This window comes from Pleurodeles waltl, chromosome 1_2 (genome assembly GCF_031143425.1).
Source record: "Pleurodeles waltl isolate 20211129_DDA chromosome 1_2, aPleWal1.hap1.20221129, whole genome shotgun sequence".
In the NCBI taxonomy this organism is placed as follows: Eukaryota; Metazoa; Chordata; class Amphibia; order Caudata; family Salamandridae; genus Pleurodeles; species Pleurodeles waltl.
This window is the reverse complement of record NC_090437.1, coordinates 867,025,904-867,170,082: the sequence shown is the minus strand read 5'-3', so window position 1 is coordinate 867,170,082 and position 144,179 is coordinate 867,025,904.

Below are 144,179 nucleotides of genomic sequence, written 5' to 3'. Positions count from 1 at the left end.
CTTTGTGTCACAGTCTATAGGAGAGGTACAAACAGCCCAAATGTCAAACTGACCCAGACAGGGAATTCACAAATAGGCAGAGTCACAGAATGGCGTAAGCAAGAAAATGCCTACTTTCTAAAGTGGCATTTTCAAACACAGAATCTAAAAACAACCTTTACCTAAAGATGTATTTTTAAATTGTGAGTTCAGATACGCTAAACTCCATATTTCAATCGGCCCACAAAGGGAATTTGCACTTTAATAATATTTAAAGGCATCCCCCATGTTACCCTATGAGAAATATAGGCCATGCACAGTGAAAACCACATTTGTCAGTATTTCTCTGTTAGGACATATAAAACACATTGGTATATGTCCTACCTTAAACATACCCTACACCCTGCCCATGGGGCTACCTAGGGCCTACCTTAGGGGTGCCTTACATGTAGGAAAAGGGAAGGTATAGGCCTGGCAAGTGGGTACACTTGCCAAGATTAATTGGCAGTTTAAAACTAGCCACACAGACACTGCAGTGGCAGGTCGGAGCCATATTTACAGGGCTACTAATGTGGGTGGCACAACCAGTGTTGCAGGCCCACTAGTAGCATTTCATTTACAGGCCCTGGGCACCTCGGGTGCAGTGTACTGGGGACTTACTAGTAAGCCAAATATGCCAATCATGGAAAGCCAGTTACACATACATTTTACATAGGAGCACTTGCACATTAGCACTGGATAGCAGTGGTAAAGTGCCCAGAGTATAAAAAAACAGAAAAACTGAGTTCAGCACACATCAACAACCTGGGAAACAGAGGAACAAAGTTAGGGGCGACCAAGCCAAGGATGCCAAGTCAAACAAGTGTACCCCCAGTTGAAGTGGAGAGCAACTACCCAACCTCATGGGAGTTCTCATCACTTAGGCAGAAGAATCTGGACAGACCATCAGCATTTGTGTGTTCTGTGCCAGCACAGTGTTCCATGATAAAGTCCATCCACTGTAGGGAAGCCGACCACCTCAACAGTTTTGGATTCTCACCCCTCATCTGCATTAACCATCTGAGGGGCCTGTGGTCTGTCTGAATCTTGAGGTGAGTCCCAAACAATTAGGGTCTATGCTTCTTCAGTGCCCAGACCACAGCAAAAGCTTCACAGTCAATTGCACTCCACATACATTCCCTGAAAGGTAACATCCTGCTAATGAAGGCTACTTGTTGATCTAGGCCCTATTCATTAAGCTGTCAGAGTACTGCTCCTATATCACGCTCTGAGGCATCTGTATGCACAACAAACTCCTTGGAGTAGTCAGGTCCCTTCAGCACAGGTGCTGTGCACATGGCAGCCTTCAGGGCATCAAAAGCGGGCTGGCAAGCCTCTGTCCAGATCAACTTCCTTGGTTGCTTCTTGGAAGTCAACTCATTCAAGGGGGCAACAATGTTGCCATATCCCTTGACAAATCTCCAGTAATAGCCAGTGAGGCTTAAAAAGGCCCTCACCTCAGTCTGGGTCTTGGGAGGCTCACAAGCCAGAATGTTGTCAATTGTTTGGCTGTCGGGGTGCAACCTGGCCACTCCCTACCTGGTGTCCCAAATACACCACTGAACCCTGCCCTAGTTGGCACTTACTGGCCTTAATAGTGAGGACTGTCTTTTGCAGGGCTTCCAACACTCTTCAGAGGTGCTGCAAGTGTTCCTCCCAAGTGGAATTGAACACTGCAATGTAATCCAGTTAGGCGGCTGCGCTGAAGTAATTGAGCCCAGTCAACAGCTGGTTGACCAACCTCTGAAATGTGGCAGAGGCATTTTTCATCCCAAATGGCATCACTTTAAACTGGCGGTGCCCATCTGGGGTAGAAAATGCTGACCTCTCCTTGGCCCCCTCAGTTAGGGCAATCTGCCAATACCAAGACGTCAAATCAAATGTGCTGAGGTATTTGGCAGCTCTCAATCAATGAGTTTATCAGCTCGGGGTATAGGGTGCATGTCAGTTTTAGTGACTAAATTGAGACCCCAATAGTCCACAAAGAACCAGAGTTCTGGGGAGGCACCAGGAGCACAGTACTGGCTCAAGGACTGATAGAAAACTAAATTATCCCTACGGTTAACATCTTAAACACCTCATCTTTAATGTTAGCCCTGACTTTATCAGTCACCCTGTAATCCTTCTGTTTAATAGGTGGACTGTTCCCAGTGTCCACACCATGTGTACACAAGTGTGTGACCCCTGGGATCAAGGAGAACAGGGAGTCAAACGGACCCAATACCTGGTGACAATTCCTCTGTTGTTCTGAGTTCAGGGAGGGGGAGAGGTTTACTCTCTCCACAGACCCATCTTTCTCTTCAGCAGACAGTAGGTCAGGAAGAGGCTCCCTCTCTTCCTCCACCCCATTATCTGTCACTAGGAGCATGGACAATTCAGTCCGTTCAAAGTGTGGCTTGAAACAGTTCACATGTAGAACCATTAAGGGGTTCCTAGGAGTCCACAAGTCCACCAGGTAGGTGACTTCGCTCTTGCACTCCACCCCCTCAAATGGCCCAGTCAACTTGTTGTGAAGTGCCCTAGGCTCTACTAGCACCACCACCAACACTTTCTGTCCAGGTTGAAACTCGAGAAGAGTGGTATTCTGGTCACACCACCGTTTTATGTCTTCCTGGCTTGCTTATAGGTTCTCTTGTGCGAGAGGTCTGAAGCGGGCAGTCTGTTTTCCAAAGGCCAGCATGTAACTGAATACATCCTGGGGAGGTTTACTGGGGGCTTTCTCTAATCCTTCATTCACCAGTCTCAAAGGTCCCCTAACTGGGTGGCCATACAGCAACTCAAAAGGACTAAATCCAAGCAATTTTTGAGGCACCTCCCTGTAGGCAAACAGAAAGCATGACAAGAGGAAGTCCCATTTCCACTTCAAGGACTTTGACAGGCCCATGCCTAGCTGCAGTTGAATCTTTCAACCAGACTACTGCTTTGGAGGGGGTAATGAGTGGTGAACTTATACGTTACCCCACTCTCCTGCCATAGAGACTTCATATAAGTAGATATGAAGTTGGTACCCCTATCAGATGCCACTTCCTTGGGGAACCCCATGCGGGTAAAAAAAAACATCAATGCAAGACCCACCACAGGGGAAGTGATTGACCTCAGAGGAATGGCTTTTTGGTACCAGGTGGCATGGTCCACCAAGACCAGAATGAACTGTTGCCCATGACTGTCTTGGGATCCAGAGGCCCCACAATTTCAATACCCACCCTTTCAAAGGGGGTACCATCTACTGGAAAAGGTTGGAGGGGAGCCTTGCACATCCCCCTACTCTTGCCATTTCCCTGACAAGTCTGGCAAGACCTGCAATGAGCATCTGTGTGTCTGCGCATCAGGGGCCAGTAAAAATGGGTAACAAGACTGTCAAAGGTTTTGTCTTGCCCCAGATGTCCAGCTAAAGACACATCATGAGCCAAGCCCAGTAGGAAGGCTCTGCAGCACTGTGGTACCACCAGCACACAGGCTGACCCAGGCTCAGCAACCTTAGGCTCACTATTCAGGAGGCTGTCCTCCCAATAAATCAGGTGAGATCCTAGCTCCTTGCCTGCCGCCTGCTGCCACAAACCCTCAAGAGTAGGGCGTACCTTCTGTGTCTCACAGAATGCCTCCTTAGTGGGTCCCCCTTCTTGCTGCCACTGTGACAGTTCAGGGACCTTCCCCAGCTCAGCCACCTATTCCCCTGTAGGCTCCGGGGCGTCACCCTCAGGCTCCACCTCCTCACGGTCCATGGGAACCTCCGGGGCCGGTTTACCCTTCCTCTTCTTGGTGGTCCCCTGGACCACTATTTCAGGCTCCAGAGGCTTCTGAGCAATTGGACGGGCTGCCATTGACCAGGTAGATACACATATCCACCCAGGCAGACCCAAATCTCCAAGTTTGACCTGTGTTCCACCTCCTTTCAAGAGGAATCCTCCAGGTCATTGCCAAGCAAACAATCCACAGGCATGGTTGGACTTGCAGCTACCTTCAAGGAACCTGACAACCCCCCACCCCCAGTCAAAGGGAACCTGCACCACTACGCACTGGTGCTCCGAGTTGTCCAATGCAACTACTTGGTGAAGTACACAGGGATCTATCTGCTCTTCAGACACCTGGTGACTCCTCACTGTAGTCACACTGGCTCCTGTGTCTCTCAGACCCTTCACCCTCTGCCCATTAATGGTCAGCCACTGCCTGTACTTTTTAGTGTTCTCAGGCACTAGAGTTCTCTGGACCAACTCGCTGTCCCCTAGTGAGACAGTGGTCATCTCAGCTGGCTCCCACCCATCTGGAACCAACTCCTCCCAAAGTGCTACACTGGTCAAACCCTGTGACTGAGCATCAATGGGTGCTGGTGTACCCTTGGTACATTTGGGATTCCCTCTCACACGAACCACTTGGTACATGCAGAACATGTGCAGGGGGAACCCCCTTCACAGGTTTGTCTTTCGAAAACCATGGTTTCTTTTCACTGGGGGGGCTAGGAATCCTTAACCTGGGAACTAGTTTGAGGCCGTTTAGAGAACTCACCCTGTTTACCCCTATCCCTCCTTTCTTCTGAGTGGGATCCTACCCACCCTTGGTGTGGTCTCCCCCATACTTCCTTTGGACCCTGGTGCTCTCCCAATGGTCTGCTTCCCGTCCAGGCTTCCTGGGATCAGTCAGCTTGTTGTCAATTAGGTGCTGGCGCAGCTCTGGAAAACATAAACTGTACAAGTGCTCCCAAGCAATTAAATTGTAAAGCCCCTCATACGTTGTCACCTTACTGCCCTTCACCCAACCATCCAGTGACCTGCAGAAAGAATCAATACATTCCAACCATGTTTGGGATTCCTTCTTGTTATAGGACCTAAACTTGTTCTTATACTGCTCAGGGGTGAGACCATACCTTGTAATTAGGGCGTCCTTCATGATAGATTAAATGAGCCCCTGAGGATCCCCTAAGGATGTCAGAGTATCCCTCCCCTCTTCCTCAAATTGCTTCCACAGACTCACTCCTCCAATGAGCTTCTGGGACCAGATTCATATGGAGAGCAGACTCATGCCCCTTCAACCACACAAATTTGTCATCCACCCTTTTGTAATCCTTCTCAAGGTCTTTAGGAATGGGCACCCTCCTCTCAGGCCGCACTGTGATATTGCTGCCACCATTCCTACTGGACTGGCTCCTATGATCCAGCTCCCTCCGGCTGTGCTTATGAGCCAGCAGTAACTTCTTCTCCTATATAGCCATCCTCCTTTCTTCCAATCTAAACATTTCCAACTCCACTGGTGAGCCCTCTCTGCCTGTCTTTCCTGTAACTCTTCAGGAGTCAGACTCTTGGATGAATCACTGCTACCTGCCCTGGAGACCCTCTCTCTTGACATAATACCATTATGCATGGATTGCACCTCCTCATTCTCATCATCCTCGTCCTCCTCCTATGGGTGCCCCTCAGTTTCCTTGGCTGTTACTAAGGCCCCCAGTGCCTTCTGCAGCTCCTCCTTCTTGGTGGAGCCCTGAATGGGACTGGCAAGATTTTTGCAGAACTGCCTCAACTGATCAACTGTGTAGCACTCCCGTTTCCCTAAGTCAAAAACAGCTCCATGGTACCCATGTTGGAGTTATGGGCCTCCGTCTGTGTCCCTCTACAGCCGCTTAATTTCCCAGAGTTTGGCAACTGCCTGGGCCATCACACTTTGGGACTCCTGATAGACCCCAAAGACTTGGTTGATGGTGTCCTGGTCGTGAGTGGCCTCACTCTGCTGGCCCACAGCATCTCTCCCACAGACTCTACCCCAACATGCCTCTGCCCTTGGCCCAGGGTGCCCTCTCCAACTGGGTCTTGGTCCCGCTGTGTCAGAGCAGGTGATATGCACTTCAGGGTCCAGGACTGGGGATTGGGGGCTACACATGATTTTACTAACTGTGCTAGGTACATATTTTGGGGGGAATGTTGTTTGATGAGTTGTTGTTGCAGCTGGGGTGGAGGTGTTAGTGTGGGCTCACTGTTGCTGTCTGAACAGATGTGCCAGGTTCATCATCCACATCCACATGTCCGGGATTGCTGTCATCCATGAGGGCTTCATCCAGGGTTGGTTTGGGAGTCTGTATGGTGGACAGTCTCTGCCCAGGTGCTGTGCCAGATTGACCTGTTGTGAAATGGAGAACATTCTAATTGATAGACGTGAGGCATCTACACCCAAATGTTTGAAGGTAAGTTTTCTTATTTTGTTATATTTCCATTGTATTGAAGTTGTTGACAAGACATTTATAGAGGTTGCAAAAACTGTACTAGAATTGAGCAGCTCATTAGATGTGCTGCTAACTTGCATTTTAGATGAAAGAATGAACATGACATCTAACAAACAGTTAAATCAACACAGTGGAGAAGTAACATGTATTTGACCATTCCAAGGCCTAGTAGTGTACGATACAGGTGAACACACAACTTGGTTGTATATGTAGCAGTAGTCATCATGTGAGCAGTGCAAAGTCAGTGGCTGAAGCAGCTTTATGCCTTGCAAATAATTGATGTACACACTTGATAAGGTGTCATTCATGCCATCAATAGTTTCATTTGTGGATACCAGGACAACATCAAGGTAGGTAAGCAGACACATCTCTGAGTTAAGCATGATATGTAGATTGCTCATTCCATGATGAGTGAACATCAGTTGTGACATGGGAAACAAGTGAATATGGACAAGAACAGAATGGGCTCTTGTTTTGAGTTACATAAAGAGGGCCTCGTGGTAGTTGTTGTCATCTCACTTTCTAACTCTCAAACAAGACATATGGTAGCTCCACGATGAGTGAACATCAGTTAGGATATGGGGAAACAAGTGGATATGGGCAAGAGCACAATAGCCTCTTATTTTGAGTTACAAAAACAGGGCCTCAAGGTAATTGTAGTCATGTCACTTTCTGACTCCCAACACTAGACAAATGGTTTACTCTATGATAAGTGAACATCAGTTGTGACATGGAAAACAAGTGAATGTGGGCAAGAGCACAATGGACTCTTGTTTTGAGTTAACAAAACAGGGCCTCAGGTAGTTGCAGTCATGTCCAACACTGGACCAATGGCAGACTCTATGATAAATGAACATTATCTGACATGGGAAACAAGTGAAAAAGGGCAAGAACACAATGGATTATTGTTATGAGTTAACAAAAAAGGGCCTCATGGTAGTTGTAGTCTCAACACTTGACAAATGGTAGACTCCATGATGAATGAACATCAGTTGTGACATGGGTAACAAGTGAATGTGGGCAAGAGCACAATGACCTCTTGTTTTGAGTTACAGGTATAGGGCCTCATGGTAGTTGTCATGTCACTCTCTGTACTTCCAAACACTTGGCAGATGGTTAGTCTTGCATACCTGTTGCCTCACTGCAGTTAGGTTGGACCACACTTTTATATATTTACACACATCATGGGGTGATACTTTACTAGTATCACACTTACAGACCCTATTCTAACATATCGCATATAATGGAGATTTATTCATGTGATGTTATGAACGACAATACACATTAACAATCTCACGTCTTCGAAACTTTGGGTTTCATATGTTAGGAAAGTAGATGGACAACACAATGGCAAAAGCTGAGATGGGAGCATACAGCACATTTAGGTTTTGTGACAGTTATTGTTGTGTAACTTACCAACTGTACTCCATCACTTATTCCTGTCAAGCCCTCAGAATGAAGGATGGCCAAGACCTATTCCTCCCAGGGAAAGAGTTGTAATGGGGTGCTGGGAGTACCACCACCAGTCTTATGGGGCTCCATGTGTTTTTCTGGAGGGCAGGGAACACACCTTCCCCCTCAGGTTATTCTACCTCTTCCTAAAATCCTTCTTTGTGTACAAGTTGGTACCTAAAGCATTCACTCCGTAAACTATCCTTTGCCACATTTCCATTTAACTACTGTGAGGGGTATGTTGGACTTGGGCTCCAAACAGTTGTGGCTCTACTCCTATGATTTCATCCACCATGATTCTCAACTCATCCTCAGAAAAACGAGTTATAGAATGTGACATGACTGTAAATTAAAGTGGGTGACAAGGACTAAAAATACAAGACAAGTGATATTGGGACGACAAATAAGAAGTGTGTAAAAAGTGTTAAATGGAATGGGGAAAAAGGACTGCCTTATCCCACCAACATTGAAAGACTGATGTGTGGTCTCTGTCTTGCTGTGCTGCAGTGGAGAGGCAAGAGATCATGGTCTGGGATGGGGTGTGTTTTATAGTGTGATTTGCAGGTGTGTCCACTTGGCCAATGAGTGTCAGATGTGTTGTTTCTGAATCCATCCAAAGGGCACTGTTTGGGTGCTTTGCTGACAGCATACCATGATGGCCCACCGCCATCAGGTAACCGGTGCAAGGGGACCACGAGTACAAGTGTGATTTTGTAATCAGCTCGGTAGTTAGTTGTGCCCATGATGGTGATAGAGTACTCACTGTCAACATTGCAGCCCACCACACCACTATCAGGTGGTATTCAGTCGATGCGGTCGGCGTTTTAGCTTGGATACATCGTAATATAGTGGGCGAGGGACTGCCGGTGCATTGGTCTTCTTGGGACTGCCACCATCGTGGACTGGCCGTTCGACAACCAAACTCAGAATCAGGTCCTTACTATGGTGAAAGTATTTACAATGGGGAACCTGCACAGCTCACCTTAGTACAGTTCAAATCACAGAATGCTGAGAATATTATACACTACTTAAGAGCTGCTGATTTCTGTACAGACCTACGACCTATTCGCTTTTGAAACCATAAAGGTGTAAAAGGAGCCACTAAAAGTAGGATGACCACCTCCCTCCAGGTTATTACATAAACACTTCTCAGTCCTGCACCCCTGAATGCTAGCCAAATGCATTTTGGGTTTGGAGTCTTGCATTGCTTTTACCTCACTAATTAGACTAACCCACCTAAAGGATTTGTAGGAAAAAAGTTTGGGACCAGAGACTGTGCCTGTGATGACACTGAGTGATGTGATCAGCTTACGTTAGTGTCTCTTCCAAAAGCCCTTGTTAAATGATTGCATTGCTGCCACACTTCAGTGTAATTGAAAGCAAGTGATTCTATGCCCATCTATTCATGTCAACTGAATAGTTATCAGTAGTTTGTGTCACATTCAGAAATGAAGCACCTTTGTCCAATGTTGGTTGAATCCTGTGTCCTCAAAGATTTGCTGAGGGAATGGAAATATAATGTAGCTTAGTCCAAAGTCCCTGCTCTTGCACTCAAACACAGCTTCTTCCATTTCTACATCTACATTTGAATTTAGCTACAAAATGCCTCATTTTAAGCCCCTTGCCAATCCCAATTCTAGGGCAAAGAGGAGTTTATGACTGAAGATGAATAATAATGCAGGTGGTAATTCCAAATCTTTTCCCCAGATAATGTTCAACAGGTAAAGCCTGTCACAATCTGTATGACAAAAGCCTGTAAAGGAGGAAAATGCAGTGATACTACCCTGTGTGTAACAATACGAGACAATGCATGTTAAAAACGAGGTCTCTAGTTAACAGCGGTTCACACCCTATCCAATAAGGGACCCTCACTCTAGTCAGGGTAAGGGAGCCACACAGCTACGAAAACCCCTGCTCACTCCCTTTGTAGCTTGGCACGAGCAGTCAGGCTTATCTTAGAGGCAATGTGTAAAGTATTTGTACACATACACACAGACAGTAACACAGTGAAAAACACCACAAAAGTACTCCACACCAGTTTAGAAAAATAGCCAATGTTTATTTGAGTAAAACAGACCAAAACAACAAAACTCCAACATACACCAGCAAAGATATCACTTTTAAAAGATTAAGGTGGTCATTACGACCCTGGCGGTCAGAGACCACCAGGGGTAATGTGGCGTCCGTACCGCCAACAGGCTGGCGGTACGGAGGCCCTTATTACGACCGCGGCGGTAGAGCCGCGGTCGCACCGCCGGGACCGGCGGTTTCCCGCTGTTTTAGCCCCGGTGGTGATAATCCGCCAGGGCAGCGCTGCAAGCAGCGCTGCCCTGGGGATTATGACCCCCCTACCGCCAGCCTGTTTCTGGTGGTTTGCACTGCCAGGAAGAGGCTGGCGGTAAGGGGTGTCCTGGGGCCCCTGGGGGCCCCTGCACTGCCCATGCCACTGGCATGGGCAGTGCAGGGGCCCACTAACAGGGCCCCGGCCAGCTTTTTACTGTCTACATAGCAGACAGTGAAAAGCGCGACGGGTGCAACTGCACCCGTCGCACGGCCGCAACACCGCCGGCTCCTATGTTGCGGCCTCATTCCCGCTGGGCCGGCGGGCGCAAACTTGGTTTGCGCCCGCCGGCCCAGCGGGAATATCATAATGGGGGCCGCGTGAGTGCGGCCGCCTGGCGGGCGGCCGTAGCTGCCCGCCAAGGTTGTAATGACCCCCTAAATGCCATTGTAGTTTCTTGAAGTCAATAAAATGCTTGTCTGAGACAAAGTACCTGAGATGCATCAAAAACAAAGATGATGCGGGCAGCAGGGAAGGTGATGCATCAAAAAACAGAGATGTGTTGGCTCCTTACTGTACAGGGGATGTGATCCATTCGTTCCTTACTGATAGGCAGGGGCGGTGATGTGTCAGTTTCTTACTGCCACAGGGGAGGTGATGAGCTGTTTGCAGCACAAAGCATTGATTCCTGCCTGCGGTGCAGTGTCGATGGAGAAAATGTTGCCCAGGGAAGATGCATCAGTGATGTGTCGGAAGTCAAGTTGTGATCCGTTGATCTCACAGCAAGGAAGCAGGTGCTGCATTGGACTCAGTGATGCAGTGCTTGCAACTCATGCAGCGGTGGTTCTTCTCACACGCTGCAACAGAGAGCTGGGGCCTGTGTGGAAAACCATGGTCATTTCATCAAAAGGGGTCCATGCTCTGGTGCAGGCAGTGGTGATGCATTGAATTCTTGCAGCAATGCGTCGGTTCAGAATGACAAAATGATTCAATACATGGATTTTCTTCTTGCATCACCAAAAACCACCTTCAAAGTTCCAGACTGAATGTGGCACCACTTGACAGGACAGGGCATTCAGCAGAGGAGCCCAGGTGCTGGTAGATGAAGGCTTTGATGTCCTTGAGACTTCTTAAAAGGTGGCAAGCTCAACACAAGCCCTTGAAGAACCTTGGAAAGCAGGATGTAGAAAGCAAAGACCAGTCCTTTCACTCCTAGAACAGAAGCAGCAAGCAGCAGGACAGCAGAAAAAAGCAACAGGTAGAGTGAAAGTCCCTCCTACAGGCATCCAGCTCTTCTTCCTGGCAGAATGTCCTCAGTCCAGAAGTGTCTTAACTTTGTGGGGTCAGAGGCCTAGTACTTATACCCACTTCTGCATTTGAAGAAAGGGAACTTCAAAGAAAAGTCTTTGTAGTACACAAGACCCTGCCTTTCCTGCCCTTGTCCAAGACACACTCCAGGTGGTCGGAGACTACTTTGTGTAAGGACAGGCACAGGCCTATTCAGGAGCAAGTGTCAGTTCCTCCCGCCACTCTAACTCAAAGTCCCATCAGGATATGCAGGGCACACCTCCCAGGCAGAGGCACAGAACGGTTAAGCAAGAAAATGCCCACTTTGTAAAGTGGCATTTTCAACCTTACAATAAAAAAAATAACTTTACCAAAAGATGTATTTTTAAATTGGGAGTTCACAGACCCCAAACACCAATCTCTATCTGCTCCCAATGGGAAATTATACTTAAAAGATATTTCAAGGCAATTCCCAGTATTCCACTATCAGGACAAGTTAAACACCCGTACATACCTTACCTTTTAGTTACACTGAACCCTGCCCATGGGTCTGCCTTAGGCCTATATGTAGTAAAAGGGAAGGTTTGGGTCTGGCAAGTGGGTGCAATTGCCAGGTAGAAATGGCATTTTAAAACTGCACACACAGACACTGCAGTGGCAGGTCTGAGACATGTTTACAGGGCTACTCGTGTGGGTGGCACACTCAGTGCTGCAGGCCCACTCGTAGCATTTAATTTACAGGCCCTGGGTACACATAGTGCACTTTATGAGGGACTTTCTAGTAAATCAAATAAGCAAATCATGGAGAAAACAATCACCAAAACAATTTAGACAGAGAGCATATCCACGTTATCACTGCAGATGCACTTTAGCACTGGTTAGCAGTGGTAAAGTGCCCAAAACTAAAGCCAACACACACAGGTTGGAAAAAATAGGAGGAAGAAGGCAAAATGTTTGGGGGCAATCCTTCAAAAAGGGTCAGGTCCAACAACACATAACCTACACTGAAAGATAGATGACCTTTCACTCTGTTAAACTCTGCCAATACGGACTACTTTTATGTCCCTCCCCCTCATCATCCTCACTTCCTGTTTATTTTTGACTATCTACTTATTTCACTTTGTATTTCTCGGTGTCCTGAATCATCTATCTCCTCCCGCTTGATTTTTCTCTGAATTTTCACTGCTTTGGCACTAAACGCTTTGAAAATAACTAATATGTTTTGTCCAGTTTAAATATCTTTATTACATTATTAAACTACATCAATCAGGTATAGTATCCAGAATACACATATAACACGTCACAGTTTAGCTTTCAACAGAGCGAAGACAAATAAAACGAAGAGAATGAAAGTGTTGTACCAGACAACCTTGGTGGTGTTTTCCCCCCCAACTTTTCAAATTGAAACATCCTGTTTTTGCTGACTTTGTTTTTTGCTGGTGTCAGGGCTCTGTGCACTTTACCACTGCTAACCAGTGCTAAAGTGGGTGTACTCTCTCGTTTAAACATGGTGAAATAGGCTTACGCCCGCTTGGCACCTTTAACTTACTTGTTTGTCACTAGTAAAGTGGTACTACATTCACCCCGGGCATTAGATGTTGGGTTTCGGGTTGGGAGAGATATGCACCCGGTCCATGCAGAAACCACAATCATAGTCAAGGTAAGACACAAACACACCCTAAGGTATCCTGTGCTCACAACCCAGTAGCTTGGCACAGAGCAGTCAGGTTTACCTTAAGAAGCAATGTGTTAAGTATTTGTGCTACAAAACAGATCTTAATGTAATAAAACAACACTAAAACAACAAAAATCATTCGGTAGAACTCAAGATATGACTGTTCAAAGAAAAAACTTAGGTATAGTGCTTAGAAGCATGAAGCGCCAACTAGGGCTATCTGGTCATGCTAGATTGGGTCAAATCTGAAAGGTAGGCTGAACACGAGTTGGATACATGGACCAGCCTTGGACCGCAGAAACAGTATCTTTGCTCTGCAATGGATCTAAGTAGAGAGCAAGATGCGAGGAGCAAAGGAGCTGGTGCGCAGGAGTAAATCCCACAAATGTAGGCAGTAGTCAGCTCCAAGCCACGTAATGTTATAAATGCATCAGGAAGCGATATATTGCACAGACGGCAATGTGGTGTTCCCAATCTTCACAGCAGCAGCAATGAGCCAGTATCGACAGCGATGCAGTATCTGTGATCTTCACAGCAGCCGTGATGTGTCAGGGTCGATGGAGATGTGCCAGTTTTGAGCAATGCATCTGGGTTGATGTGTGGATTTTGGACTAGAGCAGCACTTTATACCCACTTCCAAGGCACAAGACTGGATTGGCACCACCTGGCAGGGCAATACTTGCAACATTCAATTTCCAGGTTGTAGAGGTGATGAGTTGGAAGTTTTCTGTGTCCCTGAGAATTCAGAAAAACGGGAAGAAAGCCAAGAAGTCCTTGGAGTCACTCTGGTTCTGAGTTTAAGTGTTGTGGGTCCAGGCCTTCTCACCCAGGTAAGGAAGGCAGCAGGTCAGTACAGCAAAAAACACTTCTTTCAGATCAGCAGTATAGCAGTCCTTGTAGCAACACAGTAGTACTGGCAGAATATACATGGGTCCAGAAGTATACTGAGTTGGGAGGGTCAGAAGTCCAGTTCTTATATCCAGTGGCCTCTCTGAATTGGGGGGAGGCTTCAAGGGAGGGCTTTGAAGTGCACAGAGGTCCTCCTTTCCTGCCCTGGCTCCAGGTTCACTAGGGAGCGAAGCGGTCCTTTGCATGAGAGATCCTCCATCCCATTCTGCTCAGGATGACCAAACAACAAGTCGGTGGTTACTCAGTCACACCTACCCTTCCGTTGTGTGAGGCTGTCTAGAGACAAAGCCCTAAACCAGCTGTCACCACAGTCTAGACGTGTGTTGGAGACAGGCTACAGGCTTACAGTGTTAAGATCTGGAAAATGCCCAGACTTGTGTTGGAGACAGGCTACAGACATCCAGTGCTAAGATCTGGGAAATGCCAAAAGAGGCATTTCAAAATTGTAATAGTAAATTCGACTTTACCTTTAAAGAGGATTTATCACTACAGTGCTTTGGGTACTAAATATGACAGGTCCACACCTTCTCAATCTGGTATTACACTTTATTAAATGTGATAAGGAATCCCCAATGTTATCCTCTGAGAGGGGAAGGCATCGCAGTAGTGAAAATGAATTTGCAAGTTTTCCACTACCATGGAATGTAAAACATCGAAGTATATATCTTGCATTTTAATTACATACCATTCTGCCTTTTGGGCTACTTAGGGCTTACCTTAGGGGTGGCTTGTATGTAATAAAAGCAGAGTTTAGGGCTTTGCAAGAGGTTTTAGATGCCAGCTCGACACACCTGTGGAACACTGCACATACAGACCCTGCAACAGCAAGCACCAGACATGTTTGAAAGTGCTACTGAAGTGAGTGGCACAATCGGTGATACAGGCCCAGTAGTAGCATTTTATTTACAGACCCAGGCCACATATTGTGCACTTTTTCTAGGGTCTTATAGGTAAATTAAATATACCAATTAGGTATTTACCATTCAAACCATGTTTTAGAGAGTGAGCACATACACTTTAGTACTGGTGAACAGTGATAAAGTGCTCAGAGCCCTAAGGCCAACAAAGAAATGATCAAAAATGTGAGACAAGTAGGCAAACTGTTTAAGGGTAAGATACCCCTAAGGCTGTCAGGTCTCGGCTAGAGTCTTTGTGATGTGCAAGTCTGGTAGGTGACAGCTCCCCCCCATCAACTCATAGATGACCAATCCTGCTAACACCTGTTCCCAATTTGTCTCACTGTCTGGGAGCAATACACAAAGACCAAGTGCCAGATATACTTATAGTATGACACAAGTTCTTTGTGAACCCAGACTAGCTGGGTCCAGGCACCTATGAGGTAGAATCCATCAGAACCTTCTCTTACTTCAAAGTTGCCACCAGGTATAACTATTGAACCCTCAGACACAATTCTACAGTACACCTCTGGACCTGTGGAATACTCATAAGGACTGCTCTGCTGCAAGATGGACTGCTACTATGCTGCTCTGCTGCTCTGTTCCCTGCTACCTGAGGGAAATGGACTGGCCCTGCATCTTTATCCCAGGATCACCAGAGTGTCTCAAAGGGCTAGTTGGCTGGCCTTCTGATCACAGCCTCAGGAACACAAAGGCTCCAACAACCTTGAAGCCAGCACCTTGACTCTGTCTGCTGTGAGTCTTGCCCCTGAGTGGTGCCACCCCGTCCTGAACCCTGGGAAGTGGGCCTGAAGGTGCTCTGCCAGCCCAGTTGTGGGACAACAAGAACCGACACAGCACAACACATTGCCTCGCAGCTCTGTATTGGGACAACCACTCTGTGACCATTCCTGGATGCAGGATCCCACAGCTGTTCAAAACCACCACTATGCAATGCCTCCTCATCCCAGGACCTCAAATCAAAGCCTTTCAACTCTTCACAGCTACTGAGGCATGATGCATCATATACATCAGTTCTTGCAGCTTGCCCCACAGATCCCCGGAATCATGACAGCCTCCTAGACATAGTACTTCGCATCACAGCCTATCAGAACTGCAGCTGCAAGGTGCAGACTCTACATGGGATCCTACAGCACTCCACAATCAGAATTTAAGGTACCTTGTTCAGTCTGCCTAACTTGGTTTCAGTATCGAGGCTGGGCTCCACACCTGAACTTGTGCGTTTGTCCCAGTCTGGCACAACCATATAACCGCAGTTAGTGCTTTCTGCTTTTAGGCATTATTTTCACTTACATTTTACAAATTTCATATCTAAGGTTCTACTGATTGGATTTTTGTTATTTTGGTCTAAAAAAAATGTTTCAAATTGTAATCTAGTTTTCTAAAATGGTGTGGGACTTTGGTTGTATTACATTTTCCCTTCATTACTGTTTGAAATGCTGCATAATACTTTACACATTGCCTCTCAGTTAAACCTGACTGCTTTGTGGCAAACTACCAGAGGGTTAAGCGCAGGCAAATCTGAGGTTTGCTTTTGACTGAACCCTGACAGCAATTGTGATTGCTGCTTGACTAGGGTTTCACTCCAATACACATTGAGCTGGGTAGAGAGGCCCTGTCTACCACTGGCAAGAGTCCAACAGACATGGTTTCAACATTGCCCTTTAGGTAGTGGAAAACGCAAAGGTGGTCATTTAAACATTGGCTACCCAAATACTGCCACCGCGGCTACCATCCGTCCACCAGATTGTGAGCATTTCCGGACTTCCGCCACAATAAGAGAGGAAATCTGGCAGTGCTCAGACTGGCTGACGGTGGTAAACTGGCGCTGCTACCACCAGCACCACCACACCAGTAGAATGCTGCCAGCCGCATCATGAACTATGATACGGCCTGGCGGTGTTCAGCTGGCGGGCGCTGCTGACGGTAGCAGTGCACCTTCCTGTTCCCTGCCGGACGACCTCCCCGGAGCAGGTAAGGTGATCGTCCGACCGGGGAGGGGGTTTGGGACGGTGGGGGGTGTGTTGTGTGTGTGTGTGTGTGTGTGTGTGCATGTCTGGAAGAATGCATGTATGGGGGTGGGGGAGAGTGTCTGAATGTCGAGGGGTGAGGGGATAGTGTGTGTATAGGGGTGGGTGGGGGGCTGAGTTTGGAAGGAGTGGGGGTAGGGGTGTGTCAGGTGAGTGTTTGGGGGTGGGAGAGCCACCTACCGGCGACAGGGAATGAATTCCCTGTCACCGGTAGGGCCTACCACCATGATTTTTGTGGTGTTGCTAACACCACAGAAAACATGGCTGTAGGCTGACTCAAAATGCCAGGGGCGGTACTCTGTTGGCCGCCGGGCTGGGGATTCACATCCCCAGCCCTGCGGCTCATACAGCCATGGCGGTATGAATGGTAAATTGGCAGGTTGGCTGCAGCCAACCTGCCAATCTCATGATGTGGCAGTATGTACCGCCAGCATGTTAGCTGTACTACCGCCACATTAACCCGGGCGGTCGAAAACCGCCAGAGACATAACTAGGGTCAAAGTATGTAAATGGTGTTCTATCTTCTGTCATATGTATCATAGCAGGCAAGGTACATACCCCTGATCTCATGACACTTTGCCATTTGATCATTCAACCAACAGACCACACATTTGTGTGAGGCCACAGATACTATGGTATCATGCCATTCTTCTTCCATTAGTGGCTTGGGGGATTTCCATTAATGCATTCCCAAAGCTCTGTTGAGCCATCTTTTTTTGTGGGTAGTGGTGCCCACTAGAGTCTGAGGGTCTGATTACAACCTTGGCGGAAGTGATTACTCCAAACCAACTGTGACGGATATCCCGCCCACCGTACTACAAGTTCCATTATAAGACGGCGGATGGGATGTCAGTCACATTTGGGATGGAGTAATGCCCTTCGAGGTCGTAATCAGTCCCTGAGTATATTGCAGAAGCGCAGGTTCTATGGTGGGTAGGATGACAAGATAATTGGCCCTTTGCAGTGGTTGTCATATATGTGTCCAGTACATCTGCAGTCGGGCATGATCAGAGAATGTGCATTATATAGGCCTGTTGATGTGGACATTTCCAACAGTGGTCATGCAGTGCCAGTTTGGCCCTATAAAGTTTAAGTGGGGATTGGTGCCAATCATTTACTATTTTGTAAAAAGTGGTCTTCCACACACTTTTGCTATGGTCATGAATCACCTCACCCCAGTCGTCTTCCATATAAACTTTGTCTAGGCAAGGCTCCCAGATCTTGTGAAGGTACGTCAAGTAGACTTTGAAGACACAGCATCAGTTAGTTTTTCATACAGGCCTGACATTAGCTTTTTGTGGGTGCCCAGATAATCATGGTGAGTGGAGTTACTGAGGTTGAATGATTGGTTATTCAGCTTGCTAGAAAGGCCCACTTTCTCTTTTAAGGAGAATTAATCATTTTCCACCCACTGGATAGTTTTGTTCTGTAATCCAAGCTGTACTGTTTGCTAAATTTAATGTGGGAAATGTACTCTTCCCTGGTCTGCCAACATTGTTAGCCCAGTAATAATGTTTTGCACGCTGCACCACAATTGGTGATAAGGTGAATGAAAATGGGATTCTGTTTCATATTAACAAGTTATCTTTGCACTGTTCAGTTTAGTTTAAACATTTGTTTTGGTCATTTGAGCCACTTCCCTGTCTGAGGTGTTCAATATGGCAGAAGAACTGCTAATTCCAAAGTCCTCTACGGCAAGGATCTTTGTAGGCACAACATACCAACGTTTATTGACATCTCTGAAATTGCTTTTTGACAGACATATGCCTGTAAAAAAAAAAAAACTTTACACTTGTATGTCGCACTGCTCACCTGTTGCGGTCTCAAGGCGCTATCCGCATACCACTGTGGAACCCCTCCTGGATTTTCCCTGTGAGGCGCCCACTTCTGGACAGCCCCAGGGTGAAGCCAGGCATCCAAGCGCTGTGAGGGCTGTTGTAGAGATTAAGCAAGCTATTGCCCAGAGGTACAGAGTGGGACCCATTAATTAGATTAGGCACTGAGGCGAGAATTATCTGGTCCAAGGGAATTGAGCCTGACGTCCATCCTGTGGAAATCTGCATGGCCATAGTATCCCAGTTGTTTAAACTAACATTACCAGTAGGCATATCATAACTTTATTTTGATGTAGAATTTTCTGTTGCTCCAGGATTAGTCACTGACGGTGTGGGCTGAGTGTACATGTTTTTCACCCTAATTATGTCACTGCATAAATATTCCTGTTTTAATTTGAATTGGTCTATCTCAAGTTCTTTATTTTTACATGACTAATGAATAATGTGTTTTATATTATATATGTTTTTGTTGACCATCACCCACTTCCCTTATGGACTTAAAGTGCTTAGGGTGTAGTACATAGTCCTAAACCATTGGGAGAGAAGGGTGATAATAACAAAAAAAGAGGTGACCGCGAATTATCATAAATCTTTTTAGATTTCTGCATCAAATAAATGACATTTGTTTCAGTGATTTTTTCTTAGGGAGACTGTTATTCACCCATAGTGGTTTGCTGAAGTTACAAACAGGTTGATACACACAACCTATTGAGTTTAAACCTTTAGCTTTTTCTGTCACTCCATGTGTTTTTTTATTATTCACCTTGTTTTATTTAAACATAAAGACAGGATTTGACATACAGAGTCCAACCTCTCTGGCTTTGAAACATGACTAAAAGTAACAAAAGCTCAACAAAGAAAATTGTGAGGCTCACCTTAATCATGATAAAGCTTAGCTTGCCTTCTTGCTCGGTTAAACAAACAGAACTAGGGACGTTGAAGGAGGGTTATAAAAGAGGTTATGGGGAGGGGGCAAGTGGGGACGGAGCAAGTTATAGATGCCCCTTTAGATTCTTTTCTTAATAAAGTAGTCGTTGATTAGCCTGCTTCTCGTAATAAATCATTAGCTTCATTAGCATTGACAAAATCTGGCACATCTATTAGCAGTAACTTCAAATAACAGGATTCTGGTTGTATATTGCTTCAATGCTCATAATCTACAGACATATAAGGCTTTTGATGACCTTGTAAATATGGGCCCCTTTCGCGCATAAAACTGTGTGAAAGAGGGGTTCCGCGGGTATTGCTATGGGTATTCCCACACAACACCCATGGATCGCTAAGGAATCTGATGCATTCCCAGATCTACAAGTCTGGGAATGCGTCGGATTTCTACGCCACCTCAAAGGTGGCATAGAAGTGACGCAACAGGAAGAAATATCTTTACTTCTCCTCGTTTTTTACTCTTTCCATGTGTGTTACATTCTGCATTCTTGATTGTTTTTGTGCAAAAAGGTGTCCCACAGTGCAGACATCCTTAATTTTTGCACCAGTGCAGGAGGAGAGATACAGTGCATTTCTGCCCTTTCCCAGTGGTGCAGGGTGGCACAACAAGACAGTTATAGCACCATCCTGCGCCATGAGGCTTGTACATATGCCTCCTAATGTTTGTAACATTAGGTAATACAATCAGGTATATTCAAGTATATTTCCAGTAGGCTAAATTGTCCAAAATATGTTTTTGTTTATTTCTTGCAGAAATGAACACATTTTTTGAAACTTTCATAAAGAAGCATGAAACAAGAAGGTGATTTGTAAAAATGTTATGAAACATGCATACCTATTAATGTACCAAGCTTAAAGATAGCTCCATGATATCTTCTGGCTATTCAGTAATTTGAGCAAACAAGGTAACAATCCAAATATTCCATGAAAGATCCGTCCCTGTCACTTGAACTAACTTCTTCCTAGGTTATCACCATCACGTTTCAAAAGGTGACAGAATCCCTCTACTACATGTAGCTGCTATAGAACACAGAATCACACACAGACAGCACTTCTGAACGACCACAATATCTTATCAGCAACAATAAATACAATTTTCAGAAAGGGCATTTCAAATCTATGCCATTATTCTGAAATTAGAAATTAGTGTTAGTTTTTTTCTGTTTCCATGGTCATAGTTTCAATCAACCACTATGCTGCATCCTCCTTTTAATTAGGCAAATAGCAGAGCCATTGAATGTCACCCATAAGTAGACTGAAATTATGAAAATGTCACACGTAAGCAATCTGAGAACTTGGCAGCTATGTTAGTTAGGGTCTCGGTTAAAGATAGAAATACAGTTAAAGTATTGCAGTTTTAGAAACAGACATGCAAAATTACTGAATTTTTTTTAAAAAAATGACATTATTATTAAATTGTCCTAAAGGCACACATCGAAGACTGGTGTAAAAGCTTTAGCCCTGTATTGTCATGACCACGCAATATAAGAGCCAGCTTTCAGGTTGAACATGGATGCTCAAACTATGCCCTTTTGATTTAAGCTGAAGCCCTCAGATAAAATGCCCTGGTGGCGTGTACTTCAACTGAAGATACCAACTGTGTATATATTTTTCCTCAGCTGCTAGGAACTCCACAGAGAGTTAGGTTAGACGTATGCAGTACACCCTCTGGGAAAGGTTCTTTCATACATTCTAATGAAGATTAAAGTGTGAGGAAGTGCAGACATCAGTTAAAAGATAATTAATCGTGATTGATGTCTTGTTTTTAATTTAAGCAGCAAGGTCTCATTCAGGTAAGAAATAAACACGCACACACTTTTAACTGTCTTGGCTGGTGGCCCTTGAAGTGGCGAAAAACAGTTTCAAAGAAGCAGTAAAAATGCTCTTATGTGTCGGCGTCACTAAGTGACTGTGCGAGAGAGATGTCCGCTTTTCTGATAGCTGCATTGTGAGTGCAAGAAAGAGTAGTCTTACATTTTAAACGTTGAACTAATATTCTCCTTTGGAGATGTTACTTTAAGGTTATGTTTGTAATGAGAAAACATCAGAACTTCACAGATTAGGTAAAAGCTGATTCTCTAAGCTTCTTCAAGTGTAATTCACCTGTTACTATGTAATATACGCGTTTGATTAATGTATTCTGAAACCTTTGGTGAATGTCAAAGACGTAATGGGAGAAATACACTATAAATGTGGTGAACATCCACTCAGCTATAAGTTGCATATGGTGCCAAATATTTTCCAGTGCACTCAACCATATTTGCACAGCTGACTTAAAGTTGTATAGCGAAAGCATCAGAGGTTAATAAATGTTTGGCAAAGTACACCGAATTTACTTTACCCTTACTTCCTCAAATGCCTCTCACATATGCCACTTGCACCACCAAATTGTCCCAAAGTGAAATGAATAAGGTAAATCAGACACGTCCAAGTAAATGAGAAGGGAAGAACATTTCTCAAAGAAAGTGTATGGAAGTGTTGTGAGTGGAAGGAAAGGCGTATATCTATGGCCACATACTTGCCTCTGTCCAGTACTCCATGCCAAATGCATATATTGTCCATCGCCATTTATGAGGATTCAAATTCTCCCCTATTATTTGTACACCATTTTAGACACGCAAAACGTCTAAATATTCTAAATATGGTGCAAAAACGAAGTTTAGTAAATGTAAACATGTTTCCAAAGAAAAAGTAAGTAACAAGTGGATTCTTATACATTCATTCAAGTCAAAAGTGTTATAGATTAGAGTGTAATATGTTACACGTTTTCATGTATTCACACCAAAGGTAGCAACATTGTCATTCTTGTTCATTTTTCAAAGGAAGTGTAAGGGAAGGGTTGTGAGCGGAAGGAAAGGGACATCTGTGGCCTTATATTTGTCTCTATCCATTACTCCATGCCATTTGCATATATTTTCCTTCACCATTTGAGAATCCACATCCTCCCCGACTAGCTGTACAACATTTTACACACGCAAAAAGTCAACATGTATATGGTGCAAAAAAGGAAGTTAGGTAATTGTAACCATGTTTCCAAAGAAAAAGCAAGAACTGGAAAGTTATGCATTCATTCAAGTCAAAAGCGCTATAGATTAGAGTGTAATATGTTACAACTGAAGGAAGCAACATTGTCATTCTTGTTCAAAGGGTGTGCTGCGTGGGGACACGTTTGCTTCAGGTTTCGGTGAACTCTTGCTGTTCTCTTGCGTAAAAAAGGGAGAATACTTCGTGTGAAGTTTGAGAAAAGTATTCTTACATTCTGCCCACATACAGAGAAAAAGTAAACCTGCTCCTTTCGGACCTGAAGGGGATCTAAATGAAGATTAACATCCGTAGCTCAGGTCCAAGACACATTTGAAGCATGAGGGAATGATAAAATCCATTCGGGCTCCGAATCACTGGTTTGACTCCTTTCTGTAGATCTTTCAAAGTAAGCAGTGCACCTCAGGGTAATGCCACTGTCCTTCACTACGCTTGCCAAGACTTGCAATGTCCCAATGCACATAAAAGGATAGTAGAGAGAAAAACGGACCCTATAACTCTTAAGAAATAAATATAAAGTTGGTTGCTAATAATTATAGGCATATACTCAAGGTAAAGATGCTAATGGATGAATTACGCAAATACACAATTTACAATAGATACATTTTACATTTTTTATGTCTCCTAATCGGCTATGAGGGATGAGGAAAAAAACAAGCTGAGACATTTGATTGCTGAAGACTCTGTTGAATATGCATGGTAAATTTCGAATCTTTTAAAGTAGATGATGGGGACATTTTTCTTGACAAAGTCCTATCTAGACGGCAGCTGAACAAGCAAGCACATAACGTATCTCAGTGAGTTAGCTTTTGATTTCTTATCGACCATCATCATTATACAATTGAAGAGCATTTTTTCAATGCAATCTATTTGAGACCTTGATGCCAACATGATATAAAGTGTAGTGAGAGATGTACAAATCTCTTTTATGGTCGCAAACACTCCAAGTTTGATACAGGAAGTTAGTAAAGCCTGGTCCACACTGGACCGCTGAACAGGATTTGCTGTTGTGGAGAAGAAAGCTGATGGGAAGTCAGAATGCACAGGTTTGCCCTGGTCTCCTCCAAGTTCTAAGAGCAGTTTTTGGGCAAAAATGTTCTATGTCCCAAGTTTTGGATTTTGGTAACTTGTGCACCTTAGCACCACTCACAAGGGTCCAGGACTACGGAGGCACCAGTTGGAAGGATGGGACTCAATGAGACTGGTCCTGGTGGGGGTTCAGGATGGTTGGAGGCATTTTTGTCCCTGAGGCTCTGATAAGGAGGCCTGCCAAATAGCCCTTGGAGTCACTCTGGTAGTCCTGGGTTCAAGAAGTGGAACAAGGCTCAAGCAGCACAGCAGGTCTCTGAAGGTTCACCATAGGCTTCAGACAGCAAATCATTCCTTCTAGGTGCAGCAAAGCAGATTTCTGAATTACATAGTAGGCCAGAGCATCTGGCAATTTTCTGAGAGTCCTTCCGCTGGTCCAGAAAGTGAACTAAAGAGTGGGTGCTATTTTTATACCTGGTGCCTTCTTTTAAGTAGGAGATGTTTCGAGAGAATTCTCTTTGAAGTGCTTGACATTTCCGGCTTCCCCTACCCTGGCTCTAGTCTGGCTGCATGAAGTATGAAGTTGTGTGAAGTCCTTTGTGTAAAGCCAGGACACAGCAAATTGATTTGCAAGTGGCGCTGTGCCCAGCTCTGCACCCCCGCCAGTGATGGCCAATCCAGACACAACTAATCCCCCTATGTTTTGCCTGTCTGAGAGGAATTAACAAAGTCCAACTACCAACTACACCCTGTGCTAAGAACAGGCTGCATGTAGCAAATAGTTTGGGCAGGAAACAACCAACTTTCTAAAAAAAGTTTAATTTTACCATTAAAGATGGTTTTATATTACAATTTCTCAATTTTAACTTATGGAAGAGGTAGGCCTCTCAATGGAGAAAAGGTTTGGCAAAGGGCTTATTTTGTCAAGTTGAATTGCTAGTTGAAAGCTGCATTCACGCTGCAATGGCAGACTTAGGGCATGTTTTAACGGGCTAAATGTGTGGATGGTACAATAGGTGCTGCAGGCCCATTTGTACTATTTGATTTACAGGCCCTGGGGATATGGTTTACCACTTTACTAGGGACCTATAAATAAATTAAATATACCAATCAGATGTAAGCCAGTTTTACCATGTTTCACGGCATGAGTACAAGTACTTTAGCACTGGTTAGCAGCGATAAAGTACACAGAGCCTTAAGGCAAAAAATAAAAAATAATTTGAAAAAATAAGAAGGTGAAGACAAAATGTTTGGGTGTGAATCTGCAGATAAAATACCAAGTCCAACAAAGACGTATCAATGTTTTCTGATCATAATCCAATCCCCTTGCATTCCTTCCACTTTGTGAATTTTAACAAAAGGCTTGTTGAGGCATATACAGTTTCTTCAAGTCTCAAACAAAGTTTTGAAAAAAATGTTTTTTTTTTCAAACGCAGCGGATTCCTTTAAAGAAAATTGGCAGCATTAAAAAAGTTTACTTTATATAAAGGTGATCACAAACACAGTGGTCGGATGACTCTAGAAGACCTCCTTTTCTGTGATGGCCACCAATTGGAGAGAGTCACTATTTGATAACTACCTCATTACTATTATTGAGGTGGGCAGGACTACAACCCACTCCAAATCAGAATTCTATGATCCAATATATTACATATAGGATGATTCATAAAGTTATTTTCTAGTTGCAAAAAATACTGGTCACATATTGTTATCAGAGTTTTGCAACCAACATTTCGTACATCTGACTAAATCTCAATGTTTGCATATCATTTTTTGTTGTTGTTGTTTTTAAAATAGGCAGAGATTATAAAATGTATTCTACTTAGAGCATGGCAAATATAAGTCATCAGTGTAGCTACAGGGCCTGATTTAGAGATTGGCTGAGGGGTTACTCTGTCACAACTGTGACAGATATCCCGTCCGCTAAAAAATAAATCCCATTATATTCCATGGGATTTATATTTCAGGCACATGGGATATCTGTCACCGTTTTGACAGAGTAACACCTCTGCTAAACTCTAAATCAGGCCCATGGTCTATAACTATTTGGACAGAGTAGACCAAGCCTCATTATGATGCAGAATCGTAGTAATGGGTCAAGAGGCAGTCAGTAGATCTTCAGAATCTCTGCTGGGTAGTTAAGAAGTAATATAAAGCCTGACAGTTCTCTCATTATTTTTAAAGGGAACTAGCCTGCTACCACAACTAAAGGTGTGTAAGTGTATTTGTTTGCTAATAATTTCTATTAATTCAGGTAATATGGTATCCATTTACTAAATAATCATCTTACTACAAACATATTTGTGCAAATAATAGAAAAAAGGACTAACTAATACTTTAGTTTACAGAATGTGAAAAACACAGGAATTATATTATGTCATCTTATGTCATGCTATGTTATAGATCTGTAGAGTACACTATCACCAGGGAGGAGGTATAGGTGCTGATCGGGTGTGAGCCTATGGCCTACTGGACTGCTGGAAAAGCCAGATCTTCAGCTTCTTGTGGAATTCAAGAAGTGAGGAACAGTCTCTTGTGTGTAGTGGCAGATAACTTCATGCATCAGGAGCAAAGTAGGAAAAGATTTGACTACCGGATTTGGTTTTCTCTATGCATGTGCAAGATGAGTGAGGGTGACTGGAAGGTTTGTGAATTCAGATGTGATAGTTGAGGTATTCTAGACCAGTGTTATGTAGTGCCTTGAAAGTGTAGAGGAGGAGTTTGAATTGTTCTCATTTGTGTAAGGGAAGCCAGCGCATCTCCATCAGGTGTGGAGTGATGCAAGTGCGGTGTAGGAGTTTGACAGTGATTCTGGCTGTCCAGTTCTGAATGGACTGTAGCCTTCTGTTGATCCCTGCATAGAGTGTTCCCATAGTCCAGCTTGCTTGTGACCAGTGATAGCACTGAGTTGGGTGGTCATTTTGAGTTTGCAGTTAATGACGATCCAGAGGTTCTTGGCATGAGTCATAGAGGCAGTTGTTAGTCCTAGCTCTGTTGGCCACCCGGTGGAGTCCAAGGGTAAATCATTCATCTCAAAGATATGATTTTAGGGCCTCATTATAAGTTTGGCAATCCAACCACGAGACCGCCAAACTCACGTGGAGGACACTGCCGCAATGGTGGTGAGGTCCCCCTAGAGCGTATTACAATGTTTTTCCACCAGGCTGTCTGGTGGACACATTGCAATATGAGTTCACGCTGGGCTGCCCGGCAGGAGCAGTGCTAGAATATTGGCCTCAGCTCCCTTAAGGAAGCCTGGAAGCCGAAGCCAATACCCTAACACTCCAGCACCCTCGGAATGCACACTGTCTGCAAAGCTCTTTCTGACAGTGCTGGGCAGGGGGACCCTGCACTAGCCCTGCTATGGGCATCGGCAGGGCAGGGGCCCCACTGTGGCTCCCAGCACTGGCTTTCTGCCAGTCTTTTCACGGCGGGGTCCTCACTATGAGAAGGCTGGCAGAAACTGGGGTTGTAATCAGCCAGGTGGCTGATCACAAGCCTGACCGCCGTCACCCCGTCGGGATCTATGACACTGTGTGGGACATGGTGTTCAGGTAGGTCTACCCGGCAAAGGCGTAATTTGGTGGTCAGACGGCCACAGCCGCGGTGGTCCGACCCCCACCACGAGTTTGGCAGTTTCATGACCACCAAACTCATAATGAGGCCCTTAGTCTTGTCAGGGTTCAGCTTTAGACCGTTTGTCACCATCCAATGGGCCATTGATTCATGCAGGCACTGAACTTGGTCAAAATAGTGAGTGTCTTGCCTGTGAGGGAGAAAATGAGTTGCATGTCTTTGGTATAGGAGGGGATGTGGACATTATGAGAGTGAATGATGCAGGATAGAGGGATTGTATGTGATGAAGAGGGTCGGGCTCAGGGAGGGTCCTTTCAAAACTCCGCAGAGGAAACAATGGACCACCATAGTGTACGGTGGAATGCTTACTAACTGGTAGATCCATTGGAGTGTGTGTCTTTGGATTCCAATGTCAAGCAAGTGTTAGATGAGGATAAGTTGGGAGACTGTATCAAACGCTGCATCCACGTCCAAGAGGATGTGGGCCACAGAGTGTCCCCTCAGTAGAGTCTTGTATCTCCATGGCCATGATGAGGGCTGTGGTGTGGTTGGGTCTGAAACCAGACTGAATGGTGTTGAGGTATTTGTGTTCACATTGGTATTTGGTGAGGGGGCTGTTGATCTGTTGATTACTTTCTCCAAGAACTTTGCAGGGAATGGTAGTAGCGGGATTGGTCTGAAGTTGATGAGATTTTAATGATCAACGGAGGGTTTCTTCAGCAATGGGAGGCCTGTTGCTTGTTTTCAAGCCTCTGCAAAGGTCATGGAAGAGGTGGAAGCATTCAGAATGGGTGTGAGCATGTCACTGATGCAGTCCTCTGGAGTAGAAGTGGTAGGGGTAGGGGCCCAATTGAGTCACCTTGTGAATAGACTGTTTACAATTAAAATCTAAAGCTTGTTTTTTATGTATATGTGTATACATACGTATATCTTTTTATGTTAGTTTAAGAGGATATATTTTACTCACCAGAGTGCATCAGTGCATGTTATCATCTATTTAGGGTTCTAAGCAGAACTAGCAAGAAATAATGATTATTAAAGTAAACCTTGTAGGTGATAACATGTTAACAGGTCAACATAAATTGTGTGTACACAGTTGGCATAACTTTTTACCACAATTCACCACATAAACCATGTCTTCAACTGATTAACAGGCTTCTTTTGCAATAAATATTCACATTCAGGGCCTCATTACGAGGTTGGCAGGCTTCAGACATGTTAGGACCGCTGTTGCTGTGGCGGTCTGACAGCCACATTAAGACCCTGGTGGTCACACTGCCAGGGTAATGCAGTCTTCTCCGGGACTGGTGATCCTGACAGGGCTGACAGTGGTGGGGGTCGGAATCAGCCAGGGCGGCACTGCCTGTCCAGCTGTTTACGACCTGGTTCTCCACCAGCCTTTTCATGGCAGGATCACTGCCATGAAAAAGCTGGCAGAGAACATGTGCTGGGGGCCACAGGGGGGGCTGGCACAGGCATGGGCAGTGCAGGGATCCCCCCCACCAGGCACCCTCACAATGGTCACTGTCTGCTGTGCAGACTGTGAGCATTCTGAGGGTGCTGCTGCCACTTTTTTTGTGTTTTTGGGAGTTGCCTGAGAGCAAAGCAGTGAGTGGATGGGCCATCCTTCTGTATACAGAGAAATACTGATCTGGCTAAACACATTCCTTGGTAATATTAAAATATGGATCAGAAATAAGTAATCACTGTCACCAGACCTGACTTAGTCTGACCCACAGAGCTTTGTCCCACACTATGGTATCATATTAGTGTTTTATTCCTAATGTTGATTGAGGTAATCTCTGCTTCCTTAGCAACAACACAGCCTCCATTCACAGTGGAAGTGTATAGAAAGCAGTGTGGTGAATTTGTGGCATGTGAGCTGGACTAAGACTCTTTGTCTTCTGGATCCCCTAAAGTTGAAACAAATGTCAAGCATGCACAGAGTCCCTGGAACAGAAACTCTTGGCTGGACATAGAGTAGAGGGCCATGTTTGTGTGAAGGGCCAACAGCTGGAAACGGGGTTGCATTTCACTATAGGTAATCCCACCAACCAAGTTTGGTTTTCTTGACAAATGTATATCCACAGCATAATGCTCACACACTGCCATGTAAAATGTTTTTAGTCTAGGCTCTCCTCTAGCATCTCTTCTTCCTCTTTTCCTCTGTGCCTTTTGCAGATTATTTAAAAAACCAAGTGTCTCCAGGGAATCTTTGTGATAGCAGCATAGACTTTACTTTATGATACACTTTTTACCTATTGGCTATATGAAAGCCATGTCAATCTTCAAAAGGGGCCATCAATGCCTGAACATTAGTTGAGGTGAATTTGTTTTTCCTGACCGAATGCTTTGTGCAACAGTTTGAGGTGCATGGCTGCACTTGTGGCAGCACCACCACAGACTTCCACCAATCTGTATTGCTTTTATTGGTTGCTGGTTCAGTTGCTTAACTTAATACACATTCTCTTTAACACTTGAAATAGGTAGACTGGGTGGTGTTGTGCTTCTTCCATGACATACATGATATTCCTTCAAATTAGCAGGTAAGACTTTTTGTGGGAGCCCTTCTGAAGGGCCTGCAGGGACAACACATCCACACTTATAAACTGTATCTCCAATCCGACTCCATCCAAAGTTTCTCATTTCACAGGGACATAGTGACTATGGCCCTCATTATTACCCTGACGGTCCGAAGACCGCCATAACCGCAGTGGCGGTCTCACCGCCGACAGGCTGGCGGTGAAGACCGCCACAATATGAGTGTGGTGGTTTGGCATCTGCAAACCATCACATCCCCACAGGTACCACCATGGCGGTAGGACAGCTGGGCCGGAGAAGAGCACCTCAAGGCCGACTGTTCACTGAACACTGCTGGCGATATCATGAGTCAGCTTGCCACCAGGGTTTCTTCAGTGGTAGCACCTCCACGAAAACCCTGGCGGAAAGGCTGCCGGTTACAGGAAATCCTTTTTCTGTTGCCGGCAGATGACTCCCCCAACTCCCCTGCAATGTCAGCACCACCCATTCCCCTTTACATGTCAGCACCCCCTCTTCCCCGCCCTCCCCCCATACACGCACACATGGACCCTGTATACACTCATTAACCAACATGTGTACATACACTCATCCACTCACACTCATACATACGCTCATTCACTCGCACCAACAGAAATCAAATCAACAATCACACACGCATTTACACATGCATTAAAACACATATTCAAACATGCATACAAACATGCATTCACACATGTATTCACACACAAATACACTCACATATTCAAACAGGCATTCAAACATGCATACACACATTCATACACACTTACATTCAAACACACAGACATACACCCAATCACACATGGACACACAACTCACCTCCCTCCCCTGTCAAATTATCAACTTGCCTTGTCCGGCGAGGAGGTCGTCCACCAGGGAATGGTAAAAGGCGCTTCCCCTGCCGGCAGCACCCCGCCATCAGGACACCGCCACGTCGTATTACTGCTCAAAACAAGTTGGGTGGAGTTCTTTCCGCGTGGCGGTGACAACGGTGGAAGCGCTTCTGTGCTGCTGACCGCCAGCATGACTGCTGAAGGATTTCTGTCCAAATTGTGGCGGAAATCCTTCAGTACTCATAATAAGGCAGTCAGAAGACCGCTAGCACTGGCGGTCTTCTGGTGCCTGCGACAGATCCGCCAAAGTCGGTTCTACCCCACTTAAAACCTCTGTACAAGGGAAAGACCATTGTGAACAGTCTGGACCTGTGAAAATCAATGACAGAGGAATACCAAGATGAAGAAGGGAAAAAACGGCCCTACTGCAAAAATGGATTCAAGGACATCTAAATTCAGCTGGCACACAGCAATTAGGACTTGATTCCCTAAGGCCAGTGGTCCTGCCCCTACTACACCCACGGGGGGACAATATAGGGATGGACCTGCTGAGAAGGACCATGGAAAATTCCCCTTGGTGTTCTGTCAACTGGTTCTGTAGGAGTGTGACCTCCAGAAGGGGGGATATTCTAACATGTGCTGACTCAAGTGCTCTGCATGTGGCCAAAGCAGCACATAGGACCTGGATGGTGGAGGCAGAGAGGACACTTTGCCATGTCCTGGGGATGCTGTTGAGGAACTAGAAAACTGAAAAAATAAAACTGAAATGAAATGTTTTGACAGAGGCAAATATGCCGGGTCTTCTTATGTAATAAATACTGCCTCTGAAGAAATAACTACTCCGGCTACATTATCACTCCACTCGATGGTAATACTAGTGCTATTGGTAATATGACATTACTGTGCATTATAAATACTGCTGGTTATAATAACAGAGTAAAGAAAACACCAGGACAGTTTTACCCCACTGCTAAGACTGCAGTACATTTTTTATACTGATGCTTAACTTTTATTTAGACAAATAGCACCAGGCAGAAATAAAAGTGTTCATTTTAGGAACTGTGACTAAATTATGTATTATGTACCCCTTTTCAGACATTCTATGAAAACAAACTACATAATGAATTTTTCTTTTAGAAACATATGTAAGTCTCTTCATAATTTATTAGAATGTAACTTGGAGCTGTTTTGCACCTAAAGTAGATTTAGCATTGATTGTAGATCTTGAAGAAACTCAATGCTGAAATTTTCAACAATGCCATCCTAACCGATAAACCTGTTTTTGTGCATTGCAAAATGTGTATTCCAATTAACAATAAACTGTAGAGTGTCCAGACAATGAAAAATAGTATAAAACAATGACAGTGGTCCTGAAACAGCCTTCCTTAGTTTTGCAGACAATTCTGCAGGAGTGTTAACAGAATATTCCAATATTTTCATGAAGTGCTACACAAGCTGAATAGTCACCCTGCTTGTGGTAATCAAACATACAGATAAATGTGAAACTATGTATAAATACAGATTTCAGCAAATTTGCTAAAATGTTGCTTAGATTGAGTTTTACAGGCTGTGTGAACATGGGATATTAGCTGGGAAGAATGTGAGTCCTTTCCATGTAATATTTCCTATACCCTGTCATGGTTTCAATCATTTAAACTGACTCAACTCCATATATCTATTATATATAGCAGACTGGATTAACTTCTGGAAAGTGTGTAAAGCTTTTAACAGTGCCAAAATAATAAAAATCCCACAACCAATTTAAAAAACAAAGAACAATTTAGCATGAAAAAAGACACACAAAATGATTACAATCCAATATGTGGAACCTAAGACATGAACTTTTAAAGTTTTCATATTAATGTTATCCTACAAGTTAATGTTGACTGTGATGCTCCGAAGCTTAGCTAAACCTTGTATGTGGAACCAGTCAAAGGAGAGGCCTTCTGACTTAGGGCCCAATTACAATCCGCCAATGCGGCAGGGGTGAGGCTGCCGTCAAGCCGGCGGCCTCACCCTGGTCTTTTAACAATGTTTCCACCGGGCAGACCGGCAGAAACATCATCTTACGACGTGAGCATGGTGGAAAAAGTACAGCAACATTGGCCTAGGCTCCCTTTGGGAGCCTAGGCCAATGTCATCGCACATACCCGCCCTTGGAATGCCCACTATTTGCATAGCAGACAGTGCACATTCCAAGGGTGCTGGCCAGGGGTCCCTGCACTGTTCACAACATGGTCTTGAGAAGTGCAGAGGCCCCCCTGTGGCTCTCTGAGCACTGCCTTTCCTCCAACCTGGCAGAAAGGGGAGTCATGATCAGCACACCGGTGCCAAACTCAGCACTGCCATGGCTGACCAGGACTCCCACCTCCACCAACCCGTCGGAATCCCTGATCCCCACAGAGGAGGCAGTCTCATAGCGGTACAACAGCCAGGACCATAATCTGGTGGTTGGACCACCAGGAGTTTGGTGCTCTGACTGCCATGGAGAGTTTGGTGATTCTCCGAGCACCAAACTTGTAATCATGCCCTTAGTCTTTTTTAAGCAAGTCAAAATCATCCAGCGGATGAGGTTGAAAGCTGTATCTGTATTGCAGCTGCAGGTGTCTCTGCCATCCTCACGCCTGAAAATAACAGTATTGTGGAAGGTCCAAGGGCTTCAGGGCTCAGAAGAAGCCATATGAGGCCCGCAGTTGCAGGCATTGAGTTACACTCACCTGGGACTGCCTTTACTCATGCTCCTGGGCTCTTGGCTGCTGCTACTTGCACCTCCAGCTCTAAAATGACAATCATTTGTCAAAAGGTTTCCAGCTGCCTTTTAAAATTGCTCTGCAGCTACCCAACTTCTGGTTCTCATTTTCTTTTCTTTCACTTTTTCACCATCTCTGTTTCCTTCTTGGTTTTTTCTTGCTTTTCTCAACAATGTGTTTCCTGCCATTGGATGTTTTGATGTCATTTTGTTTCCCAATTTCTTTCCAATATAAAGGCCTTAGTCTGGTTTGAAGATGTGTCTCAACAAAGCATTGTTCCTTTGTTTATTTCTTCTCCCATTCCAGTTGCTTCTCCTTAATTTTTTCTCCTGTAGAAATCAAATACTGGATTCTGGATTTGTGGTTTTCTTCAATCCTATGAAGACTTCATCCAGCAAAGTGTTTTCTTATGCTTTTGGATTTTTCATCCTGAGAAGGTGGCAGCTTCTTGAGGGCACTTGCCTACCACATATTCCATTGTAGCACCATTATGGCTTCTAGAAACAGGAACCCATACATCAGTCAGTGGAAGACACAGCCCTAGATAAGGGAAAGCACCCAGCCATGAAGAATCTGATGATCTGCTCATAAAGTCAGATACCTGCTGGCTAGGTCCCACCGAAGCTGTTAATTTGAATGGACATATTTTGAAGTGGGAAATTTGAATTTCATACCTGCCAAAATCCTCTTGTCAGCCAGATACTGTTTGCACCTTTGCCTGGTTGAGATTTCTTCATTTTTTGAGACTATGGGCCTGATTTAGCTCTTGGAAGAAATGGTCCCACCGCTGGTTTTCCAACTCAAAACCTGTCAGCCACCTTGGCAGTCTGCTCGCCAGATTTATAAGTTAGTGCCCCCAGATGCCAAAGCTTTCTTTTGTCCGGCCATATCTGTCACGAAACATCAACTGCACTATTGGAAAAAGTGTCTCCCAGTGAGTCTACAGCCAACTTTCCCGCAATGTAAATTTGAATGTGCCTTACCGCCAAGCCAAACACTTGAGTTGGTGGATTGGTGGGGAGGGGAATGAGGGAAACACTAGCCTTTTCCTCAGCATCCACTTCTGTTTTTTTGACGGGACACAGCTGGACAAGACCTGCCATCACTGCCCGACAGAGAAAACAAGGACCCCGCAACGGACTTGAAGGTAGGGAACAGGCATTGGGTAGGCTCTACACATGAGGTAGGGACCACTGCAGGCATATACATATCACAGTAATGTTTTAAAATTACTGTGGCATGCATATGTGGGGAACATGAGTGTGTCAGACATATCACACCCATACACAACTGTCATTTTGATGTCAGAATTCATTGCCATATGAATGCTGGCACCACAGTGATGGTACATTCCAAGTTCTCAATTGTGTCCATGTGTACCTATTGCAAGTGGACCTGTACCTGTGATGTTGTGCTTCCCATAAAGCATGTGAGTCTGTACATGTATGCATGTGAGTGGTGCGATTGGCTGTTTGTGGTGGAGGGAGCAGGAGTGGGTGATGTGGTTATGTCAGTATGCGTGCCACATTCATTTGGGTAAGATATTGTTGTATATTGTGGGTTGTGTTGCTGTGTGTAACATTCAGGGAAGTGTTGTTGTGTGGCGACATTGTAACGTGTATAGTTTTGTCTTGTGTGAGTGTGTTTGTGTAGCTGAGTATGTAGTTGTTTTGGTTGTTGTGGTTGTATCGTGTGGCTGCAGTGTCAATGGTGTGTGTATTTTGTGTCATGAGTGTATGTCAATGTGTTTTTTTGGCATGTATGGATTGTGTTGTGTTAGAATCGTATTGGTATGTATGTGGTGTGTTATGCAGTGTTTAAGGCAGGAGGACACATATGGCTAAGGTACAGTGTGTATATGTCACTTACCTCCATTCCTTAGCCACTGCCACTGTACAATGTCCATTGGGTCCCGCAGGCGTCTCCCTCCATCAGCAATCTGTTGCCAGTACACCGGTTGCAGAGCTGTAACATCTACATACTACGGGCAGAACACTGTTAACTTGAAGTGTTCTCAGGTTTGCTACCAACATGGCTTGGTGGTAAAACTGTCAAGAACTAAATCATGCACTAGTTCTCTTTTTTAGGGCTCAGAAACCTTCAGTGGGACTAACAAGAGAGCTATAGCTTGGCATGTTGGACCAACAATCTGCTAAAGTTCCTTACAATCTGCTAAAGTCTTCTTTCAGGCAGCAAAATTTCACAGGGGATCAACCAGATGTGTCGCTTGCCAAGGTTGCACATTCATCATATAGGATTTGTTGGTTAGCTCTGGTCCTATGAAGGTTCAAACGTTTTCTTTTTTTTTTTTTAGACATTCCTCTTGGTCCCTTACAACACTCCCAAGAGTCCAGGAACCACTCCAGTAGAGGCTTGCAGCACAGCTCAGTCAGGATCAACTGCCACTGACCAGCTGGTAACTACAGCAACAAGCATCTTTCAGCTTTTGATATCCTTGTTGCACAATGGAGGCCAGCTACCTGAAACTCAGAGTCCACTAATTAGTCCTGGGTACAAGTGGGAGCAGATCCATCCCTTCAGATCTCCACAGTCAATAGGCTTCTTCCTCTTGTATTCTCTTTAGGTCCAGATGTGTTCTGAGGAGCTGAGGTTTATGTGACATTTTTGTAGAATGCACTAGGCAGTGGGTGGGGTTGACGTCTGGACAGTCCCTAACCAATGGGTAAAAAGATCTCAAGGGTACAACTTCACACTTTTCCAAAACATCCTTCTTGGCTGACTTCAACCTATCCCACAGTGCACCATTCTCAGGGAAAACCAATTTGACAGAAAATTGATCTTATTGGCAGCAGCTTATGGTCCACCCAGAGGGTGTCTAAGGTAATAAGGGAACAGCTCAATACCTTAGACAACACCCTCCTACCTTAACACCCTAAACTGGTGCTTGAACCACCTTGCCCTGGAGTGGAGCTAGGATTGATAGAGGCTGCCTTGGGATCAAACTACCCCCTTCACCAGGTCTCATGTTACACTAAACTATTAGAGGGCTGGTCTCAGCCTGGTCCATTTCAAGGTAATTACGTTTTTTGCCCTCTCAAAAGACCCTTCCAGATAAGCAGATTTGCATACCAGACTCCCTGGCCATTCTGTTATAAATGCCAAGCCATTGACACTCCTCTCTGAGAGTAGGTTTCACAACTACGTCAGGGTAAAACACTGGCAGGGTAAAGGCAGGTGCAGGCATGCTAAGGCTAACTAGGCCACTGTACATTCAGGCAGGACTAATATCATATTCTAAAAGTCACAGTTTGTGCATATTTATAACAAACTTTAAATCCACCTATGAAGTGTTTTTTTCCGATAATTGTCAATTTTGCAAACCTCACAATTTAGGGGGGACTCAAAGGATTAGTGCTCCTCACCCCCAAGGAGAATTGAGTGTTGCATCCACTTTGGGGAAAAGGAGAACCGACTGGTGTCAGTAAAGGTTATATTGCCTGAATCTTCACAGGGCCCCTGGAAATATCATTTTACAATAAAAGATGATTTATTAGATACAATCAGCACATTGGAATTATGCATCAGAAAGATGGAAATGATAATGGTAATCCTAGCAGTCAATATATACAATAGGATAAACATATGGTATGAGCATCATGGTTATTATGTTAGCTGAACAATTAGTAATCTCCTGAGCTATCTTATGTCACTACAAGTAACTATCCCCAGATAAATTAAATAAAGAAACTGTTGGATCTGCAGTCAAATAATGGCACTCCAAAATTTCCCCTCAATAATCCCTCTCTGTATCTGCCCCTCTGAATTCCCAGGTCTCTTTATACTGATTCTCTATGGGGAGGGGAAACGTTGCTGTGCAATCTTTTCTATTTTCACTGTAAAGAACAAACATTGTCTCAGTCACAGACAAGTTGAAAGGCAAGTAAATTTGTTCATGCAAGGCTGGATGGCTTTGCAATTTTAATCGTTACACATAGTATTTTTGTTAGTGTGACTAATGTCAACCCTTCTACTAAAATAATAGGGCGATCTCACAAAACTCTGCTATTTATCATCAGTACTCAAAGTGTTAGCTTTCTGGGCCCATAGCTATGCACACACTCAAAGAAGTTAATGTTGTCAGACATTTAGACTTTCTGTTATGTAACATGTATATGTTATCAGTAAAGCTCTGACACATGTCACAATATTTTGTTTGCCAGCTTAGTGGATAGCACGATATGTGCTGCAGTTCACAGATGATCTTTAACTTCCATGCTATGCATGTATGTCCTGCACCATATGGGATGGCCTTGCTGGAAAGCTAATCATACGAATGGAGGGTTATTCACATTTATTGGGGGCTGTTCAGTGACAGCACTGGTCACAAATAATAAGGAGTGACAAGGCAAAAAGAAACATTTTTCACACAGGCCATACCAAAATGGTAGTTATGTGGTTTAATATGTCATCCTATAATTTTTTACAATGCGTTTATTTATTTCTGTAGGAAACAAGATTATTATTTGGAACATAGATCACTCACTTGAAGGAATAATAATACTAACTCAGCAGGATGAACCAAAACTCCCTAAATTAACCTGAGCGCAACAACCCGATAGCTATGACCTAGCGCAGACAGGCTTAACTTAGTGCAACTTGCAAAGTACTTTTGCAGTGCTTAAACACTACCCAAGTCAAAACACCAAACAATAAAAATCTCAAATTAAATTAGAAAAATAAAGGAAATTGTCATGAAAAAATGACACCCAAAATAATAAAAGGCTAATAAGGGGAAAGTTAGACATGCATTTTTAAGGACTGAAGTGAAAAGAGGGCCTCAGAGCTCTAAGTGTGAATGATAGTCTACGGATAGAGTAGACCTGGACCTACGTACAATTTCTGCATAACTGTAATGGAGCGTGGGTCAGATACACCAAGTAGGTGTGTCTTGATCAAAGATTTTAACTGCTGACTCAGGGTCTAATTTATATATTGGTGGAAAGGGTACTCCATTGCAGTGGTGACGGAATTCCCTCCCCCCAGTATAGTCGTCTGCCCACCAAATTCAATTGTGGGTGGACATTAAGTTTGCCCATAGCAGAGGGATATCTGACAAAATATCGGAACCAAAAATATTGTGTGGACAAAATATCAAAGACCAAAATATAGAGAAGGTAAGTGTAAATAGGTAAGTACAGATTTACTATTCTTAATTCCACATTAACAGATCTGGAAGTTATATATATTGCCAAGGTACATATATGTGGAGTTGTGTATAGTAAAGTTTGCTTACCTATGGAAACTCACCTGCACAATATTTTTGTCCTCAATAATCTTGACACAATATTTAGTCCCACACTATTTTGTTACCAATATTCAGGGCCTAATTACGAGTCCGGCGGTCACTAGAACACCAGACTAGCGGTGGCAGTCTAGACCACTGCTGCTGTGGCGGGGTCGACCGCCACATTATGACCCTTCCGATCTGACCGCCAGGGTACCGCTGTTTCAGCCACAATCAGTGATCTCGCTGGGCTGACAGCAGGTGCAGGTTGCAATCAGCCAGGGCGGCACTGCATGCTAGAGGAGGGTCCCCCTGCCCAGCACCCTGGCATTACGAGGGTGCTGGTGCCCCCTGCAGTTGGCAGCATTGCCACCAGATCAATTACTAGCCGGTGAGAATGCTGCCATCACTTTACCGCTGATGGGTTTCTGCCCATCAGCACAGTGAGAAAGTCATAATGGGGCTGGCTTGAAGGTCGCCACTACAGTGGCGGCCACTCTGTCAGGAGTTTGGCGGATGGGTGTTGCTGTCCACAAACTCTTAATTAAACCCTACTATGAAGAGACCTCTCCTTGTCCTCCATGGTCAAACTTCTCTGATGCCCTGGGGAGTAGGGGCCATCACAAAAGTGCCTACATGTCCACTCACCCACTTTAGCTGGGTAAACAGTTAGTCATAATTTACTGTTTTTACCACTAGGACGCAGCCCCGCAGCACAGAGTACAATGCATTGACAGGATCTGCTGTGATGGCGGTTCCTGCCAATGCCTTTATAAATGACCACTTGGCAGTCATTTATAAATTAGGTTGCAACCTCTCCATGACTGGGAGGGAGTACGTTACTCCATCCCCATGGAAAAACCACGGGCTGTTCGCCTTTATATAAATGAGGAACCTATTCTTTTTATAGAGCTTAAAAACATCCAGTGGGGCATGCCTGCAGTTGTATCTGTGGAAGTTGCATTCAAAGTGGCCACTTTTGCTGCAAGGTCCTACTGATGGCTCCGGAGGTCATGAAGTTCCAACATTTTCTAAGTATCAACTTCCCAGTGTTTCTGGAACAGCTCCTCTGGGTCAATTCTAAACCCTTCAGGGACAACACTTGGGACCAGGACTCACTCCAGAAGAGGTCACCAGCATGATCCCGTCTTTGTACAAATGTAACTGGACATTGATCACTTCAGGAAAAATAACTCTTGCTGCTTGCAGCTGCTCCTGAAGCCACATGAGAGGTCAACCCCATAACCTTAGAGTCCACTTCTTAGTCTCTAGCCAGAAGATGGGGGTGACTCAAGATTACTCCTTTACTAATGAAGAAAAACATCTCAGGATCTGCCCATTCCACCTTTGCAGACTCTCCTGTTTGCCTTATTGCAAACGATCCCACATTTCAACATCTTACAGAAAACCCAAGAAGGCACAGGCATTCTGCCCTTGGGGGGAGTTGTGTGCCAGTCAGTGGCGTGTTTGGGGAAATGGGTAGTCACCTCCTCCTAAGCTGCAACAATCTGGCTCTGAGGCTAGCATCCCTCCCACTGGGATGGAGACAGGCTGATTACCATGTGTCCTAGGATCAAAACATTTACACCCTCCCAGATATTTCTTTACACCTAACTATGAATATGCAGGCCTCATGTATGCCCCTTTCAAGTTTAAGCTCTCCCTGAAACCTTTCAGCTGCCCTTCCTGGTTTCATATGTATCACAAGTCCCTCATTTAGCTCCTCCTATAACCGGGCCTCTACCATAGTTCTACTATAGCAGGAGTTTTCACACCTCCTTAGGTCAAGCACTGACTGGGCAGCTACTGGCAGGCTAAGCACATTAACCTCCTGGACGGAAAATGATACATTTCTAAATTATACTCTTCCTGTATATTTATTACAAATCTAACCACCAATGAATTGGACTTTTTATAATATAATAAAAAGACACAACTGTTCTCGCTGCCTACTGTCAAAAGCTATGGATTAAAGTTTATACCCTGTACTTTGATATCTTCCATGATCTTATTACAGCCCCACCAGTGAACAAAGATTTGGGGGTGGGTAGTCATTGGAGTAACATGCTAACTTTAATTTTGCACATGTCCCACTTTAATATATCACTTAATATCAGGCGCTCTTCCTTGAGGGCAACATGGTTTACTGTGGGGTGACTTCTTAAAAGGAGGCTTTTCCACCTGTCAAAACAGGTTATTTTGACAGCAGGTTTTAGGCTGCTGCAGTCAGGCTACACATGGTAACAGTGAAGCCATGTTGTATAGGGAAATCCTGAGGATGGCACAATTGGTGCTGCACTCAGCAGGTGGCATATAACTTCTATGCTCTGGGTATATTTTCTACTCAACATACTAGAACCTATAGGCAAATCAAATATCTAAATTAGGGGTAAGCCAATATAACCATGTTTATAGGGGAGCAGACACACTTTACTCACGTTTACCTGGGGTAAAGTGCACAGAGTTTTAAGTCCAACAAAATAAGAAAAACATTGGGGGAATTCAACGAAAGATGGATATTTCTCACAGTTTAACTCCCTATTGTTCTTCCATCTTTCCTTCTGACCAGATTTTCTGGCATATATTATGACTTTCAACTTAATGAGAAAAAGGACATTTCCACAAATGAAAGGCTTTGGTACTCCCACAAGATCAAGTTGCAGTCAGCATTGGCATCTCTCAGGTAAAACGGACCTTAGAGATTCAGACTCTCAAACAACTACCAGGTTACAGAGACTATCAAGGTTTGGACAACAGGCCTATTTGTTAGGTTGCATCATCTGCAGGCTTAGGCCTTTGATAGTAGTGATGAGTATAAAGTAATGACAAGCTTCACAAATACAAAGAATAACATGCTTTCACATAAGTCATAATATCAGTCACAGCTGCTAACAGTAACAGCACTATAGACATTGCAGAATTAATTGTATCCAAGTCAACGCATCATAGAATATCAGTATTAGATATGCTACAAAATGCAAAGCACTATGCAGTTGTACAAATGATAGATTTGTGCTATGCTAATTCTAATACAGTTGAGAAGCACATTACATAACATAAAATGCACGCAACCCCACATGAACTTGCCAATTTCTTAAATAAAAAGTATTTTATCTCATTGAGTAACACATTATTCTTTCTAAATTACGTTATCTTATCTCAGCACTAATGTGTACGTTTTTAAATTTTGGATCCAATAACTACATATTGCACTATGAAGTCTTACCATGGCAATCACATTTTTGATACCAAACACATGCTTGGTATAGGCGTAGGTGAAACTGTAATAGCATCAGAGTAATTTGCATGATTTTGGCAATTTCGCATAGCAGAGTTTAGAAGAAATTCCCAAGATGATGCCATTAAGACACATTGCGTGATTTTGATGTGAACTTTTAACACGAGATGTACCATTCAGGTAATTCTTTAATGCAATCATTCTTTAATGCTAACTGTATTTGAGGTAGGTTTTTTTATCCACGCAGGCCATTTGGTCATTTCTTAGCACAAAACTACAAATCAGAACATGAACGGCAGTGTTTTGAAATCGAGCTGCTGTTCCTTCAAAGTAGGAGGTCAAAAAACATTTCAAGTAGATTTTTTTTACCCAAGTGGACTGTTTGGGTACATTTTAAGCACAAAACTACAAATCTGAATGTGAGCAGCAGTGTTTTGAATGTGAGCAACTAGAAATTAACTTCAAATTACTTTTTCAAGTTGAAATTTTTACCCAAAAGGGAAGATTGAGTATGAGATGCAAATCGTGTACCTTCGCCTAATTTGGTTTAATTTTATTATAATTTTGTGTAGTTATGCTCTGTAAAATTACATAAGTTACGCCTACCCCTCCCTTTGTATTTGAATAAAGACAAGAGTGTGGTTTCCAAAATATTATAATAGTGTTGCCTTGAAAGGCTCATAGGTAGTGGTGACCTACATGGCAAGACTTTGCTTCGCTTGTCCATGTACCAAAATAACTTCATGGAACTAAGGGCCATATGTACGAACACATTTTCCCATAGACACAAAATGGGTAAAACCCTTTGTTACATCTGGCCCCAAGCACCTTAAACCAGCATTATGGACCATATTATCAGAGTGCCCACTTTGTGCCAGGGATCCTCACCAATGATGGACACAGTATTCCTGGGTTAGCAATTATTATGCCAGGAAACCCCACAATATAAACAGTATATCTACAATATTCCAGGAGCATCATTTATGCCGCAGATACCCACAACAGTGACTGAAATGCCTACTATCATGTCAAGGGATTAAGTGTCAAGACAACCTGGTACCAGAGATAGCCACTAAAATGCTTTGGCTTCCAATAATCATGTCAGGGAAACCTAGCACAATGCTAAGATGGCCTATATAGTGACACAGTCAACTTTATGACGGGGGGTCCCATCAAAATGCAAAGAATAACCACTATTTACCAAGGTGAGCCTCCGTTATCCCTGGGATGGCCGTTTTCATCTCAATGATAAACATAATTCTGACAGGAATGGCCCTCACAATGCTTCATAATTCTAGGTATCAGTCTATTATGCGAAGAATAATCACAATTAGGGCACCAAGGTTTCATGCTATATTTTGAACATTTTCGTGTGAGTTTACCCATATATGTTTTGACAGTCTTATCACATTTAATTTGGGTGGTTTTGTGAACAAATTAAGTTGTAAGTTGATAAGTTCTACATTTATACAACTGAAAAATATGCATTAATACTTTAATGAATGTCTGGTTCTAGCACATTTTATTGCCAGATATAATAACCCAGGTGAAAACACAAGCATAACACCACTTTTAGAAAATATATTGTGGATGCGCATTCCTTGCAAATCTTTCGGAGGCGAAAGTATGCCACCAATGTGTGAGAATTAGCTGCCATAAGGCTGAGCATAGCAACAATGGGTAAATCATATCAAACTTATGCCGAGGTCCCAATAATCTGCCCACCATGATGCAGGTCATGTGCCCAGATATCCCCTTTGACAGACATTCATTTAACCCCACAAAAATGAATGTATATATGCATGGGCACAGAGAACATCACTCACACAGACACCAATGCCACATGGAGACTTGGCCCCTACTAACCACTTAAAGACGGTGCTGGTGGCTTTGCAAACTCCCTCCAGTCATGGAAGAACTCATAGTTAATTATTCAATTTGTGTACGGATCCGCAGCATAGCTAAGCCTTGACATGATTTTACACCTGGTCTTCCCAGTGCTCAGAACAGAACTCAGGAAAATCATAAGCAATAGCCTTGTGTAGGCAGAGACCTGGTAATATATGTAGGAGTGCTTCTGGATAAAAGGAAGCATCAGCGAGGTCAGAGGTAGGAAAGGAATCAATAGCTGCTGAATGCCCGCTGTCCCTACATTCTCCTTTCACTGACTGATCCTTTAAGGACATGGAAGCTGAACTGAGCTCCTGCCAGATCCCATACATGCACACACATGACGTAGATGTATCTTGTGAAACTGTGGACTGGTGCCGAAACTGCATTTTGTAATAATTAAAGTAATACCACACTAATACCACTTATGCACTACAAGATACTAATCACAAAACTAAGGGTAGAGACCGCTGACTCCACCAACCTTATCTCTTCTGTGTTGCGATCCCTGCCAAGGTGACACAGATTTCCAAAGATGTAAGTATTTATTTTGTAGTACATGTGGGAGAAATAAAGTAAAGTTGCTAGAAAATGGGGATAAATACAACTAAATGGGAGGTGTACATGGACACTTAAGGAAAGTTTAGGGGAGGGACATTCTAACACACACCCATACCCACCAAAGAGTACTTCGATTGCTATTAACAAGATACACTTCTAACATTACTACATTCTTAAAGGTACAAATGTACTCTTTCCTAGCCATAAAGAAAGTCAAGCAGCAGGCATGGTGGCCTACTGGTATGGCAACACACTCCAGTAAAAGAAAATGGAGACAGGGACACATTTGAACACACCTTAAGAACTAATGTAAAAGTAGTTAAAATATTTCAACATTTAAATTTTATATATGTACATCAAGGACCTGAGTACTTTGGCTGAAAACCAAATTAGCAACAAGAGCCACTTGTGAGTGTGTTGCTCAATTTTTGCAATCCTTAAGAAGAGAAAAGCAAAGGGACATTATACGGCATAGCCCTGCCGCGGGCCAACGCACCACCATACAACAGCGGAGAAGTATACCATAACTGCTAAAAAAAAGAGCTACTCTGGAGGAATCAAAATTTGGGTTGGCAGCCGCACCGATTGCAACAGGAGAAGCCCCGACGGACACCTGGCTGCCGAAAACCTGGGGGCAGCAACAGGAGGGTTGCAGTCACCGGAGGAGTAAGCAGTACAGGTAAGGGGCAGTTGCATGGCAGCTTAACAGCAGACCATCATCACATGTGATATTGTATGCAAGCAAGACTGAGGAAAGCTTTTGGTACAAGTGGCAGCAAACAACAGTGAATGTGGTGTTCAAAGCAATTTGGCTAGTGTGAATATGCGAGAAGTGAAACGCAATGCAACTGCAGTTGCTGTATTTGAGGATATAATGTAGGACGAGGGCACAAACAAGGCTATTGACACGCAAGGAAAACAGCAATAATGGACATGAGGCACATTATACAAAATTGGGAAAGTATCAGGAAAAGAAATCAATAAATGGTCGGAAGTTTTATTGTTAAAAAAATATTTGGAAGAAAAGTGAGTACCACAAGGGCTCTGTATTTCTTTGATGCCCAATCACAGAGAGGTAAGTAGTGAATTGCTTCAAGAGTGGGGGAACATATTTGGCCTCTTTATTTGAACTGATCCCCATTTTAATAAAACATACATAGATAGCACAAGAAGAATTTAAAAGTGGAACTTGAATTGGAAAATATACAATTAACAGCAGATTTGGGGAAATTCAAAGAAGTGAGCAACAAAATAGACAAACATGAAGAATCCGTCAAACACAGAAAGCTAACACAGTTCATACATGATAAATTGGATTATGAGGAAGGCAGAATATTCACATTCACAAAAAGATACAACCCTCTCCAGCAAAAGGAATAATTTGACATAGGTACAATTGAAAGATCCAGCAGTGTATCATTACCCATGGATACAGAACTGAGTGAAGGAGAAGGAAGCTTGAATAATAAAACAGGATGTAAAAGGACACTATTAAATGAGATGCACCTCACACTCCAGGTGCGATGTTTGGGAGAAGAACAGAAAAACTGCAAACACAAGGGGCAGAGGATGAGGCGCAAGAACAGAGAGACAAGAAGAAAAAATAGAGGAAGGAAAAATGCAAAGCCTTGAGTCAGAACATGATCAACAAACAAGAATTAAGTATCATCAATATATTGATCAGAGAAATGACAGATTCTGAATTAACAGTTTTGAAGAAAGGTTTCAATTTCTTCCCGGCAAAACACACAAATATACCAGAAAAAAAATCGATTTATATAAATTCATAAAGAAAATCACATCTTCACAGACAAAGATGACAATGCAACTGGTAAAATATGTACAAGATTAACGCCATGCACAAATCTCACAGGAAAGGACAGTGAAACCTTAAAAATGGCAATAAATGGCATATAAAATTAAGAGTAAGAACTACAAGGACAATCTGTCGAAAGAGGAAAGAGAAGAACTTGCCAAACTGGAGGCAAATGATAACATTGAAATAAAACCTGCTATTAAACATGGAAATATCCTTGTGTTAAACAGAAGTGACTAAGACAAAGAAGCTTATTGTCAATTATCAGATGGCACATGCTATAAGAAACTAACCAAAATTCCATTCCAAACACACACAGAGCAGGTACTAAATCTTTTTTTAAAAGTATGCAATCAAACTTAATAGACATGGAAGAGATGAAATACACAGTGGTCGAGTATCCAGTAATCCCTATACTCTTTGCCTAATATACATAAAAACAAAAGCAATCCACTAGTGAGACCTATAATAGCCACAAAGGGATCTCTACTGGAACAATATCAAACTACATGGATCATTTCTTGGCTCCCTTGGTGAAGGGTCTAACATTCTATTTAAGGGACACAGATAATTTACTCAGACATCTTCAAAATACTCCATGGCATGAATCTTATAAATTGATCACCATGGACATGGTGTCACTATATACAAGCATAGAACATGAGGTAGGAATAAAAGGCTTGTGAACATTACTTAATGAACAGAAACATCCAATATGTATAACAACATGCTATTGACAATGATCAGACTATGCTTAGAAAACAACATATTTCTCTTCAATAGATAGATGTATCAACCAATAAAAGCCACTGCAATTGGCTTTTTATTTTCACGAAATTTTTCAAATCTGACAATGGGAGAATGGGAGCAGAAACATGCATGGGCCCCAGAAAATCATGTCTTTATTCAAAAAAGTAATAATTTGGCTCAGCTTTATAGATGCTCTCATCCTAATCTGGGATGGGTCAGAGAAGAAGTTCCAACGTTAATTCAACATATTAAACCAAAACTCTGCAGATCTAAAATTAATATATTAGATCATTGGCAACAGGATAACCTTTTCTGACACTGAAATTTGCATCCATGAGGGATTGGCCCAAACTATATTACACAGAAAAATCACAGCTTAACATTCAGTGTTGCATGGCAGCAGCTTTCCTGAACCTAGCTTAAAATAGAGCATCCATTACTGTGAATTTTTAAGAATCAACTGAAATTGCTCCTTGTCAAGAGAAGAAGAAAAACATTAGAAAGAAACCTAGCAAAGATTCAGAAACAGAGGATAATAAAAAGAGATATATAACACAGGTGGTTCATCTTGTGATCAAGGTCCTGGTGACTGAAACATGTTGGGTACTTTGGCCGTAAATTAAACAGTAACAAGAGCCACTTGTGAGTGTGTCGCTCATTTTTCGCTATCCGTAAGGTGAGGGAAGCAAAGAGGTATGTTCATATATATATATATATATATATATATATATATATATATACATATATATATTTCATCCAAATGGTCAGGCTCACTCAGCTGCCAGTGCTGGTAACAAAGGAGACCACCCACGAAGAATATTATATATCCAAAAAGTAATCTACCGCACTCCAAAATTCCTTTAGGCAGATTTATTTGTAAAAATAGCAACCACCTATTTTTTTCAAATAAATCTCCCTAAAGGAATTTTGGAGTGAGGTAAATATATATATACACACTTATATACATATACATATATATACATTCACTGAAAAACAAATGTTAATGCATAAAGCATAGTTACAGTTAAACAGTGTAACAATATCTTAGTACTCATTAAGGAAATAAACTTAGGAATTCACACAAAAAATACAAAGGTTAAATGGAAGTTATAGTTAGGTGAAAATGTCAGTTAAAACATACTATATTATAATTCGCACCCCTGAAATTATGTCATTTTAGATGTTGTCAATGAAATACATCATAGAAGACCCCATGAGTGATGTAATATGTGAGGTAATTAGCAGTGCACGACGAGGGCATGAGTCATAGTTACTTTAGATTAACTACAACTGATTAATTTTGTTGGCTTTGTTTGTTTAAAACGGTTGAAATTTTGGGCCACAGAGAAGCCCCAAAACCCCTTTGGCCTCTACCGGCTCTCCAGCCAGTACCCTTAGTAGGTGCTGGTGGGAGCCGACACACTTTCTAAACATTTTTATGTTAAATGTTCGGGGTTGCAGGAAGGAAGGGTATTCTTTCACCTAAATTTCAAAACAGCCACATGTGATGGGATTCCAGGCCACATAAAGGCTCTGGGAAGAGGCTGCACATCCCCTCCCCAAAAAAGTAAAGTGCACTAACCATCTGGGCCATGGCCCTCCTTGAAGGGATTATGTTAGAAATGGCATCCTTACCCCCACTTTTTTGTTTTTTGTTTTAAACATTTCTGTGGACCAGGAGACTGAGGTGGTCATTTTGACTTCAGCAGTCTTTACCGAAGCGGGTGCTGAAGGACCACCAGTGATGGTGATCTGAAGAACGGCGCATTATGAGTCAGCAACACAAAACCGCCCAAAAAATACCAAAAGTCTGAAACCGTCGGCCTGATCGATGGCATGTAAGAGGTGTTTCCACCACCACCACCGCCACCTCTACAACATCCCGCCCTCCAAATAACTAATCACAAATCAGCACCGCGGTCTTAGCATAGCGGCAATACATTGGCGGTCAGAACCAGTGAGGGAAAAAAACAAAACTCAACCAGAACACTAACACCACATTGGACAATACCAATACCCCCACACCTGATACACATACACGCACCGCACACGCCTGACCAGAGCACTAGAAAACACCCCCCCACACATACCCAGAATCTGTTGCACCCAGAAAGTCTGACATAGCAAGGCAAAAGCACACTGACAGAAGACACTGCACCTAGATATCACAAGCACCCTCAGACTGAACATGCATCACGCAACTTACAACAAGAGCAACACAACACGCACATCACCACAGCACACAAACACCACAAACGACATGCACATCCTATCACTCAAACTCACACCAACAAACAGCAGACCCAGCATCCCTGCACATCACACACCCCAACACCCACAACACAACCACCATGGCACCACAAAAAACCCACGATTCTCTGACGAGGAGTTGAGGTTTATGGTCAACGAAACTGTCAAAGTGGAGCCGCAACTGTTTGGGGCACAGGTCAAGCAGACATCCATTGCTTGCAAAACAGACTTATGGCAGAGGATCGTCGTCAGGGTGAACACAGTGGGAAACCATCTACATACAAGGGACAACATTAGGAAGAGGTGGAATGACCTACTGGGGAAGGTACGGGCCATGGCATCACAACAACAAATCACCGTCATGAAAAATGGTGGTGGGCCCCACCACCTACCCCAGAATTATTGTTGTGGGTGGAGAAAGTCTTGGCCATCCTACACCCAGAGGTGCTGACGGGAATACCAAGTGTACTGGACACTGGTACGTCAACTATGCTCTCCAGCCAACATTTACTCCTGTACAGCATGTACCCCCAAAACCCTGTTAACCCCTCACACCACCCTAACGTGCACAAAATCACCATGGACCCAATACCCACCCTTGATGCCACAGCTCCCTACTATCACTATTCCCTCACAGGCCCACCTTGTGCATGGATTCCCAACACTGCAGCACGTACTACAACTACCACAATGCAACACTCCCTACCCTTGTATGATTGCTAAATCCACTTCACATCTGTGCACCTCCACATAAATCCAGCAAGAAGCTGGAATGTACATCAGTACAAGGCCAATACCAACTATTGATCAAAATAGGACCATTGCAAAATTCAACTGATGCAAACACAAGCAGTAGTCTAGTAACTGTCAATGCCATTACTGCTCTGCAAATCCAGACAATTATGGCATACAACCATGTGTACCACTTGTACAATACCATAATGTAACACAATACCTCTCATTCCACAGGTCTCCCAAGTTCTGCCACACAGCAGAGGATGCCAGTGACAGAAAGCCCAGCCCTGGAAGCATGTCCAATAGAGGAGGAATCTCCTGGATGTCTGGATAGGGATGACATACCTGGCCCATCAGGCATGAGTGGTCAGTCCACCAGTCTCACCCGGCCCACAACTGAATCCCCCTCCCTTGTGGTATCCATTGCAGAGCACAGTCCACATTACCAAAACCTGTGTCCCAAGGTCACCTCAAGCATCACTGTGCCCCACAGTACAGGGGCATGAGTCCACATTGCAACCCCAAGACAATGACTGTCCTGGAGTAAGTGGGAGGGGGCACACTGCACCAGGGGCACAGGCACAGAGGGCAAGGGCCAGTGGGAGGGCAGTCATAGCAAAAGGACGAGGAAGCAACAGGACACAACTGGCCAAGAGGCAGTCTCCAGAGTCCTGGGAGCCTATCAGCAATCTCAGGACAAAATGGGCCAGATACTCACCACCTTGCAGGAGACCCAAAGGCTGCATGGGGAATACCAGCAGGAGGCCATGCAGCAGTGGCAGGTACTCAATGCCACCATAGCCTCCATGTTAAGGGAGTTCAAAGAACTCAACAGCATACTGCGTACGGCCTCCACCCACACTCAGGCCCCATCCAGTAGTCACACAACACCTCTGCCCTCTATATCAGCACCTGCTACTGGAATGGAGGCCGAGCAGGAGGGCCCATAGGCCTCCAGCACCCCTGCCCCTTCAGCTGAGGGGCACCCCCGCAAAAGAGGTCGACCATCCAGATATCCTGCAGGACGTGAGGCAAAGACCAATCCCCCTACCAGGAAGTGATCCCTCTCCTGAACTGTCACCCCTGTGTGCCACTGTTACACCCTGTTGGCTGTCCAATGCCAAGTTCCCATCATCCCAAGGCTAATATATACAGGACCTGTGAAACATACAGCTGGCCACCTAATCTGATCATCACTTAAACAATGTCCCCACTCCTCTGGCCGTGATGTGAAACACGCAATAAACACTGATTAGCACAAGATATGGTGCATGTGTCTTCATTGTTTAACCCCTTCGCTGCCAGGCCTTTTCAGGTGACAGACCTTTTTTTGGCTATTTGGGGCAGGGCGCGCTTAGGCCCTCATAACGTTTTGTGCACATAAGCTACCCATGCCAAATTTGCGTCCTTCTTTTCCTACATCCTAGGAATTCTAGAGGTACCCAGACTTTGTGGGTTCCCCTGAAGGAGACCAAGAAATTAGCTAAAATACAGTGAAAATGTGTCTGCTTCCAAAAAATGGGAAAAAAGGGCTGCAAAAGAAGGCTTGTAGTTTTTCCCCTGAAAATGGCATCAACAAAGGGTTTGTAAGGCAAAAATCACCAGCTTCCCAGCTTTCAGGAACAGGCAAACTTGAATCAGAAAACCCAATTTTTCAACACAATTTTGGCATTTTACTGGGGCATACCCCATTTTTAGGATTGTGTGTGCTTTCAGCCTCCTTCCAGTCAGTGACAGAAATGGGTGTGAAACCAATGCTGGATCCCAGGAACCTAAACATTTCCGAAAAGTAGACAAAATTCAGAATTCAGCAATGGGCAATTTGTGTAGATCCTACTAGGGTTTCCTACAAAAAAACTGAAATAAAAAAATACTGAAATTGAGGTGAAAAAAACAGACATTTTTCACTACATTTTACTCTGTAACTTTTTCCTGCAATGTCATATTTTTGAAAGCAATATACCGTTACGTCTGCCGGACTCTTCTGGTTGCGGGGATATATAGGGATTGTAGGTTCATCAAGAACCCTAGGTAGCCAGAGCCAATAAATGAGCTGCACCTTGCAGTGGGTTTTCATTCCATACCGGGTATACAGCAATTCATTTGCTGAAATATAAAGAGTGAAAAATAGGTATCAAGAAAACCTTTGTATTTCCAAAATGGGCACAAGATAAGGTGTTGAGAAGCAGTGGTTATTTGCACATTACTGAATTCTGTGGTGTACATATTAGCATGTGAATTACAGGGCATTTCTCAAACAGACGTCTTTTTTACACTTATATTTGGAAGAGAAAAATATAGAGAAAGACTAGGGGCAATAACACTTGCTTTGCTATTCTATGTTCCCCCAAGTATCCCGATAAAAATGGTACCTCACTTGTGTGGGTAGGTCTAACACCCGCGACAGGAAATGCCCCAAAACACAATGTGGACACATCATATTTTCCCAAAGAAAAGAGGTGTTTTATGGAAAGTGCCTACCTGTGGATTTTGGCCTCTGGCTCAGCCTGCACCTAGGGAAACCTACCAAACCTGTGTATATTTGAAAACTAGAGACCTAGGGGAATCAAATATGGGATGACTTGTGGGGCTCTCACCAGGTTCTGTTACCCAGAATCCTTTGAAACCTCAAAATTTGCCCAAAAAAACACTTTTTCCTCACATTTCGGTGACAGAAAGTTCTAGAGTCTGAGAGGAGCCACAAATTACCTTCCACCTAGTGTTCCCCTTAGTCTCCCGATAAAAATGATACCTCATTTGTGTGGGTAGGCCTAGTGCCCGCTACAGGAAATGCCCCAAAACACAACGTGGAAACATCACATTTTTCCAAAGAAAATAGAGGTGTTTTTTGCAAAGTGCCTATCTGTGGATTTTGGCCTCTAGCTCAGCCAGCACCTAGGGAAACCTACCAAACCTGTGCATTTTTTAAAACTAGAGACCTAGGGGAATCCAAGATAGGGTGACTTGTGGGGCTCTCACCAAGTTCTGTTACCCAGAATCCTTTGCAAACCTCAAAATTTGGCTAACAAAACACTTTTCCTCACATTTCGGTGACAGAAAGTTCTGGAATCTGAGAGGAGCCACAAATTTCCTGCCACCCAGCGTTCCCCCAAGTCTCCTGATAAAAATGGTACCTCACTTGTGTGGGTAGGCTTTGTGCTCGCAACAGGAAATGCCCCAAAACACTATCTGGGCACACCAACATTCTCAACTACAAAACTACCTGTTTTTGCGGGGCGGGCATCTGCGTTTTTGATCCTAGGCTCAGAAGTCATCTAGGGAAACCTACCAAACCCAGAAATTTCTGAAAACTAGACACCAGAGGGTATCCAGGGAGGTGTGACTTACGTGGATCCCACAATGTTTTCTTACCCAGAATCCTCAGCAAACCTCAAATTTAGCTAAACAATCACATTTTCCCACATTTCAGTGTGGCATCACTGCACCGGGACAGATTTCTTACCACCCAACGTGCCCCTCAGTCTCCCAGTAAAAATGATACCTCACTTGTGTAGGTGGGCCAAGTGTTTGTTACAGGGAAGAGCCAAAAACTTGTCAAAATTGAGGGGTAACCAAAGTGGGTGCTAAAGGGCAGTTTGAAAACAAATATTTTTAGGCTGACAAGTGCAGCAGATTTTTATCGGTATAGATGAGACAATGCTGGGTGGTAGGAATTTTGTGTATTCCTGCAGATTCCGGAAAGTTCTATCACAAAAATGTGGGAAAAATGTGTGCTTTCCAGGAAAGTTGCAGGTTTGCAAGGCATTGTGGGTAAGGAAATGGTGCGGGGTGCATGTGAAGCACACCACCCTGGAATCAACTAGATGTTTAGTTTTCAGATGTGTCTAGGTCTTGTGGATTTTTCTACATGGCAGCGTCCCAAAGTGAAAAAAAGTGTGGCCATCACCATTCCACGTGGGACGATTTTGAGAGTTACCTAGCTCTCATGGCCCAAATGTAAAACAAAAACAAAAAATAATCAAATGTCCTCTTGCTTGCCATGGGATAAGATGTTTTAGTGTGCGGGGGAGAGCTGAAAGACTGTTAGCCCCTTCAGTTCGGGTGGGGGCATAACCAGGCCCATACTGGTTGGTAGCCACCACCTCAGTATTTTCTTTTACTTTTTTTATTCCCTGGCATCTAGTAGACTTTCTGTCCCCTGGGTGTGGATCGGGTGTAATTGCCCAATCTGCCCAAAGCTGGGCAAATCAACTTTGGCCCCATTTATTTGGGGTGGGGGTATGGCCCTGGTCTCTGGTGGGCTTTCTGCCCCCCTTGGGGGCAGATAGGGCTTTCAAAAATAGGCCAATCTACCCCCATGGGGGGCAGTTTTGGCCAACAGTAAGGTGCCCCCATGGGGAGCCGCCCTTGCCCAAGGGGCTGCCCCTCCGAACAAAACACACACATACACACACACCAATCCATGGTGTCTAGAGGTTTCTGCTCCCCTTCGGGGCAGATTGGCCTAACAAAAATAGGCTGATCTGCCCCCAAGCGGGGCAGAAAGGGCCTAAAAATATTCCCCCCCCAGGGAGTGACCCTTGCCAAAGGGGCCACTCCCCTTATGTGTTAGTATAAAATAAAAAAAATCCCTGGTGTCTTGTGGTTTCTGCCCCCGGGGGGGCAGTTCGGCCTAATTATATTAGGGCGATCTGCCCCCGGGGGGGGCAGAAGTGTCCTAAAAATAATTTGGCCCCCGGGTGCGGCCCTTGCCTAAGGGGTCGTTCCCCACACATATAAAAATAAAATGAAATAAAAAAAGATTAATCCCTGGTGTCTAGTGGTTTTATGCCCCCCCCCGGGGCAGATCGGTCTAATTTCATTGGGCCGATCTGCCCCGAGGGGGTGCAGAAATGGCCTAAAAATAAATTGGCCCCGGGAGTAACCCTTACCTAAGAGGTCGCTCCCCAAACATAAAAAAATAACAATAAACCAATTTTTTTTTATCCCTGGTGTCTAGTGGCTTTCTGCCCCCCCTGGGGGCAGATCGGCGTAATAATATTATGCCGATCTGCCACCGGGGGGGCACAAATGGCCTAAAAATCATTTGCTCTCCTGGGGAGCGGCCCTTGCCCAAGGGGCTGCTCCCCTTATGCGCAAGTATGAATACAATAAATAATCCCTGGTGTCTAGTGGGTCGATCAGGGCAGAAATGGCCTAATAAAAATTTGGCTCCCCGGGAGCGACCCTTGACTAAGGGGTTACCTCCACACATAGAAAAAAATACATAATAACTATCCCTGGGATCTAGTGGTTTTCTGACCTGAGGGGGGGCAGAAATGGCCTAGAAATAATTTGCCCCCCTGGGAGCGCCCCTTGCACAAAGGGCCGCTCCCCTTATTGAAATATACAAAAAATTAATCCCTGGTGTCTAGTGGGCATTTCTGCTGCCCAATCGCATCGCGATCGGGCAGCAGAAATGCTGTGAGAGACAAGAAAGGAAAGGAAAGGTCTTTCCTTTCTTCTCTCTCCCGCCCCACCTCCCGGTCAGAAGGGAAATGCAAAATCATTTCTCTTCCGGGATCCAGCGCGATCCGAGGTGACCTTGCGCGCTGACGTCATCAGACGTCACTGGGGGGGGTGGGGATGTCTAGGTGAAAAGGGAAGCGATTCCCCTTTCATCCCTGATGGAGGGGTGTGAATGGGCGGCTCATGGGGGGAGCGCTAGCACTCCCCCGTGGGATGGGTCCAGGGCGAGCTGGTCTCGTGCCTGGACGAGACCAGCTCGCCCCCAGCACCCATGGGGCTAAAGTGGCATTTCTGTTTACAAGCAACAAACAAATTCACATATCTGGACTACAAGAATGTCAAAGTGACTGATGTAGTAGAAATCTCCAGCAGGTGTGTAAGTACATCCATATTGTAGGAACATCCAGTGGCAAGGGTGCCAGCAGGCATATCAGTAATCAGCTTGCAAACAGACATGTGACCTGAAGAGGGAAAATAACATGGAATAAGGTTCAATGTTGTAAGGCATGTAGTCCATATCCATACATCAACAGCAGTAGAACAAAAACACAGGATGGTTGCCCTAGCAGCTATGATACCACATATGTAAAGGCCTGCATTGTCACTCAAACACATATGTAGTAATGGAAAGATTTCTCATAGGTGACATCCTCTACTGATTACCTCCTTGCGTAGTCAGGAACAGGTAGTTGCCACACATCAGCTGACAATGCAACATGATAGGCCTACACAACAGATCAAGACTGATAAGTGTCCCTTACATTACCCAAACAGTCAGACTAAGGATCAAAAACTTTTGGTATAACCATAAGGATGTTTCATCATGGCACCAGTATTTCACACATTTCATTAGTAGCAATGCATTTCCACTACCCCTCATGGTAAGTCAGCTAACTTTCAGGGTGAGAAACCAAGATGAAATCTGAGCACAGACTAGCTTTTCCAATACGTAGTCCAAGTGCACATAACATCCAAATCACACATACCTAAATCATCAAGAGTAGTGATGTATCAAGTCAGTCCTGTTGTCATGTGCCTCATCCACGTCTGCCTCCTTCTCAGTATCAGCGTAACCGGCCTCAAGCACTGCTCTAGCATCAATGCCCCTCTCCAGCAACAGTAGGATGTGCCTTCTGAAGGTCAGATTATGGAGCATGCAGCATGCAACAAAGATCTTGCAGACTTTCTTTGGTCGGTATTGTAGGGCACCAACAGACACATGGAGGCAACAAAATCTAGCTTTCAAGAGACCGAAAGTCTTCTCAATCACCCGCCTCGTCCGGCCATGTATCTCAGTGTACCTGTCCTCCCCTCCTGTAGTTGGATGTCTAACAGGTGTCAGGAGCCAGGGCAGGTTGGGGTATCCAGAGTCACCTGTGTGTAAAAGGAGATATGACAATAGGTAACAGTGCTAGACAAAGTGCAGACTGTGTAGGAAGGGATATCAAACGTCTGACATGGACAGCAGTACACATACCTATTAGCCAGGCCCTTTTTCCCTTTAAGCTGTAACATCAATGCAGGGACACTGCTGTTCCTCAGAACATAGAAATCATGTACCAAACCAGGGAATTTTGCTGTCATATGTGTTATGTACTCGTTTGCAAGACACACCACTTGTACATTTAGTGAATATGTACTCCTCGGGCTTCTGTAGACCTGTTCATTGGCCCTTGGAGATACCAAGGCAATGTGAGTCCCATCAATGGCTCCCATTACATGTGGGACATTTGAAATATTGTAGAAGGCTGCCTTAACAGTGTTCAATTCAGCACGTTGTGGGAACTTCATGTGCCTGTTCACATGCTTGAGTAAGGCATCCAGAACATCCTGTAACACCCTACTGAACTAGGGCTGTGACATCCCTGCAGCCAGTCTCACAGTCACCTTAAACAGGTCACTGGCCAGAAAATGCAGGACTGCCATCACCCGGACTGTTGGAGCCGGCAGGAGGTCTGCTCCAAATAGGCGACCAGTTCCCTGATGAACACACGGTTCAGTCGATAGGTCATGATGATGTGGAGCTCTTCCATGGTTTCAAGCTCTACTAGGGGCCGGTGAATTGGTGCATTCCTCGTCAATCCATTTTGGCAGTATCTAGGCAGGGAGACAAACAACAATCTGGGCACATCTCACAATGTTGTGACCCATGTATCACATACATAACCTACATTTAGCATTTTGTGACGATATGCAGGTAATGGTGCAGTGTGAACACAGGACAGCCATGTAACAATCTAAAATGGCAGCCACCTGTCCTGCATGCAGAGGATAGATAGAAATGACCTCATTCCGACAATAGCAGTCATCATTACGGAAGGCGGTTGGAACTGCCGTGCAACTCCTCATTGGTTAACATTGAGGTCTTTGGGAAACTGGTACCAATGACGACCCACGCCGGCACTGACGGTCATGACCGCCATTGTGTATGGCGAAGCTCACTTAACTCCTGGCATTCAGGCAAGGAAGACCTCCACTTTGTGTGCTGCTATGTCTTGAATCTTGGAGCCACTACGGCACCCACTGCAGGAGATAGGGCCCCAGCCTTCACAGCTCAGGAGCTCGAAAAACTGGTAGAAGGGGTCCTATCACTGTATGGGCGGTTGTAAGGGGCTCCAGGGAACAGGTCAGTACAATGTCCTTTGTCTACTATTTCGGGTGGTGTTTGATGGCGAATGTGTGTGCAGATAAAATGTGATGACTGATTTGGGGTACTGCATGCACATGATGTGTGTGGTGTTTCGTGTACTGGCATTGTGCATGGGCTGTGTATGTTGTGTGTCACCAAACGTTACAGCTGTATAGGTATCATTTACATCATGTCCTCCATTTTCTCAATGTTTCCCATGCAGGTCAGCGCACACAAGAAAAAAGGGTTGTGGAGAGTCATCACCAAGGAAGTACAGACTCTGGGGGTCCATAGCTGGCGGAGCACCCACTGCAGGATGTGGTGGGAGGACCGGAGATGCTAGGCCTGGAAGACCGCAGAGGCACAGATGGGGATGGCCTCCTGACATGGAAGGAGTGCCCATCGGACCCTAACCCCCTTAATGGCCTGCATACTGGCTGTGGCCTACCTAGAGTTGAGGGCAGCACAGAAGCCCCAAGGGGTAAGCGTAGAATGTTAGGTGACTTTTGCATGGTTGTCTACTGTGTCTCTCGCTGGACTTGGGAATTACGAGGTCAGATGGAATTTGGAGAGTCTACAGTCCTGGTTGTCACATCAATCATGTTGCAGTGTAATACATTAGCTATGTAAAGCCATGCAGGAACTGAAGTGGTGGAACTGTACCAGACATTTTACTGTACATGTGAATTACTCAAATGTTCAGGCATTTTACTGGATTAATACTCCATCTCTGCGTATACTGTAGTAGTCCAAAATAATCTTGTTGGAACTGTATTTGGGTATTGACAAGTATGTGTAGTTTGCATTGCAGTTGATATCATTGCAATATCAATGGACATATGTACAGAATATAATCCACACATACCTGACATTTAGTTTGTGTTCACAGTACCTCTGAGGTCAGATTTGTTTCATCCTGTCATGACTGACATGAAGCTGAGTATGTTCATGGATTAAATTGTGAGATTAGTCATTTAGTCAGTTGACAGGCATGTAGGATTTTCAATCAGGTGTCTAGGCCGCAGGGATGAGGTAATAGGTGATAAGTTTGGATATGGCTTGCAGGACTCCATTGCTCAGGACTGCAATATGGGCTATTGTTTTCCCGACAGGGGGCATTGTGTGTATTGTTTGAATGTGAGGTGGATGTGCACATATTTCCTCCTTTTATTTCGATCCCACCCTCCTTCTCTGTCCACCTCTGTCTATGTGTGCATTAGCATCATCTGGCAAAGGAGGAAGGGCACAGGAAAGTAGGGATTCTGCAGCCCACAGGACACAGGAGGCTGGCACCAGCGAAGCAGAGGGGACCAGTGGGACGAAGGGCGAGGGGAGCACCACAGGGGAGACTGGAGCTACCATGACATCCGATTCAGAATCCTCCTCCAATGGCAGCTCCCTGGTGGTGGCAGACCCATCTGGGACCACCCCAGCACCATCCTTGTGTGCCACCCCCTCACCAGCACCACCCTCCCTGTAGCTCCCCACCCAGTTGCCCGTGCCCACTCACCCAGGAGAGCAGGCATTTCCTTTACCGCAGGCACCTCTGCCCATGCCCCAGTCAGCCCTGTTGCCCTCAATGAGGAGGCTATTGACCGCCTGAGGTCCATTTCTGTGGAGCAGACAACCATTGTGTATACCTTCCAGGGACTGGCATCCCAGATGCAGCAGTCAAATGCCTAACTGGAAGGCATTCATAGTGCCTTGTCTGGCCTACAGAGATCGTTTCAGGCTCTGGCCTCCTCATTGAAAACAGTCAGTGTGCCTTCATTTTCCGTCTCCCCCCTCCAGCTACCTGTTCCCAATCCACAAACCCTTTCCCTTCAAACATCCAGGGCACAACTACAGACCAGCAAACACCCACTACAACAAACAAGGTGCACAAAGACAAACACACGCACCACAAATGAACCCACAAGCATGCACACACACAACACACAAATGCATACATAAGAACAGACACTTCCTACACTACCTGCCTTATAGTCATATCACCAATCACACCTGCCAGCACTGCATCATCAGACACTGATCCTGCCAGCTTTCCTGTCATGCCCTCAATCACACACAACAGTAGACTCATAGACACCCACCCAACACAACACACCAACACTCACCAAAACCACCTGCAGAACATCCACCTCACTTGCACACACCACCCCAATATTCACTCACACATCTTTCATTCCCTCTCCCTGCATCTCTACTCCCCTCCTTCCAAGATAGACACACACACCTATTCACCCTCCCAACATGCACCCACCAAACTCATGCACACACTGCACACACCAGCATCCACTTACAGCACACCAATACATCACACGAGCATTCCCTCTACCTCCACAACCATCCCTCATTCTTGTGACCGCCTGTGTACCTAAAAAGGTAATCCTTGCCGCCCTTGACCTCTTCCCTACTCCTGTCCCAGCCTGTGTTGCCCTTATACATCATGTCCCCCTGCCGCTCCCAGGATCTTCCATTTTCTATTCCTCAAGGTGCACCGTCTGGTGTTTTCCCTGCTCCTTCACCCAGCAAAAAGTCCACCCCTCCCAGAGCCGAAGTCCCCCCTACCACGCCCAAACAGAGACACCCCCTTCCAAAAACAATCCAACCCACCACAACCCCCCCAAAAGTCTGAGGTGCCTGCCTGTCCCATTGATGTCCCTATGATGTGGAGGCCTATTTGCTGTCAGAAGGGAAGTTGGGGCCATGATATGTGGACTATGTGTTTTGAGCAGTTCTGCACGTTGGACTTGCTATTTGGCACTCTTTGTATCTACTTGATTTTTAATGTACTATTTTCTTTTACAACTGCCCACATTGCTGTGGTTGGCAATATGAGATGCTTGTCCTGGTTTCCTTCTACATGGTGGTGTGACATATGTGTGCAACAGTGTGTGAGGTTTGTGTATGGGTTTGGGTATGTATTGTTGTAATGTGTCTGACTCTTTGCTTGGGGGATTGTATAGTGTGTTGTATGCGTCCGTGTGTATGGTGCTGCATCTGTGGATTCCTTTGTATGTTGCTTGTATGTGACGTGTCACCTGTGTCATTGTTTGGATGTGTGTTCACTGATATTGATTGTATGTCATTGCTAAATATGGCTTTTTGTGTGTGTGGATGTGTGGTGGTTTACAACATGCCTGTCTATGGCTGCATTGATGTGTTTGTGGTCTAGTTGCTGTTGTGTGCTTATGGGTGTTGTGTATGAATGTGTATGACTGTGTTGGTGGTGTTTGTGTGCTTGTGCTGTGTGTTTGGCACATATCTGCTTGGCTTTGTGTGTGTATTGGGTATTTGGCAATTTTCATATTGTGTGTGTGCGTGTGTAGATGAGATGTGTGTGCTGGTATGGTATGTTTATATGCGTGTGTGTGGCCTTCTCTGTCTGTGCCGGGGGTATGTGGTATGTGTGGCTATGTATCACTGCCCTTTCCTCCACTATGTGCTAGGCGTACTTACGGTTGTCGTCTTCGTCGTTGTCACTGGCATTGAAGGTGAATGGCGAGATACCATGCTGGGAGGACTTGCAGTTCATTTGCCATAGCGGACGCGTCTGTTTACCGGGAGGTCTGCACCACCAGCATTGCAGTGGTCTCACTGCCACAGCTGGTGTGGCAGTCTCTTTACCCCCGAAGTCAAAATGACCACCGGAGTCCCAAAGTCATACAATGGCAGCCACCACATCTTTGTTGATGTGGTGGCAGTCAATCAGATCTTATCTTCAGGTCTGTAGGCTCCGCTGAATCTTAGCCAGAGATACATACATTAATTTTGAACTTTAATTCCTTACTGAATGGATTTACACCACATCACAAAAGCTACACTTTCAGAAGCAAGATCGTGTTTTTGTCAACATTGGTGTAATTGTGTAGAGCCGTTTTTGTGGTATAGCTGTTCAATTTTCATATAGAAAATTTATTTGGGAATAAAGTGTTTTGGGACCCCTCATTTGTATTAGCCCCAGCTTCATGGATCACTGTAAAATATTACAGGAAGAAGTTGAGGTAGATCAAATGTTTTTTGAAAGTTTTGTGAAGAATCCTCAAATGGCACCAAAGTTATTAGCAAACCAGAAAATCCACTTCCTATAGAAAATTTTGAACAATACTACAGCCAAACAAATAAATACATTTTCAAAATGTATAGATATTTGAATTGTTGGGTTGAAATTCAAAAATTAAAATGTTCTGAATGGCGGAGGGGCCTCATTTATTATTCACTGCTCTCAGCTAGGACAGCCCCATGATGCACTTTGTGGGGAAAACTGCATATTTGTTCCTGCTTTGTGGTTCCCCCCACTAGGCAGGTGCACTACAAACATGTTACAAATGTGCTGTGGGGGGCGGCAAGGAGAGCAGCGCCCCCCATATGTTCCCTTTCATGCATACAACATGACCCCAAGAAAAGCTAATGGTGATTTGAAGCATTCTTGGAGTTAGCGCTTTTCCTTTTCAGATGAGGATTGTTTGGATCCATAGCGAATGGTGTTATGGTGCATTAAGTGAACTGAAGAGTGTAAAATAAATACTTTAACACCTACTTAATACTGTTGACAAAACCAAAAGGCTTATCTTGTATAATGATGTAGTCACCCCTTGGCAAAGCCAATAGGCTTATCTTCATATAATGATGTGGTGACCACTTGACAAAACCAATAGGCTTTCCTTTGTATATTGATGGGGACTCCTTGACAAATGCAATAGGTTTGCATTTATATAATGATTTGTTGATCACTTAAAGCCAATATGCCAATAGGCTTGCTTTGTATATTGATGTGGTCACCATTTGGCAAAGACAACAGCACGTTATGGATAATGATTTGATGACCGCTTGCCAAAGCCAACTGGCTTGTCTTGTATACTAATGTATTTACTCAATGGCAATAGGTTTGCCTTTATAGAATGACGTGGAGAACCCTTGAGAAAGCCAATAGGCCTTGTTTTATATATTGAGGCCATGACCATTCTGAAGCCCGTAGACCTGCATCATTTAAAATGACACCCTATTTACATTGCAATGAGCAGTCTCATTGGCTGGCCGTGAATGGGGGGGTTTGGCTGCCCCCAGTGGTGTTGAGTGCTGGGCATTTCCGGCACAGTCCAATGATGTTATGGTTAGGTATGGTAGTAGGATCATACTTTACGTTAAAAAAAAACCTTAGACATTCTCCGAGAAAACCATTATAGTTAGGTAGGGTAATACTTTCTTGCATAAAAAAAAAAAACAGAACAAATCACTAAGAAACAAAGGTTAATGTGACATAGTTAAGTCTGGTAATAATATCTTACCTTCCAATAAAAAAAACTTAGCAAATTACTGAAAAAAACCAACGGTTAAAGTAATGTTATAGTTAGATGAAAATGTCAGTTAAAAATACCATTGTAAACACTTAGGGCCTCATTATGAATGTTGGCGGTTGGACCACCGCACTCCGGGCGGTCTGACTGCCCAATTACAACCTGGCAAGCAGACCCACCAGGGGTCCGCCATCCCCACTGAGAACATGGTTTTAAATGTGGTGACGGCGGTCTGAGTTGTATGCAGCCTGGTGGGTGCTAAACTCAGTGCCACCTGGCAGAATACAACTCCCCTCATTACCAGCCTTTCAATGGCAGTTTCCCCAACATAGAAAGGCTGGTGGTGAGGGTGTGCTGGAAGCCACAGGGTGGCCCCTGCACTGCCCATAGCATGGGCAGTGCAGGGGTACCCCTGCCAGGCTGCATCAAAATGTGCACTGTCTGTTTTGCAGACAGTGTGCATTCCAAGGGTTCTGGTCACCCCCCTCTGTGCTACGAGACAGCACTCAGCTCCTTTAAGCGAGCAGAGCACTATCTCGTAGCACCGTTACCGTCGGTCTGAAAGATAGGAATGCTCTATTACAATGTTACCACCAGTCAGACTGGTGGAAACATTGTAATAAACAGGGAGGAAGCAACCACCATGGCGGTGGCGTCCCACCCATGAGTTTGCCGGTCCTGCGTTGGAACCGCCAAATTCGTAATGAGGCCATCAAAAGCATCAGTCATAGTATATTGAACTAACTATAACTTACACCTCCCCATGCACTGCTTATGACTTCATATAATCAGGCGACATGTTAAATGACATCATTGATGTGATCATTGATGACATTTCAAATGATATATAAGCTTAAGTTATATCTATATCTAACTTACACAGTGGAGTGGCAGTAGCCACTGTGTAGTAATGTGTGAGATATTTCCATTGAGCTTTTTCTTTTATTTAGTTATAATCTGTGACTCAAGGGATGGAATTGGATAAACATGGCATTCTACTTAGTCAGCTAAAGTTTGGCATGCCAAATTTCATGAAGATCTATTCTCAGGAAATAAAAGTTATGTAGGGAGAAAAAGTACAATAGGGGGTGCCAGAGAGCCGGCAGGCAAGAAGGACACACTGGCATGAGGGTCCTGCAGTTTAGGGCACATAATCATAAAAATACTTCTCCATCAGGCTTAACTGAAGGTCCATTCTTATCAAGCTAACCATAACAGAGCAGCACCGTACAGTTGGCATGTTGGATCGCTGCAATTGAAACTTACAAGAGCAGATGGACGAGGACTTTGTACTTGGCTGTGGTGGGAAAAAAGGCGGCCAACAGAAACCTGCAGGATACCACTGCTGCCTGCAGCATACTACCTTGCGGTCAATGCTGAGCAGCGGTCACCCTGGGAGGGCTCCTTGTCTGCCTGAGCACTTGGTGTGAATCTGAGGGTTCTTCCCTCCCCTGGAACTGAGGAAATGTCCTGAGCTGCAAGGCCTCACTGTGTGTGATTGGAGGCAGGCCTACCTTGGAGGCAGCAGCTGGGCCATATCCAATGCCAGGTGGCATTCTTTGATGTCCCGTTGGCACTTACGGTGAAAGGGCGGTGCTTCTGATATACTGAGTGGTGCCTGTGCCCATCGAGTTATAGAGTGGACAAGAGACGCGCATGGTGATTTTGTGACCCATTCTGGAAGCAAAGGAGGTGAAAGCCCAGCTGGGCCTTAAGTAAATACGGCTTTCTCTTACCAGGATCAATATATGCCGTGCTGTGTTCAGACTTTCACATAGACAGTACCTCTAAACATTGCTTTATTCACAAGAGCAGCTGGGTGGCATAGGCGATGAACAGAAGGCCCTCTGCTGCTATTTCCCCACAACACATTGCATTGTGGGCCTCGTGATTTCAGAGCTACTTTAGCTGCCTCATGATGGCCCACTACTGCCACATGCATGCCTTTGCTGACTGAGTTAGGACACTTTTTCATCCTACAATGTATGATACCACTACTGGGCTGATCCAGGTACTCACAGACTCCCAGGCAGCAACAATTCTTTATGGCATAGCCTCCACTTTTGCTAATGCAAGCTAGAAAATGTGAAGCCTAATCCTAATGACTGCACTGTGCCCTTGTTTTGGGAGCTGCTTCCTGGAGTATTCTAAAACAAGACATTCTGGAGAATTGGATCACTGTGAAGTCTCCAAACAGTTTAAGACCAGTGCATCGCTTGCCGTGACCCAAGTCTGCTCATGCCCCCCTGACAGGAAAGCTCAGGGTGTGGCGGGACTCGGTTGTCAGGCTTAGACTATTCAAACAACAAACTTGTGGCAGTGGCTCTGTTTCCATCCTTATTAATCATAACCACCCATTTAAGGGCTAGAAGTTATCCTCGCTTCCTAGCTGTGATGACAGCATCCAGTAGCATTGCACATAATCTGCAGTACTACAACACAGGTAACTGTCCACTGCGACACTGCCAGCTCTCTTCAGACTAGTGAACACCTACCCCTCCACTTCCCGATGATCTATAGACAACATGGGCAAATCGGACGGCAGGCAAACTAAACTGCATTTGATGCCAAGCTCTCTGCCGACTGGCCGTCTGGTGTGGTGTCCCAAACCCAGCCTGATTAATCTCCTCCAGATAGTCACACAGATTAGACAGATATGACAATGCTATTCATTGCCATGCAACACAGCTTATCATCCATCAAAATAAAAAATAGAGAGTATATGTACATGTATAGGCACCCTCACACAAATACTGGAAACACAAAATAGTTTCATCAAAGAAGCAGAATAACAACTATCTGCAGTGTGTTAGACTTTTTATCCTTGGCGTGGTCTCCCTTAACTTTTTGCCTCTGTTCCCCAGGTTGTTGATGTGTGCTGGACTATACTGTTTTTGTTACTCTGGGCAATTTACCACTGCTAACCGGTGCTGAAGTGCAAGTGCTCCTTTACAAAATGTGTATGAAATTGGCTTATCCATGATTGCCATATTTGATTCACTAGTAAGTCCCTAGTAAAGTGTACTAGAGGTGCCAGGGCCTGTAAATCAAATGCTACTAGTGGGCCTGCAGCATTGGTTGTGCCACTCACATAAGTAGCTCTGTAATCATGTCTCAGACTTGCCATTGCAGTGTCTGTGTGTGCAGTATTAACTGTAAATTCGACTTGGCAAGTGTACCCACTTGCCAGGCCTAAACCGTTCCTTTTCGTGGATGTCAGACACCCCTAAGGTAGGTCCTAGGTAGCCCCAACGGCAGGGTGCAGTGTCTGGTTAAGGTAGGACATATAGTAATGTGTTTTATATGTCCTGACAGTGAAATATTGCAAAATTTGTTATTCACTGTTGCAAGGCCTGTCCCTCTCATTGGTTAACATGGGGGCTACCTTTAAATATGATTGAAGTGTAGATTCCCTTTAGGAGCGGATGGACATGTGGAGACTGAGCTCACAATTTAAAAATACATCTTTTAGTAAAGTTGATTTTAAGATTGTGTGTTTGAAAATGCCACTTTTAGAAAGTGGGAATTTTCTTGCTTATACCATTTCTGTGACTCTGCCTGTTTGTGGATTCCCTGTCTGGGTCAGTTTGACAGTTGGTCTGGTTACACCTCACACTAGACAGTGACACAAAGGGAGCTGGGTGGGGTGTAGTCTGCATTTCCTGATGAGACATCTGTGCTAGGAGGGAGGGGAGGAGTTGTCACTCACACCTGAAAGGGCTGTGCCTGCCCTCACACAATGCAGTCTCCAACCCCCTGGTGAGTGTCTGGGGCCTGGCCTGGGCAACGCAGGATTTCTCATTCAAAAGGGACTTGATTTTGAAGTAGGCCTACTTCCAAGGAGAAATTGGGTATAAGAAGGGCACCCAAAACCACAGACTTTAGAACACTTCTGGAATCAAGGGGAACCTCTGCCTGGAGAAGAGCTGAGGACTGCCTGTGACTGTGCTTTGTGGAGCTATCCTGCAGTTGCTGCTTCTGGCAGAGTAAGAGGGCAAAACTGGACTTTGTGTGCCTTCCATCTTGAGAAGAAATCTCCAAGGGCTTGATTTAGAGCTTGCTTCCAGTTGTTTGAAGTCTCAGGGACAGCAAAGACTTCTCTCTGCCAGCACCTGGAGTCTCTGGACAGACTCCTACTCTTCCCTGTGGTGCCCATCCAGTTCCTGGGACCCTGAAAGGAGAAGCTGGTAGCTTAAGAGGAAGAAATCCACGCACAGAAGGCCGCATGGGGAAAAGATTGACGCAACTCTGATCTGCGGCTGAAAAATTGACACGCCACCGGCTTCGCGGCTGAAAATCGACGCTCGCCTGCAACGCAACTGAAAAATCAACGCATAGAGCTGGAGAAAATGCGCAGCATCGCTGACGGAGGCCGGGAGATCGCAACCTGCGCTGCGTGGTTTTTGGATCATCATGCAGCTGGATTTCCAACGCAAGCACTGCTGAGCGTGTAAAAACAATACAAGGCCTGCCCGGACCAGAGAGTGCTGACCGGATCGACGCATCACTCTCCTGCGGAGAGAAGAAAAACGCGCCTCGAATCGACGAAAGGAGAAACAACGCAAGGTCTCCTGAGGGAGTGAAATCGACGCATCGCAAGCCCTTTTTGATGCACATTCGCCCATACGGGGTTATTTTTGATTCACCCAAGGTACATTTTCACACTAACAGTGTTAGTTTGTGTTTCAAACTACTCAAAGGCTCTTTTTGATTTGTAATTGATACCTTGACTGGTGTATTGTGAATTTATGTCGTTTTGGTCTTGTTTTGTTTAGATAAATATTTTCTATTTTTCTAAACTAGTGTTCTGTCATTTTGTAATGTTTTCATTAAGTTACTCTGTGTGTTGGTACAAATACTTTACAACTAGCACTCTGAAGTTAAGCCTACTGCTCTGCCATGCTACCAAAGGGGTAAGCAGGGGTTAGCTGAGGGTGATTCTCTTTTACCCTGACTAGAGTGAGGGTCCTTGCTTGAACAAGGGGCAACCTGACTGTCAACCAAAGACCCCATTTCTATCATTGGTGATCAGCAGTTGGGATTTGGACTTGTATTTGTACTTGACATACAGTGATTAAGTGTACACTACTGTTTGAGTGCAGACCACTATATGACCACATACTACTTGTCTTGTGATTCTTGTTTTTCTCTTTCTGACTGTTTTTGTTCTACTTCCATTTTTCGCTGATTCCTTGAATGACTTTCTTTGAAACTTCATTTGGGAACGTGTTTTTCTGCCTTTGGAACTTTGCACTTGTTTTTGAATCTTCATCATGTCCCAAGCTGGAGATGCATCAGGTGGAACTGACTCTGACCTTGAGAAATTGGAGAGTTATACCAAGGAGCAGTTATATAAAGGTTTTGGCTGTCCCATTAAGAGCTCATCTAGGAAGGAGGCCTGGGTGACAGCCAAGAGCACTGAAGGGCACACAGAGGATGAGGGAGATGAGGAGGAGTAAGAATAGTGTTCCATACAAAATGGTATTCCCAAACATGGTTGGAATGTGTTGATTCTTATTGCAGGTCACTGGATGGTTGGGTGAAGGGCAGTAAGGTACCTACGTATGAGGGGCTTTACAATCTGATTGCTTGGGAGCACTTGTACAGTTTATGTTTTCCAGAGCTGCGCCAGCACCTGATTGACAGCAAGCTGACTGACCCCAGGAAGCTAGCGCAGGAAGCGGACCACTGGGAGAGCACCAGGGTCCAAAGTAAGTATGGGGGAGATCACACCAAGGGTGGGCAGGGTCCCTCTCAGAAGAATGTTGGGGGTAAGGGTAAACAGAGGGAGTTCTCTAAAGGGCCCCAAACTGATTCCCAAGGTAAGGATTCCCAACCCCCCAGTGAGAAGAAGACATGGTTCCCCAAAGGGAAGCCAGTGGCAGGTGGTTCCCCACGTAAGTGCTAAGCATGTGGCCAGGTGGGTCATGTGAGGGGGGACCCAAATCCCCCAAAACTACACCAGCACCCACTGGTGCGCCATCCCAGGGTTTGGCCAGTGTAGCCTTTGGGGAGGAGTTGGTTTCAGGTGGGTGTGAACCAGCTGAGATGACCCTTGACTCACTAGGGGACAGTTAGATGGTCCAGAGAACCCACATGCCTGAAAACATTAAGAAGTACCCTGACTAGAGGACCCCATTTCCAACACAGTAGAAGACACAGTGTCAACTCTTGGGGATAAACTCCTTAATATGGGAAAAGTCTCTAACATAATTCCAGCCCAAGATTAGAAGTGAGGTCTCGCTGGAACAACTTGTGAATTTTGGGAATCTCAGAATCTGCCAATACAGATAGAATGGATGATTACGTGGAACAACTCTTAACTACCCTATTTGGCGACACTGCCTCCTCAAAAGTGCTCACAGTAGAATAAGCACACACAGCTCTGATGGCCCGACCTCCTCCAGGAGCAGTTCAAGAGCTGCAATCACCAAGCTGTTAAATTATAAATGCAAAAAACAACAGAGGATGGACGGAATGCAGAACAAATCAAACATTCACCCCAGTCACAGATCACGGTTTAATCAATCAGTTTTTTTTGCCTGCAATGCTATTCCAGTTTGGACTCAGCCATATGCAAATAAGTTTTGACCCCATTCCCCATGCGAACAGTCCAGCCTGAACTGCCAGGTGAGGTACTCCCTGGACCAGAAATAAACATCCTGGGACCGGTTTCAGGGTATCAACCTTCATCAGACAGGTTAGTTTGAATCTCTTGGCCTAGCAAGCACGGAACCCGTGTCTGGGCATACTCTTCCCACTTAAGGCGAAAAATGCAAAAACAACAGATGATGGATGGAATGCAGAACAAATTAAATATTCACCCCCACTCACAGATCTTATTGTATAACTTTGTGCAATGGAAAACATGCTAACCCTTGATTTCCACTATATTTTTGTTCAGTGAGTAATTGCATGTTCATATCAGGAGTGGACAAAATGCGATGCAGAACAAGGGTATTGGCTAAGTATATACTGTCATGGTATTCTGAATGAAGACACACTTTGTCCTTCATTGTTGATGTTGTTTATTGAATTATTCAATAAATAAAGTTATTAAAAAAGTACAGCAAAAAAGTGTATAGTTTCCTATTTTAGCTCCCATAGGAATTTGTGTTGAAAGAGAAACAATGGCTAGACAGATTTACACCAAAGTTGCCATTACTGTGGAACTTTATTCAAGAGGTGTTCTTAGATTTGGTGTAAATTAGTTCACTAGTTTTGGAATATAACCATTTGAAAATGGTTTTATATGGGCTTCAAAAGGTTAACATTTTTCCATATGTCAGCAGAAACACCATTGTTAATGTGCTACTTTGGCACTGTTTGAATAATATGTGTGGAATCTGGCAGACAGTACATTCAGAATACTACTGATATTTTCTAAACTGTGCATATCCATAAAATGGTGGGGGGGGTGTCCACATAAACAATCATTGGCAACAGGTCTCATCTTTAAGACCTACTGGCTTTGCAAATGTTTTTTAGCCATGCTGTCCAGCATCCCTGATGTTGTGCAGCATGCATATAGAATAAAAAAAAAGCTATGATGGAGCCTGGTGTGTCATTTTGTAGGTGTGTGCATCGCACATGAGTTTCTACAAATAAATAATGAGAAAAAAGTAGTGCAAAACAATATTTTTAGCAGGTGAGGGAACCAACATAGAGAGTGTGCAGGAAGCAACATTGAGGGTGGCAGCAAAGCAACACAAAGGGCACAGTTGGCGGAAGCAACACAGAGGCCCTGTGGCGATTGGAAGCAAAAAAACTGTAACCTGACAATTGGTCTTTTTTACCAATAGACAGCTTGCACTGTCTGGTAGGCAACGCCTTAAAAAGGGAGTTTGGGGAATGTTCATTTGCTAACAAAATGACACTGTGTAATGATTCACACAAACTTTGACAGGAGCTTAAAAAGTTTGGACTTTGATTAGTATATAACATTTTGTTTCATTTGGGAGAGAGGAGTTAAAGAAAGAGTGAGGAAAATGTTTCAATTGCTTACAATTATAATCTGTATAATCTGATATATGCAGAGACATAGTATATGTAGCCTTCTCTTGGTTGTGTTAACTTCATGCAGGCTAATCAAGGGGGGGGGGCTTCAAATTGGCAGACATTTTGCAAGTTTACCTTACTTCTGGTTATTTCAAGTTTAGAGCAGATATGGCTGAATCCTAAATATAAATAGGAGAGCAATCAGCCTTTTACACCACTAATAGCTTTTGCACTGTTCAATTAATCTGCATAAAATCTTGAAGCTAGAAAATGAATTCCAGTGCAAAGCCAGGCAAGCTGTGCAACAAACCCTCATTTACACACCTTAATTTGTTTGGGCAGCAAGCCTGCCTGAAGGCTGTACACAGCACATAATGGGTAAATGGCAAGCAATGCACAGTGGAAGTTGTGCGGTCACAGCTGGTTGGGACAAGGTCTATTCCTGTAGCCAACCAGCGCAACATACATGTATGAAAGTGGGTTATTAGTAGGACAGAAGTATTCACCCTCAGCTAGTTATAATACCAAAATCACTAACAGGTCCAATCAATTCTCAGTAAATTAATCCTTGGTAGCCTAACAAATGAGCAGTCAGGCTTAATTTAGGAATCAGGTATGTGTAAACTGTTCAATACCACCAAAACAATCAATAAGTAAAAGACACAATACAATAGCAATCCAACACTAATTTATACAGAGAATATATCTATCTTTAAAACAACACCAAAATGACAAAAGTCCAATGTATGCAACCAGAGACATGAATTTCTAAAGGGTAAATAAAAAAAGTGTGCATTTTAGTGCCAAAAAGCTTAGGCCCGTATTTATACTCCGTTTGCGCCGAATTAGCGTCGTTTTTTTCGACGCAAATTCGGTGCAAAACTAACGCCATATTTATACTTTGGCGTTAGACGCGTCTAGCGCCAAAGTATGGGCAAATAGCGTCATTTTTTTGCGTGAACGCCTTCCTTGCGTTAATGAGATGCAAGGAAGGCGTTCCCGTCTAAAAAAATGACGGCGACGCAAATGCGTCGTATTTATACTCCCGGGCAAAAATCACGCCTGGGAGTTGGCGGGTCAAAAAACCCCGCATTTGCGCCACTATTTAACGCCTGGGTCAGGGTAGGCGTTAAGGGGCCTGTGGGCTCAAAATGAGCCCACAGGTGCCCTCCCCTGCCCCCAGGGACCCCCCCTGCCACCCCTGCCCACCCCAGGAGGACACCCAAGGATGGAGGGACCCACCCCAGGGACATTCAGGTAAGTTCAGGTAAGTATAATTTTTTATATTTTTTAATTTTTTTTGGGTGGCATAGGGGGGCCTTATTTGTGCCCCCCTACATGCCACTATGCCCAATGACCATGCCCAGGGGACATAAGTCCCCTGGGCATGGCCATTGGGCAAGGGGGCATGACTCCTGTCTTTACTAAGACAGGAGTCATTTAAATGGCGTCTGGGCGTCGAAAATAATGGCGCAAATCGGGTTGAGGCGATTTTTTTGCCTCAACCTGACTTGCCCCATTTTAGGACGCCCTAACGCCATTTTCCCCCTACGCCGGCGCTGCCTGGTCTACGTGGTTTTTTTCCACGCACACCAGGCAGCGCCGGTCTGCTAGCGCCGGCTAACGCCATTCCATAAATACGGCGCCCGCATGGCGCTTCAGAATGGCGTTAGACGGCGCTAAATTTTTTGACGCTAAACTGCGTTAGCGCAGTTTAGCGTCAAAAAGTATAAATATGGGCCTTAAAGTTTCACTTGAGGCTATTTGGCCGTGCTGAACTGGGACAACATCAAAGCTTTAGGACCAACGTGATGGAGCGCAGGTTGGGCAGGCTGAGGGCTACGTACCGGTCAAAAGATTACCTTAGGACCTAGGCCCTGAAGTTGGGTGGTTAATTCTGTCCCGTGAGTAAACCCCTGTTTATGCATAGAATAGAATTATGACTTTGACTTTATTCAACACCTCAGATAGTTAGTGGATGGATTAAATAACCTCACATTCGTTAAGTTTCAGCAGGTTAAACCTGCCGAAATGTAATAGGGGAAACATTTATGGCATTTATCGTACCATGCAGATTTTGGTGCTATAACACCAAAATCTGCATGTTACTCCCCAATAATTTGTACTAGGTGATATTCACCACACCTGATAAATAATGAATCCCAGGGTATCGTTATTAACCAGGTCTCAAAAATAGCACTTTTACTTGTAATCAGGCTCTTTGTATTTTTCTTTGCAACCTTTCACTTGACTGTGAGTTCTCAGGGCCCTCAGATCCGGAGTCTGATTCAATGGCAGTGGCCTGCTGCAGCACAACCCTCAGTGAGCCTCTGCAAGTGTTTGTCCTCAACATCAACGGTAAGGAGCTCCGGAGCTTTCATCAGGACAAACCAGCACAGTCAGGCCAATTTGCGAATCAACAACAGTGGCTTGACTCCCGATATCTAGCTGGTCTCCTCCTGGAGCTTTTCTGCAAAACCTTACAGAAAGTTTTCAAACTTTGTAATCTTCTTTGTTCTGAGTTATTTTGGGGAACATAAGGGCCCAATAGCTCAGACCAAAGGTTCAGAGACTCTGGATTGGCTCTTGGGGGATAGGATTGAATTTCCCTCAATGCACCTGCGCAGTCCAGGACAATTCCAGTTGCATCTTGTCAGCTGTGGTGACCTTCTCTTTGGCTTGCATGGGACCTCTTCCAGCTCTGTTGTACCTGTTGCTGATCAGGGAGTCCCCTCCTTTTTTTTTTTTAGCCAGACACAGTCCTTTTTTGGTGGAGACTTGTGAATGCAGCACGTGCAGTATTTGTGAGTGCAAGCCTAATGGGGTGCAGTACAAGGTTCCATCACAGCAGTCCTCCTTTTGTTCCAGGCAATGTGTTGAGGTCCTACAGCTCTTCAATATTTATCCTCCATTTTGAGCTGCCAGGAGAGGGGTACCCTGACCAACATACCTCTTCTAAGACCACTTCCTGGGAAGAATGCCTAATGTTTGACCAAGAATGTACTGTTCTCCCAAAAATTAAAATGAAGAAACTCTGTCCTTAGTGCGTGTCTGTGTAACCCAACCCAAAGGTGTGGCTAACAGCTGACTACACTCCCCTTCAAACCCCTCTTCTAATCTAATTAGGGTGACTCCCATCTGGCTATGGATCAAGGAAGGGCTGGCCTGGGTCCTGTGACATATGAGCTCTTGCTTTTGAGGTCTAGCTTATCTCCCCAGTCCTCTTCCTCTCCTTGGTTTTTCCAGGAAGCAAATCTCCTTCCACCAAATGGCTGTATAATTTCAGCCCAGGGCTCTGTACATCTATTTAGAAAGCAACTTGCCTAAGGCTGAGGCTGCTACAGGGCAGTTTTAGGTAACTTCAGATAGTAAAAACTACTTTCCAGTGATAGTTATATTAAATCCAACCCTGGCAAGTATTTATTTGATACTTTTAATGGTATTGCTATCTTGCACCAACTCAAAGAAAGACTTTATTGAATTTAATAAAGTCTTTCCCGTATTAGCCTCTGGGGCTAGTAGCACTACCATGGGAAAACAAAGTTTAGCTGTTTTGCCTTATCAGGGCACCTAGGGCAAACATAAGGGAGAATAATAAGTAATACAAATACTTCTGGACTTTGGAAATTCTTTTAATTCCAAACTCAAATTTGGACATAGTTTTATTTTAAAAGCAGCCTGAAACAAGGCCTGGCTTTAAAATGACACCATCCACCACAGCAGTACACACTTAAGTGTATTAAGTCCACTGGGGTCTCTAAACCTACTTGGCCTACCGTGTGCTAGGAACTTATAGGTAGGTGGTCTTTTCCAAATAGAATTATACCAATTACCATACACCTTTTAACCCCTTGAGTGGATCGGAAGGCCAGGGGCCATCCAACGCCATGGTGGGCATGTGGGTCAGATGGCCCCTGGCAGTCCTAGCACCTGCCCATGGTGGAAGCCCTGGAGCTCCCCAAGTCTGGCCACAATGGCAGCAGAAGTGCTTCCACTGCCACCCCGATACCCCTGGTGATCTGATGAGGTCAGGATGCACTCAGTGTCCTGGCGTCATCAGAGCATGCCAGTGGCATTAGAAGTCATTTGCTTTCAGCACCAGGAGGAGAAGCAGGTAAGTTTTGTTCTCCTGAGTGGGGTGGGTGCTTTCAAAGAGGCACCATGAGGAAAGGAAATGTCTGGTGTCTCTTTGAAATGTATTACAGCTGTACGATTGCAGATGGAGTTGCGATTGTGCAGCAGGAATACACACTTGACCATGAGAGATTTTTGTGTCTTGTGTGCGGTGATGTGGTGCGTGGGGAGCAGCCCCTTGGGCAAGGGCCGCTCACTTTAGGGGGCATACATTTTGGCCATTTCTGGCCCAGTAGGAGGAAGATTGGCCATTTTTTAGGGCGATCTGCCCCAGGGGGCAGAGACCACCAGACCCCAGGGCTGTAACAAGTTGGTGATTCTGGGGAGCGACCTCTTGAAAAATGGTGGCTCTCTTTAGGCTTTTTCTGCCCCCCCCCCCACAACCCGGAGATCAATCAGCCTCTTTTTTTCGGCACACCTGCCCCTAAGGGGGATAGAAACCATTGGGCACCAGGGATGTAAAAGTTTGGCGATTCTGGGGAGCGACCCCTGGAGCAAGGGTCGCTCCCTTACTGGGATAATTATTTGGGCTGTTTCTGGCCCCCTTGGGGGCAGATCAGCCTTTTTTATTTAGGCCCATCTGACCCCAAGGGGGGCAAAAACCACTAGACGCCAGGGTTTTTACATTTTGGCGATTTTTGGGAGTGATCCCTTGGGCAAGGGTCTCTCCTTTATGGGGCACATATTTTGGCTGTTTCTGTCCCCCCATGAGAGCAGATTGGCCTCTTTTCTTGTTTAGGCCCATCTGCCCCCAAGGGAAGCAGAAACCACTAGACACCAGGGATGTTTTATTCACTATGTTGCTGCTGTTGTTGTGGGGAAGGGCCCTTAGGCAAAGATTGCTCCTCTTTAGAGGGTGAATATTGTAGGCATATTTGTAGGCCTTTTCTGACGCCCTGGACTCACCAAGCTTGGTGTCTGTGGACTGGCATATTATTTGCATTTGTGACAGTACTGTTTATTTCTCCTTTTTATTCTAGTGCAAAGACTTTGATTCATTTGCTGTGACTACTGCTTGCGGTTTCAGCAGTGGTAGCTCTGCAGTTTGCATGGTGGCTTGTGATTGGTAAGTATAACTTGTTTGTACTGTTTATTTCAATCAGTGCCACTGCCATGCATGTATGAGGGTTTTGCAAATTGTGCAATAATAGCAGCATATTTAGCTTATGGATTATTGTTTGTGCAATTCTCCTTGGATTTGTGTAGTATGTGTGTTGTGTTATCTTATGTGTGATTTTAGTTTGTTTTTCATTTTTAGTGCGATATCATTGGAGTAGGTGCTGGTGAGTCTAGCTGTCTCTGGCAAGTGAGTGGTATCGCATTTGAATATAAAGGTCTTTGCGATAAAACCTCACTTTTTTATCACTTAATTTAGACAGTGTTACTTGTTGTTGACTTATTTGTCAAGTTACTTTTATTAGGAAGGATTATGGCAAGCCACAGAATTAAATATCTGCAGTTTGTTGGTATGCTTTTTGAGGCTTCCTCTGACCATGATTATGAGACTGATTCTGCATCTGAGACAGAGGAGGAAGTTCTGCAGCCTGCGGTTGCAAGGCTTCCCACTGAAGAACTGAACTCGTGATTTCCCCATACATGGTGCAGCCAGCTTTGCCTTCCTTTACTAGTTTTGCAGGGTGTAGAGTGAATATTGAAAACATTTTGCCTATAAATCTCAGTTGTTTATTGACAATATATTTTTGAGTGAGAATATTGAGCAGACTAATCTGTATGAAGAACAGTATTTGAGGGACAACAGTGCCAGATTTAAGCCCCACTCTAGAGCTACCCAGTGGACTCCCACAAATCTGAAAGAGTTGAAGTTCCTGGGTTTAACTTTTCTGATGGGCTTGATAAGGAAGCCGTTGCTGCCTTCATATTGGACTACCCATCCCTTGATGGCAATATTTTCTGCAATAATGAGTCATGATCGGTATTTCCTTCTGCTTTGAATGCTGCATTTTGTTGATAAGGCTGTAGCTTTGCCAGGAGATCAACCTGATTGTGATCGTCTTTTTATGATTTGGGCTGTCCTTGATCACTTTGTAGATTGATTTTCAGAGTTCTATGTTCCAGAGAAAGAAATAGCTCTGGATGAGTCTTTGGTCCAGTTCAACGGCCATTTGGTTTTTAGGCAGCACATTCCTAGCAAGAGGACACATCTTGGAATTAAGCTGTCTGAGAGTATTACAGAATATTTCTATAATTTCTGGGTGTACACTGGTAGGGGTTCCATTGTTGACCCCGGTGTTCACTTTTGGAGTTGGTGAGAGAATTGTGTGGGAACTTGGTAGAGGATTTGTTTAACAATGGTCACCATTTGTACCTAGATAACTTCTACACTGATGTACAATTGTTCAGGGAATTGTTCAAAGTGGGCACTGTTGCTTGTGGCACAGTCCGCTCTAACCGTAAAAGTTATCCAAAGGAGCTTGTTTGTAAAAAACTTGAGAGGGGACAGTGCAGTGCCCTGCATAGTGATGAACTGCTAGCTGTGAAATTTGCAGACAGGAGGGATGTCTACATGCTGACTACCATCCAGGATGAAAGTACATCACCGGCGACTGTTTGGAGTCAGGTTTCTGAAGTGCACAAGCCTCTGTGCATTTTAGACTACAATAAGCACATGGGTAGTGTAGATAGAGTAGCTCAGAGGTTGGAACCTTGCACTGCTGTTAGTAAGGTTTACGTTTGGTATAAGAAGTTGGCTACCCATCTCTTCCACTTAGAGAACTTTAATGCTTTTGTTATGTTCAAGGATTGTTGTCTAAAGTCAAAGATGACTCTTGCTCAGTTTTAGGAATCTGTGACTAGAAGCCTTGTTGTAGTGGAACAGGCAAGTTTTCTTTCAGCCAGAGTGGTGGAGGATGTGGCTGGACTGAAAGATATTTTCTGATCACATTCCTCCACACTCCAAAACAAAATCCTTGTAAGCAATGTAGATTCTGTATGCGAAGAGGCATGTGGAAGGAGAGTTGTATGCACTGCCCTGATTGTCCCCCTAAACCTGGGCTGTATGTGCCTGCTTGTTTCAGATTTTACCACACAAAAAATAATTTTTGGGAGCACCAGTTAGTGTTGCCTGGTCTGTATCGTTTTATATTTTTTCTTCAGTTTCATGATTGGCAATAGTGTGATGTATTTAGTTAAAGCTGTTGTATTTTTACTTTTGTATTTTCTTACAGTTTGTTAGTATTTACCTTTTTGCTAAAAAAAGGTAATGGCAGTGTACATGGACTGGTGTTTCGTTGGCGGTGTACATGGGCTGGGGCCTGGATGGCAGTGTGCATGGGCTGAGGCTTGGCTGGTGGTGTGCGTGGGTTGGTGCTTGGCTGGTGGTATGCATGGGCTGGTGCTTGGCTGGCGGTGTGAGTGAGCTGGCAATTGGCTGGCAGTGTGTGTGAGCTGGCACTTGGTTGGTGGTGTGTGAGTAGTGACTTGCTGTAGGTCAATCCACATATTGCCAGCCAAACGCCAGTCCACACACTTCATCAGCCGTTTTAATTGGTGTGTCAGGCATTTGAGCGTGTGAAAGTGATGGGCCCTTGAATAGTGATGTCTGTTGATGTGAATGTTGTAATGTACTGGTCCAGTGGCTGGTGGCATAAATGGTCTTGTGTGTTTCACGTATGACAAGTTTGTGAATGGACTGTAGAGCATTTGGTGCCGTGACATGGTTTTACAGCTCATGAGCTCTGAGATGTTGGTTCCATTTTTTAACTTAAATGTAATCTATTGAGCCATCACTCATCCTCATGCCAAATCCAACCAGTATTTCCTTGATGAATATGATAGTGCATTAATAATAGTTTTTTCTACTTTTCTCTGCCAGGGTGTAATTTGTCTCTACATCGTCTCTTATTGAGAATGTTGTAATGTGCTAAGCCCGTGGCTGGCTGTGTGAATATTCTTGTTTGTATGTTGTCACGTAAGAAAGCAGTGTGAATGGCCTGTAAATCAGTTAGTGCCTTGCCGTAGATTTAAAGCTCACAAGCTCCGAGTCTTTGGTTCAGTTTTTTGACCTATCAATTATGAACAGTGCCTTTAGGCCCATATTTATACTTTTTTAGCGCTGCATTTCTGTTATTTTTTTACGCAAAATCGGCACAAACTTACAAAACACAATTGTGTTTTGAAAGTTTGCGCCGCTTTTGCGTCAAAAAGCGGCGCAAATGCGGCGCTAAAAAAGTATAACTATGGGCCTCATTTTTGTGAAATCTCTTCTTAATAAAATTGTATATTTTGAACCATCACTCATCATTGTGCCAAATCCAACCAGTACGTATGTGTACCAGTAGAGAGAGGATGAAGAGAGAGCTCGCTCACCTTCTAAAATTACTATCAACAATCACAAGAAGCGAACACGCTATCAAGTATCTTACTTCTGTCATGTCCCAAACACTAAAATTATGAAAATCACTGTTTATAACTTTTGCCCATGGTTACCACGATTATAAACACGCCATATAGCTGGGTAACCACAAGTCAACGTCATTTCACTTCTCCTGTAATTTGGGAATTCAACTCATAAAAAATAAAAAAACTTTACTCCTCAGTAATCAGGCATCAAAACACATCCCTGACACACTAGGGGGAAGATTTATGGAAAGTGGTGCTGCACCGAGTGCAGCGTCACTTTCCCTGCACCCTCTTAGCACCCCCTACCACCACCATGTGTGAGCCGTATTTAAAATATGGCGCACCATAGCACAAGGTATGGGGCAATAGCATCATTTTTCATGATGCTATTGATGTACTCTTCAGGAGTAGAGCCAAAATATTACAGGGTACATAGATGTTCTTGAGCAGGTGTTAAAAGTGCCATAAAAATTGGCGCAATCTATGAGATTTCCTTACACCATTTTTCCGGCTCCCCCAACAGGGGAATGCTCCCTTTGCACATTTTATGCCTGGCGCAGGCATAATGTAGTTTAAAGGGTTACAGAGTGGCACAATTAATGCATTGCGACACTCTGTAAATATGGCGAGGGGATTTCGGCCTTGTTGGGCCACATTAACGTCAAACATAATAACATCAATGTGGCACAAGGTGGCGCTAGGGGCTTATAAATGTGCCCCTAGGTGTCTCGGTTGGGATGCCAATGATGAACATTGCCACCAACTAGGTTGGTGGGTGAAGGGTCTTTTTAACAAAACCTAAGGTCATTTTCTTTCACAATATGAGTGTTTTGGGACGTAACAGAACATTGCACATTTCACTATGACTCTAAGGTTTACCAACTGATTTGTATTGTAGATGTCAAACATAATATTGCTGTGATGAACAATGGCCAACAATGGAGCATGGACAGACTTGCCAAGTACACCCCACCATCAGATAACAATAAGGAGGAACCTACCTCCTTACTAAAACTTGAAGAACTAAACTCCAAAATCACCACAAACCTGAGGTGGAAAATCCCCCACGTCTGTAACAAAGAGTAGGTCATGGAAAAATAATATCTTTTGACAGATCAGTTTAAATGTTATGAGTTGCTCTTCATTTTATTGGAGAAGATGTGTTACATTGTTTGTGTCATATAAACAAGTTACTAAATTCCATTTCCCCTTCATAAGTGAAACACAGACCCTTCCTCTTTGACCCCTTTCCCTCCTTTCTGTTGTTGCATTCCTTCTGTTAGAGTTAAAGCTTACATTAGAATGCTGGGAGTGGAGGGTTCTATGGAATTTCGTTATGAGGCAATTGTCTGTCAGCTGGTGGCAAGTGGAGATGTGAATAAAGACACCTGTATCTTCTACCAAGTTTTGTTATTTATTAAAACAGATACCATCTCTCACACAATTCTTTTACAACCTCTTAACACTCTGGGGGTTGGTGGCTTAGTGTGGGACTAGTTGAAGTGATTCCTGGATTCCAGAGGACAGTTGGTATGGGTTGCACCTTTTTCTTTCAATGTTAAGGCAGTGAAGCGAGGCGTGCCTTAGGGCTCTTTTCAGAGACCCACCCGTTTTAATGTCTTTAGGTCTTTGGTGGCTTCATTGTTGGAGTTGTTTGCCTGTAAAATTATATCTTACCTTGATTATACTCTGCTACTCTTCGCTTTTGAGGGACCTTCTTCTTTTGTATAAAAGGCTTTCAAGGATTGCATGCTGGCTGTCTTTGATTGGATGCAGAGCAGGCAGTTAGAGTACAATTCGGAGAAAACTGAAATTCTTCTCTTTTGTTCTCTCTCTGGCAAATGGTGGAAAGTTGTTTGGCCTTCTGCTTTGCTAGCTCCCTGCTCCCCACCCCCATCTCTGGCAGTGATAAATCTGGGAGTCAGACTGGACAACCAATTGTCCATGCAACTTCAAATTTCAGCTGTGGTTGGTATGTGCTCTGGGGTGCTTTGCACCCTCAAAGAAATGTATGTATGTCTTTCCTTTACATTGCAGGAAGATGATGTTTGGCTATACCGTGACTGGATTATGCTAAGGCTCTTCACTTAGGGGTGTTAATTCATTATCTTGGCCGTGCCTATCTACATTACAGAAGTAACTTGACAATGTAATCAACAGCATATATATATTTTGTGCCTCAACATTACTAATGTAAAGTGGAACATCCAAATGCTGAAGTTTCATTCACGGTAGAAGACTAGGGATTCATAAATGCATGTGTTCTAATATTTGATTTTAATCTGCCAATTTGTAGTACTCATTTATACTTATATCTATGTATTTTGATTGATATTGCTGTATTGAAATTGCATACATTCATATCTCATTATAAATTGTCACTCCCATTTATAATTACAAGATACACTTATAATCATGTACATCTAATGTGCACTGACTGTTTTATTAAGTTAGCATAACCGAAGGCCTAAAGCCTTTGGTTTTTTGTTTTTAACCGTCAATGTGAAGTTTTACTTGTGTTGCAATGTTCTTTCTTTTGCATGTACATTCATGTAATTTTATAGTTAGTGAAAGGAATATTGTGTATTAGAGATAGTGAAGTCTGAGAAGATTTACTAATCAGAAAAGATTTCTGTTTGTGTACCAGGCACTGGGAGATGTCCAAGGTCATCCTGATGCCCAATTCATGGGATGAGAGACATAAGGAGAGTTGCCAATATCAACTGTAAGGAAGATGGAAAAATACAGGTGTTGATGACCTGAATTTATCCAATGTTCTGTAGGTTTTATTTGCATTCACATAGTTAGCAGAGGGCATATTCCCTAGAGACCTGGAGAGGTACGGACTTCTCTATCCGTATTCTTTTGTGTGGCTATATGCTATGCAACACCTCTCTATCAGAATGTCTCTACAGAAGTCTGTGCTATGCTGACACTTTCCTACTTTCAGATAATTAATCAGGCACTCCTTTTAGTTCTTTTCAGAATATTTAGATTATCACAAGCTTATCCAAAGTTTAGACAAGTGGACCGAAAGTTATATACAGACATCAAATTTTGTTTCTCATCTTTTGTATTTCCTTGACTGAAATTCTTATATACTTTGCGCTTGTGCGATTTAATTTCATTTTGTGCTTTACTTTGCCTTTGGTGATTTTGTACTGATATAGCATGTTTTACATTAGTTTGGCCCTTAACGTGTAATAAACATTTGAACTTTACCTATCGCCCTCTGGTGTTTACTGTGTGACCAAATGGGTTGCATTGGTCTTTCTTTTTACCCTACCAGAACTTTGTGATTGGCATTTAACTACATGTACAGCATGGGAACTGTTTTTTAAAATTACAGTTTAAAAATAGTTGACCTAATAAATAAATATATTTACAATAAATACTTGACACAGATTTAATTTTATGAGTTAATGTGCTGAAATATTTTATTTCAATCTCAACAATTAATATGTCAAATTAATTTCCATTTACATAGTTAGACCAGACAGCCTTAGGGTGGTCATCCCCCAACTTTTTACCTGCCGGCCTCCCTCCACTTTTCTGACACTGTTTTTCCTGGTTTTAGGACTCTGCACACGTTACCACTGCTGTCCAGTGCTAAAGTACTTATGCTCGCTCCCCTAAACATGGTGACATTGGTTCTTTCCCAATTGGCATATTTAATTTACCTGTAAGTCCCTAGTAAAGTGCACTACCTGTGCCCAGGGCCTGAAAATTAAATGCTACTAGAGGGCCTGCAGCACAGATTGTGCCACCAACATAAGAAGCCCCTTAATCATGTCTTAGGCCTGCTATTGCAAGGCCTGTGCGTGCAGTTTCACTGCCACTTCGACTTGGCATTTAAAACTACTTGCAAAGCCTTAAACTCCCCTTTTATCTATATATAAGTCACCCCTAAGGTAGGCACCAAGGTAACCCATAGGGCAGGGTGATATGTAGGCAAGAAGCAGGACACGTACTTATGTGTTTTACATGTCCTAGTAGTGAGGCCTTCTCCTTTCAAAGACTAGCATCAGAACTGCCCTCATACACTCTTAAATGGTAGATTCTGATCTGTAAGACGTAGCCATGTCTTGCTTGGTATTGCCAGAATGATAATAGAAAATCCTGCTTACTAGTGAAGCTGGATTTAATATTACTATTTTAGAAATGCCACTCTTAGAAAGTGGGCCTTTCTCTCCACTTACTGCCATACGTGTCTTACAGCCTGTCTCCAAGCCACGTCTGGTCTGCGCTGGTTGACAGCTCCCCTTGAACATTCTACCAAGAGAATCATAAACACAGGACACTGAGTCACATCTGCATTCATTTGCATGCTGAATGGGTCTACCTAGGCAGGAAGGGTGGCCGGGCTCACACTTACATTTCGAAGGCCAGTGACCTGCTCTCACACAAAGTACTGATACCCCCACCACAGGGATCCTGGCAGACAGGACTTGGCTGAAAGGGGAACTTGTGCACTTCAAAACCACACTTTGAAGTTTCCCCCACTTCAAAGGCATTTTTGGGTATATACACTGGATCTCTGACCCCAACAAATCAGTGTCAGAGGAGCTGCCTGGTGTGCTAAAAGGACCGATCTGGACTGCTTTGCTGAGAAGGACTGCTGTCCTGCTTGTTGCTCTGCTGCCCTGGCCTCTGATTCAGCTGGAAGGACTCTGCCTTCCTCCTGAAGTGCTTTCCAAGGACTTGGATTGAGCTTGCCTCCGGTTCTGAAGTGTGAGGGCCAACAAAGACTTCATCTCTCTAAGAAACTCCTTGTGCATTGAAAATTGCCGCAGCGTCTGCATAAATCGACACAAAGCCTGCATCGTGGTTGGGAAATCGTGGCACCACTGACAGGAATGACATAGAACTGACTTTCTGAAAGAAAATGTAATGCAGCGCCTGCCTTGCAACAGAAAATTAAAAGCATCGCCTACTGGATCAACACAGCGCCTTCTTCTCCTACCAGCGCGTCAAGAATTTTCAATGCATTGTCCCCAAGTGTTAAAATATCCCCACATTGGAGTGAGGAACCAAGCCTGTGCACCTGAAAAATGATGTAACCCCTTGCAGTGTGGAAAGAAACAACACATTGTGCCGAGCTGAAAAATCCAATGCAACATCTTATTTTTTCGCGCATCTCCTCCTCGGCTGTCTCCGTGCATCATTATTTTTGATCCCAGGTACAGTATGTAACAAAGAAACAAATATTGATTTCTAAGGATTGAGACTCTTTTAATCCTTTTAAAAGTGATATTTCAACTTATGCTTAATGATCTTTGCCGTTTTTACCTCATTTTATTCAGATAAATATTATCTAGTTTTCTAAACCTTTGTGGTATATTTTTGTGGTGTTTTTACTGTGTTACTGTTTGAATTATTGCTCAAATACTTCATACATTGCCTTCTAAATTAAGCCTGACTTCTCAGTGCCAATCTACCAGGGAATGGGCACAGGATAATTTGGATTGTGTTGTGACTTACCCTGACTGGGATTGTGGTTCCTACTCGGACAAAGATGTATACTTCTGCCAATTAGAGACCCCATTTCTAACATATTTTATACATTAAACTATGTTTTTAATAATGTTATATAATTTTTCTTTCTTTTCACTCTCAGTAATGTTGTAGGAAGCTAACTCCTGATCTGAGGAGTGGAGGCAAGCAAGTCTACTCTTAAGTGTGACTCTACACTTGGATATGAGGACAACCAAAAATGGGTAGAGTTATACCTTGGTGTAGCAGTATACATATATGTGAGTAAACATGTGCATGCGTATTTACTATTTGAATCAGGCCTTGTGTATGTATTTGTGAGTGCCTTTGTCAATGGCTGCAATTTGCCACTTTGTGATTGTGTTTATTTATACACTGATCTACTGCATGCAAATTGCCAGACTCAAGGGTGGGAGTGCAACAGAGCAGATATATTTCTCCATCATCACTCCTGCAGTTTTGTAGCAGTTCCTCAGTGAGCTTTTCCTGCAGTTCCTCAGTGAGCTTTTCACATCTTGATTATTGTACGTTTGTTCTAAAGAAGGGGAACCTACTTAGGTGTTTTTGATGGAACAATCTATTTTGATTATCACATAATGGCTGCAGGCAAGTGGGTTGTAGCCCATTAAAACCATTAGTTTTGTTTTGCTTAGGGACTATGGGCTTTCTACTTTATTGTCAGTAAGTCTCAATGATGAAGTCTCACGCACTGGAAGCTCAGTGTTAAAATAGATTTAAGCTGTAACTTTCAGTGCCAAACCTTTAATAATAAGATGTTCCTGCATGATTGATAGAAAGATAAACCCTGTGTCCATATAGATCACAAAATCTAGCAGGAATTGAAATGCACTCTCTGGAAAATTACATCCAGCAAGAAGTTGATGATATTATAGATATATTAAAGCACAGAGCTGGGGAAGCATTACTCACGTGGATGGTATGAATATTTGACACAGGAGCTTCTGGAGTAATGTTAGATATAGGAGACGCTTCTAAGTTTTGTACTCTTAGCACTGACCGCATAATACAGGAGCAGGTAAGAAGTTATCAGGGTCACCAACAGATCATCCTAATGCAGTTGGCAGTTGAGGGGTGCAACCGTAAGTATGCTACAGAATCAGATTGCCCACCATATGACAAACCCCGGGACACCTTAAGAGATGCAGTGCAGAAAATTAAAGAGGAGGGAATGAAAACTGCTATTTTCTTAAGTGATGGTCAATCTTTGTCTGACAGACTGCTCTCTGTATCAGTGTGAAAATAAATAATTTGCCTTGCTCCTCCAACCTATAAGCAAGTAATAATGAATCTCCTTATTAATCAGACCAGGCTGTCTTTGAAAGATGTGCTGGAGGCAGCTTGCGAACTAGGAGAGCTTGGAGACTGGAATAAATTGGAGAGGGCTTCAAGGTCTGAGGGTCGCACAGATAATAACCAAGTATCTAGGAGAGATATGTTCATGGCATTACTGAAGGATGGTGTCAGCAAAGAGCAGATTGATGGCATAGATACTAAACGCTTGTGGGAGATGTACCGCAAGAGAGGGCTGGACCGTTAGGAAGGCAGTAGAAAAGTAAACAAGCAGGATAGTAAACAAGTAAATCAGGGCCAGACACAGACGCAGGAGGATGGAACGGAGAGGTAAAGAAATGTTTCTTCATGAGGGAAAGAACAGGAAGATTTGGACAGCAAGTGGTTAACTGCTGAGAACAGGGAAGGAGAAGAATCTACTCGCAGATATGAAATCATATATCCAGACCTGACTTGGTCAAAAGCTGACAGGTTTAAGTCAAATTAGGAAGTAGGCCAAGCTCTGGTACAGAGATGGACTTGTAAAGATAACAGACCACATGTTGATTTAGAAATGTACTGGAAACACAAAAATGTTCAAAGAGTCTGAGAATTAGTTAACACCCGAGTGGAGGCCTCTTTAATTTATAGAAATCCCAAAATGTTTACTGGTCAGTACTACACCATCACAGGGTTGGGTGAAAAACAACCCCCTGCCGTGCAAACTACTGTCCAGATGAAAATAGGCAGATTGCCAAATAGAGAATATACTATTTTGATTGTGCCCCTTCTAGAATATATACTGGGAATTGACATTTTAAAGGGGGTGACTTTGTATTTGGATGATGGTTGTTACCAGTTTGCATCAAAGAGATACATTTGAGTGGCAGCCATTAGGGTGGGCCATCTGAAGATACCCCCAGTGAAGGTGCCCCCCCGCCACCAAGGTAATGCGCTTGAAGCAATACCGGTATCCAGGAGCGCATGAGGAAATAAGTAAAACTATACACAAATTGATTGAGGCTAGTGTGATAGCTCCAAACACCAGTGAATGGAACAATTCCCTGTGGCTCGTGCATAAACCTGATGGGCGCTGTAGATTGATGGTTGATTACAGTGAGCTGAATACACATACACCCCTTTTGATAGCAACCGTCCCAGATAACCATCACTTTGATTGAAAGAATACAGAAACATACAGGGACCTGGTATGCAACCATTGACATTGCTAATGCTTTCTTTTCCATACCATTGGCCCCTGAATGTCAGAAACAATTTGCTTTCTCACATTGTGGCAGACAATTAACATTTTTATCTTTACCTATGGGGTATATACATAGCCCCACCATGTGTCACTGGCTGGTGGCTGAGCACCTGGATGAAGTATCCTTCATTCTAGGGTAAAGGGTGGATGTTTAATCCAGATAAGACACAGGGACCCTCTCAAAGTGTGATATTTCTAGGAATTCAGTCGAATCAGGGATATAAAGAGGTGTTGCCACAGGCAAAACAAAAGATTTTAGAGTTTGTCACTCCTCGCACGAAGCAGGATTGTTTGTTTTTAGGAGACAGCATATTCCTCATTTGACTCCGATTCTAGCCCCTTTGTACAAGGTAATTCGAAAGAAGCATGAGTTTGAATGGGGTGAAGAGCAGCAGTGTGTGTTTGATTTAACAAAGGAGGCGATTCAACAAGTTTTAGACTTGTGGCCTTTACAGAAAATTAGATGTAACCGTTGAGGGGCAATATGCAAATTGGAGCATGTGACAAAAACAGGGAAGAACAAGGATGCCCTTGGAATTCTGGCCTAAAAAGCTATCTGTTGCTGGGGAGCGCTATACTCCCTTCGAGAAACAGTTACTTGCATGCTAATGGGCTCTAGTGGATACTGAGCAAATGACCCTAGGTCATAATGTGATTTTGCGACCTGAGATTCCAATAATGCAGTGCGTGATGAGTTCATCTAAAACTCACCAAATAGGACATGCACAAGAAGCAAGTGTAGTACATTGGAAATGGTCCATACAAGACAGGGCCCAAGTGGGACCAGTAGGTACAGCAGCTTTACATGAACCGGTGTCACAGGCACCTGTGCAGGATGAGGGGAGGGTGCAGGAGGTACTGCAAATAAAAAGGTCAGTGAGGTGGGGTGAGTCATTTGAAACCTTGTCTCCTGAGGATAGGAAGCAAGTATAGTTTAACGATGGTTCAGCCAAATATGTGGGGTCCCAAAGACATTGGAAAGCCATGTTGTACAACCCGATGACCAAGAAGCTGCTGACCACTAAAGGAGAAGGGAAGAGTAGTCAATATGCAGAATTGTACACTGTATATCAGGCATTGAAACAAGATTTACCTGGAATTTGTCATATTTACACTGATTCTTGGTCCACCGTCGATGGGTTAGCCAGCTGGCATGTACATAAATGGCAAATACATTCAAAGGAGGTGTGGGGCAAAGAGTTGTGGCAGGAAATTTGGGAAATGCTAGAACAAAGTACAGTTACTCTGTATTATGTAGATGTCCACTGTCCCACTGATTCACTAGAACTCTGGTTCATTTCCCTTGCAGATGACAAAGCCAAAATCTCAGAGGCAGAGGAGGCAACACAGAATTCTGACTTGGTGGGGATGGCTAAATGGGCGCACCAAAAATGTGGACACCTGGGAGAGAAAGACACTTACAGGTGGGCAGTGATCAGAGGGATGCACATTCCCCTGGACTTGATAATCACACACTTGACCCCTCCCAATCTGGGTTCCACAAGAACCACAGCATGGAAACCGCTCTCATCGCTTGCACCGACGAAATCAGAGTCGACATGGGCGAGACCGTAGCACTCATACTCCTGGACCTTTCCACAGCCTTTGACACTGTCTGCCACCACACACTCCTTACACGACTCCACGATGCCGGGATCCGCCACCTAGCCCTGGACTGGCTCACCTCCTTCCTTACCGACAGAACCCAAAAAGTCCATCTCCCACCCTTCCAATCCTCTGCCACCAAAATCACATGCGGAGTCCCACAAGGCTCCTCCCTCAGCCCAACACTCTTTAACATCTACATGGCCCCACTAGCCAACATCCTCAAACCCCAGGGCACCACCATCCTCTCATACGCTGATGACACACAACTCATTTTATCCCTCACCTGCAACCCCACCACCGCCAAAACCAACCTACACGCTGCACTCCTTGACACCGCTGCCTGGATGACAGCCAACCACCTGAAACTCAACTCCAACAAAACCGAAATAATCATTCTTGGTCCTCACAAAAACACTTGGGACCCCTCTTGGTGGCCCACCACGTTAGGCCACGCACCCACCCCCGCAAACCACGCATGCAACCTCGGCGTCATCCTGGACCCCTCCCTCTCTATGACCCAACAAATCAACGCCCTCACCTCCTCATGTTTTAACACACTCCGCACACTGAAGAAGACATTCAAATGGATCCCCACAGAGACCAGAAAAACAGTCACCCACGCACTCAACAGCAGCAGGCTTGACTACGGCAACGCCCTCTATGCCAGCACCACACAAAAACTCAAACACAAACTACAACGAATCCAGAACTCAGCAGCACGACTCATCCTCGACCTGCCCCGACATGAACACATCTCACCACACCTCAAATCCCTCCACTGGCTCCCCATAGAAAAAAGGATCACCTTTAAGATCCTCATCCATGCGCACAAATCCCTCCACATCACCGGCCTAACCTACCTCAACGAAAGAGTGACCTTCAACACTCCCACACGCCACCTCGCCTCTGCCGACCTCTCCCTCACCACAGTCCCCCGCATCAAACACACCACCACTGGGGGCAGATCCTTCTCGTATCTGGCCCCCAAAGGCTGGAACTCCCTCCTCCCCCACCTCCACAAGACCCAGGACCTCCTATTCTTCAGAAAAAACCTTAAAACCTGGCTTTTCGAACAGTGATCTCCCCTCAATACACCCCTCCCTTCCCCCCCTCCAGCACCTTGAGACCCTAACGGGTGAATAGCGCGCTCTATAAGTCTCTTTGATTGATTGATTGATTGATATAAACTGTGCTCATGCAATGTCCTATTTGTCAACACACACAACTTAGATCTGTCCTGCAAACTGTCAGAGGTCAGTTGGGGAGAGGGAAGTTACCGGGGCAGATCTGGGAAATTGATTACATTGGGCCACTACCTACTAGTCATGGGTGTCAATATGCTTGCACAGTAGTGGACACGTATTCTGGTTATCTGATTGCCGCCCCTTGTAAACGTGCCACTTAGTATAATACAATCAAAACTCTGGACTTGTTAATGTTATATTATGGAGTATCACTCCTGGTCCAGAGTGACAATGGGTCACATTTCAAAGGAAAATTGGTACAAGATTACTGTTTACAACACAACATTGAGTGGATTTGTCACATTCCTTATTATCAACAAGCTGCAGGACTAATTGAGAGAAAGAACGGATTGTTGAAAGCCCAATTACAAAAACTATCCGACGGAACCTTAAAATACTGGAGCAAGCACTTAAATGAAGCCATCCAAATTCTGAATAACAGACCACTGTCAAATGCACAGACTCCGCTAATGTGGATGTTAACCCCGGCATTACAAATACAACCCCATATAGCAACCAACACTATCATGTAGTGGGAGTTAAAACCCAGGAGCCTTAGCTTCTTACCGAGCCACCCCAGAATCTGCAGGTCTTGATTTCCATGCTATAGGAGCATACACATTGAAACTAAGAGACACAGCACTGTGCGATACCGGTGTTGGAATACAGATTGAAATACAGATTCCCCCGGAGTATTTTGTATTGATTGCTCCCAGATCTGGGTTGGCACTCAGAGATATTCAGGTCTTGGGGAGAGTGATTGATGCAGACTACCAAGTAGAAATTAGGATTATCCTCCTGAATAGTGGACATACTGATTTGATGATACAAGCAGGAGATAGAATTGCTCAAATGGTGACCATCCTAGTGTGTGGAGGAATAGTGAAAAAGGGGACTGCCCCAGCCCTTCTTACAGTGCACGGGGAGGGAGGTTTTAGTTCAATTGACAAAAACCCTGGTGCTAAATTGTATGTAGAATCTCCAAATCATCATACTGAACCAACAGAAATCATTGCCAAGGGGAAGCACAACATAATGTTGGTTATGAAGCCTAGGAAAGAGAAGTAGGAACATATACCAGCTGACAAATGTTATTTGCGAGAATGATCATACTTGTCTCTTTTACAGATCATACTACGAGATATCTGTGCACTGACTATACTGTGTGGTCTCCTTTTGGGTGTGTGGGATGAGGAGGGACCGAAAATCCCTAACTCTGAAATGATTAATCGATCACGCCGTCGACATGTTTACTGCCCTTGAATGAAAATGTGTGGACACGTCTGGCAATGGTCGAACTCAACAGGTCGGATTTTTGCAGTACAGTGAACGTCATATCCTCGTTCTGGTTGCAATTCCTACACCTGCAAAAGTTCTACTCCACATATTTAATGCCACTAACCAGGATGGAGATGTCCAAGACCATGATGTGATATCCCATTTTAGCCTATATGAGTATTATAAGTTTTGCCAAGAAACAACTAACGAGAAGTGGGACAATCTGACCCATATAATTGTGTACAATATCACTACTGGCGACATTTGTTATGATATGATTTACAATTTTCATGCCATTGGAAAATGCGCTCCTAGGACACTGCTAAACTGCCCTGCATGGCATTCCTTGCCCAAGCCATTCTGCCAGGCTCAAAACTACACTCTTGACACTGAGCACAGACCTTGACATGTTTTTGATTCTGAGCGCAGTACTTGACATTACACTCACTGGCCAGCTATAGGCAGGCCAATGCTAATCAACTTCATACAGGGAAAGTATAACTTTTTTAAAGTGCTTTGTCTGTGCCCTTATCACAAATCCTATTTTACTAATAAGATGAATTGTTAATAAATATTAAAAACAGTTGTTGAAGCATCTCTGTTATTCCAAACCAAATATGCATATACAGATTTACAATATTACCTGTACTCTAGATTTCACTTAATAGAACCAGCTTCATTCCTAGGAGTGAAAATAACTTTGGGTACCTAGTCACTCTAGAAACATGCTAACATTACCTCCTGACATGTTCCACTTTTGAATAGCAGATCCCCTACCTTGTGAGCCATAAGGCCCATCTAGAGATGACATATTTAACATTTAAATTGAGAGTGTCCCTCCTGTCTAAATATTTATTTTGATAGGTCTTCTTGCAGGTTTTAAAGTTGCAGAAGCTAGGCTGCACACATAGTCCTGAAGCCATGTTTTCCTTATCAGCCTAGTGGATGTGGCAGTCCATGGGTGACATTTAACTTTCTATGCCACTGGTGTACTTTCTTAAAACATATACTATGGCCTTATTAGAAAGGACAATATGCATACTGGGGATTGGCCACTTTTTAGAATGCAATTTTGTTAAGTATTCAGAGCTGCAGTGAGAAAATATGCAGTAAACAATTGAAGGTTCATTTATCAGTGAGCAATGTCTGGTATTCACAGTGACAAGTACAGTGGGAATAAAACAACAATGAATGAGGAAAAAGCCCTCATTTCTATAGTGTTTATTATAGTAGAGGTAAATGTAGTTCAGGTCTGAATATATGTAGTGCAGCAATTTTACATTCTGTCTAACAAACTAAATGAATAACAGGTCTGTTGGGCACACACGACACACAGGAGCAAAAATAAATGACAGCAATAATAATAGCTCACAAGAGGATAGAATATGTAAAGCATCCAAGGTTGTACATGTGATCTTGGAGAGGATGATGGGGGCTATGACACAATGCAATACAGTTTTTAATTTAATGGTAGGGTAAATAGTTCAACAACTTCTCAGTCATTATTATCCTTAGAGACATGCACATTGTCATTATTGTCAACTGCTGGAATTGTCAGCACAATATTACCCATGCTTGCCCCACCTGTGGCTGTCTGATCTCTTTAATCAGTGCTGCCTCCTCACACTCAGCCCACGTGGAGAATTATTTATACCATTTCAACATGATAGGACCAGTTGTACTTTTTCACCTCATAGATATCTGTTCTTTTGCCACTACGAGCATTAGGATCTATAAATATATTGGACACCTTGTTAATTTTCGTTCTTGGAAACAAACGCAGTCAGCATGCCACCAGGGGATTAGACAATCTGACCATGTTTTAGGGCACATGCCACATACACTCAGGACTGGAGAGCAGTACCCTAGGGTGCAAAGTACAAACTCCAATAGCATTAGTCCCCATAAAATGTAGGGGGTCATGGACATCGCAAGACTTTCTCTCTCATGGGGAGATGGGCCATCCATGGATGTAAGTACATTAGAAAAAATGGATGGTAGTTCAGAGCCATTGTCCCCTAGCTAGAGCAGTATAGCAACAATGGAGGCCATACTACATGTTGAAGTTGCCACTGTTGGACTTTCTCCGTGGTTCAAAAAACAGCCAGCCTCCAACCACAATATATCGGGCTAGGGAGTCGATTGAGTTCCAAGCATATCTGAAGCTGCTTCCACCACACACAACCACATTCAACCTTTTATTCCAAGATGTACTTTTTAAGTTGAAAGACACTGTTGCTGAGCTGCATTTATGGCTGCCTTTCAGTTGAGTGTGAACACTATGAGAGAAAAATTGAAGGATGAGATCGCTGCTCTCCAGGAAGGCATACAACGAATACATTCACTGCATGATCCAGGAAGGCATACAACAAATACATTCACTGCATGATGCATGACCAAAGGAGTAGATACTATTGTTACCTTGACGAACGCATCGGTTTTCCTTAGTGCCACTGATCCTAATCCTTCCCCCCAAATAAAACCTGCCTCTCCGTGGTTCCATCCCACTATCTTCTGCATCTCTTCGGCCCTCATTAAAAGTTTGCAAGTTCAATGATGAGAAGATAATGCGCTGGATTTCATAATTTTGGCCATCAGCTTTCTGACAAAATTAGTCATTTACAATTTTTTTTTAAAGAATCAGGAAGAAACATGCAGCAACCATGACTATGGTCAAGAATTATATTAATGGCTAGCAAAAAATCAATTTAACTAAACAGAATTGTTAAACACTTCAATTTTTGAAAAACGTTTTAATTGGACATTTTCTTGAAAATTTTATTTTTTGTACCAATTTGGGATTACTGTGTTACAATTTAATAACAAAAAACCTATTTTGATGTTGCATAATTTTTGTTAACTATAATTTGTTATTTCTCTTTCATGCCCCCTCCACTTACCAGTTTAGGTTCGTGGCCATTATCTCTTTGCATTTAGGATTTCCATCCATTTGCCCATGTTTTTCCTGTTTTCACAATAAATATACATTCTAGTTGTCCTGATGCTTTGGTATTCTGAATGCAAATGATGATGTTTTTTGGCGTGGTCTGGTACATATGGCTACTAACTTCCACAGGTAGAGGTTTGACTTATTGATGGCTATGTATGTTTCATTAAGGCGGAATTGTGAAGTATGATGTAACAGACAGAAGATATAGGAGCTGCAGATACAATAGAGAGCACTTAATGCTGATTGTTTTTAAGTTTTAGTCTATTTAGCACAGCAATGAAGTGAGCCGTGTTTCATGCTGTTCTCACCCAACCGCCCTGGCACACAAATTTCTTCTACATATTTTCGCGTTTCTGATGCCTGGAGAGGAAGAATATGTTCCGTAGAGACCCAAAAGCTGAGTGGGGAGCGCTGGTGTGGCTGAGATTTCTGGTAATAAGGGATTTCTGAAGTGCTGAGTACAGACAAGATGGAGCTGGAGGCTTAATAATTTGCCAGCCACAAAACAGGTGGCATTGAATACATGGCCATCGGCTGAACCATAGTCTCCCCCTGAGGCAGGACCCCCCACACAACATACTGATGCACCACTGTGGAACAGACACAAGGTGAGCATGCAGTGCTCCAAATCGGGTAACCAGGAGCTCAGCAGCTCAACTGGAGTGCTGTGCTTCCGCTGGAAGGAGCACACTTGGTGCAGAGGTGATGCTGTATGTAAAGAGTCAATAAACTGGGCTGGTTTTTTAAGGGAAATCAGGCAGCTAGGTGCATCCAGCCACGAGAGGAGTCAGCGCACAAGCTGATAAAAAAATAAAAAAAAAGCGAGTAGCTGGTATACTTTCTGGGCCCAGGCTAATACCAAGATAAGGATAGGGCATGAATGACCTCCTGAGTGGGACAATAGGAAGTTGTTGAGAGGTGACTTGTGGCAGGCTGACATCCTTGTTAGTAACCCCCTCCAATAAGACACAGATTCCAGGTTATTTTTGGGTCCAATGGAACTCTAAGATGAGGTAAGGACATGATTGCACATGCTGAATGAGACTATAGGAAGATAATGCACCAGGACCTGTGATAGAATAAAATCCTCTTCTTGCGGCTGTGGCAATCCTCCACAAAGCACAGGTTTAGTGAACTGAAAGCAAATAGATCAGGTGGGAACATACTGAATACCTTCGCAGCTTGGCTGGAAAATAAACCAAATTATATTGCCTAAGACAAGGAGTGATTGTGTTGGTTGTGTGTATGTGCCACACAACAAATATGATTAAACAAGTGACCTGGGGGTCCTCTGTTGACAAGCAGTAGGAGATGCGCAGAGTCACTGGATCACAAACTAATGATGTACTATGATTGGTGCACACAATGTTGGAGGGACACAACAAGAAGTTCAACATTGTATTGAAAGCAATCCATGACATAAAGAAACTCTTAAACACAAAATAGTCACTATGGGATTAGAAGTGAATTTACTAGGCATTAAAAGATTGATGGAAAGAAGCTTCCAAGAAGTCCAGTCACTGGCAATCACTTGGATAGCATTCACACCCACTGCCCTTTTGCTCAGCAGGCCACCTCAGATTAGACCCAGATTTATGCAAATCAGTCTTGACCCTGCTTCAGTAGGAACAGTACAACCTCAACTGGCAAGCCAGGGCCTCTGTTAAACAGAACACAAGCAACCCAACCCAGTCTTAGCCCTAAATGGGGATCTTCCATCAAGTGTACCTTGATTCCAGTGGCAGAGTCAGAAAAGGACCCACGTCTGTGAATACCCTTGACCACGTAAGGCATTGCATCAAACAAATCAGTGTTGGCCCTGCTCCAATAGGAACAGTCCAGCCCAAACTGGCAGTCAGAATGAATAAACCTGAGTCCAACTTGGTGGCTCTGCAGCTGATGGTGAAGAAACTGTAGGAGCAAGTGAAAGGGTTAAAGGGGTGGATGAACAGGTACACCACAGACTGAAGATCTCCAAGATGGGGCAATGTAGAGGGTGGAGAATCAGAACCCTGAACCTAAACTGAAGAAATTATGTAAAAACAATATCTACAGGAGGACTCTGTCATCTTTGCTGGTTGTTGAGAGAGAGTACCGAGTGCAAGCCGTCTGCTAGTGCCTTAAGCACCTTGCAGACAGATGGTGGCCAGGTTCCTGAACTTACCAGGCAATGATCATATCACACAAGTCACCAGAGTGCACAGCATAAAAATCACATAAATATGCCTTGCTGGATCTGCCGAAGCTCCAGATCATCTTACATGGAGCATTGCTCTTCTTCACTTTTCCTGAGGAGACATGGACCTGTATAGAATCTGTTGGAATGCCTAGTCAGACAAGGTGGTCAGGGAACAAAAGAGACATGAAACCTAACGTGGACCCGTGGTAACTAGGAAATGATTATAGGGGTGACCTGAACAGCCTGCAAGGGAAAGGAAGAGAGTGGTAGAGGAGAGAGCCACACACAATGAGCAAGGACACACAAGATCTCACATGGAGCAAGAACAAATGACAGAGGAGGAAAACTCTGAGCCTGCCTCACCATTTGAAATACCAGAGGAGGGTCCGGTGATACCCCCTAGGATGTCAGAGACTATCACATGAAGGGACTTTCTCGACTAAGAGACTATCCATGATGGGGTGGTGCACACTTACCATAAGCTTCAGAGACTGCTGGTCAAATATAGGGTGAATGCAGCTGAAGTGATGTCTATAAAATGTAAAATTGTAATGTGCAGTCCTTGACGAAGTGTGCTAGGGTTGTCAGGGGGAGATGATCCACCACCTGATGTTTTAAACTCCTGTCACACACACTCTGTAACTTTCTTTTTCATATTGGAGTTACCAGCCATATATATTAGTGTAAAAGGAGTATTGGTGAGGTGCTCTAGTATTGTAACCCAGGCCTCATATGAGGGTAAGGACATGCTGCACCCAGAAATCACTACTGTACACACAACAGGCCACAATGGACCACGTTAACTGCATCAATGCCTGCAGTTATGTTTCGCACCAGTTGACCCTACGGTATACATGACACACACATAGACAACTATGGCAGATGCACCATCTTGGTGGGGTCCAATGAAGGAGAGAAGGAGTCACTAAAAACCATGTATGCCCCAAATACTGGTCAAACTCAATTCCTTTACTTATGTTCCATACTCCTGCTAAGGCTTTATTGTACACCAAGAGCCTGGGAGGGGACTATAACATGGTACTGGTCATGGAAAGCAGTAGATCTGGCCCCCTCCTGCAGGAATCAACTGCAGGTAATGATCAAGCTCTCACACATTTAACACCTTGGTGAACCATTGGCAGTTTATTTATGCTTAGAGGGTATTGAAACCAGATAGGGTGAAATATTCATTTTATTTACCAGTTCATGGAATCTACACAAGACTGTATATGTTCCTTATAAAAATGTGAAAATGGTCTTAAGAGCTGCCAAGCTATTATCTTGCCCATACTGAATTAGATCGCAACCCACTACAATTGTAGGTTGCCTGGATGCTCCAGGCGGAAACGTAGCAAACTTTCCTTTTTGGGTATAAATAAGGGCTCAGAGAGACAACTATTTCAAAGACAATAAAGGGTCATGGGTGATGCCTTGATTAAATGGGAAGCTTTCAAAGTGGTTCTGAGGCGGCAGTATTTAAAAACTGCACACAGAGTAAAAAATGATAACCTTTGCCATATAGACAAATTGGAGGATGAGCCGAATGACGTAGATGGCAAAATAGCATCAGATCAGGGGTGCCTTACATTAACGACTTATAGACTGACAAAACACACAGTACTGATGGATAGAATGAGAAGAATCGGTTATAACAAATCTACTGCATGACAACAAGGAGAGTGTGACAAACTGGGATGACTGTTAGCATGGTTAACATGAATGGGCACCAACAGAGTGTCTATCTGGTTGACACATATTGTATAGGTAATATTGTACATACACAGGCAGAGATTAATGAAATATTTATGCAAGACTATAAAACTCTACACTGAGATGGAGTGGGGGTGAGCTGAGGGAGTACTTGAGTGCAATACCCATGCCTTGTATAGAGGTTGTGGAGATTTGTCTTTTCCTGAAGGAGATAACTTATGTGGTGAATGACCTTGCTAGAGGCAAGACACCCAGAAATGATAAACTCCCTCTTAAATTAGTTTCATCTATAAAACAAAACGTGGCCCAAATTGCTGGCTATGTATATCAAGGCACATGAGAGGGGCAAATTGGCAGATTCATCAAGAAAGGCCAAAATAGTGTTATTACTAAATGCCGCACATGACCCTTTAAACATGAAACATAGAAGGTTGTCGTTATTAAACACACAATATATAATTTTGTGGAAAATTATTAATAAAATGTTAACATCATACATAGTGACACTGGTGCATCGCAACCAAAATGGGTTTATCCCGGGGTGTATCACACCTGGCACGTAACACTATGCTAAGAGAGATGAGACTACCTCGGCTGGCAGTTTGAGAGGACTTATTCACTACTAACCTACTGTTTGTGGCCTGGGGTGGTGGGACATGAAACAATATATGTTGGCAGTCTTTCTCTACCTCCCACAAGGAACTTACTTAGCAAGCTCATATCTAGTGAGCTACCTTACATCCTGGTCTGATGGTGGCAAGGATGGAGAAAGTCAGACAACCTGCCTCAAGCTCTCAATCTCAGGTCAACATGTTTGCCACCTCTGTGGTCGACCAGCAGAGGAAATCCACAGTTGGGGAGCCTTCTGCATCTGACACAGTCTTGCCTGAGTTACAGCACATCCTCCAATCCATTCAATCATCCAAGGAGGCCCTGGAAACCAAAATCAGGAGGAGATTGGTGTGGATGATGCATTTATGAGCACAGTGACAAAAACGGGGCACTCTCATGCAGACTTGCAACTTAGCTTCCCACATTGTCTCCAGGGTGGAGGATGATTCAGGTTCTGTGTGCCAGACAGCCCCTGCAATTGTAGGGGCGTTTACAACCTACTACCAACAGCTCCACGCCCGGGACCCACAACCTCACATAGAATGTTCTCAACCACTCCTCAGTGGCATCCCACTCCCTTCTTTGACAACGGCCCAACGGAAAGATCTAGATGAACCAATCACAGAAGATGAATATCAAGCTGCCATCTGAGACCAGAAAGCCAGGAAGACCCCAGGCCTAGACACTAATTGGTTCCCCATCTGCTTCATCTCTACACTGAAGACATTGAAAAGGGAGCTCTTCTCACTGACCTAGATTTACTGACCATTGTCATTATTCCTAAAACCACCCGCCATTGCTTAACCATGGGTCATATCGCCCCTTTACCCTACTAAATAAGGACATTAAAATCTGTGCAAAAATCTTTGTGAGCAGGCTCCGTCCAGTCTTTTCTACCTTGATCCACCCTGATCAATGTGGCTTTATTCCAAATTGAAGCACCCAACACTGTCTTTGGTGGTTACACTATGCTCTCACTCACATGGGAAACCTGACAGGAGATTTAGCACTATTCCTGGCTGACTTTCAAAAGGTCTTTGACACTGTCGACAGGGATTAACTGGTGGCAGTCCAACTTCACATGGGCTTTGGATACCATTTCAGCGTGATGACCTCCCTCTTGTACTCACGCCCAATGGCCCAAGTCCTTATCGATGGGGCACTCTCCGAAACATTTCTCATTGAAATGGGCACTTGCCAAGGTTGTACCCTTTGCCCACTTCTTTTCACACTAATTATCGAGTCTCTAGCATGGTTGTTCCACTGCAATGCACAAATTGAGGGTGGTGCTGGAGAAACGCCTTTGAGGACAGGATTGCATCATATGCAAACAATGAACTCCTCTACCTTGTAACCAGGCAATCTCTGGCCCTCAGGCCCTTGAGTTCTTTTGTCTATTTGAGGAGGCTTCGGATCTGTTCCTTAACAGGACTGAATTGCTTCTTGTTCCTCTGTACGGCGATATGGCTTCGACCGGTTGGCGATCAAACATCCGCTCCGTCAACTTGGCTTCAGATATCTCGGCATGCATGTGGCACCTCTACCAGAACTTACCCAAGCCCTTAATCTGACTCCCCTTCTGAAGAGCACCTAGGCTAACCTGACCACATGGTGCCATCGCCCTTTAATCTTCAGGACACAGTAGCACTGGTAAAAATGATGATACTTCTGCATTTTCTTTATATCCTACAAAACTTTCCACTTTACATTCCTAATTCTTGGTTGATTAGCCCCATCACATCTTCAACAAAGCCGACTCCGTCATCGCCCCCACATCTCCGGAACATCATCAACAGCTCGTTCTCATCAGCCACCTTCCCCGAGAGCTGGAAACACGCAGAAGTCAATGCCCTCCTGAAAAAACCCACGGCTGACTCCAATGACCTGAAGAACTTCCGCCCCATCTCTCTTCTCCCCTTTCCAGCCAAGGTCATTGAGAAGACCGTCAACAAGCAGCTGACCACTTTTCTTGAAGCTAACAACTTGCTCAACCCTTCCCAATCAGGATTTCAGGCCAACCACAGCACAGAAACCGCCCTCATCGCAGTCACCGACGACATCAGAACTGAGAAACAACCGCCCTCATCCTCCTGGACCTCTCGGCTGCCTTCGACACCACGTGCCATCGCACCCTAATAACCCGCCTCCGCACCACTGGAATCCTAGGACAGGCCCTTGACTGGATCATCTCGTTCCTCTCCGACAGAACCCAGAGAGTCCACCTCCCTCCATTCCGCTCAGAACCCCCCGAGATCATCTGCGGCGTACCCAAAGGTTCCTCGCTCAGCCCAACCCTCTTCAATATCTACATGAGCCCCCTCGCTGCCATCGCACGCAAACACAACATCAACATCATCTCCTACGCCGACGACACCCAGCTGATATTCTCCCTCACCAAAGACCCAACCACCGCCAAAATCAACCTACAGGAAGGAATGAAAGACGTTGCGGAATGGATGAAGCTCAGCCGTCTAAAACTGAACTCAGAAAAGACGGAGGTGTTCATCCTCAGACAATCCCCTTTCGCCTGGGACAACTCCTGGTGTCCCACGGCTCTGGGCACCGCACCAACCCCCTCGGATCACGCACACAACCTCTGATTCATCCTTGACCCCCTCCTCACTATGACCAAGCAAGTCAACGCCGTCTCGTCATCATGCTTCCAAAAAATCTTCCAATGAATCCCCGCCGAAACCAGAAAGACAGTCATCCATGCCCTCGTCACAAGCCGACTGGACTACGGAAACACCCTATATGCAGGTACCACCACAAAGCTTCAGAAACGTCTACAACGCATACAGAATGCCTCTGCTCGCCTCATCCTCGACATCCCTCGCCACAGCCACATATCCGCCCACCTGATACACATACACTGGCTCCCCGTCAACAAGAGGATCACCTTCAGGCTCCTCACCCACGCACACAAAGTACTCCACAACATGGGCCCCGAATACCTCAACAGCCGCCTCTCGTTCTACACACCCACCCGTCAGCTCTGCTCAGCCAGCCTCGCCCTTGCCACCGTCCCGCGCATCCGCAGAACCACCGCCGGAGATAGATCTTTCACCTACCTGGCAGCCAAAGCATGGAACTCCCTCCCCACACACCTAATAACTACCCAGGCCCATCTCGCCTTCAGGAAGCACCTCAAGACATGGCTTTTCGAGCAGCAGTAACCTCCCCCCCCCCTCCAGCGCCTTGAGACCCTCTTGGGTGAGTAGCGCGCTCTATAAATGCATTGATTGATTGATTGATTGGTTTGTGGAAGTGGAGTCATTGTTTCGCACTTTCCTCTGGCACCCACCTCAGATAGCCCAAAACACATGTTGCTGCTCTGTTTAGGAAGGAGGAATCGGGGTAGTGAGCATTTGTCTATACTACTGGATGTCCCATCTTGTCATTTATAATGACTGGTTTTCAGCGGGTGAAGCGACATGGGGTGCCAGCTGGAACTTAGTGACTTAGGTCTGGGTAATGTACTATTATTTTATTTATTTTAACACAAGCTTTATTTGGTCGTAAACCATCAAAGCAAAGTGAAAACACATAATTCGTACAAATACATGTACAGTAAAATCCATAAAAAATAAGTAACAAAAATAAAAACATCATTCATTATTAACAATAAAAACCAATACATTTTATCAGCGCGTTACCCAGAGCATAACTAAAATAAAACTACAGCATTTAAAAAAAAAATGCATTTGTATATACCATGCGGCCTCAAGAAACAGAGGTGAACGGAGTGATCTTTTTGTGCGGGGTGCTCTTAGATTTATGGGATGGAACAGATGCCTAACGGGCATGGCTGGAACAGTTGGCCCACCTTGAAGGATTTCACCGCTGGTTTCTCATTGGCATCTTCACCTTAGCGGATGTGTGGAGCAGGTCCATTATGTGTTCCTTCTCCAAAATTCTGGCACAATTTTCTTTATATAACCCCCAATTTCACCAGTGCCTCCAGATGCACCATTCCATTGCCTGCTACACTGAGGGACTGCAGTCTCTCTAAGACTTTAACCTCTTTGAAGCCCGGTGGATGCCTGGGGTGCTTTGGGTAAAGGGGGAGTTTCACTGTTCTTTAGGGCATTGGCGGGCAATGCTCTGGGATGGTCAGATGCCCTGCATTAGAGGTGGAAGAGCTGGATCGGGGAATCGGATCAAGTTGATTGGCGAGAAGCCTTTATGGACCCCTAAAGAGCTGGCAATATCTACTCAACTGCAGCTGATTCAGCTACATTATTGCCACCAAACTTATTTGACTCCCCAGAGGCTGAACAGGGCACAAATTCTTACTGATCCCAGATGTCCCTGATGCCAAGCCTTATGGTGTATCTGTGCCCAACTGCATCGTATTGGTCCCCGGTTGGTGCTACCATGTCAGCTGTCCTGGGCACCCCTGCACACTTAACACCTAAGGTAGCACTACTAGGAGTGCTTGGTGGACTGGGCAGGCTTTGCGGGGATAGAACACTGATTGGACTAGCAACTCCGATAGCAAAGAGAGGCATTGCCCATATTTGGAAAACAACCTTCCCCACCAACGCTGAAACAATGGTGTGCTGGTGTGGACTGGTGCCCTAAACTGGAGGAACCTATTTATGCTGCCGGGGGTTTCCCTGCAAAGTTCTTTAATACATAGTGTAAATGGTGGGACAACTATGGACTATCTTCCACGCTAAACTTCTTAGCGAGTCATGTAATCTGTATTCTTGGGGTGGTGGGGATGGGATAGGATGTACAGGTTTGAAGCTTTATTATTGGTGTTCTTGCTGTTTCTTTTTGGTTCTCTGTTAACCTGTAGAAACGTAAAAAAATCTGCTTATCAAATCAATAAGTGTGATGCGGCAAGTATGATCTTCAGAAGATGTGGAAACCCACAAGGTCAGGTACCCTTATAATATTGTTGCGACACAGAAAACAGAAACATGCAGCAACTATATTGGTCTTGACATAACTGGGAGTAGAAGCTGGGAAAAGAAATAACAGCCAGGGAGTAAATTAGTATGTTAGCCTATATGAAATTGGATGACAGCAAATGTACTTGTCACAGGCACATGCAGTGAAGATGTACCTAGGGGTGACTGATACCTCCCCAAATGTGGGTTGATAATTTACAGAGTTCTTGTAAATAGTTTGGGAATGTGACCATATAGGTTAATCCTGGGCAAAGGTGACACTGATCACAGAATGTACAGAAAAAAACATTTCTTGATGCCCCAATGGCGTGCTTGCTGGGTCAAAATGAGCAAACTAAAGCTACTAAACAAATGTACATAGCAGTAGATTTGCTCTGATATTGGCAAAGAGAAACATAGCCATTGGGCTGAAGACAAAAAGATCTCCAAAATGGAACAAAATGAATGATGAACTTTAAAAAAGGGATGCCAGCTGAGATGCAGTATTGCCTGTTCAACAGACATGAAATGAAAAGGGGGCCTCTATAGATAAATTGGATGTGCTGCTCCTCATCAACCTTCAGTTAAATAGGATGTTGGGCCACTGTGGTTCACCAAAGGCAGGTGCTGGGGGTATTGCTATGTTAGGATGGTTGGTGGTACGAATCACATGTGACGTGATAATGGTCTGTGCAGATGGGGGTACACATGCCATTTGACCCCTGAATGGATAACATCCCTTTCTGTATGTTTTCATTGCATTATTAAACGGGTCTTTGGGAGATGTACAGTCAGTCATTTATGGCAATATTTAATTTGTACAAGTTATGAACCATTTGAAAGAGTTTCTCACTTGTGTGCTTATAGCTGTTTGTATGTTTTGTCGGTTTGCTGTGTGTGCTTACTCTGCACCGTCAGACACAGTAGCCAACAGGTCAGCTATCCTCAGGATTCAGAGTTTAATTTCCTGGACCAACAGTCGCGGCTGGCGACTTCGAAAAGTTGCTGGGCAGGGGAGGGGATAAAATAAAATATAAATTAGAAAAAAAGAAACGTACCTGGACGTCGCTGCCACTCTGCAAAGCTCCCAGCCTGCACTGCAGCCAATCATGATGCTGCTCAAAGCAGAGTTATGATTGGCTCAGAGCTTCCCAGCTTCCTGGATGGGAGCTCTAAGGGAGACTGGGAGCCTGGGCTGGCACTTTCCAACTTGGCAACACAGTGCCGAGTTGGAGAGAGCCTTTGTGCACATGTGTGTTTGGCTGGCCCGGGACTGCCGGACAAAAATACATGCGCACGGAGCATTTCTCTTCCGAGCGGGAGGTGGGGTGGGAGAGGCATGAAAAGAAAGACCTTTCCTTTCATGTCTCTCTCAGCATTTCGGCTTCCCTGATTGCGACTAGACACCAGGGATTTTTTTTTTTTTTTTTAACATATCTCAATATGGGGAACAGCCCCTTGGGTAAGGGTCACTCCCTAAGTGGTCAATTATTATTAAGGCCTTTTCTGCCCCCTTGGGCATAAACCACTAGACACCAGGGATTTTTTAAAATATATTATTGAATGAGTTGAGCAGCCACTTGGGCAAGGGCCACTCCCCAGGGGGAGCAAAATATGTTTATGCCTTTTCTGCCTCTCCTGGGGGCAGATCGGCCTATAATAATTAGGCTGATCTGAAACTCCTAGACACCAGGGATATACATTTTTTTGTGTCCTTTATTTTTTTACATATAGGGAGTGACCCCTTAGGCAAGGGTCGCTGCCCTGGGGAGAAAAATCTTTTTAGGCCAGATCGGCCTATTTTTATTAGGCCAATCTGCCCCTAAGGGGGGGCAGAAACCACTAGACACCAGGGATTTTATTTTTTTGTGTCAATTTCATGCAAGGGGAGTGGCCGATCTGCCCCCCGGGGAGAGGAGGGGCAGAAAACACTTAGGCACTGGGGATTGATGTGTGTGTATGTGTGTGTTTTGTTTGGGGGGCAGCCCCTTGGGCAAGGTTCATCCCCCATGGGGGCACATTACTGTTGGCCATATCTGCAGATCAGCCTATTTTTGGAAGGCCCATCTGGCCCAAGGGGAGCAGAAGCCCATCAGAAACCAGAGAAGATTTTTTTTTCAAAATAAGAGAGTGGGGTTATGGTCATACCCCTACCCCAAATAAATTGAGCCAAAGTTGTTCTGCCCACCAGTGGGCATATGTGGCAATTACCCCCAATCCACGCCCCGGGGGGGGGGGGCAGAAAGTCTACTAGAGGCCAGGACATTTTTTTAAAAATAGTGTGGTGGTGGCTACCAACCAGTATGGTCATGGTTATGCCCCCACCCCAACTGAAGGGGGTAACAGTCTTTCAGCTCTCCCCCCGCACACTAAAACATCTTATCCCATGGCAAGCAAGAGGACGTTTGATTATTTTGGGTTTTGGCTTTACATTTGGGCCATGAGAGTGTGGCTAACTCTTGTCTCACTTGGAATAGTAAGGGCTGCACTTTTTGGAATTTGGGACGCTGCCACTTAGAAAAATCCACAAGACCTAGATACATCTGAAAACAAAACATCTGGGTGAGTCCAGTGTGGTGTTCTTTACATGCACCCTGCACCATTTTCTTACTCACAATGCACTGCAAACCTCCAACTTTGCTGGAAATCACAACTTTTTCCACAATTTTGTGATGGAACCTTCCAGAATCTGCAGGAATCCACAAAATTCCTACCACCCAGCACTGTCTCATCTATACAGATAAAAATTCTGCCCCACTTGTCAGCCTAAAAACATTTTTTTTCAAACTGCCCTTTTGGACCCGCTTTGGTTCCCTCTCAATTTTGACATGTTTTTGGCTCTTCCCTGTTACAATCACTTGGTCCACCTACACAAATGAGGTATTATTTTTACTGGGAGACTGAGGGGAACGTTGGGTGGTAGGAAATTTGTCCTGGTGAGGTGATCCCACGCAGAAATGCGGGAAAATGAGATTTTTCAGCTAAATTTGAGGTTTGGTGAGGATTCTGGGTAAGGAAACACTTTGGGATCCACGCAAGTCACACCTCCCTGAATTCCCTCGGGTGTCTAGTTTTCAGAAATGTCTGGATTTGGTAGGATTCCCTGTATGGCTGCTGAGCCCAGGACTAAAAATGCAGGTGTCCCCCTACCCCGCAAAAAGAGATAGTTTTTTTATTTGATAACTTTGCTGTGTCCGGATAGTGTTTTGGGGCATTTCCTTTCGCGGGCACTAGGCATACCCACGCAACTGAGGTACCATTTTTATCAAGAGACTTGGGGGAACACTGGGTGGAAGGAAATTTGTGGTTCCTCTCCGATCCCAGAACTTTCTGTCACCGAAATGTGAGGAACAAGTGTTTTTTTGGGCCAACTTTTGAGGTTTGCAAAGGATTCTGGGTAACAGAACCTGGTGAGAGCCCCACAAGTCACCCCATCCTAGATTCCCCTAGATGTCTAGTTTAAAAAAAAGCAGGTTTGGTAGGTTTCCCTAGATGCCGGCTGTAGGAAGTTGGCTCTGTATGTGCTATTTCAAAGTAAGGAATAGCATGCACAGAGTCCAAGGGTTCCCCTTAGAGGTAAAATAGTGGTAAAAAGAGATAATACTAATGCTCTATTTTGTGGTAGTGTGGTCGAGCAGTAGGCTTATCCAAGGAGTAGTGTTAAGCATTTGTTGTACATACACAAGACAATAAATGAGGTACACACACTCAGAGACAAATCCAGCCAATAGGTTTTTATATAGAAAAATATCTTTTCTTAGTTTATTTTAAGAACCACAGGTTCAAATTCTACATGTAATATCTCATTCGAAAGGTATTGCAGGTAAGTACTTTAGGAACTTCAAATCATCAAAATTGCATGTATACTTTTCAAGTTATTGACAAATAGCTGTTTTAAAAGTGGACACTTAGTGCAATTTTCACAGTTCCTGGGGGAGGTAAGTTTTTGTTAGTTTTACCAGGTAAGTAGGACACTTACAGGGTTCAGTTCTTGGTCCAAGGTAGCCCACCGTTGGGGGTTCAGAGCAACCCCAAAGTCACCACACCAGCAGCTCAGGGCCGGTCAGGTGCAGAGTTCAAAGTGGTGCCCAAAACACATAGGCTAGAATGGAGAGAAGGGGGTGCCCCGGTTCCGGTCTGCTTGCAGGTAAGTACCCGCGTCTTCGGAGGGCAGACCAGGGGGGTTTTGTAGGGCACCGGGGGGGACACAAGTCCACACAGAAATTTCACCCTCAGCAGCGCGGGGGCGGCCGGGTGCAGTGTAGAAACAAGCGTCGGGTTTTCAATGTTAGTCTATGAGAGATCTCGGGATCTCTTCAGCGCTGCAGGCAGGCAAGGGGGGGATTCCTCGGGGAAACCTCCACTTGGGCAAGGGAGAGGGACTCCTGGGGGTCACTTCTCCAGTGAAAGTCCGGTCCTTTAGGTCCTGGGGGCTGCGGGTGCAGGGTCTCTCCCAGGCGTCGGGACTTTAGGTTCAAAGAGTTGCGGTCAGGGGAAGCCTCGGGATTCCCTCTGCAGGCGGCGCTGTGGGGGCTCAGGGGGGACAGGTTTTGGTACTCACAGTATCAGAGTAGTCCTGGGGTCCCTCCTGAGGTGTTGGATCGCCACCAGCCGAGTCGGGGTCGCCGGGTGCAGTGTTGCAAGTCTCCCGCTTCTTGCGGGGAGCTTGCAGGGTTCTTTAAAGCTGCTGGAAACAAAGTTGCAGCTTTTCTTGGAGCAGGTCCGCTGTCCTCGGGAGTTTCTTGTCTTTTCGAAGCAGGGGCAGTCCTCAGAGGATGTCGAGGTCGCTGGTCCCTTTGGAAGGCGTCGCTGGAGCAGGATCTTTGGAAGGCAGGAGACAGGCCGGTGAGTTTCTGGAGCCAAGGCAGTTGTCGTCTTCTGGTCTTCCGCTGCAGGGGTTTTCAGCTAGGCAGTCCTTCTTCTTGTAGTTGCAGGAATCTGATTTTCTAGGGTTCAGGGTAGCCCTTAAATACGAAATTTAAGGGCGTGTTTAGGTCTGGGGGGTTAGTAGCCAATGGCTACTAGCCCTGAGGGTGGGTACACCCTCTTTGTGCCTCCTCCCAAGGGGAGGGGGTCACAATCCTAACCCTATTGGGGGAATCCTCCATCTGCAAGATGGAGGATTTCTAAAAGTCAGAGTCACCTCAGCTCAGGACACCTTAGGGGCTGTCCTGACTGGCCAGTGACTCCTCCTTGTTGCTTTCTTTGTTCCCTCCAGCCTTGCCGCCAAAAGTGGGGGCCGTGGCCGGAGGGGGCGGGCAACTCCACTAAGCTGGAGTGCCCTGCTGGGCTGTGACAAAGGGGTGAGCCTTTGAGGCTCACCGCCAGGTGTTACAGCTCCTGCCTGGGGGAGGTGTTAGCATCTCCACCCAGTGCAGGCTTTGTTACTGGCCTCAGAGTGACAAAGGCACTCTCCCCATGGGGCCAGCAACATGTCTCTGGTGTGGCAGGCTGCTGGAACTAGTCAGCCTACACAGACAGTCGGTTAAGTTTCAGGGGGCACCTCTAAGGTGCCCTCTGTGGTGTATTTTACAATAAAATGTACACTGGCATCAGTGTGCATTTATTGTGCTGAGAAGTTTGATACCAAACTTCCCAGTTTTCAGTGTAGCCATTATGGTGCTGTGGAGTTCGTGTTTGACAGACTCCCAGACCATATACTCTTATGGCTACCCTGCACTTACAATGTCTAAGGTTTTGTTTAGACACTGTAGGGGTACCATGCTCATGCACTGGTACCCTCACCTATGGTATAGTGCACCCTGCCTTAGGGCTGTAAGGCCTGCTAGAGGGGTGTCTTACCTATACTGCATAGGCAGTGAGAGGCTGGCATGGCACCCTGAGGGGAGTGCCATGTCGACTTACTCATTTTGTTCTCACTAGCACCCACAGGCTTGTAAGCAGTGTGTCTGTGCTGAGTGAGGGGTCTCTAGGGTGGCATAAGACATGCTGCAGCCCTTAGAGACCTTCCCTGGCATCAGGGCCCTTGGTACCAGAGGTACCAGTTACAAGGGACTTATCTGGATGCCAGGGTGTGCCAATTGTGGAAACAATGGTACATTTTAGGTGAAAGAACACTGGTGCTGGGGCCTGGTTAGCAGGGTCCCAGCACACTTCTCAGTCAAGTCAGCATCAGTATCAGGCAAAAAGTGGGGGGTAACTGCAACAGGGAGCCATTTCTTTACACAAGCCCCCCCCAGCCCACAGGCCAGGAGACTCAGCCAACGCTGGAAGAGTCTTCCTAGTCTGTCAGGCGAGGAAGAGTAGAGGAAATGGCTGGTTTGTTGCAGGGCCTACTCTGCCTTACATCCTCCTGTTCAGGTCATTCCCTCTGGGGAACTGACCCACTTCCACAGTGATAGGACCTAGTCTGAACTGCCTCTTGTCTGTGCTTTTTATGTCTTCACCCATTCTCTCTATTTTGAGGTCAGAGGTATCCACCTCTGCTAATCTTATCTTAGCCAGGGTCACCCCTAGCTTACCCAAAGAGGTTACCCAGAGCTGGAGTAACCCCACCATGACCAACAGGGTCAGGGGGCCTAACTTGTTATTTGGCAGGGGGTCAGACCACCATGCCAAGGATAGTGCAGCCATAAAGGCTAACACCCAGCAGAGGCCACTGACAGCTGTCAGTGCCCAGAACCACACCCTTAGCTCTTCACTTACGAGGGAAGGGGCTAAGTTACAGGCTTCTTTGGGTTCAGGGTGCCTGTCTGCTGTATTAGAGTGGGGGGTTACCACATCTTGTAGTAAACACCCTTCTTCCACTCTTTCTTCTGTTAGCTGAGGAGCCACCCACTCAGGCTTAACAGTTGCCTGACTAGCCAGGACTTCTTGTGGGTCAGGTTGGACTTTATCAGAGCCATTTTTGGAGTTCTCCCCTACTGGAGCAGAATCTCCTTGGCTTGCTGTAACCTTGGCTAAAGGTTGTCCACCCTTCCTACTCTGTTTTCTTTTTTTCTTCTTCTGGGGCCTGCTTGCATTTACTGCAGAGGCAGGACTTCCAGAATCCTTGGGAGAGGACTGGCACTGGACCAGTTCCTCTCTTGGGCTCTGACTAACCTCTGGGTAGTCATTTCCAAGGAGACAATCAAGGGGGAGGTCTGTACTGACTACTACCCTTCTCCAGCTAAGAGTGCCACCCACTTCTATGGGTACTAAAGCCACAGGCCTCTTAGTGACCCTGTCTAGGCTAACTCTTACCCTGGCAGTCTCACCTGGGATGTACTGGTTTGAGAGCACCAGCCTGTCATGCACAATAGTGTGACTGGCACAAGTGTCTCTCAGGGCAGTGGTTGGGATTCCATTCACCAGTAGGTGGTGGAAGTGTCTACTTCCCTCTGGAATCTCCAACTCACCTGTTGGGCCCTGTTTCCAGTTGAAGGCTATGAAGACCTCCTCATCTGAGGAGTCATCTCCCATGGCTACACTGGTTACCCCTGGAATTTTGTTCTGGGGTTTGTTTTTGGGACAAGAAGTGTCCTTGGTGTGGTGCCCAGACTGTTTACAGTTGTGGCACCATGCCTTAGTGGCATCCCAGTTCTTACCCTGGTACCCACCTTTGTTTTGGGTTGTGTCTTGGGGCCCACCCACCTGTTCTGGTTTTTGGGGGCCTACAGAGGACTCTTTTTCTTTGTTTCTAGTGTCACCCACTTTCTCCTGGGGAGTTTTTGTAACCCCTTTCTTTTGGTCACCCCCAGTGGAAGTTTTGGTTACCCTAGTCTTGACCCAGTGGTCTGCCTTCTTTCCCAATTCTTGGGGAGAAATTGGACCTAGGTCTACCAGATACTGATGCAACTTTTCATTGAAGCAGTTACTTAAAATGTGTTCTTTCATAAACAAATTATAAAGCCCAACATAGTCACACACTTCATTTCCAGTTAACCAACCATCTAGTGTTTTTACTGAGTAGTCTACAAAATCAACCCAGGTCTGGCTCGAGGATTTTTGAGCCCCCCTGAATCTAATTCTATACTCCTCAGTGGAGAATCCAAAGCCCTCAATCAGGGTACCCTTCATGAGGTCATAAGATTCTGCATCTTTTCCAGAGAGTGTGAGGAGTCTATCCCTACACTTTCCAGTGAACATTTCCCAAAGGAGAGCACCCCAGTGAGATCTGTTTACTTTTCTGGTTACACAAGCCCTCTCAAAAGCTGTGAACCATTTGGTGATGTCATCACCATCTTCATATTTTGTTACAATCCCTTTGGGGATTTTTAGGATGTCAGGAGAATCTCTGACCCTATTTAAGTTGCTGCCACCATCGATGGGACCTAGGCCCATCTCTTTTCTTTCCCTTTCTATGGCTAGGAGCTGCTTTTCCAAAGCCAATCTTTTGACCATCCTGGCTAACAGGGGGTCATCTTCACTGGAGTTATCCTCAGTGATTTCAGAGGTGTTGGTCTCTCCTGTGAGGGAACCAGCATCTCTGACTATTATTTTTGGAGTCAGGGTTTGAGGGACCCTGTTCTCCCTAGATAGGACTGGTAGGGGGGAATTTTCCTCCTGGTCACTATCCTCTTCCTCTGAGTTGCCACCCTCAGAGGGGTTGGCCTTTTCAAACTCTGCCAAAAGCTCCTGGAGCTGTATTTTGGTAGGTTTGGGGCCCATTGTTATTTTCTTTATTTTACAGAGTGACCTTAGCTCCCTCATCTTAAGATGGAGGTAAGGTGTGGTGTCGAGTTCCACCACAGTCACATCTGTGCTAGACATTTTGCTTCTAAAAGTTGGAATACTTTTTAAGAATCTACAACTGGTTCTAGAATCTAATTCAAACTTTTACAAACTTTTAAACTCTAAAAGAAATGCTAAACAGGATCTAACACAAGGCCCTAGCAGGTCTTTTAAGAATTTAGAAAACTTTTCAAATTGCAAAAATCAATTTCTAATGACAATTTTGGAATTTGTCGTGTGATCAGGTATTGGCTGAGTAGTCCAGCAAATGCAAAGTCTTGTACCCCACCGCTGATCCACCAATGTAGGAAGTTGGCTCTGTATGTGCTATTTCAAAGTAAGGAATAGCATGCACAGAGTCCAAGGGTTCCCCTTAGAGGTAAAATAGTGGTAAAAAGAGATAATACTAATGCTCTATTTTGTGGTAGTGTGGTCGAGCAGTAGGCTTATCCAAGGAGTAGTGTTAAGCATTTGTTGTACATACACAAGACAATAAATGAGGTACACACACTCAGAGACAAATCCAGCCAATAGGTTTTTATATAGAAAAATATCTTTTCTTAGTTTATTTTAAGAACCACAGGTTCAAATTCTACATGTAATATCTCATTCGAAAGGTATTGCAGGTAAGTACTTTAGGAACTTCAAATCATCAAAATTGCATGTATACTTTTCAAGTTATTGACAAATAGCTGTTTTAAAAGTGGACACTTAGTGCAATTTTCACAGTTCCTGGGGGAGGTAAGTTTTTGTTAGTTTTACCAGGTAAGTAGGACACTTACAGGGTTCAGTTCTTGGTCCAAGGTAGCCCACCGTTGGGGGTTCAGAGCAACCCCAAAGTCACCACACCAGCAGCTCAGGGCCGGTCAGGTGCAGAGTTCAAAGTGGTGCCCAAAACACATAGGCTAGAATGGAGAGAAGGGGGTGCCCCGGTTCCGGTCTGCTTGCAGGTAAGTACCCGCGTCTTCGGAGGGCAGACCAGGGGGGTTTTGTAGGGCACCGGGGGGGACACAAGTCCACACAGAAATTTCACCCTCAGCAGCGCGGGGGCGGCCGGGTGCAGTGTAGAAACAAGCGTCGGGTTTTCAATGTTAGTCTATGAGAGATCTCGGGATCTCTTCAGCGCTGCAGGCAGGCAAGGGGGGGATTCCTCGGGGAAACCTCCACTTGGGCAAGGGAGAGGGACTCCTGGGGGTCACTTCTCCAGTGAAAGTCCGGTCCTTTAGGTCCTGGGGGCTGCGGGTGCAGGGTCTCTCCCAGGCGTCGGGACTTTAGGTTCAAAGAGTTGCGGTCAGGGGAAGCCTCGGGATTCCCTCTGCAGGCGGCGCTGTGGGGGCTCAGGGGGGACAGGTTTTGGTACTCACAGTATCAGAGTAGTCCTGGGGTCCCTCCTGAGGTGTTGGATCGCCACCAGCCGAGTCGGGGTCGCCGGGTGCAGTGTTGCAAGTCTCCCGCTTCTTGCGGGGAGCTTGCAGGGTTCTTTAAAGCTGCTGGAAACAAAGTTGCAGCTTTTCTTGGAGCAGGTCCGCTGTCCTCGGGAGTTTCTTGTCTTTTCGAAGCAGGGGCAGTCCTCAGAGGATGTCGAGGTCGCTGGTCCCTTTGGAAGGCGTCGCTGGAGCAGGATCTTTGGAAGGCAGGAGACAGGCCGGTGAGTTTCTGGAGCCAAGGCAGTTGTCGTCTTCTGGTCTTCCGCTGCAGGGGTTTTCAGCTAGGCAGTCCTTCTTCTTGTAGTTGCAGGAATCTGATTTTCTAGGGTTCAGGGTAGCCCTTAAATACGAAATTTAAGGGCGTGTTTAGGTCTGGGGGGTTAGTAGCCAATGGCTACTAGCCCTGAGGGTGGGTACACCCTCTTTGTGCCTCCTCCCAAGGGGAGGGGGTCACAATCCTAACCCTATTGGGGGAATCCTCCATCTGCAAGATGGAGGATTTCTAAAAGTCAGAGTCACCTCAGCTCAGGACACCTTAGGGGCTGTCCTGACTGGCCAGTGACTCCTCCTTGTTGCTTTCTTTGTTCCCTCCAGCCTTGCCGCCAAAAGTGGGGGCCGTGGCCGGAGGGGGCGGGCAACTCCACTAAGCTGGAGTGCCCTGCTGGGCTGTGACAAAGGGGTGAGCCTTTGAGGCTCACCGCCAGGTGTTACAGCTCCTGCCTGGGGGAGGTGTTAGCATCTCCACCCAGTGCAGGCTTTGTTACTGGCCTCAGAGTGACAAAGGCACTCTCCCCATGGGGCCAGCAACATGTCTCTGGTGTGGCAGGCTGCTGGAACTAGTCAGCCTACACAGACAGTCGGTTAAGTTTCAGGGGGCACCTCTAAGGTGCCCTCTGTGGTGTATTTTACAATAAAATGTACACTGGCATCAGTGTGCATTTATTGTGCTGAGAAGTTTGATACCAAACTTCCCAGTTTTCAGTGTAGCCATTATGGTGCTGTGGAGTTCGTGTTTGACAGACTCCCAGACCATATACTCTTATGGCTACCCTGCACTTACAATGTCTAAGGTTTTGTTTAGACACTGTAGGGGTACCATGCTCATGCACTGGTACCCTCACCTATGGTATAGTGCACCCTGCCTTAGGGCTGTAAGGCCTGCTAGAGGGGTGTCTTACCTATACTGCATAGGCAGTGAGAGGCTGGCATGGCACCCTGAGGGGAGTGCCATGTCGACTTACTCATTTTGTTCTCACTAGCACCCACAGGCTTGTAAGCAGTGTGTCTGTGCTGAGTGAGGGGTCTCTAGGGTGGCATAAGACATGCTGCAGCCCTTAGAGACCTTCCCTGGCATCAGGGCCCTTGGTACCAGAGGTACCAGTTACAAGGGACTTATCTGGATGCCAGGGTGTGCCAATTGTGGAAACAATGGTACATTTTAGGTGAAAGAACACTGGTGCTGGGGCCTGGTTAGCAGGGTCCCAGCACACTTCTCAGTCAAGTCAGCATCAGTATCAGGCAAAAAGTGGGGGGTAACTGCAACAGGGAGCCATTTCTTTACACCGGCTGAGCTAGATTCCAAAATCTACAGCTAGGCACTTTGCAAAAAACACATCAGATTTCAATGTAAAAAAGGTTTTATCCTAAGACTTGGGGGAACACAGAATAGAAAAACAAATGTTATTGCCCCTTGTCTTTCTCTACATTTTTTTCTTCCAAATGGAAGACAGTGTGCAGAAAAGACGTCTATTTGAGAAATGCCCTGTAATTCACATGCTAGTTTGGGCACCCCGAATTCAGAGATGTGCAAATAACCACTGCTTCTCAACACCTTATCTTGTGCCCATTTTGAAAATACAAAGGTTTTCTTGATACCTATTTTTCACTCTTTATATTTCAGCAGTTTAATTGCTGTGTACCAGGTACAGAATAAAAACCCATTTCAAGGTGCAGCTCATTTATTGGCTCTGGGTACATAGGGTTACTGATGAACCTACAAGCCCTCTATATCCCTGCAACTAAAAGAGTCCAGCAGACGTAACGGTATTTTGCTTTCAAACATCTGACATGGCAGAAAAAAGTTACAGAGTAAAACGTGGAGAAAAACTGCATTTTTTTCACCTCAATTTCAATATTGTTTTTATTTCAGCTGTTATTTTGTGTAAGAAAACCTTGTAGTATCTACACAAATTACTCCTTGCTGAATACAGAATTGTGTCTACCTTTCAGAAATGTTTAGCTTTCTGGGATCCAGCATTGGTTTCACACCCATTTCTGTCACTAACTGGAAGGAGCTGAAAAGCCAAAATTGTGTTAAAAAATGGGGTTTTCTGATTCATGTCTTCCTGTTCCTGAAAGCTGGGAAGATAGTGACTTTAGCACCGCAAACCCTGTGTTGATGCCACTTTCAGGGGAAAAAAAACACAAGCCTCATTCTACAGCCCTTTTTTCCCATTTTTTTAAAAAAACGACATTTTTGCTGTATTTTGGCTAATTTCTTGGTCTCCTTCAGGGAAACCCACAAACTCTGGGTACCTCTAGAATCCTTAGGATGTTGGAAAAAAAGGACGTAATTTTGGCATGGGTAGCTTATGTGGACAAAAAGTTATGAGGGCCTAAGCGCAAACTGCCCCAAATAGCCCAAAAAAGGCCTGGGCCCTGAGGGGGAAAAGGCCTGGCAGCGAAGGCGTTAAAAATAAAACAATAACAAACGTGGTTTAGTATTGTTTTATCTTCAAAGGTTTTGTGGCTCCTGCTGCTGACGGAGGTGGTGGGGGGGTGAGGGGGGTGGGGGAGGACGACGCTCCACCACCCTAATGGAGGAGCCTCCCTTGTGTACCAGGAACCTGTGCTTATTTTATGTCAGGGTGTGTTTCTCGCCTCAGTATATCAATTTATATTTTCCCATCCTGGATTCAACAGTGGGTGGGGAAACAGGCACACTTTTGAATGTGGAACAACCTCCGATTTCCAATTGTGTTTCTGCCAATAGGAGGGCAGAATTCATGGCAGACTTGGCAGAGAAACCTTAGTTTAAGGTCCACCACAGTTGTCCGCTCTAAATAGGGCGGCCATTCCACAAAGAGGTGACTGGTGCATATGCCAGTGTTTGGTGGGATTTTTGTTAAGCCCCATCTTTGCATAACCTCCTACTTCATCATCTCAGGTTTATAAAATAGTACGGTATAAAAATCAAGGTATGAGTATTACCCTATCACTGATGTCAGAGGAGTCGATAAAGACCTCATCTCAATTACAGTGTTACACAACAAACCATTTACGATTGTTGTTGCAGCAGACTGCAACGCGTAAAATAGGTATAAAACAATGCAGACATCAGCTTTATGACAAATTTATCCAGCTCTGGCTCATTTTTAACCTGAATGATTAAACAGCTATTCAGCCTTTCCCTTTGTATAGGCCTTCTTTTTTTGCTGTAATCTGAAACTGTTTTCATTTTCACCCATTATTAGCCCTGAGAGAAATGATAAATGCTTGTTAAGCCCAGTAAAACAACAGAATTTCTTTCTTAAAATGTGTTCTTTCTTAAAGAGGGATTTCACGCAGATCTTATTTCAAACGCCCTGCTGATAAAATAGGTTTTCACAGTAAGTAGAAGGTTTATAGATATTCTGGCCCAGTTGCATTTGTTCCAGTTAAAATGGCTGTAGCAAATTCAGTCTGCATTTCAAGGTAGCATTAGATTTTCTTCCTCATTAAACATGCGCCACAAAGCACTGTTGCTGTTAAATAAAAAGTAAACATACCGATTTTTTTTACAGTTTTGATAAATTATCATTCATGCGTTTAAACTGAGAGCTTTTGATTTTGCTATAAAACCATTAGATGACCAGAGGTTTATTGCACTGCTGTTACTGGACAGCTGTATAGATGTATTCATATTTTAGTCTACTATTACATTGATAACACTGTTTTGTATATGAACATTATTTAAAAAAGGGGATGGTCGGTCCTAATATTATCTGCTAGTTTGAGAGACCTTGCACTGTATTTTCTTAAAACGATGTAAACTTCAGGTTCACAGTTTAGATATATGAAATTTTACAACAAAATCAAGTGGGACTAATTTGTCTGTCATGTCAATCTTGTAACTGCATTTGGTTTAATCAGTGAATTATGGTGCAACTTCCACAAACCAAATCACGCTTATTTTCATAATGGTGCCGCTAGCTATTGGAAATTTTTAGAAATTCTGCATAACATGGCGAATCCCTGGAATTACCTGAAATTACTTTTACTCCGAGATTAAACAGATTTATAAATCACAGGATATGAGACTAGTGAGACTGCAGATCACAATGCATAAAATGCATCTTGATTGTCAGAAATGTCTGAGTTTTAAAGTTCACTTTGGTATCCATATTAAATCACAAAGGAATGTATGCATATAAAAAGGGGCAATTCTCTCACTGTCAATTTGCTATACAAAATATCAATGGGTTTGCAATGCAATAGAGAACATCCTTGATCTGTTATTAACTCCTGAGGGACAGATTCCATCTTGTGAACGGTGCCTATGGGTATTAGGGTTAGTTGCATAAGGCATCCCCCCTCCCCTTCTGTGATGTAGCACAAGGACTGAAACAGCCACGTATTTTCCATAGCCGATTAGGGGATGTATTAGTGAATTATTCTGCCATGCTAATTGTATCAATCCAGCACTCTTTAAAATGGTAAAAAAGGGGACAGCAGCAAACTCAAGATTACACTGTACATCTTAGACTAAGGGCCTGATTACGGCCTTGGCGGATGGGCTGCTCTGTCACAAAGTTCATAGGCTATAATTGAACTTGTAATATGGCGGACGGGATATCTGTCACTTTTGTGATGGAGTAGCCCATCCACCAAGGTCGTAATCAGGCCCTCAGTGTCTGTTCTTGAATATATGGACTGGCTTGACTCACATGGTCGATCTCCAGGCTAGAATTTGACATATCCCGGGATCCGTTAATCCAACTTAAACAGTGGGCAAAGTGAAATCTCCAGAGAACACTTGACAGGGCAGAAACAGACTGAACCTGGTAGCAAGCCAAGATAAGAAAACACCTAGTGCTTAGTATGAGCTAGGCATCAGAATCCATAAACCTACGGAGAAGTAGAAGAAAAGGGAGTGTGGTATATAGAGGCCAGAGTAGGACCTACACTTCCAACAAAAGGATCCTACAATAGTTGTGAGGTAGTTAAAGGCCATCAGGAGCCATAGGAGGCAGGCTGGGCAGTTGGTCAAAATTCCCATATGCCAGAACTTTGGAACCAGATGAACTCTTCCTGTGAAGGGGGCAGTGACACAACGGATGGGGGAGAACCTCCATCTCTCACTATAGAACCACAAAAAAGTGCACTGAGCCCCCCCCTCCCCCCCATAGAGGAGGCAGGCTACAACATAGCCCATGGAGCATGATGCTCTGAACATGTCAGTAAACAACCAGGAGGTCTGGAATCTGAAGCTGTGGCTCTGACCATTACCTCTGCTTGGAATCCTTGATGTGCTTCCACTACTTTTCTGGGGGGAACCTGGAGTGGCCCTTGAGCCCATGTGAAGCAAAAAGGAGACACTGCAATACAGAAATCGGGGAAGATGCAGAAGTCGGTCACATTAAGTCCAAGAAAGGAGCCCATTTAGAAGAAGAGAGCTATCCAACCAGTTTGTTTAGGGAAGGAGTTACCATGAAAAGACGAATTATCGTACACAACCTTGAAGAGTGGTCACGATAAATCTCATATTGGGAATATGAACTGTGAAAAGTATTAGTATTCTTAAAGGTTTGGAAAATACTTAAACTGATATCCGCCTGTCACAGGAGACTTATCTCTTGAAGGAAGATAAAGGGTAGTCTGCACTCAAGATTCTATCCAGAGTGGCATTGATCCATTGAATTGAAGACATTAGCATGGGCTAGCATACTACTCTCAAGCCCATTGAGATATATGATTCAAGTTAGCCACAGGATAAAGAGGCATTTGAATATTAGTTGAATGAATCTCTCCAGACTCTATTCTTTAGCTTCAACTTACATAATCGGCACACGGCATGACATCTCAGGGAAGCAATGGGGTTAGTCATGAACAAAGCTAAGTAATTCATTTTGATTGGGGAAATGTAAATATGGTAGCGTCTTCAGAATTAGATAGAACACAGAGACAGGATGGGATGATAGACCTGTGTGGTTACTAGCATCCACTTGTGGTAGATTGTTCATATTATTTGGTTGCTCACAAAACTTATGCAAGACTGGATTATCTTTAAGTGGAAAATGTTTCAAATGACAGAGGAGGTTCAGCATGGTCATATTTTCTTGTCAGACCATGGACCACTTACAGGAACCCTAAGATGGAAACAGATGGAGCGCCATCCCCAAAAGGGTGTATGATGGCTGAATGAAAGTGTGTTATTGGATTAGGGGATGGAAGCCCCTCTTAGGTGACAACCACAATCCTTGGCATGCTAAACCACACAATGTTAATCAATTAATTTGTGCGTGACCCTCTGGTAGCTTGGCACTAAAGCACTTAGACTTAACTTAGAGTCAATGTGTCAAGTAGTTATGCAGCACACAAACAGTAATAAAGTGAAAAACCAACATAAGATGAATCCCAAAATGTATTAAACCATAGTACATTTTAATATATAACATATCATAATGCAATAAACTCCAATCAGCAGAACTGGAGACATTCCATTTTAAAGTTTTTAGTTAAAATAGCTCCTAAAAGCACCAAACGCCACGTACAGCCACCTTGTCGTGCTAGACTAGGACAAAGTCACAAGTTCAGGCCAACTGCGATGGCGCACGAGTTGGATACAGGGATCAGGTTAGTCCGGCAGAGAGTTGGTCTTGCGAAGAGTTGGCAGTTGTTGCAAGCTTTCGTTGTTGTAGTACAAAGTGTAGCTCTTGCATTGGCGGTCATTGCTGACTGTTGTTGGCAGTGCGAATAGCAGGTCTCAGTGGAACTTTGGGTTGCCAGTCATCAAGGTTGGCAGAGTCTTGGCACAAATGGGCCTGTTTGTGGTTGTGAGGTACCCAAACTTCAGAATTTTCACCTATCCTTTAGCCGGAATATATTTGGATGCCGGCAAGGGTCCAAGACCTGGCATGTACCTCTTGAGGATCAGAAACTCACTGCAGCAGAGGCCAGCAGCTGGGCTCATGCAGGTCCAGTGCAGCAGGTCAGCTTGGCAGTTGCAGGAGGTCAGCCAAACGATCCTTGACATCACTCTGGCTAGCCTAGTATCTCTCAGGATAGCTGGGGATGAAGGCAAGAAGATCCAAACTTCCTTCTCAGACAGCAAGGCAGTCAATTAAGCAGCAGGGCAGTCCTTCACCTGTAACTTCCACAGGTCCAGTAGTGTTGTGGTGAGTGGCTCAGATGGTCCAATTCGTATACCTTTTGCCAGCTTTTGTACTGGGAGGACTCCCTGTGCTACAACCTGCACTAGTTCAGGAAAGCTCCTTCCCTCATCAAGGCCCTGAACCAACAAAAGGCAGGGTAGGTCTAGTGCCAGGTTCCTTTGTTTGCGCTGTAGGCAAAGCCCTTTGAAGTGTAAGTGAGGCTGAGTAAAGCTCCTCCCCAGTCATTCTGTCAGGATGGTCCATCCTGCCTACACCTAAGCCCCTTTTGTCTCACTGTCTGGAAGCAATACACAAACCCCAAAAGCAGAGCTGTTCGCAGTCATGTGACCCAGGACACAGACAGAATGGCACAGCTGTTTGGAGTAAGAGAATTTTAACTTAAAAACTGACTTTACCATTAAAGATTATTTTTATTAACAATTTATTTGAGCGTAAACAGCATATCTCTATCTAATGTTAGCCCTTACTAATCGTAATAGGATACCCAAGTGTTAGTCAATGTGGGAGATAGACCTTACAACAATGATAAATGACTTTAGGAGTTTTACAGCCAGAAAATAAAGAACATAAATACACATGTCCTACTTTCTTAAATGCAATGCACTCAGCCTTATAAGCCCTTAGGGCCTACCCTAGGGTGACATCTAAGTATTAAAAAGGAATGATTAGGTCTGGCAAAAGGATTATTTTGTCAGGTCAATATGGCAGGATAAAACTGCCCTAAAGGCTGCAATGGCAAGCCTGAGACATTGTGTAAAGGTTACTTAAGAGGATGTGTGCGTCATTTCCCTAGTAGTATTAAATTAACAGGCCCTAGGTTCATGAAGTAGCAATTACTAGTTATTTACAACTAAATGTTCTAATCAGGTGTCAGACAGTTTTACCATGTTTTAGGAAGGGAGCACAGCAATTTATCACTGGTCAGCTGAGTCCTAATGCTGAATGTCAACAAAAGAGGGTTCAGCAATAGAAGGCAAAACTCTGGGAACGACCCTGCAAAAAGGCCAAGTTTCAACAGAAACATTATTGAAAGACTTGTTAGCCAGAAATAAGTTCGCCTTATGCATCAAAGATTATTAACAAACAATATAAGAAGAGTGCAGCAATACAATGGATACGATGAAACAGTTGTGCAAGGCCAATTATAGTTGAGGCAGCTAGAAACATAAAAATAATTAGAGGTGGGAAAACAATTAAGACAAGAGCTCCAGATCGCAGGGAAAAACAGAAGTTCACAGCATCTCATAAGTATTGGCACAAGGTATTGGCACTGAGGGGCTGAATCAGGACCCTAAAATTACACACTGCCTACTATATTATGAAACGTAATCATGCCAGATATCTTACAGAGAGAAACCAGTTGGGCTGCCGACAAGTGGGTAAGCTGAAAGCGCAACAGACCAAGGCCGATGTTTACTTTCTTACAATACAATGCTTTGCTGCATCGCTCAGGACAGAAAACGCAGTGCAGAGACATATTAAGAGTGGTCTGCGGTTGCTGTCTTACCCCATTGCTGGTGCTTTAAAAAAGCTGCCTTGTGTGAAGCACAGCCTCACATAGGTGATTGTGCACTGTCTAGCATAGGATTGGTACTAAAACATACCCTTCCAGTACATATCCCTATGTCTGGACAACCATGGATACACGCTCTGAACTTCAGCACACACGCAATGTGTGTTATAAGCACAAGATTAATAAACAGAAAGGAACATACAACACTGGAAATCTACCAACACGATGATATTCAATGTCTGTAAATATTGTATTATAATTTATGTTGTAATATATATTAGGATGAGTTAAATTGGTTGTCTATAAATTAGGATCTAGTAATGGTATGCTCCTGCCTACCTTAGAATGTTGGCAGTGGGCTGGCTTGGCGTTTGCCATAGAATGTTGGGGCTGTTATGGCATTGTTCTGCCTTGTGTGAAGCACAGCCTCACATAGGTGATTGTGCACTGTCTAGCATAGGATTGGTAATAAAACATACCCTTCCAGTACATATCCCTATATCTGGTCAACCATGGATACACGCTCTGAACTTCAGCACACATGCAATGTGTTTTTTAAGAAATGAGATTTCTCCGCGTTTGTGACTGCTTAATGGAGACAGTTGTGATGTAAAACTCAGTGCGGCTACTTAAGTAAACTCGGTTTTGCATCAAAAAGTAAGGTGTTTGAATTGTAATTCTTCAGCACCTCCCCAAAGATGCAAAGCAAAGAAAATCAGTCCAAAGAGCTTTTTAAAATGAAAATAGAGCCACTTTCCCGTGCAAAATACTTTTTGCACTGGGAGGTAAATACAAATACAGTGCTTTAGATAATTTTACAGTGGTGCAACATGCTAGTAAACCTCGGTCCAGATCTTAAACAGAAGCGACTCATACAGACTCAAGTGCTGAGTTTAAAAGAGGACAAACTAACATATTTACACACATTCTATACTGACCTTTAACCCATCGATCCAAGTGAGAAGGCAGGCACAAAATGAAATCTGACAAATTGCCGATAATACTAGAAAATGCCAGGGATGACGAAAGACAATACAAAGCTTTCAAAGGCTCTTGACCCAACTGCTTTCCCCCTCACCGTAAGAAATTAGCTTGGCACTGAGCATTCAGACTTAATCTAGAGGAAATGCAAAGTAATTGTGAAACACTTGAAACAGTGAAAACACCCCACAAAGAGAATCCCACACCAGGTGAGAAAAATAAAGCTTAATTTAATAAATCAGACCAAAAAGACAACCAATTGAAAATGATCATGTATTAAATATAATAAATAAACCCAATGTGATCCTATGTAAGAGGTAGACCTTGTAGAAGTGAAAAACGAACGGAAGGGTTTTTCACTACTAGAATAAGTAAAACTTAAAAGCATATATCCTGCTTTTAAATACTCTGAATCCTGCCCTCTGGACTGTGTAGGGCCTACTCTAGGGATGACTTACATGTATTGAAATGGAGGGTTTAGGCCTGGTAAAAGGGGTCTTTTGCTAGATGGAAATGACAGTTTAGAACTGCATACACGGGCTGGCTTGGGACATGTTTGAAGGGCTACTTTGGTGGGTCTCACAATGATTGCTGAAGGCCCACTAGTAACATTTAATGTACAGGCAGTACCATTTTACTACAAACTTACAAGTAAATTAAATTTGCCCGTGGAGTCCTAAGGCCAGCAAAAAAAAAGTAAGGAGGATTGAAAGCATTAATTGGGGATACCAGCAATCCACACCAAAGATGTCAGGTCCAACAAGCATTAGGTAAGGAGGTGAACTTAGTGTCAGTGACCTACTTACATATTTAGAGGACAAATCTGTGATCTGTATGTATAAATTATAATTTTGCTAATGAAAGCTGTTTCCATCCATCCGATCCCTCCTCCTTCTCCCTCATCCCAAATCTTTCTGACTACTATGAGTTCCCAAACATCCATCTCAAACTTTCACCCCTTTTTTTAAGCCATGCCAAACCAACAAACAAGCACACACAACCACTACTTATGAAAAATATACTACTTACCCTTTCTATCTCTACTCCAAACTCCCCTTTTCAAATTAATTCCTATCATTCTATCCCTACTCTGAACTCAACTGAACACACATGAAATCAAGAGCACAAATCTATCAAAACTAATATGCACAAGACAAAGAAAAAAAACAATTATTCATGCTAACCTACTACTAATCTTGGGTTCTGGAGTGGCTTGCTACTCGCTGAAAAATCATCAGAGCTCAAAAGTACTATATGAATATATTAAAAATTTACAATATAAAGGACTATCTGGCATATATTGTGTAAAATGTAAAAGACTATAAATCATAGGTATTGATCTTATTTGTTCGATTGAAGTCCAGACCAAATTGCTTCACAACAGCCCCTATGCAGGTCCAAGCCATGACATCATTGAACCACTTTAATGAATACTCTGATGTCACTTACGCACAATTGTGACATCTAAGACGGATAAGAACATTTAAATCTACACTAGACTAGTAACTATGGACCTGATTTAGATTTTGATGGAAGGGTTATTCTATCGCAACAGTGACAGATAATCCATCTGCTGAAATAGAGGACTTCTACTGATATCATGGCTGGTTTACATATTAGTAAAGCCTAAAACCTGAAATCTTGGCAAATATAAAGACTTTTCCAACTTTTCTATACAGAAGGCCCCCAATTCGGTAAGAAACTTGATGCAAAAATATTAAGTCTTCACGGGATTAGAACTCGAGGATATCTGCATGTGCAAAGGGGATTTTTACAGGAAGAAATTCTGTGGACTTTCCATTGTGGTGGAGCTTCCCATATTCTCAGAATTAGTGGCAAGTTGAGTTTGGGTGTATTCCTCTTGATAAAGGTGGTGCAGACCTCAAACTGTTATATAGTTGTGTATTCATCAAAGGTCAATGTTTAACGGAACACTGATATTAAATTTCCATGGGGTGGAATTGTTTACCTACTACAAATTTTGTACACATGCAGGTAACATACATGAGCAATATTGACGTTAGATGTATGTGAATGATTTAAAAATTTAAGGAAATTTACATTATGCTTTGGAGTAATTATCAGGGAATCCATATCCTAATGTTTCCATCTGCTTTGTGTTACTCTTATCATTAGTGTGTTCAGTCAGAGATCCGAATCACTCAGGGATGTGGTAATTGCAGTGTGGTAATACTATGATAAAGTGCTATGAAAATCTACGATAAATTAGTAGTTTTTAAAAGCCATTACTATTGTACTGCGATCTGGTGGCAAATGTAAAATACCTATGCATGAATTAAGTAATTCAGTTAATATCTGAGAGGAGTTGAACCCCACTCAAATACTAAATACCCTCTTTATAAGAGTAAACCACAAAAGTGACTAAATAAACCTGTGTTTAACCATCTGGTAGTGTGGCACAAAAGTGGTCAGGCTTAACTTAAAGGCAATGTGTAAAGTATTTATGCACCACTCAAAACAACAATAAACTAAAACACAAGAAAACTAAAAAAACCTATTTAGAAACAGAGTTAATCTTAATCAATACAATGATTAAAATTCAATAAGGATAACAGGAATTAGGTATATTTTAAGTTTCTTATTTAAACAGTGCCAGAAAACACAAAGGCCAATTGTGATATTTTCATTGTGCTAGACAAGGTCAAAGTCACAATTCACGGCAACAGCAATAAAACATGTGTCAAATACCGGGACCAGGTTCGTCCTACTAAAGATTTTACCTTCTCCAAGTATAATTCATGCTGGGAGCTGCAGCGGAGCCAGGAGACCATTGTTGGTGCGATGATCAGGTCAGGTGTTGCATATGGTCGCTGTTCAGCAGGAGAGTATTGTTGACGGTTGACACTGACTTGCAGTTGGTGCTGGATTGCATACCCGATATGAAGAGTAGGTCGAGGTTGTAAATATGCATCAGCGGGCATCACAGATGGTCATCGGGTGATGTGAGTAGTCCGTTCACAGTTGCAAAGAGCCCAAAAATATCTGGATCTTCACCTGGGATTCAAAACATTTGAGGCAGGAGGAGTTCATTCTGATGCCAGCCATGGGTCCAGGACCTAAAGGGTCACCTCTAGGACCTAGAGTGTCACCTCTTCAGGATCAGATCATTCTAACAGAGGCCAATCAGAAGGGCTCAGGTATGTCCGACAGGTCCAGTTGGTACTGGTCAGCCAGGCAGTTGTAGCGCAGGCCTCTGGAAGCATGTAGTGTTCCTGTAGCTGAAACAGGAAGCCAACCAACCGAATCTTGGAGCCACTTCTGGGGGTGCCTGGGTTCAAGGCAAGCAGATCTATAGGAAGCAAGATGGAGCTATGGCAGAGAATCGTGGACAGGGTCAACGCCATGGGACAGCATCCAAGAACAAGGGACAACATCAGGAAGAGGTGCAACGACCTACGGGGGAAGGTAGGTTCCATAGCAGCAATACACCAGCTCGCTATACAGAGGACTGGCGGTGGACCCCCACCTACTCCCCACAGCTCACAGCATGGGAGGAGCAGGTACTGGCAATACGGCATCCTGAGGGTCTGGCCTGGAGTTGGAGGAGGACTGGACACTGGTAACAATTATCACCCCCCATACCTGCATGCCATCACACACCCCCACCTTCACTTCCATCACTCCCCTCCATCCCACACACTCCACCATCACATCACACTAATCCCACTGCCAAGAGCTGCATGCTGAACCAATGCATGGACACCCCACCCATGCATGGACACTCATCACCAAAGCATGCACAATATAGGGAAACTATCATAACCACTATACACCAACATACACAAGCAAAAGCTGGCAGGGTAACACCAACCATAGAAGGGAAGCTACGGAAGTAAAAATGTCAGACACCAGAAGCATAATATATCATTTACATCCCCACAGGTACCCCAGCCAATGTCAGTGGAGAGGAGGTGCCACCACTATCCAGTACCCCTACAGAAGAGGCCCACAGTGATGACAGTAACTCTGGACTTCAGGATCTGGACGATCTACCTGGCCCATCAGGGACTACTGGACTGCTGGTCACCCAAGCCCAGCCACAGACCACCACAGAGCCTCCCCCATCAGAATCCAAGATCACAGCTCCCACACAGTGCACCCACACCTCTGTCCCCAGGGCATGTCAATCAGCAGTGTGTCCACCTGTACAGGGACCCCAGGCCACACCTCGCCCACAAGACAATCAGGGACCTGGGGTCAGTGGCAGTGGGCACACCATTCAGGGGACAGAGGCACAGGCCAACAGAGACACTGGGAGGACTGCTGTGCGCCAGGGTGAGGACAGAACCAGGGAACTGACACTCCAGGAGGCACTCTCCGAGATCCTGGGAGCCTACCAACATTCCCAGGACACGATAGGCCAGATCTGGACAACGTGCAGGAAAACAGGCAGCTGCAGGAGGGACAAAATCAGGGGATCAGGGAGGACTTGCAGGCCATTAACAACATCCTGGTCTCCATGGCAGGGGTACTGGCAGACATGGCAAACATCATGAGGGAGGCAGTGTCACACCAGCGGGCCACTACCACTAGCCAATCATCTGAACAGCCCTTCAGTGGGCAAGAGGCCCCGCCACAGGACCAACAGGCCACCAGCACCCCTCCCCCTGCAGACAGAAGCCAGAGACACTTGCTAAGACCACTGCCAGGAAAGGAGACTCTCCTGATTGTCCCTGTGTGTGCCACTCAGTCACTTTGTCCACCTTGAACTGCCATTGCTCCCTTTCTATGTCCCCATGGACTATGCACCTGTGCTACAAACAGACTGGAACAGTACCCTGGACTTTCCTCCATCATCACCCCATGTCATTGCACTTCCCCTTTTATATTTTAGCACAACAATAAACACCCTTGGATAAAACTCGACTACTAGTATTTCCCAGTATTGCAAATTGGTATTGATTAAAACAGCTACAATCATTGAAATTGAACTGTACATAGAATGAGCATTGAATTAAGACCTGTCAATGATCTGGCTGATCACACGAGAAGAATGTGTCATATCACCAACATCTGTAAAATGAATATCTAGAGGTAACAGTAAGTAGAGCAAAGAAGTGGGTAATGCTAGCATGACAATGCCACACAGAATACACCAATAGTCATAGAAATGTGAAGTTCCACTGTCCCACCTGTGTGTCATTGGACGTATAACTGATGTTCTGTTGTCCACATCCTCATCCTCTGCCTCCTCATCCTCACTGTACCCAGGGTCCACTGCTGCCACAGGGGCATCTCAAGTCTCCTCCTCCTGCAGAAAAGGTACATGTGTCTGAGGGCCAGGTTGTGCAACATGCAGCATGCCACTACTATCTGGCAGACCTTCTTGGGTGAGTAGCCCAGAGATCCACCTGTCAGATGGAGGCACCTGAACCTTGCCTTCAGGAGGCCAAAGGTCCTTTCAATGACCCTTCTGGTTCGCCCCTGTGCCTCATTATAACGTTCTTCTGCCCTTGTCCTGGCATTCCTCACAGGGGTCAGCAGCAATGATAGGTTTGGGTAACCAGAGTCACCTGCAAATATTGAGGGACAGCATTTAGCCACACACTATTCTATATGGCCAACACCATAGGCATACACCAACATGGTCACCTGGTTGGGAACCAGGTCTCACCTATTAGCCACACCCTGTGCCTCTGTAGTTTGGAATGCTGCTATTCCTCAGGACAAAATGTATCATGCACCGACCTAGGATACTTAGCATTGACGTGGGAGATGTACTGGTCCATCAAGCACACCACCTGCACATTCATGGAGTGGAAAATCTTACGATTCCTGAGCACCTGTTAATTCTGGTGTGGGGTACAAACACAATATGTGTACCATCAATCGCACCAATTATGTTGGGGATATGTCCCATTGCATCGAATCCGGCCTTCACAGTGGCCAAATCCTCAACCTCGGGGAAAGCAATGTAGCTGCACATCAATCAATCAATCACGTAATTTATAGAGGATGCTACTCACCCGTTAGGGTCTCAAGGCGCTGGGGGGGGAGCTACTGGTCGAATAGCCATGTCTTGAGGCGTTTCCTGAAGGTCAGGAGGTCCTGGGTCTGGCGTAGGTGGAGTGGTAGGGAGTTCCAGGTCTTAGCGGCGAGGTGAGAGAAGGATCTTCCTCCGGCAGTGGTGCGGTGAATGCAGGGGATGGAGGCGGAGGCGAGGCTGCCGGAGCGGAGCTGGCAGACGGGGGTGTGGAAGGTGAGTCTGTCATTGAGGTAGGCCAGACCTGTTTTGTGGATGGCTTTGTGTGCATGCGTGAGTAGTTTGAAGGTAATCCTCTTCGATACGGGTAGCCAGTGTAGGTCTCTGAGGTGGGCAGAGATGTTGTTGCGGTGTGGGACGATGGGCGAGGGGAGCATCACGGCGGCGACTGGAGGAGACAATACAGACTCTGATACCTCCTCCGATGGGAGCTCCCTGGTGGTGGCGGACACCTTTGTGACCATGCTAGCTGCAGGTACAGCCGCCACAACCATACCAGCACCACCCTCCCAGTATACCCTCAGCAAGTTTCCCGTGCCCGCTCACCCAGCAGAGTGGGCATCTCCTTCGCCCCAGGCACCTCAGACCCTGCCCCAGTGAGCCCTGCCCCAGTGAGTGGGGAGGCTTTTGACCTCCTGAGATCCATATTTGTAGGGCAAACAACCATTGTGAATGCCATCCAGGGGATGGCAGTCCGAATGCAGCACTCAAAAACCTTGTGCACTGTGGATTGGAGGCCCAACAGAGATCAATTCAGGCTCTGGCCTCCTTGCTGATGGCAGCCATTGTCCCTGTTTCAACTGTCCCCCCTCCAACTACCAATTCCCATTCTCCTCCACCCCAACCCATCCCAAGCACGCAGCCAGACAGGCATGCACACAAGAGAACACCCAAGAGTGTCACAGGCAAACAGAAGCACCACACTTCATCCCACAGGCAGTCACACAAACACCATTCATTTGCAGACATGACAACATCCACTATTACCACTGTCTCTCCCTCCTCCTCCACCTCCCACCCAGTTTTGTCTATACTCACACCTGCATACACTACATCAATATCCACTACCAGTATCATCACCACACCAAGCAGAACACACACCTCACTGGCAGACACCTCCACAACATCCATGCACGCGTCCCCTGTGTCCTCTCCCACTGTGTCTGTCCCCCCTTTTAAAGGACACAAATACAAGCACTCAAACACCCAACAGCCATCCACCTCACAACAGCATACAGCCATGCACCTGCACCCAAATCCAGCAGACACACACCTCCAACAACCACTCCCTCATCCTCCACTCCCATTACTCCACCCTCTTGCTGCTCAAACGTCCCTAAAAAGCTTTTCCTTTTGACAACTGACCTCTTCCCTACCCCTCCACCCTCTGTCCTGCATGTATGGGCAGGGTAGCAAGGACCCAGCCCAGCACCTCAGGCAAACAGTTGTGAGAAGGTAGCCTCTTTCTAGCCTTGTTACCCCCACTTTTGGCCTGTTTGTGGGTGTATGTCAGGGTGTTTGTCACTGTTTTCACTGTCTCACTGGGATCCTGATAGCCAGGCCTCAGTGCTCATAGTGAAAACACTATGTTTTCAGTATGTTTGTTATGTGTCACTGGGACCCTGCTAGTCAGGACCCCAGTGCTCATAAGGTTGTGGCCTATATGTATGTGTCACTGGGACCCTGTCACACAGGGCCCCAGTGCTCATAGGTGTGCATGTATGTGTTCCCTGTGTGGTGCCTAACTGTCTCACTGAGGCTCTGCTAACCAGAACCTCAGTGGTTATGCTCTCTCATTACTTTTAAATTGTCACTAACAGGCTAGTGACCAATTTTACCAATTCACATTGGCTTACTGGAACACCCTTATAATTCCCTAGTATATGGTACTGAGGTACCCAGGGTATTGGGGTTCCAGGAGATCCCTATGGGCTGCAGCATTTCTTTTGCCACCCATAGGGAGCTCTGACAATTCTTACACAGGCCTGCCACTGCAGCCTGAGTGAAATAACGTCCACGTTATTTCACAGCCATTTTACACTGCACTTAAGTAACTTATAAGTCACCTATATGTCTAACCTTTACCTGGTAAAGGTTAGGTGCAAAGCTACTTAGTGTGAGGGCACCCTGGCACTAGCCAAGGTGCCCCCACATTGTTCAGAGCCAATTCCCTGAACTTTGTGAGTGCGGGGACACCATTACACGCGTGCACTACATATAGGTCACTACCTATATGTAGCTTCACAATGGTAACTCCGAATATGGCCATGTAACATGTCTATGATCATGGAATTGCCCCCTCTATGCCATCCTGGCATAGTTGGCACAATCCCATGATCCCAGTGGTCTGTAGCACAGACCCTGGTACTGCCAAACTGCCCTTCCTGAGGTTTCACTGCAGCTGCTGCTGCTGCCAACCCCTCAGACAGGCATCTGCCCTCCTGGGGTCCAGCCAGGCCTGGCCCAGGATGGCAGAACAAAGAACTTCCTCTGAGAGAGGGTGTGACACCCTCTCCCTTTGGAAAATGGTGTGAAGGCAGGGGAGGAGTAGCCTCCCCCAGCCTCTGGAAATGCTTTCTTGGGCACAGATGTGCCCAATTCTGCATAAGCCAGTCTACACCGGTTCAGGGACCCCTTAGCCCCTGCTCTGGCGCGAAACTGGACAAAGGAAAGGGGAGTGACCACTCCCCTGACCTGCACCTCCCCTGGGAGGTGTCCAGAGCTCCTCCAGTGTGCTCCAGACCTCTGCCATCTTGGAAACAGAGGTGCTGCTGGCACACTGGACTGCTCTGAGTGGCCAGTGCCACCAGGTGACGACAGAGACTCCTGCTGATAGGCTCCTTCAGGTGTTAGTAGCCTATCCTCTCTCCTAAGTAGCCAAACTCTCTTTTCTGGCTATTTAGGGTCTCTGTCTCTGGGGAAACTGTAGATAACGAATGCATGAGCTCAGCCGAGTTCCTCTGCATCTCTCTCTTCACCTTCTGATAAGGAGACGACCGCTGACCGCGCTGGAAGCCTGCAAAACTGCAACATAGTAGCAAAGACGACTACTGCAACTCTGTAACGCTGATCCTGCCGCCTTCTCGACTGTTTTCCTGCTTGTGCATGCTGTGGGGGTAGCCTGCCTCCTCTCTGCACCAGAAGCTCTGAAGAAATCTCCCGTGGGTCGACGGAATCTTCCCCCTGCAACCACAGGCACCAAAAAGCTGCATTACCGGTCCCTTGGGTCTCCTCTCAGCACGACGAGTGAGGTCCCTCGAATCCAGCGACACTGTCCAAGTGACCCCCACCGTCCAGTGACTCTTCAGCCCAAGTTTGGTGGAGGTAAGTCCTTGCCTCACCTCGCTGGGCTGCATTGCTGGGAACCGCGACTTTGCAGCTACTCCGGCCCCTGTGCACTTCCGGCGGAAATCCTTTGTGCACAGCCAAGCCTGGGTCCACGGCACTCTAACCTGCATTGCACGACTTTCTAAGTTGGTCTCCGGCGACGTGGGACTCCTTTGTGCAACTTCGGCGAGCACTGTTTCACGCATCCTCGTAGTGCCTGTTTCTGGCACTTCTCTGGGTGCTACCTGCTTCAGTGAGGGCTCTTTGTCTTGCTCGACGTCCCTTCTCTCTGCAGGTCCAATTTGCGACCTCCTGGTCCCTCCTGGGCCCCCGCAGCGTCCAAAAACGCCAAACGCACGATTTGCATGTAGCAAGGCTAGTTGGCGTTCTTCTGGCGGGAAAACACTTCTGCACGACTTTCCAAGGCGAGAGAGATCCGTCCACCAAAGGGGAAGTCTCTAGCCCTTTTCGTTCCTGCAGAAACCTCAGCTTCTTCTGTCCAGTCGAAGCTTCTTTGCACCCGCAGCTGGCATTTCCTGGGCATCTGCCCATCTGCGACTTGCTTGTGACTTTTGGACTTGGTCCCCTTGTTCCACAGGTACCCTAGATTGGAAATCCACAGTTGTTGCATTGCTGGTTTGTGTCTTTCCTGCATTATTCCTCTAACACGACTACTTTGTCCTTAGGGGAACTTTAGTGCACTTTGCACTCACTTTTCAGGGTCTTGGGGAGGGTTATTTTTCTAACTCTCACTATTTTCTAATAGTCCCAGCGACCCTCTACAAGGTCACATAGGTTTGGGGTCCATTCGTGGTTCACATTCCACTTTTGGAGTATATGGTTTGTGTTGCCCCTATCCCTATGTTTCCCCATTGCATCCTATTGTAACTATACATTGTTTGCACTGTTTTCTAAGACTATACTGCATATTTTTGCTATTGTGTATATATATCTTGTGTATATTTCCTATCCTCTCACTGAGGGTACACTCTAAGATACTTTGGCATATTGTCATAAAAATAAAGTACCTTTATTTTTAGTATAACTGTGTATTGTGTTTTCTTATGATATTGTGCATATGACACTAAGTGGTACTGTAGTAGCTTCACACGTCTCCTAGTTCAGCCTAAGCTGCTCTGCTAAGCTACCATTATCTATCAGCCTAAGCTGCTAGACACCCTATACACTAATAAGGGATAACTGGGCCTGGTGCAAGGTGCAAGTACCCCTTGGTACTCACTACAAGCCAGTCCAGCCTCCTACAACAGTCCACGAGCCCAGTGGTAGCACAACCTACTTGTGGTGGTAGGGATTCTAGACCAACAATACCGAAGGGGAAGGAGCCGGCACCAACTACAAAGAACAGGAAGGAGCCTGCACCAGCTGGTAAGAAGGGGAAGAAGCCTGCACCAGCTGGAAAGAAGGGGAAGGAGCCTGCACCAGCTGGAAAGAAGGGGAAGGAGCCTGCACCAGCTGGAAAGAAGGGGAAGGAGCCTGCACCAACAGTCAGAGGGGGGAAGAGCCCAACCACCCCTGCCAGGAAGGGTAAGGGATCCCCAACCAATGACCAGGAGGAGAGGCGGCAATCTACGCAGCGAATCTGCCAGCCAAACACCGCCACCACCAGCAGCTGTCACAGGGCCCCCACCAGCAACCGTGGTTGTGCAGCCATCAGAGAGTGCAGGGGCTGAGCAGCAGCCTCTCCCACCCACCTCCACAGTGTAGCCATCGAGGCTGCAGGCGCTGAGCAGGAGCCTCCCCCAACCACCACCACAGTGCAGCCATCAGAGGGTGCAGGGGCTGAGCAGGAGCCTCCCCCAACCACCACCACAGTGCAACCATCAGAGAGTGCAGGGGCTGAGCAGGAGCCACCCCCAACCACCACCACAGTGTAGCCATCAGAGCGTGCAGGGGCTGAGCAGGATCCTCCACCAACCACCGCCACAGTGCATCAATCAGAGAGTGCAGGGGCTGAGCAAGAGCCTCCCACAACTACCACCACAGTGCAGCCATCACCGCCAGCAGATGCCACATAGTCCAGCCTCCAAGGTCTGATGTGAAGCCTGCCCCCACCAGAACCAGTGGGGTATTGACATACTCGAGAGACTGTTGCCTTGCACTCCCCAGGACAAAGAGGAATGGGCATGTTGCCCCCTCCAGAACCAGTGGACAAGACACCCACTCGAGAGACTGTGGCCTTGCACTCCCCAGGACAAAAAGCAATGGGCATGTTGCCCCCTCCAGAACCAGTGGGCTTGTTCCCGCATCCGACTGAGGTACTCCCCCCACCCCTGAGGTGCCTCCCTATTTGACAACTGATGCCCCTGCAGTGTTCTATCTGGATTGATGCAGGATTCGAGTGGGGCATTGGATTGTGCCCTGTGGCCATGTGGGCCCTTTGAACTATGAACTGGGCAGTGTCCCTTTTTTATACAAGTATACACATATTTTTCATGGCCAAATCGAATTGCTGATTTTATTGTTGGACTGATTACAATCACTTTCGTAAATTCCTGTTGTCCATGCATTATTCTGCAGATTTTCGTGGTCATATTGGTTTTGTAATGGTTGTATGTATGGTTGTGTGTATGGTGTGTGTATGTCGGTTGTGTGTGGTGCGTGTGTGTCACTCTCTTTTTCCTCCCACCTTACCTTGTGTGCTAGATGGCTGTACTCACCTTCGTCCTCTTTGCCGGCGTTGGTGTTCCAAGTGGAGCATGACGTAGAAGATCATCGGGTATACTTGCAGTTCTGGTTCCATGGCGGCATGGTTCTTCCCTGTGTCTCCAATGGTGAGTCCTTTGACTTTTGTGCTCTGTTTCCACCAGGCTTTTGATACCACCCCAGAAAAGGTGGTGGATTTGTGTGTCAAAATATGGTGGGCGGTACTTTGTCTTCTGCCTGGCTGTAGGCAGCTATTCCTATCGCTACTGAATAGCATTAGAGGCTGGACAGACTATTAGACACTTGCTCTTTTTTGCTATCTTATATTTTATTTGGTAATACTGTCTATCTAAGACAGTGTTCCACACACAAGAAACATTGGATTACATTTCTAACAACTTTGTAACTCACAAATATTTTCACATCCATCTGGTTTCTGAAAGTCAGAATATACATGTAAGTTTTATGCGCAAACAGCTTATGTCATTTTTATTCTCATCGTCTCCACACTAGATGCCTATTCATAAATAAGCAAGTTTTAAAAATTATTAAAGCAAGTAGATATTCCAATGGTGGTCAAGCAGTTAAAAAGATTAGAAAATATAACTTTTCTTTGTTAACATAGAAAATGTCACTTTTAAAATGCAGTGTTTAGTTAGGACTACAGTCTACTCACATGGATTAGTACTTTGATGCATTATATTTTATTAAAATCTCTAGAAATGGCTTAGCATCAGGTTAGAGATTTAGACAACTCTCCAATGAATCCATCTATGCTTCTTTCTTTTCCAGCCTTTATATGTGGCTACTCTAGTATACAGTCTTGAAGTATTCAAAATAGCATGGCATCTAAACTTACCATGATTCCAGTACTAAACATTCCTTCATGTATTCATCCTCTTTCTAAGCAGTGCCATGTAATTTTAGCTCTGAGAGACGTCATTATTTACTAGGGTAAGCTACCCAGGAATCCCTTTAAATTCTAGAAAATATTTTTGCTGGATGCAGAGAAGAGGATATAAAGCTACCAACTCCATATTGGAATCCAATTTTCTTAAATCCCAGGGCTCAGTAGCCTTTAATATGCCTAAATGGATGATGACTGAATTAATACTATATACTACACAAATAGTATAGATAATGATGCATAATTCCATTTGTTTACCCAATTTTTCTTTACTGTCAGACAACATAGCCATTGGGATACTGGAGAAGAATAGGAGACTAACAGCAGAAATACTATTAATAAGAATTTGGTTTATGAAATTGTACAGTAGCACATGTGTAACAATCACCCACTGGGTAATAGAGTTGTTTAGTAGATGTTGTATTATGTTAAGTACTTTACCCACAGAGCAAAATGTAATAATTGTGGCATTACTGCCTTTTGCTTTTTTGTTAAATTTCACATTTTGTATTTATTATTTTTTCAATTACTATTTAATGAAATGTGAATTTTGAATGAGCTGTATTAAACAGAACCAATGAGCTTGCAATGGTAAAGGCTACTAGCGACATGGCGGCATTTCTGGATTAGAACTTTAGTCTATTAGTGATGTTTATTAATGTTTGGGGAAATTATGGCCCTCATTACAACACTGGCGGTAAATCCCGCTTACTGCCGTGCAGAAGACCGCCAACACAACGCTGCGGCTGCGGAAATCCGCTACAGCTATTACGACCCACAGCTCAGAATCTGCCAAAATCTAGACACCCACACAAGTCGGCCACACTGAAGGTCAGTGATAAACTGGCGATAACAAAACCGACACCGTCACGCCAACAGGAATACGCCCACACTATCACGACCCACGAATCCACGCAACGGTCTTTCAACTGCGGTATTCCATTGGCGGTACACACTGCCACGCTCAAAATCCGCTCACATTTACAAAACACTACCACATTGGACAATTCCAAATACACACACCTGATACACATACACACACCCAATATAATATAAAACACACACCCACATAAACCACAAACCCTTACAACCAAAAATTTGGCAGAAGCAGAAAGACTGCAAAGCAAAGACCACACCAGCGGACAGAGGCACACAACACCATCACACATACACATCCATGCACAAAACCCTACACACCCCTAAACATCACTCCACACATCACAACACACACCACCTCACATATCACCCACACCACCCCATGGCACCGCAAAGACGCCCCAGGTTTTCTGAGGAGCAGCTCAGGGTCATGGTGGAGGAAATCATCCTGGTAGAGCCACAGCTATTCGGATCACAGGTGCAGCACACCACCATAGCTAGGAAGATGGAGCTATGGCGCAGAATCGTGGACAGGTTCAACACAGTGGGACAGCACCCAAAAACACGGGATGACATCAGGAAGAGGTGAAACGACCTACAGGGGAAGGTGCGTTCCGTGGTCTCAAGACACCACATTGAGGTTCAGAGGACTGGTGACGGACCCCTACCTCCTCCCCCACAACTAACAACATGGGAGGAGCAGGTCTTGGCTATACTGCATCCTGAGGGCCTCGCAGGAGTAGCTGGAGGAATGGATTCTGGTAAGTCAAATCTTAAGTACTTCATCCCCCACCCTACCTGCATGCTATCACATACCCCCACCCTCACCCCCATCACTCAAACTCTATCACAAACCACCCATCCCAACACCAAGCCCTCCATGCAACAACAAAGCATGGACACCAATCACCAATGCATGTCCACTACACATACCCACACAGACCCCTAAACAATTAACACACAAGGTCCTACACAAGAATGGAAGCACTGGGGTACAGGGTCACCCACCCATTGCACACAATGGTACACACAGATGCAATAATCATGCCTTTACACCCCTGCAGGACCCCTACCCAACATCACCGGACAGGAGGTTACAGACATGTCCACTCCACCCACAGAAGAGGCACACAGTGATGACAGCAGCTCTGTCCAACTGGACCTAGATGACAAGCCCGGCCCATCTGGGACCTCGGGACAGTCGGTTCCCCTTACACAGTCACAGGCCACAACAGAGCCTCCCGCTCAGGAAACACCAGCACAGCACCCACCCAGCGGGCCCATACCTCAGTCCCCAGGACACGTCAATCAACAGTGTGTCCACCACCACAGGGAACCCAGGCTAACCCACCACCCCAAGAACAACAGGGACCTGGGGGCAGTGGGCACACAGTTCAGGGGACAGAGGCCCAGGAAAACCAGGGAATTGGGAGGTCTGCTGTGCGACAGGGGTAGGACAAGCCCAGAGAACCCACTCTCCATGAGGCCCTCTCCAACATCACGGGAGCGTACCATCATTCCCAGGAGACGATGGCAACGGTATTGGCCAAGTTCAGGAGACCCAGCGGCTGCAGGAGGAACAATATTTGGGGTTCAGGGAGGAACTCAAATCCATCAATACAACCCAGGGCTGTTGAAGGACCTCGTGAACACCAAGAGGGACTCTGTGGCACAACAAGGGGCCCCTGACACTAGCCTGCACGATGAACTGCTCACCACCTCCGCCGGCGCTAGTGGACAGGAGGCACCGTCACAGGACAATGACACCAGCACCCCACCCCCTGCAGATGGAGAACCACCCCGCAGGTGGTCCCTGAGATACAGGACAAAGACATAGAACAAAGCCAAGACACCCGCCAAGAAATGAGACCACCCTGAACGTCATCCTTCTGTCCCACTTTGTCACCATGTCCATCCTTAAACTGCCCTAGCTCCACTTCCTATGACCCTTTGGGCAATGCACCTGTGAGACCAATAGACTGGACTCTGCCATGGACATTCCTCCACCATCACCCCTGACCATTTTACAACCCCCTCCACTATTTAGCACTTAATTAAACACCCTTGAACCACAAAAACAATCTGGAGTCAGTCTGTGCTTTCACAAATGTGTATTTGCAATAAGTGCGGGAAACAGCAATGTCCATTCACTTGTCAACATACCTATGTCACACAGCTCTACTCCATGAGGTAACATAGCAGAGGTCACACAGTGGGACCAACATCTGTGAAATGGAAAGGGAAACTGACAAATTAGGGTCCATACACTGGGTGAAAGTGACAGACAGATGAGAGGTCTTACAATTTTATCAGATGTAGGAGGCAGTGATGTCTTCTCACCTGTGTCTCACTGGAAGTATTGTTGGATCATGGTGTTTCTGTTGTCTATGTCCTCTTCTTCTGCCTCCTCTTCTTCACTGTCCACAGGCTCCACAGCTGTCACAACACACCCTTCAGGACCATCCTCCTGCAGAAAAGGCACCTGTTGTCGCAAAGTCTGGTTGTGCAGCATACAGCAGGCCACGATGATCTGGCACACCTTCTTTGGTGAGTAGTAAAGGGAACCACCTGTCATATGGAGGCACCGAAACCTGGCCTTCAGGAGGCCAAAGGTCCTCTCTATAACCCTCCTAGTTCGCAAATGTGCCTCATTGTAGTGTTCCTCTGCCCTTGTCCTGGTATTCCTAACTGGGGTCAGTAGCCATGACAGATTGGGGTAGCCAGAGTCACCTGCAAATGTCGAGGGACAACTGTTAGACACACACTAGCCCTTAGGGACAACCCCAGACCCAGACAACTATTCACACTGTACAGGGTCCTTGTCCTCATCTAATAGCCACACACAGTGCCTCTGGAGTTGCCCCATCACATAAAGGATGCTGATATTCCTCAGAGTGTAAGCGTCATGCACTGAGCCAGGAAACTTGGCGTTCACATGGGAGATGTACTGGTCAGCCAAACACACCATCGGCACATTCATAGAATGGTAGCTCTTTCGGTTTCTGTAAACCTTTTCACTCCTGCGGGGAGTACCAAGGCCACATGTGTCCCATCAATGGCACCTATGATGTTGGGGATATGTGACAGGGCATAGAAGTCACCTTTCACTGTAGGCAAATCCTCCACCTGAAGGAAAATGATGTAGCTGCGCATGTGTTTCAGCAGGGCAGACAACACTCTGAACAACACGTTTGAGAACATAGGCTGGGACATCCCTGATGCTAGTAGTTTGAAAAGACCCACTTGCCAGGAAATGGAGAACTGACAGGACCTGCACTAGAGAGGGGATTCATGTGGGATTGCGGATAGCTGACATCAGGTCTGGCTCCAACTGGGCACACAGTTCCTGGATTGTTGCACAATCAAGTCTGTAGGTGACTATTACATGTCGCTCTTCCATTGTCGACAGGTCCACCAGCGGTCTGTACACCGGAGGATGCCGCCATCTCCTCACCTGCCCCAGCGGACGTACTCTATGGATTAGAACAGCGATCAGAGGGTCATCCAACACTGAGGTACAAAAAAAAAAAACTTTATTGCACACAATTGTCAATCCACTATGTGCCTGTCTTAGTGTGTATGCAAGGCCTAGATATGTGTGACGCATTTAAATTTAATGCCATGTGGCCCCCTGAAATGGCGGCTGCCTGACCTGTAAGGTGGGACAAGGGGATATGAGGTAACTGCGATGGCGTTGTACACCGTCGCGGTGGGAGGTCGAAGACCGCGGCACAATCATGCATTGGTTAACATTGGACCCTATGGGTCCCAGGAGCCAATGACGATGTACGCCGGCGGTGACGGTACACACTGCCGCGGACGTGACTGCCATTTTCTCTCTGTTCACTCACTTGATACCTGATCTTCGACAGGAAAGGACCTGCACTGCAAGTGCTGCTGTGACCTCAGTCTGGAAGCGACAATGTCTCAAGTGTCTGTGGAAAGGGCCCCTGCCTTCACATCGTAGGAGTTGGAGAAACTAGTGGATGGGGTCCTCCCCCAGTACATGCTACTCTACGGTCCTCCAGATAAACAGGTGAGTACACTGTGAGCATGCTGTATGGGCAATGCCTGTTTGGAGTGGTGTGGATGGGAGATGGGGGGGGGATGAGGTGTCCATGATACGACGGTGAGTGTATGTGCGTCAGGGCAAGTGTGGTAACGTGGGCCAATGACTGTGACAGTCCAGACGGTTAATGTTTTACCTTTTCCCATGTACTATTCCTGTAGGTCAGCGCCCACCAGAAGAAGAATATTTGGTGTGCCATCGCCAAGGACGTCCGGGCCCGGGGGGTCCACCACAGACTGAGCACCCACTGGCGTAAAAGATGGGAGGACATTCGCCGCTGAAGGAAGAAGACAGTGGGGGACCAGCTGGAGATGACCTCCCAACGTGGGAGGGGTGCCCGTCACACCATGACCCTCCTGATGTTCTGGATCCTGGCGGTGGCGTATCCGGAGCTGGATGGGCGCTTGAGGGCATCACAGCAGCCACAAGGGGGTGAGTACAGGCACATCCATCTGACTCTGCCCACAATAGGAGGTGTCTTCTGTGGGTTCCGCTAGGCTAGGGTGAGCCTTGTAGGTAAGGACCTTTTGTGAGGCAGGCTAAGTGGCACCCCATCCCCACCAGTAGTAAGAGCCATCTACACCTAGTCAGGCTCCTGTGACTTCCATGTGTGCAGCAATCGGGCATAGGCCATGTACCCCAAGTCCATGTGATAAATTAGGGAACTCTAAGTGCATGTCGTACTGCAGAGGGCTGCTGTGTCTGTAGTGTCCGCCAACGGTAGCGGTGTTACATGCACTGAACATGTCTTTCTACTTTCTTTCCCCCACCCTTTTTGTGCTCTCCCTGTTCTTGTGTGCATTAGCATCATCAGGCGGAGGAGCTGTGCCACCGGAGCAGGAGGGAGCTGCATCCCACATGGCCCTGGAGGGCGAGACTACGGAGTCAGAACTCACCAGTGGGAAGGAGGGCGAGGGGAGTTCCACGGCGGGGACTGGAGCAGAGACCAGCAACAGTGATTCCTCCTCTGATGGGAGCTCCCTTGTGGTGGTGGGCCCCTCTGTGCCCCCCGCATCTACAGGTACAGCCGTCACTCCCCCTACCAGCACCGCCCTCCCAGCAGCCCCTCAGTGTGTGCCCTGTGGCCGCTCACCCAGGTGGTTGGGCATCTCCTTCACCCCAGGCACCTCAGGCCGTGCCCCAGTCAGCCCTGCTGCCCTCAGTGAGGAGGCCATTGACCTCCTCAGATCCCTCACTGTTGGGCAGTCTACCATTATGAATGCCATCCAGGGTGTAGAGAGTCAGTTGCAACAGACAAATGCATACCTGGAGGGCATTCATTCTGGCCAGGCAGCCCAACAGCGAACATTTCAGACTCTGGCCTCAGCACTGATGGCAGCCATTGTCCCTGTGTCCAGTCTCCACTCTCCAACTTCCTCCACCCAGACCCAATCCCCAGTACCTCAGCCTATCCCAAGCACACCATCAGACCAGTATGCACACACCTTAACACACAAGGGTAGCTCTGGCAATCATAAGCACCACACATGCCACAGGCACTCACACAAGCATCATACCCATGCACACTTACCAACATCCACTGCCTCCACTGTGTCCCACTCCTCCACGTCTCCCTCATCCCTCCCTGTCACGTCTCACCTCACACCTGCACGCACTACATCTTTAGCCACTACCTCCATCACCAGCACGCCCATCACCACATACCGCTCACGTGCAGTCACCACCCCCACTACCATTCACACATCCCCTGTGTCCTCTCCCAGTGTGTCTGTGAGCCCTCCTTCCAAAGTACACAAACACAGGCACACACCCACCCAACAGCCATCCACCTCACGACAGCCTCCAGCCCATGCACCTTCACACAAAGTCAGCAAATGGACACCTCCTACAACCACTACCTCTTCCTCCACTCCCAAACCCCCTCCATCTACCCATCCCAGTGTGTCTAAAAAACTGTTCCTGTCAAACCTTGACCTCTTCCCTTCACCTCCCCCACCCCTTCCGTCCCCTAGGGCCCACCTTTCCAGGTCCCAACCCAGCACCTCAGCCACCACATCACGGGGCACAGTGGTGCCAGCTGTAACCGCCTTCTGGAGTGCGCCAAGCAGCAGGGCTGCCAGTGTCCCAAGAAGCGAGGCCAAGGACATTCCCCCACCTC